Raw genomic sequence first — 144,179 nt, 5'->3', positions numbered from 1 at the left:
GCCATGTGAAAATCAGAGGAAATGCTAGGCTTCCTACAATATTTTTCATTGTTGATAATGAAATGGCCAAAATATCCATGGGCAAGACATTTTACTTCAATTGCCTCTCTCCACCCAGGAGTATCAATGGGTACCTGTGAAGGTAGAGATCAGATTGCGCTGATCTCGAACTGCTACAGAAACATGGTCTAATGGTCTGATGAACATGGGTAATAAATATGAAGCATTTTGAGACCTGGCTCTGGTGGAAAACGCTATATAAGCGACACACATTATAATTATTTTTATAAAGTTACTCTACAGAGTCCTATACACCAATTTTAAATGCCCCTCTCAATTTGGGTGATTCACAGTGCAGTGCGCCACCAAGAGTTTGCCATGGAGAGTTCATTTTTCCCAGTGCATTGTGGGAGATGGTCGACAAATTTCCAGCGCTGGACATTTGAAATGTTATTTTACAACTTCACCTCAGATGACCTTTGACCTTGGTATGTGACCTTTGACATCATTATCATATGAAGGTTCCCATGTTGCACCTATGACCCAAGTTTGGTTCCAACTGGACTTCAACTTTCAAATGAGACCAATTTTACATGTTCAGCCTATTTTACAACTTGACCTCAGATGACATTAGACCTTGGTATGTGACCTTTGACATCATTATCATATGAAGGTTCCCATGTTGCATCTATGACCCAAGTTTGATTCCAATTGGACTTCAACTTTGGAAATTAGGCCAATTTTACAAAACTTTAACCAAAATACCATATACATGTACATACGGACAAACATAGTGATTGCATAGTCTCTTTCCTAAACAAAGTTCATCAGGCGAGTCAAAAATGTTCATTTACAAGCATTATTGCAATTTTTTTGCATTCATGGTTTTGCTTTACCCGATTCTCAAAAAGACAAAAAATGTCAAAGAATGACTCATGAAATTTGCTGTCTCCCCAATCTTAGGAGACAGTGGTGGTTACGGAGAATTAAAGCCAATCAGTTGCCTGATCAGTAACGAATCAGCCACTGATGCTGTTTTCAGGTTTTGCTACGCCTCCGCAATCTTCGGGGGGAAATTTTTTTGACAAAAATAAACCCCATGAGCTAAAGGGTGACTCACAGCATCTGCTCTTCCTCCTAGAAATCTGCGCAGTTGTTGGCTGTGTTTCCTTGTCGATGGCAAATTGAATCAGTGACTGCAAAACCAGTGACTTGAGTTCAAACCAAAATACCATGCAAGTACATGAATACTGTGCTTGACTGGTTCCTGTTAACTTAAATTTACGGTCACTGCTTTATATTCCGACACCCCTATGTTCCAACAACCCTATCTTCCGACACACCTATGTTCTGACACCCTTCTGTTCCGACACCCTTATGTTCCGACACCCTTAGGTTCCGTCTGCTCAACCTATGTTCCAACAAAACTATCTTCCGAGTTCCGACACACCTATGTTCCGACACCCTTATGTTCCGACACTCTTATGTTCTGTCTGCTCAACCTATCTTGAGACACCCCTATGTTCCAACAACCCTATCTTCCGACACACCTATGTTCTGACACCCTTCTGTTCCGACACCCTTATGTTCCGACACCCTTAGGTTCCGTCTGCTCAACCTATGTTCCAACAAAACTATCTTCCGAGTTCCGACACACCTATGTTCCGACACACCTATGTTCCGACACCCTTATGTTCCGACACTCTTATGTTCCGAAACCCTTATGTTCCGACACCCTTATGTTCTGTCTGCTCAACCTATCTTGAGACACCCCTATGTTCCGACACCCCTATGTTCCGACACCCTTATGTTCCGACACCCTTAGGTTCCGTCTGCTCAACCTATGTTCCAACAAAACTATCTTCTGAGTTCCGACACACCTATGTTCCGACACCCTTATGTTCCGACACTCTTATGTTCCGACACTCTTATGTTCCGGAAGCCTTATGTTCCGACACCCTTATGTTCTGTCTGCTCAACCTATCTTGAGACACCCCTATGTTCCGACACCCCTATGTTACGACAACCCGTACATAAGATTGTGCTAGCCCGTTTAGAATGGTGCGTTGGGGCCAGAGGTCAGAAAATACATTTGTAGGGGTGTCAGAACTTAGGGGTGTCAGAACATAGGTTGAGCAGTCGGAACATACGGATGTCGGAACATAGGTGTCGTGTGTAACCAAATTACTAAGCGACGTTTTAGGGCTCACTACATGTACATGTAGCTCTCACAAACTGGACAAAGATCTAGAAAACTTGCCCCTGGCTCGGCGGCTAGCAAAAGTTTGGTTTTCTGTTGGCTTAGAATTAAACAACTTTTAGCAGGACGACACGATGACACACACAAAAGGAAAAAAAGCCGCAAAGACAGAACAGAAAGTGAAGAGTGGGATTTCTCATGTCTGCCTGTTTGGAGATAACATTCCTTAATACCCAACACATGCTCTGCTGATCAGGGTTCAACGGCAAGAGGGACCTGGGACACTTGTAGGCCAATTGGCACAGCCAAGGCGTCCGATAATTGATCTGCTTTTCCCCGGGGAGGGGTGAAGGGGGTACTTTCTGCTGAAAGTTCCCCCGATTTGTATTTTTCAACATTAACTGGCAATTTTGAACGTGGGAAAGTTGGATATATTCACGGAGATAAGCTGGAAGCTGGCTATTTCCTGGAAGGGATAAGTCGGGGTTTGCGCTGAGGTCATATTAGACACGAATAAATGTGTTTGTAGTTTTGGATTTTTTTTTAAGGGGGCGGGGGGGGGGGGGGGGGGGGGGGGGAAGAACAGTTCTACAATTTTGTTACCTTATTGGCTGTATTAAATCCAATAAGTAAAATCTAGTAAAATAAGTTATTGGCTGTACTAAATCCGATTAAAGTTTAGCAGTTAATAGCGGTGACAGTGAAGGTTAGGAGGAGGTTATGTTTTCATCGGCGTTGGTTGGTTTGTTGGTTGGTTTGTCTGTTTTAAACAAATTTAGGGGAAGTCCTTGATACAATGTACAAGTACAAATTGATTAAGATTTTGGAAGTGATCCGGATCTGGGTCTGGCTGCAGGATTTGTTTTAAGGTTTTCACCATTGGCAGATAAGGCCAGATTCCACAAGTTTGCTTTTAACTCCCCATTTACCCCTTGACGCTGGGATTATCATGCCTCACTTTACTGGCTTACACGCATGACTGCACAGCGGCATTTGTCCAGTAACAGCTGCACAGCCCACAGGCCACATACATGTAACACAGTGTATTACAACTGAAACAACGTACAGGACGGATAAGCGGAAAGCGGCCATTTTTCGATAAATTCAGAATATGAGCAATCCTGATGACATTTTAAATGTGCAATAAAATATGGAAGTCCAGTGGATACATATGCAAGTATTTCTGTTGGGTGTGCTGACAATATGGGGACGAATTGTTCAGCCTTGGTGGAGGTTTGAGCTCTCTAAGTGCTTTCTAGTTTTTTATTTCTGTATTGAACTGGAAAACACGAGTAACATTCAGCTACTGAGTAAGATGGACTAGTCCAAAATAAACTCTCAAAATCTCTGTAAGTAGCTGACTAGCAGCTGTAATCCGCAACAGAAGCTCTTGAATCTTAGGAAGCAAATTTGCCAAGAGGAGACATGAATGCGTAACTCCACACTGCCAACAACATACAACGACAAAGTGTCTGGAAATGACTACCCTGCAACGAGTCATCGTTGACAAGAAAAACCTTCTTTCCTTTTGAGACAGGGATTTAGTAGACCAATCAGGACAGCAATCTCCTAAATCGGAGAAGACTGGCTTTCGAACCGGGTTCGCAGAGATAAGAGGGTAGACTTGGAAACACTTGCAACTCAATGTAATTGTCTTTGAGTAAGTTGGGTCCAGGGAAGATTTGGCAATGAAACAATCAGAGACAACGGAGAGGTGTTTTTGGTCCGGTGCTAAGTCTCCTGATTCCTCAATAGGAAAAAATCAATTATCACCTTAAAATCATTCTCAGAAGATGAAAGAACATTCGTCCCACCCCAGCTTGTTTCAAAATCTATTATTGGCTCGTAGATTACTATTATTTGAGAGGACTAGAAAGAATTGACGGCGTGTCTAAACACGCAGGATAAGCAAATAACAACATTAGATTCTGTGATCAGAGGAAACTTACGATGAGCCATGCCGTCCGAGCGATAGAGCAGATACTAAGCCGGCACTTGCCCGAGCTGTCACACTTTAACAAGAGGGGACCCTAACACTTGTGCGCCGCCGTTACAACTTGTTAAACGCTTGTTTCCTAATGTCTTACAGCACTGGTGACAAAGTTTGGCACAGCCTGTGCGTGTAAATTGACTCGGGAAATACCTGCTAATCAACAGGGAGAGCTCTAAGCCAGGGCTAGAGGTGTGAAGTAGATGTCCGACTTTAGGACTAAGGGATTTTGGGTGAGAGTAAGATAACTGAGAAAAAAACGTAATTTCACCTGTACATTGTACAAGAAGAGTTGGCAGTGACTGGATATATGCTTTGGCTGGTCAACTTTTAGAGTTAGGTTTTATTTCGCAGAGATTTTCAGCACGGGACTTTGCTGAGCATAGAAATTATTTGCAATAGAGCAGGACTGCAATAGAGCAAAAGCAGAGCTCAAAGCAAAATAAAAGAAAGAAAAAATCATGTAATATACATTGATTTTGACATGTTTTCAGTTGATATTTTCAAAAAAATTAAGAGTAATTTTGCTTGGTTATTTTGTGGTTAGACTTTGGGAGATTATGGACTACAGATGAACAGTATTTGTTGGTTGCACATCTGGATACAGCTGCTGGTTATGCTGTGTTCTTGGGAAAGGTATTTTACACCAATCAGCTGGTGTTTCTTTGTCATGAATTGACTGAGAATATTTCTATGTCCCTAGATAGAATGCCACTCCATTGCAAGTTACTCCCCAGCCAATACTAGTAACTGTTTATAATCATGGGTGGAGAAAGGCAAGTTGGGGTGAAGTGGCTTGCCCATGGACACAATGCCCGGCCAGCAGCTGGATTCGAACCCCTGACCCTCTGATCATGAGTTAGACCCTAACCACGAGCCACTTCCTTCCATGAGAGTACAGTAGGTTAGAACTAGGATCTAATCGGAAATGAAATGAAGACCTGCGATGGTGGGCATGCTGTTCAGAGGTACATGTACAAAAATATCTTAAATTTACTGTGAAGGATAGCAAGAGAGACGTTGGTAAAACGAATATACTGTATATTAGGTTTCAAATATTGACGCCTAGTATTTACACAATGTGGTGTATTCTGCGATTCATGTTCACTATTTTTTATCAAAGTACAGGAAAAAAATCATCAAATTTATCAAAAAAAATAACAAAAATTTAGTGAAAAATGAACAACATTTTAAAGTTATCAGCATGATTCAGCCATAATGTAAGTTTAACAAATATCATTTGCCAGTTAAGCTTTTAGTGTGTCGTCCAATTTATGGCATATATTTATTTTTGGCAATTGACGTAAGGTAATACAAATAATGAAAATAACACACAAAAAATGCACAGAAAGAATCTATGCAACCAACAAAATACTACAACTATTTTTTAAAAATACCTCGAATAGCACCAATTGGAAGTCCAAAAACATTTCAGGGGGCAAGGGTCACGAGGTCGCACCCTCTTCAGGGGTCAATGAAGGAGACCAGGATGTAGCGTGTTCCTTTGGTGGTTCGGAGCCCCTCATGGTAGTGGGTTAGTCGCCCAGGGTGCATTAGTAGGTGGCCTTTTTCCAAACCCACAACGCTGCAATTGTACCGGATGAAACGGGCTCCACCGCCCTTAAAAAAGGAAAAAGAAAAAGAAATTGTAATTTTTTTCGGTATTTTTTTTGGGATGATTCACATCCTACCAACCTGGGATTTTTTTTTTCAAATTTAACATTTTTTGTTACAGCGCGTCCCAAAATACCCGCAACTTTTTTTGTGCGAGGCTCTAGCGTCGGCGCGGAAACACCTACCGCCATTATTTTTATACCGTTTTAAAGCTTGGAATCTGAACTTTATCACTGGCGAGTTTTGGTTTGATATTTAAAAGAGTTTGAAAATTATTCGCGTTCAAATAAAGGCATGTCGAAAACAAACTCAACCGATTTAAAGGAAACTCGATTATGCGGTACATCAGATGCAAACTCGAGTCACACATTGAGCGCGCTTTTTGAATAGGTACTTGCATGTGAATTTCCAAATTGAACTTAAAACGAAGAACAGTATTGTGAATTCGTTTAAGGTATCCACTTGGATCAAAAAGAATAGGAAACACAGAAAGTAAAAGGCAACGAGATAATCACATCATGAACATGATGAACCATTTCCACATTAGAAAAAATGTGCATGATTGATTTTCCTTGAAATCGGTTGAGTTTGTTTTTGACATGCCTTTATTTGAACACCAATAATTTCAAAACCCTTTTGCAAATCAAACCAATACTTACCAGGGCTAAAGTAAAGGTTCCAAGCTTTAAAATGATATAAAATAATGGCGGTACATGTAAACTGGAGCCTCGCAAAAAAAATGTTGCGGGTATTTTGGGACGCGCTGTACATGTAGAGGGTGCCTCTAAAAAAAAAGTAGCAGTCAAACATTTTTTTTCTGGGGAAACTATAAAAAAAGAAAAATACCACGAGATGAAAAAGTGTGTTTTTTACCCTTGACAGGATTTTCGTTCTGTGTGATTTGGACCTTTTGTTTAAAAGTTACGACAAAGTTTGTAAAGACCGTCAAAATCTGTTTGGGCCACTTTCTTCGCCTTCTTGGTATGTGAATGCCTTTCATTAGATACCAAGTGGTCCAACTTGGAATTCAAGTCCTTTCATTTAATTAGCTGTATCTCTGGACTGGAATGTCCAAATGAGATGGGATAAAGACCATTGTGTAGAGTATTTACTACACCTTCAGACTCTATAGATAATGTTAGCAAAAAGAGAGGGCTAGTATTTTTAAATATTTTTATGGATTGACTGCTACATTTTTTATTTAAGACACCCTGTATCTTCAGCAGTGTAGTTGTCGAGTCATAAGTCCAGTCACAAGTCCAGTCATAAGGAAATCACAAGTCCAGTCCTAACTAACAGGGGATGAACAAAGGAAGGCTGATGTCCTGCTGTTCATTTGAATAGCTTGTTTGACATGGGAAAAGTAAAATATCCTATAAACAGAAACATTTGTGTGTGTATATGTAGGTTTTAATAGGTACTTCGGAGTAACTTAGTAAAGTCTGTTACTTAGAGGACGAGTTCAAGATTTACTTGGGAAAGTCTTACAAATGATCAGTGCGCCCTCAATTGACGTATTTTTGAGTCAGGTTTCAAAATGCATACATAATTATATCGTACAAATTCGTACGATCGACATTTAAAAGGTATTTTGGCGGATTTTTCATCATCAACGTTACGTTTTGCGCAATAGCCTTTTTGGAGCGTTTTCATAGAGATACATGTAATGTTTAATATTTAACTATTCAAAGTCTGACAGAAACAAATCTGCAAAAACAAAAACAAAACAAAACAAATCATTTTTTTCACGTGCCAACCGTGACTTCAGAGGACAGTGAAATCGGGGCATACATGTAAATCCATGGAGTTTCATGATATAACTAAGCCTCTCCATAAACCCTTGCGTTTTGTGTTTCCGTACACACCTTAGGCCTTTTACAAAAAAACGTGACACACAGACATCAGACATACATCAGACAGACATCAGACAGACAACAGACAGACAACAGACAGACAACAGACAGACAACAGACAGACAACAGACAGACAACAGACAGACATCAGACAGACAACAGACAGACAACAGACAGACATCAGACAGACAACAGACAGACAACAGACAGACAACAGACAGACATCAGACAGACAACAGACAGACATCAGACAGACATCAGACAGACATCAGACGGACAACAGACATACATCAGACAGACATCAGACAGACATCAGACAGACAACAGACAGACATCAGACAGACATCAGACAGACAACAGACAGACAACAGACAGACATCAGACAGACAACAGACAGACATCAGACAGACAACAGACAGACATCAGACAGACATCAGACAGACATGAGACAGACATCAGACAGACAACAGACAGACATCAGACAGACAACAGACAGACATCAGACAGAGTAGGATCTTTTGGGAACACAGGTGTTAAATAAAATTGACGCCTCTAGTTCTTCGAAGGACCACGCCTTGTTTAGAGGTTGTCATTCCACATGATTGGGTATCCACAATAATGTTGTGCAAATCGACCCGAAACCGACCCGACCCCGACCGTTGGGTCGGTTAAATCAACATTTCAGTCGGGTCGGTTCGGTTTTGGTTTGCATTTGCGATTTTCGGGTAGGGCTGGTTCGGTTAAGCCATCTTGGAAAAATCAGAAATAAACCTAAACAGTTCGGAAATGCACACGATGCACAATTTATTGCAGAGTCACTTTGCCCGGTATGACCATCTGTGGTTTGCAGACTATCACAGACGGTCTATAACATAATTGGCTCACCAGTAGGTCACGTTGTGAGTCTTCACTGTATCGTACATGTATGATATGCTTCACTCTCTGAGAGACGACGATATTCAATTGATGTGGGTAAGTTCAGGCACAAAAAGCGGACTCAGTTGCCCAAGCCAGATTTCAGGTTTTTCTCAGGTCGGGTCAATTTCAGGTCAGTTTGGGTCGGTTTCCTTGAATTTTTGTCAGGTCGAGTTGTGTCGGTTTTAGGGAGTTCAGATCGGTTTCGGTTCAGATTCGGTTTTTATCTGTAATGTTTCGGGTCAGTTTGGCCTGGTCAACTCGATCCGATGCACAACATTATTCCACAGCCTTCTCTCAAAGTTGTACTCTTCATCATACAAATCTAGGGGGAAAAACTGCATTGTGTAGGTCAAGCAAACAGTAACAACAAAATAAACCTTGAACAAGATATAAAGTCAAAGAAAAAAAAATCCAACTATTTAAACAAACCCTCATTGCCCCTTAACCTTCCCTCCCCCTTGTCACTCTGTGACTCATCCGATCGTCACGACTCCTACTTTCAACTCCCTGATCTTTGTATAACCCCTCTGGATGACAAGTTGACAACACACAAAACCTCGCCAGCTGTCAACCCCTAGGAATGACCGACTGAATTCCCCGAGGGACGTAACAAGCCACAGACGAGCTCTCTCAGGGGAAATTGGGAGGGAAAAAATGGTGACTCGTAGCGCTTACACAATCTCTATGCCTGTCTAAAACAATTTTGCAAGCTGGGTTTTGAGTAGCGAATAAAACAAACCCAGGAATGACGTGTTGACAAACACAAATGCCCCGCTCAGCCCATTTTAAATGATCTGGGGGACCTCATGACCAACCAACGTACCAAGTTAAAGTTCATATGCCAAGTAATTCTGGAGTTATTCTGCTGAAATCAATTCTATTTTCTTTTTAATACCAGAGTCTCATATAGCGCACGTATCGACCAGCAATTAGGTACTCAAGGCGCTGGAAATTATGTCTATTATTAAAGACAGGTAAATGAAGTTTGTGAGAAATATGAGACCAATTATGTAGCACCTTATAAGGGTTTACAAGGTGCTGCGGTGCATATTGCAGCCACTGCCAGAAACACCGGGGCAAACCCCTTCTCTTAGCGTTACTGGGTTCTTTAACATGCATTACACAACACACAGGACCGACGGCTTTACGTCCCATCCTAAGGACGAAGCAATAATGGTAAAGTGCCTTGCTCAAGAGCACAAGCACCGTGTTCCCACGGTCAGGATTCGAACCCATGTACTACGGCACACGAGTCGAACACGGTAACCATTGGACCACAGCACTCCACTGTATTTTACCATACTGTCCTTGACTAATGATCTATGGGGTCCAAAACCTGTAGGCTTCTGGGGGACTGCCAAGACCGATGAACATACCAAGTTTGAAGTTGAAATGCCAAGTAATTCTAGAGTTATTCTGCTGAAACCATTTCTATTGTTTGTACCATAATATCCTCGACCACTGACCTAAGAAGTCCAAAAACAAGGGACTGCCAAGACAGACGAACATACCAAGTTTGAAGTTGCTATGCCAAGTAATTCTAGAGATATTCTGCACCAGCAGGGCATAAAAAAATTGACTTGCTGAAGTTGTGGTTAACGTCCATCAACGATTACTGGCCGAACTTAACATTGCTGGTCTATATCAGCTTTATAACTTGTACGATCGGCACAGAAATTACAGGAAGTGTAGGGTCAGCAGAAGTACCAAGACTAATTTGACATTTTCATATTTAATAAGAAACCCAAATGTTTGTTCAAATTGGCATCCTGTAATTTCCCCTAAAATAGCACCTGTGGTTGACAGCTAAGGGGTCAAGACGTTGAGCAGAATGACCTAGCTCTTATACAGGCAGTGATGTACAGGGTGAGTAAAAAAAAAGAAACCCAAATGTTGGGACTATTGTTTTAATGAAGTTCTGCATGTAGCACTTTCAAAATCTAGGACATGAAAGCCCAATTCAAAAGCTTTCTTTTAGTACAGGAATCCTTCAAATCACTCATGTACTTTTCAAGTTACAGAAGTTTAAACACAACCACCGTTTATAAGTTCTGTCCACGGATCACAAAGACGGTGTGCGTTCCTTCAGCAAAACAAAAACAATTCACACACATCCCTATATGATTTGTTTTTGTTTTGCTGAAAGAACACTGAACTTTTTGGTGATCCGTGGACGGAACCTTAAAATGGTGGTTGTGTTTAAAATTCTGTAACTTGAAAAGTACATGAGTGATTTGAATGATTCTTGTACTAAAAGAAAGTTTATGAATTGGGCTTTCATATCCTAGATTTTAAAAGTGCTACATACAGAACTTCACTAAAACAATGGTCCCAACATTTGGGTTTCGTTTTTTTTTACTCACCCTGTACATCACTGCCTGTATAAGAGCTAGGTCATTCTGGTCAACGTCTTGACCCCTAAGCTGTCAACCACAGGTGCTATTTTAGGGGAAATTACAGGATGCCAATTTGAACAAACATTTGGGTTTCTTATTAAATATGAAAATGTCAAATTAGTGTTAGTACTTCTGCTGACCCTACACTTCCCGTAGTGTCTCTCCCGATCATACGTTAAGTTCAGCCAGTTTTCGTTGATGGACGTTAACCACAACTTCAGCATGTCAATTTTTTATGCCCTGCTGGCGCAGAAGTACTTGGCATTTCAACTTCAAACTTGGTATGTTCGTCGTTCTTGGCAATCCCTAGAGGCCTGTTGTTGCCCCCTTCAATGCCGCAAGCATTGTGCTAGCTATTCTTCAGATAATCTGTCACGGCATAGTTGCTTCGTACAATAGCTGGCTCAATGCTGTCGCCTTTGAAGCGGTCCTCCGTGCATGCGCGATAATAGCATTCAATGCCATTGCAGCTGTGTGCCTGACGTCCCGCAATGCGAAGATGTTTCTGTTTTAAAAAGTGCACACCGAAACAAAATCAGCTTTACATGGCATGAACTGCACTCTAGAGCTACACAGCTTGACAACCCCACCTAGAATTTCCCGCACTGGATCCAAAAGATCTTGATTAAGATGTGGGTTGGCGGTTGCCAAATGTTACCGGAATATTTTGACAGCCTCTCACAAATCTCAGCTGTTATGAGAAACGACACCGAAGAGAAAAAGTTCAAAGTACAATTGGCCAGGGAGGATGATTCAGCTCTTTGTGTTTCCCAGGAGTTAGCGTCGTGGTGGCTTGGGAGCAGAAGTCCTTGAACTTTCTAGACGTAACGTCATCTTTTTCTTTCTTCTAAGCTTGCGTTTTGGGACAGATGCGGAAATCTTATTACGGGAACCGCTGGGGGAATAATGATGAAAGTTATCTTTTGTTGGAGTTGAAGGAGAAGAAGACAATGCCGGACAGTTAAAAAGTGGTGCCTAGATTTTTCGGGAAACTTTTTGGTTTACATGGCAAGCTAAAAAATGTCAATTAGTCTGCAGGTTTGAATGAGAGTACTTTTAGACAGGGATGGGTGGCCTAAGCACGAGAATTAATGAAGGTTGCATTGTATATGTACAGTAAACTCCCGCTAAGTCGAATCTCAAGGGAATGGATAAACACTTTGAGGTATCAAGTGTTCGACTTAAACAATTTTCCGATTTTTTTTTCATTATGTCATCTACACACGTGTACGTGTACACGTGTACATGAATGGCTTCTACCATTACTAACAATGCAATGGGCATGTGATTTGGCACTCTTTCCTTCTTTTTAAAAAACTCTAATAATTTTTGGTCACCAAGCATCACTTTTTTTCAGATTTCATATTGTTCTTACCTAAAACATGACAATAAACCACGTAAACTGCGTGTAGCAAAACTTTATTTCGTGTTGTTTGCTTAAATCAATATCAACGCACCATGCTTTGGGGTTTTCCGATGTGTGGCGCGGTCACATGGCGGTCCTATTTAATTGATAGAGGGCGCACCACTTGCAACTGGGCAAGCGGTAGTAATCTTGCGTGCATTGAAAAATGCAGTCACATGGCCACCACGAAGAGCTATTGTTTGGACTGCGGGCCACATATAGGCCAGTGGTAGCGATCAAGCTAACTCGAAAGCCAGGATTTGTCAGCAGTTACGGGCTAGATGTCTGATCACAATGCTACATGTAAGCTGCATCAACACGTCAAAGACCAAGTCAGTTGGGCAGTAATGAGTCATGAACAAAGTTTTGAGATGTACGCTTCTTTGTGACTGTTCTGGCAGTGTTTTCTATGGACTGGCGGAATAAAAAGTTTGAGGTAAACGGAGGTACCGATGGGTATTCATACATAAAATCCTATTCTCTACATGGGAATGGGGAAAACCTCCGTGATACACAGAGTTTCGAGCTATTCGACTTTGAATTAACGAGTAGTTACTGTGTGTGCCCTCATGTATACATCCTGAGGACTCAGAAGGCCCATGACATGAATGTTTACTTTGGAACATATTTTGTGCAAATTTCTATTCCTCTTAAATGTATGAAAACCATTTGACATCCCTGTTTGGTTTAAAGGAAATGTACATCATTGGCTTTTGCTGTAATTTTCAGAAATGAACTACCGGGTACCAGTATTTGAGGGGTTAGTATAATACATCAAATATTGTTACAATTAAGGTTTGAAGTTTTGTGTTCGAAAATGCTGGAAAAACCAAGAAAAACGAAAGTGTTCAAGTAGTCTGGTTCCCTGACTCCACTAAAGATAAAATGGATCAATTTATAGATGCCGGAAAATTGTAAGGTAAGGGAACCAGTCTAGCTGGCCTGTACCCGTTCATGAACATGTAACCAATAGCAAACAAAATTTGGACTGAAAAATGGTAAATTTGGAGCACCGTTGGAAATTTATACAAAAATACCATTTTCTTGAAAATGACTTCACACCAGGTGCCATAATTTTACATGATGCTTTAGACTGTCATTTACCAACATCCTAGTAAGGTATTTCGTAAAAACTTAGGTTTATTTTTCGATGTTCCCAAATGTTGTATATTCCCTTATTCCCTTTAATCTTAGTGGAAAGTGCACTTCTTTAAACATTACAAAAAATTCCATGATTTTCCCGACAACTGAGGGCGCTATTACTGTGATGTCATTTCAGGAAGACACTGTTCAGTTTAGAGGTTTTCTGTTCAATTTGTGAACCCAAACTTTGCTCACTGACCTACTGCCATGTACTGAAAAGAATCACCAAAGAAAAGAACAATTTACAACAGCAAAATATCCAAATTTCTGGCAAATTTTGGTGCTGAAATAGTGGTAACATTGAGATTTCTGCACTAGCAAAAAAACACCAGCTGATGCTGGTACCCACTTACATATGAAGTGTTTTCCAAAGGGTAATCTATCCTTTTTGAAGAAAAAAAATCGAACCATTTGCATGTTTATCAAAGTTTCAAGAATAAAAACGGTATACATGTAACAGCTGCTTCTAAACTTAATTATTGTCTCTTGAAGTTGTGTTTAAGGATATAAAACCCGTTGACACTGACTTTGGTCAGCCAGGAGAAAGCAGGATTCTATGTTGGTAGAGCACTGGAACGGTAATCCGGAGGTCGCAGTTCAAATCCCGCTCCATTCAATTTCTTTGTTCAACTTTTCAAAAATTGTTATAATTCACCTAATCAGTTTACCTTTGTGGTTCATATGAAAATAACTTAATAGTGGTTATCGCATTTTGGTCTTAAACCCTTCATGTGTACATGTACTCCTGGGAGGAGAGAGGCAAGTGAGGGTAAAGTGGCTTGCCTCAGGACACAACATATGGCAAGCAGCTGGATTCGAACCCCTGACCCTCTGATCATGAGTCAGGAACCCTATAACCACTAGACCATACTCCCCCTGCTTGCTCCCCTGGGTAGAGAGAGGCAAGTGAGGGGGAAGTGGCTTGCCCAAGGACATAACATACGACCAACAGCTTGATTCGAACCCCTGACCCTCTGATCACGAGTCAGGAACCCTAACCACTAGGCCACACTCCCCCTGCTTGCTCCCCTGAGTAGAGAGAGGCAAGTGGGGGTAAAGTGGCTTGCCCATGGACATACCGGTAGCACATGGCCAGCAACTGGATTTGAACCCCTGACCCTCTGATCATGAGTCAGGATCCCTATAACCACTAGGCCATACTGCCACTGCTTGCTCCCCTGGATAGAGAGAGGCAGGTGAGGGTAAAGTGACTTGCCCATGGACATAACACATGGCCAGGAACTGGATTCGATCCCCTGACCCTCTGATTATGAGTCACGAAGCCTAACCATTAGGCCACACTCCCTGTTTAGAACCCCGCTCCAGTAAATGTATTTGCTCGACCTAAAAATCATTGAAAAAGCTTTGTTTGATGACAAGTCAGAAAAGACACAGCTGTTGTCGTAAAAGTGTTCAGATTAATTTGACTAAATCTGACCTTGTTGGACAGGAATGCCACGTTGACTTACATGTAACGGAGTGTCATTTATCAAAACCCCTGGAGTTCGAGAGATAACCTACATGAGAGTTCCAAAATTATTACAGACTCCGACAGATGTAGATACACCGCTGATAACGACGCTCTGGCAATTAACGAATCACGTTTTAAGGATCCTAAAAGCGTCTGATGACACACTCCCCTGTTGCGGCTTAACGGAATCGAAACAACATCAGTTCCTATCTCTGAGTGAGCCTTCAAGGAGATGTGTAAGCTTCTAGGATCTAAGGGTTTCCTGTGATAGGATGACTTAGGGTCCCCTTTTACCCAAAACCACAAAAAAAACCTCAACATTTAGCAGTTGTTCAGAAAAGATTTTCGGCTTTAAAGGAAGAGTAGGTCATTTGCAGCTATCCAAAAAGTAAGTTATGATATTATTGTTGAAAATCTTTCTTGGTTTAAAGATAATAATGGCACTAAACTCCCTGTGAAATTGCTCCTTCTGGCATGCTGTCATGTTGAAGAAAACAATATAAGAAGGTCATTTCCAAAAATGCATCAAGTGAAGCATTTTTGAAAATTTTTGAAAATTTGGAAGACCTTTTTCGGGGGATAGTTGGTCAGCTTTTGCATGGGGACCAAAGCTGAGACCAGTTGGAACAATCTAAGCACCGACACCTGCAAGAGGAGCCAATCAAAACTGTCCACTCATCCTGACTGGCAGACTTTCTATGCAACAAGCCTGCCGATTGGTATCACAAAACAGGAGATGTGTAATCAACTTAAAAAGTTGATGGAACAGTATGGGGGGTGAGTGTTAGGGGTGGCTGACACTATCTCAAGGGTGCAGTGTCCTTACCCCTTTCTCACCCCTCTGGGGGCTACACCCGTGTAACCAATTACCATGTTGAGGTGCCCAATGCAAACATAGTCAGTTAGTGGGGGGGGGGGGGGGGGGTGGAGGATGTGTGCCTTGAAGCTAAATTCCTGAGAAAGTCTGCCATAGGCAGTACAACAGATGGGTCAAATTACTGTTCCGATTCTCGCCGGTTTTAAAAAATCCATCAAGCTGCATTTACCCTGTCCTTCCAATACTGCACGCTTCCTGTTAAACTGTTTTTCCCATTTCAAGCGTTGCAGTGCGTCATCTCACTGCAGGTCCCAATTTCACGGCGCTGCTAAGCACAAAAAGTTGCTTAGCACAAAAAAACCTGGCTTAAAAAAGCAGGTTACCAGCCAAAACTCCATGTGATTTTCATGCTAAGCAAACAACAGCTGAATACTAATCATGAGCAATATACATCACATGGAGTTTTGGCTGGTAACCTGCTTTTATAAGCCAGACTTTTTGTGATAAGCAAATGTTTGTGCTTAGCAGCGCCGTGAAATTGGCCCCAGGTCATGGGCATCCAGTCTCCCCTATTATTTTACTTATTTATTAACCCTAACCTTCCCAAACCCTCAAATATAACCTTCGCAAAATGGAGGATTTTGCAGGATTGAGGCTTTGTGACATAACAGTGTGGCTGATTTTGGAGGATGCACTGTGTCAAGGTCATGGGCTCAGTGCACAAATACCCCTTCAACGGCCAGCAAAGGAGAGTGGGGGAGACCTAGACTGGTTCCCGGTCCATCCACTGCGTATTTCGAATGATCGAAAGTTATTGGGGGCGGGGATTAGTCTGGGAGACCATTGCAAGTTAAATTCTAACGTATTCGCACGCTGACAACGCCTGACGCTCACGCGGAGACGCGGTGGCTTATAGCTTTGGCTCATTCAGGAAGTCATGCGTACTCCGCGCGCTACCAGTACAATACAGTACGCGAATGCTGTGTGTCCTGTCCAAGGAGCTCTCAAAAAGTGGTAAAAACGCGCCCTCTTTTGTTGGCACATTGGGCCCATAGGCCAGACCTTGTATTCTTTATGCTTAGCTGTGCATACATTGTAAATTTAACCAGAACCTATTTTAATCAGAATTAATTTCCTTAGCTGAAATTCAAACTTAATATCCCTTACATAAAATAAATCAATTTGCGATGGATCAACACTTTGGAAATACATAATTTTTGAGTAAAATCCATTTATTTTGTGATAATATTGTGGAGACTTATTCACCTATAGAACAATCTTTTGTTCCCTATTATGCACATGTCTCCACAGGGTACCGTGTACCAGATCAGAGCATCTACCAGTAGTTCATGTCATTCACAGCAAGTAAGGCGAGGTATTGATATGACATTCAAAACCCATGGGTTACGAGGGGAGGGGGAGGCGGGGAAAAGACAGGAAGGGGCGAAATATGAACACACCCATTCAATCATTTTATTCCTCAGAGAACCCTTATTTTCGTGAGAACGCAAATGAAAAACAAGCAGTGCGCCAGATTTTCATGCCCCGAAACAAACTTTGATAGGTGTTAGTGTATTGAAAAACCAGGTGGTTATATGGCTACATCCCTTCGTAATCTGTCTCATATTCAGAGCTCTAGCGATAGTGGTCTTAATGAGACAGGGAGTCCCCATCAATAAAAAAATTAACTCCCTGAAGACCGCCAACAAAAAGTCAACTGCGATATGCCAAAACTTGGCCGGTAACCGATACAACTTGCAGACGCTGCAGATCCTCATGATAAGCAAAGTACAACTGACTACCAGCTGGGAGAAATATTGTTAGGCCAGAGAGAAAATAAAACTAGTTTCTCCTGACTGACCCAATTTGCAATGGCCATGGGAGCTAGAATTGTTATTTGATCTGTCAAAGACCTCTAACTGATATTATATGCTATAAGATCGTTGCATTCTCAGTGAGCAGTGTTTTTATCTGCAGCGCACATTGTCAATGGTTCATGATTATTCAGCTAGTTCGATGTTTATTCATAAGAAAATATCAATGACGTTACGACATTGCTATTACTCAGTCATGCATGTACATTAAAGCATTTCAAAGGACGGCTTTCGTTGAGCTGCCAGAGTGACCTAGTGGATAGTGGAATGAACTATGGATCGCAAGATCTGTGGTTCGAGCCCATGTCCATTTTCATCAAATGTTTTTGTTGGTTGGGATAAGTTTAATTGAAGGGAAACACTACGAGAACCCAAGTGTCTTCCATCCACACAGCGTGATAAATATTCATATTAAGGTGCGTCATGTAATTGGTTAAAATACGACGTTTGCTGCAAAAACAATACATGTACGCCCCTCATGCTCTTCAAAAAACATTGTTTTATTCCTATTAATAAATTTTCAACTTTAATGTTTAATTCCAATCAAAAACTTGTTTTATCCTTCCTTAATTTTGGACTTTGCAACCCTGTTAACAAAAGGTTTTGGTTTTGGTATATTATTGATAATGATTGCGAGGCGGGGACCAGCCTACCCCACGAGAACTAAATAATTGTTAAGCAGCCAATAAATTGAAATTATACAGTAATAACTAAATAACTAAACGTCCATGTCTCATTCAAAGTGAATAACTCGTGTCTTGCTAGAAAAATCACCATTTAGAAAAGGAATCTTTTTTTTTTTTCGGGATGAAACTTGAAAAATAGCATGAGGAACACAATTTGTGAAGAAAAGACGACCACAAACGGCTTACCTCGTAATCCAATCCGTGAGTGTTGAGGGCGACGTTGATAGTATAGGTGGAGGAGTCGTGGTGGGGTCGCAACGCCGGCTGTTCGTCCGGTCGGTAACGCACGACAAAGTTCATGATGGCATGAGCCTGAAAATTCAAAATTAAAGAATTATAAAATGACACTAAGGCTTTCTAAATTATTCAGTTACTCCATTAAAGCTACAGTCCATCATTTGTAATTTGTGCATTTTGTTCGTTTGAAGCAACAAAAGAGTTCAAACTCTAATGAAGGATACTGAGCAACTAACCTGATGAAGTTTCAGCTAAGCTTCAGCTGTACATTCCAAGAAAAACAGCATTCTAAGATCTCAATTTCAAATCAAAAGTTACTGAATCATGTTTTGAATTGCAGCTTTACGCGACGTCGCGCACTGATCCGACGAATTACAACAGCCGCACGCGCGTGTGCGTCGTTCCAATACTTGTGCGCGCTGCACTGAATAACAAAACGAACTACTAATTTAAATTTTCCTACGGTGCTTCTTAAGAATCACCGTTGGAAATGCCTTCTTTCGTTGATTACTTCAAAATGACAGCTTCCCAGAAAGAATAATTTCACAGGGAGTTTAGTTCCCTTACTATCTTTCAACCAAGTTTGTTTTTCAACAATAATTACGCCAGTTACTTTTCGGATGGCTGCAAATGATGGACTCTACCTTTAAAAAGGGCCCATGTAATGTAATTTATTTAATGCAGTCCTTGAAAATGCACCTTTGTGTCCCATTTAAAATTATTTTCAATATTCATTTTGCCATGTTTAAGGGCGTTTTAGTGCCCTCTTGAATTGCTAATGCTGATGCAATTTTGCATATTCATGAGCAAAAGTGTGATGTTGTTTCAGGCAGAAAACTCCATGTTACAGCTATTTCAGAACAACAATTTGCCACAATTGTTGACATTTTTCAGTACCTGACATTAGGCCAATGAGCAAAGTTTTCTCTCAAAAAGCTATCAATGAGCAAATACTGGGTTCACAATTTGAACAGAAAACCCCCTCAACTGAATAGTGTCTTCCTGAAATGACATCACTGCAACAGCGCCCTCATCTGCCCAGAAAAGCATGGACATTTTGTTAAGGTTTAAAGAAGTGCACTTTTCAATAAGATTAACCAAAAATGGGATGTCCAGTTGTTCACGTCATGGGCTCTTTAGACCCTCCCTCTCTGGCTGTCAAATTCAACGAATGATTGATGAAACAATTATAATGAAACAAAAAATTGAGAAACCGAGCCATTAACACCGATCAACTTGCTTATGTTGTTGAAGCAGATGGCCAATTTTAAAGAAGGTCAAATTACAATTCAATCCTCTTTTTCAGGTCGTTTAATCCACCAGTCAAGGAAGTACACCATTAGAGAATCTGAAACAAATGCCACTTTTGGCAGAGCGCCAGAAGATTTCGCAATAATCGCACCTGATGGAGACTGCTACCTTCATCAAAATCTGATTTCCTCGCACCCGTGTGAGTTAAATTACCAAGGGTTTTAATACACTTCCTTCGATCACAGGTTTGATATGTCTTTCGCACGTGAGTCATCTATTTTTTTGTTCCGGCGAGATCCTTAGTGGTTTAACAAGGGTTTTGTCGGCCAAGGTTGAACATGAGGAGGTGGTGACGACCAGTTACCTTGGTGTCAGGGCCAAGGTCTTAGACTTAACACTGAAAGTGTGGCCTAGCAGGTTTTTGGCTCATGAACAGAGGAGCAGGGGTTCAAATTCAGCTGCTGGCCACATGTTGTGTCCTTGGGCAAGCCACTTCACCCCAATTGCCTCTCTCCACCCAGGAGTATTAATGGCCGGGGAGTGATCGTCGATGGACTACCATGCCAGGGCCAAGGTCTTTGACTTAACACTACAAGTGTGACCTAGCGGGTTTTTGGCTCATGATCAGAGGAGCAGGAGTTTGAATTCAGCCGCTGGCCACATGTTGTGTCCTTGGGCAAGCCACTTCACCCCAATTGCCTCTCTCCACCCAGGAGTATTAACCCTAACCCACCTCACTCCTCCAAAATCCTCCTGGCGGTTTTGGAGGATTCTAGAGGATTGAGGATGAATGGTGATTGAATCAAATGAGGATTCTGGAGGATTGAGGATGAATGGTGATTGAAGCACATGAGGATTTTGGAGGATTGAGGATGAATGGTGATTGAAGCACAAGAGGATTTTGGAGGATTGAGGATGAATGCATTTTGAGGCAGGACTGTCTGATGATTTTGAAGGATTTAGCGTTGGTTATCCTTCATTTAAACACGAGTGCAAAGTTTTGGGATGAGGAGGATTTTGGAGGATTGAGGATGAATGCATTTTGAGGCAGGACTGTCTGACAATTTTGAAAAATTTAGGCGGAGTTGCAAAATTTTGGAGGATTTTGGAGGATTGAGGATGGTTGTAAGCAACAAGGGCCTAGGGGGTTAGGGTTAATGGCCGAAAAATTATCGTCGATGGACTACCATGCCAGGGCCAAGGTCTTTGACTTAACACTACAAGTGTGGCCTAGCAGGTTTTTAGCTCATGATCAGAGGATCAGGGGTTCGAATCCAGCTGCTGGCTACATGTTGTGTCCTTGGGCAAGCCACTTCACCCCAATTTGCCTCTCTCCACCCAGGAGTATAAATGGGTACCGGCATTAGCTGGGGAGTAAACTGCGATGGACCTGAATCCCATCAAGGGGGAACGGAAATATTCTCAGTCATTTCACGTCACCGATCAGAGGATCAGAGGTTGGAATCCAGCTGCTTGCCATATGTTGTGTCTTTGGGCAAGCCACTTTACCCCAACTTGCCTCTCTCCACCCAGGAGTATAAATACTCCTATAGCTGGGGAGTAACTGGCGATGGAATAGCATCCCATCCAGGGGGGACAAAAATATTCTCAGGTGTTTCACGACACTGAAACCGGAGATAAACACCGGCCTGATGGGCCACATTGACTCGTGACAGACTTGACTTGAATGAGATGAAGAGGCTAGTCTTAGTACTTATGTTATGTTCCCCTAGCTGCCATTGTGCTATCAACAGGACAAATCAAATCAAGTCTTGGGAATTTCTGCACCAGGCCCAAACATTTTCGAGCACACCTCACACGTGCCAAAGTGAAGCTAGTGTGCAAAAAATTGTACACTTCCTTTCATCGGATTGACTTCAAACTTGGTACAAACCAAGACCACAATGACAAAATGTTCAGTGACAAGTGTTGTCAAGATGACAAAACGTACTAAGCATAACCTCATAAAAAAAATTATGCAGAAAAGCCCTATGTTCGGTTGCAAACAAACATAGATCTCTAGTTTTTTTTTTCGTTTTGGACCGATCTTCTCACCCGGGAGTCGTAGCCGGGGTAGACCTTTTCGCAGACCGGTTTGATAAACTCTCGCAGGAAGTACAGGAAATGTCGCTCGTAGTCCACCTGTCGCATGTGGATGTCTCGCGTGGGGACGTTCTCATAGCCGCCCGCTAACCTCTGGTCCTGTGAAAATAGACGGACAGCAGCTTGATAACTGACTTATAAATATAAATAATATTATACATGCTTTTAGACCATATTTTGAGCTAAACGTCATGTAGATGCGCATACTGAAATTTGTATCCTTATGGAGACATTTCTTTGTTCTCATGTAGTAAAGTTTTCGAGTTTGAAAGTGTAGTTTCACAATGCTCTTACTTTAACCAGAATTAATTTCCTTGGCTGACATTCGGACTTAATATCCCTTTTCTAAAACTCTTCCATTTGCGACAGATCAACCCACCTTGAAAATTCCTAGTTTTTGAGTAAAATCCATATATCTATTTCGTGAAAACCTTGCGGAGACATATTCATCTATAGAAGTTGCCCTGGGGAGACGTATACAATCTTTTGTTCCCTACTGTGTGCATGTCTCCAGAGGGCACGGTGTATCAGATCGCCCTAACTAATGTTTTAAACATGACAGCACACCAGTTTGACATTAGTTATGGTGTCCAATTATGAGTGAATAAAACTCCTTCTCCTCAAGCTTACTTCATTTGTACCGCTGGACCACTGGCCGAAGAACTCCATTTCTTCAATCAACTTTGTGGTAAACTCCTCGGTGAAAATCGGGAAGGTGTAGACGTCCGGACAAGCCTGCACAAAAGCAACGAGAGAACAGTTTGTTTTCATAAGCAAGTTTAACCCTAACCCTAACCGCCCTGAATCCTTCAAAATCCTCTTTGCCAAAGTGGAGGTATATGGAGGATTGAGGTTACATGGCAAAAGTGCGTTACTGATTTCGTAGGATGCACTTTGTCAAGGTCTTGGGCAGGACCTTGTGTTGTTTTTGCTCAGCCATGCATAAATACATGCCTGGATTATGCTTGAAATCCTCCGTACTGCTCCAGGATGTCACTGGCCAAGCCTTAACATATTGACAGTCACTGCCGCAGGATTTTGCAGGATTCAGGCAGTGGTCACCCTCCAAAGACCATATTCAAGAAATAATGGAGGAATTTGCAGAATTGAGGCTATATTTCCATGAGGCCAATTGGAGGATTTTGCAGGATTGAGGATACATCCTCGCAAAAAGGCCTAGGGAGTTAGGGTTAATATTCCTACTTCACTTGCATTATTCAAAATTTGTCAGTTGTTCACTTCAAGACAAATGAAGGAGATCAAGTCTATGGGGGGACGGCAAACAACTGCCAATCCAAAACATAGACCTCTGACGTCTATATTTAATACTTGAGAAAGTTTGAAATCAGTTGAATGGACTTTGGATGTAACAATGTTACATCCAAATAGTCTTTTTTGCCATTTTTTACACATATGTAAAATATGACATTGCATACTTGCATACATTGCAAACTGACATTGCATATTTATAACTGGACACCTAATGCACCAAGAAAAGTTTTTGTTTGGGTATAGTCAGGGCTCAGATATAGCAGAAACGATATCTTAATGTGGATGTAATGGTGTCAAAATCACTCAATGGAAGTGTGACATTTGGGGTTGACACGGTGTCAATGTTACGTCCACAACCAAGCTATCATTTCTGCTCCATTTGATACCCGACTACCATAACAAAAGTTTATCTTAGTGTGTTGCATGTACAGTAAGAAGTACATAAAGTGAATTTTGGGTAATGTTTTACAGAAATAAAAAAAAAAAAATATTTGGATGTAACATGGTGTCAATGTTACATCCGAGTGACATTTTTCTCATATTTTTGGCAAAATACATTGAAATGATTTCAAACTTTCTGCAGTAGTGAAACACCCAACAGCACATATTATGTAGAGCAACTGCTAGCAAGGCATTCATGCTTTTCATGATATGGTCATATGTCACACATTGTTCCCCAACCCGGTGGAAAGACTCATATAGTTAGGTCTGTACATCGGAACCGGGTACCCGAGTACCGACCGCTGATGTCAGGAACCAGTTCCAGATTATTGACCTCAAGGTCAAAGGTCAGATAAGTGCCCTACAGTACCTGTTTGACCTCTACTCCCGGTTCAGCTGCTTTGTAGTAATCGGGATGGATGAAATGACGCTCCCAATCCTGAGAAAATAGGCGATAAAAATGAAAAAAGCGAATATGAGTCACGGCAACATATCAAGAGTAACTCTTTGTGTATGGCAAGCCCATTGGTACAAAATGCACAAAAATCACTTGAAACCCCGGCTATAGTGTTTTCGAAATCTTGGTGTTGTATCCAGCTCCGGCTCAAGCTTATTGCTCTATAGTTTACTGGCTTGACAGACTCCAGTACAATAATTTGTCGTAGTTTTCTGCTAACCAGACACAAATCGTTAGGCAAACGGTTGGTGTATTTTCACAAGTTTTGAATGTGGCAGGATTGTACTGAATCTTGAGGCAGAGGCAAAGCTGGTGACAAATCCAAGATTTCGTTAACTCCTTAGTTATGATGTACATGGACGTATCCACTCATAGACCTCAAGCTTTCTCCTACCTTGCGATTGCTTCCGATTTCCCACAAGTCATTGTGGAGATGCTCTGTTTCACAGTACTCCGTCACTACCAGATAACCAAAGTAGTGCATGTTGGTGGCATACATGAACACACCCTGAATAACGAGTAAACGGGAAATGAAGGAGGAAACTTGAAATCTACATGTACATTCCATCTTAAAAAACGAAGTCCAACCGGAACATCGATTTTATACCTCTGGTTCTTTTCAGAACCATTTTCTCAGTATGAGAAATTATTCGCACATGGTGTTTCCGCAAACCTTTCATTCATTATTATCTCCACCATGCAAAGCCTCAAGTCTTACTTTTTAAAATTAATATTCTCCCGATTGAGCTAAAACTTTGCTTATATACCAAGCATGATTAATTCTACTAGCATAACAGTTTCAAAATAACTCTGTCATTACATTTCAAAGATCAGACTGGGAGGAATCTGCCCCCCCCCCCCTCACTGTAAGATGGGGGAAAAGAAAGACCCCCCCCAAAAAACCCAGGATTTTTCCGATTCAAATATTCTCGAGAAGACAACGCAAAAACATCTGTTATTTTAAATGTGTAATTTCCGAGGTTTTATCGTTTGTCAAACCTTCAATTTGGTTGAGAGTCACTTCACACACGTGATTTGAGAGTTCCTGTTGAGAATATTGACTTAAGCTGCGTCTTTAAAACTATTTTTAAAATATGTTCAATTTGATGGGCGTGTTGCGAATATTCAAATATCCGCTCCAATCCAAGTATGAATAATTGAATATTAAATTATTTGAAAATGCACAGCATTAGCTGAAGGGGCTAACCTTGTCTCGCAGCTGTTTACAGAGCGCCATGTCCGGATCCATGTCGTCTATCTCAAAGGTTGGCGTGTGTGGAGCGTGGATCTTGCTGCCGTGGATCAGGTACACGCTGGAGATGAAGGCTACATTCCACAACCCGCTGCAATACCAAAACCAAATATAGTTCAATGCTAGTCTTAGTCCAAGCCTGGATTGTTTTTCCTTCATACAGCTGGTTCATTGAAGCTTCCGCAGTGGAGGTCACTATCAACACGATGAATTGAATCCAGCCTTGGGAATCTTGGCAGAGCTACCCAGTAAATTTTGAGCCTACCGCACCTGCACTGTATTCAAGCTGACGCGTGTGCATGAAGTATGCTCAAAATTAGATGGGTAGCACTGCCAATATTCCCAAGGCTGAGTTTGATTCATCTTGTTGATCGTGAGACCTCGACCACCATGGAGGCTTTGCCGTGGTTGTCACGGACTAGCTGCATGTAGGGAAATAAAATATAGATCTGGTCTTGGGCCAAGACTAGTTCCATGCTAGGTATGGTCTCCATACCATATTGTAATCAAGTCAATTTTTCACAAGTCAGGTCAAGTCACAAGTCAAGTCAAGTCACAAGTCCATTTTTCACATGTCAAGACAAGTCACAAGTCAAGTCAAGTCACAAGTCCATTTTTCACATGTCAAGACAAGTCACAAGTCAAGTCAAGTCACAAGTCAAGTCAAGTCACAAGTCAAGTCAAGTCACAAGTCAAGTCAAGTCACAAGTCCATTTTTCACAAGTCAAGACAAGTCACAAATCAAGACAAGTCACAAATCAAGACAAGTCACAAATCAAGACAAGTCACAAATCAAGTCAAGTCACAAGTCAAGACAAGTCACAAGTCAAGTCAAGTCAAGTCACATGTCAATCTTTCACAAGTCAACACAAGTCACAAGTCAAGACAAGTCACATGTCAAGTCAAGTCACAAGTCAAGTCAAGTCAAGTCACAAGTCAAGTCAAGTCACAAGTCAAAACAATTCACAAGTCAATCTTTCACAAGTCAAGTCAAGTCACAAGTCAAGTCAAGTCGCAAGTCAAGACAATTCACAAGTCAATCTTTCACAAGTCAAGTCAAGTCACAAGTCAAGACAAGTCACAAGTCAATCTTTCACAAGTCAAGTCAAGTCACAAGTCAAGACAAGTCACAAGTCAAGTCAAGTCAAGCCACAAGTCTAGTCAAGTCGCAAGTCACAAGTCAAGTCAAATCACAAGTCAAGTCAAATCATAAGTCAAGTCAAGTCGTAAGTCAATTTTTCACAAGTCAAGACAAGTCACAACTCAAGTCAAGTCGCAAGTCAAGACGATTCACAAGTCAATCTTTCACAAGTCAAGTCAAGTCACAAGTCAAGTCAAGTCGCAAGTCAAGACAATTCACAAGTCAATCTTTCACAAGTCAAGTCAAGTCACAAGTCAAGACAAGTCACAAGTCAAGACAAGTCACAAGTCAAGTCAAGTCAAGCCACAAGTCTAGTCAAGTCGCAAGTCACAAGTCACGTCAAATCACAAGTCAGGTCAAATCATAAGTCAAGTCAAGTCGTAAGTCAATTTTTCACAAGTCAAGACAAGTCACAACTCAAGTCAAGACAATTCACGAGTCAATTTTCCACAAGTTTAGACAATTCAAAAGTCAAGACAATTCACAAGTCAAGTCAAGTCGCAAGTTCATTTTTTCCAAGTCTAGTCAAGTCGCAAGTCTTTTTTTTGTTCAAGTCAAGTCAAGTCAAGTAAAAAAAATAGCGACTCGAGTTGGATTCGAGTCCGAGTCAGCAACTCAAGTCAACAACACTGCTGTAAATGAACAATGGATGGCCCTTTCGTGACCACTTCTTAAACGACATGATTGAATTTGATATAAAATACAAAGAAATGTTTTAGAAAAAGTCCATGCTTACATTTTATAATCTTTGATGATGTCTACGTAGTCCTCGGATCTGGAGTAGAACCCATCCCGGTTGACGTCGCCCCAGAAGTTACTCCACAGTTTGCCTTCCTTGCGGGCAATAGGTGCTATGACTGATCTATGGGGCAATAGTACACAAATATTGAATGCTTTTGAGGGGTATAGTAAAAATAGATTCCCTCGGTTAACTGTGGAGTGTTCTATTTTCCCTAGGCAAGGGGTGTCGGAAAATATAACACTCCACGGATCATTGGGTTTATATACCTCAAGAAATTACTGACAAGTACGTAATTTGTGATAAATGTTATTCCTTGCCATGGCAACCAAAAAATGAACATCAGCCTTTTGTTTTGATTAATTCTGAAAAAAACCCCGGTATTGTAGGTTTAATAAGAATGCATGACTCGCGAGTCACGAGTCCTCAATGTCAATGCTGGTACCCATTGGTTACGGTGTTCGACTCGGGTTCGAATCCTGACCTTGGGAACATGGTGCTTATGCTCTTGAGCAAGGCACTTTACCATTATTGCTTCGTCCTTCGGATGGGACGTTAAGCCGTAGGTCCTGTGTGTTGTGTAATGCACGTTAAAGAACCCAGTAACACTTGTCGCTAAGAGAAGGGGTTTGCCCCGGTGTTTCTGGCAGTGGCAGCAATTATGCGCCGCAGCACCTTGTAAACCCTTATAAGGTGCAACATAATGGGTCTCATAATGTTCATATACTTCATTTACCTGGCTTTGGTTGCATTCTCCCCCAGCGCTTTGTATCCTCTGGCAAAAAGCGCTATACAGTTATTATTATTATTATTAACACCTGGGTTGAGAGGAGTAATTGAGGTAAAGCGCCTTACTCAAGGGCACAACACGCATGGCCACGGCGGGGCTCGAACCACAATCTCACGATCATGAATCCTGTGCTCTACCGCTAGACCACATGCATTACCTGTGCACGCATGTCGGACATTTGTCTTTACGCATGCCGGACATTGATAACATCTGCAATTCGTCAAACCATCATCAGGCAGACATTAGTGGATCTGTACGGACGAAATAATTGGGAAGACAAATGTATACCTGTTTTGTTCAATGAGAAGCTGGAGTGTTTTGGGGTTGGTCAGTCGCACGTCGGCATCCCAGCTGAAATAGTAGTCACACTTCAGATCATTGCAGTGCTGACTGGAACAATAAAACAAAAGGTTTGACTGCTTTAACCCCCAATAACTGGCAAATTTGAAATAAACGCTTTACAGGAAACAACTTCCCCACAAATATCCCCAGAATGAAATGCTGTATTTTACTGCATGGTAGTGATGTAGTCTAGTCCATCACAAGTCCTCCAGTCCCAATTCAACACACAAGCTATTCAAGTGAGCTTTGACAAAGGCATTCCTAGAATTGTGATTTTTATATATGACTTGAAGCTTTGCATGGCAGATGAGATAAAGTAGAAAGATTGCGGGTAACACCATGTGGAAAGAAATCTCTTCTGGGAAGATGTGTGGTTCTGAAAAGAACCGGTTGGTTGCGTGTAGAACTCGACTTTTCAGACAGTGTGCTCTGTCCGTAATCAAGAGGGTGATTTTTACGTGTGACTGGACTCATGATTTACTTGTGACTGGACATGTTTTTTTGTTTTTTTGTAGCATATATCATATTTTAACCAATCACGCACCTAACATGACTATTTATCACGCTGTGTGGATGGAAGAAACTTAGGTTCTTGTAGTGTTTTCCTTTCAATTACGCTTATCCCAACCAACAAAAATATTTGACGAAAAATGGACATGGGTTCGAACCACAGATCTTGCAATCCATAGTTCATTCCACTATCCACTAGGCCACTGTGGTAGCTTGACGAAAGCCGTTTTTTGAAATGCTTTAATGTACATGCATGACTGAGTGATAGCAATGGTGTGACATCATTGTTATTAAATCAAATTAGGTTTTGCCCTTTAACGTCGGTGAAGGGCAAAACCTAATTTGATTTATATCACCCCGACGCAAAATTCCATCTTATAATCATTGTTATTTTCTTATGAATAAACATCAAACTAGATGAATAATCGTGATCCATTGACGATATGTGCTGTAGATAAAAAAACCACTGACTGGACTTGTGATGGACTTGCCAAGACCAGCTCATGCCACAGGACATGTAGACACGATCTGGCAATGTGTATCGTCAAGTTAAATTGTCAAGCTTTCCCAGAGTCTCTGGCGGTGGACATGTATACGCGTCAGTGGTTCCCATTGGTTTTGTTCAAACTGTTTGTTGAACTTGAACTTGGCCACTGTACTTGGCCTGTTGTCACACTGGCCTGTCGTCACAGCAAATATCACTCTATGGCAGGACCTCAGAGTGTTGCGAAATATGAAGTTACGGTGAGAGTTGTTGTACAAATATTGTACAGTACAGTTTCAAAGAGTCAGTATTTGTGGTGTTTGACTTGAGTTTAAAATTTGGCTGATATTTGTTGTCTTTTTCAAAAATGATGTTTTGCGGCCAAAAATAATCTTGCCATCAATTAATAAACTTGAGTATTGCACTCACAGGCCCTTGTTCCTGCCTTGTTCTTCTGTCAAGTTCTTGGCTGGGGAGTAGAGCTTGACCGACCGGTACATCTCCTTGGCTTTCTTGACAAACCTAGCCACTCTGTTCAAACGGTGTTTAGGCTGTGGAATTAAAAAGAAAATGGCAATTTGAGCGTAGACTACTTTTGCGAACAAAAGTGGAAGCCATTTTTGAGGCGGAACCAGGCTTGCGCTCAGGTAGTAGGCACGCACTATGGGCTCTTTCGAACAATAGGGTTTATACCAAAATGCCTCATCTTTGAAGGGAATATACATCATTTGCTTTTGCTGAAATTTTCTGAAATGGATGGAATTGGGGGGGTTGGAAATATATAGCAAATATAGTTACACTGACATTTTTGAGGTTTTGGGTTCGAAAATGCTATAAAAACCAAGAAAAACTATCATTTTCCTGTAGTCTGGTTCCCTGACTCCATATAAGAAGAAACAGAGCAGTTTACATACATTGGGGAATTGTAAGGTCAGGGAACCAGTCTAGCTGGCTTGTACCCGTTCATAGGTGTGTAATCGATTGCAAACAAGTGCGATGGTCAATTGGGGCCAGTATTTGAAAAAAAGCCAGTTTTTTCAAACGCTGGTCGGCCGACCAGCGTTGGAAATTGATACAAAAATACCACTTTTCTTGAAAATGACAGTATATCAGGTGCCATGATTTTACAGGATGCTTTACACTGTCATTCACTAACAGTCCAGTAAGGTATTTCAAACTGATTATGTAGTTTTATTTTTTGATGTTTGCAAATGTTGTATTTTCCCTTTAAGAACGCGTGCAGTGTGCTCGCGGACGTGGATCCACCTCAAAACTGGCTTCTAATTTTGATTCGCCGAATTAGTCTATAGAAATAATGCACCTTTCAAGTGTTCCATCCCACCCTCTTTTTCATGGTATGCCTCGCCCCTTTGGTGGGGTTCTCATCAGTTTTGGACCACAGGTACTGAGTTTAGTCTTCTCTCTTTGTTTTAAAATCTAATTCACTCCCAATCTTTTGTACTGGAAATGGTTCCCAAGGGGTGGGGATTTGGTATCACTGAAAGCGACAATACCTACCCCTGGGGTAGGGCTGCCCCACACTGGTTTGTCTTTTAATGTCATCCTATAAGCCTGACAAAGTTAATCCAAATTTCACATTTTTTACAATGTGTAGTATTCGGGTTTTAGCTAAACTAACTGAACGTCTCATTTGTTGGACTAAATGCAGCTAAGAATTGTCTTATCTTACTTGGTTATGAAGGAACAGATCAATTTTCTTCTTGGGGTAGTCCAACGCTTCAACTTGGTCAAAGAAATCGTCCAGGAATGGCGTGGGCACTTCAATAAACAGCGCCACCAGAACTGGTGGAAAGTCATCTTCCTAAACAACGAAGAAAAAAAGTCTGTAAGTGAAACATTGCCCTTAAACTTATTTTTTTTGTTTTCATTTGTCTTTATTTTTCTTAATTCATTTTTTTATTTTTTTTTTACATTAGCTGGCACTTTAAGCATTTGCTCTGCTTCATATTTAGACCGATATTGGATATCACAAAATTCACTATTACACTTAAGCCAAGTTTTCTTCAACATTTTTCAGGAAAAAAACGGAGCCATGCGATTCATATCTGAAACCTAAGACCAAATAGTAAATGGTAATTTTCTTTTCACAAAGTTGGACCACAGTCCTGACATTCGCCTGAATTTGCTTGCCATATATCTCAACGCAGTTCGTTGATGCATCAAACGCACAAGGGCAGCTGCGTGACGCGCGTTACTTACGACCGCGATGAGTGTTCGTGTAACATAGCAGTTGTATGACGCAGCGTGGTAAAAAACATGCAACATAAAAGCATAAGGGCAATTACAGCAGTGTAATGTCCGTGACAGAGCCAGTTAACCATGATACCTAATTAACGATTCAGAGAAATGATCCAAACTCCTAGTCTGTAATCTCCTGGACCATTACTAAATGATGGAAATACCCCCTCACCGGCACAGAAAGTACAGTTGGGGGTGACCGAATGACGCCATCTTGCCTGACTGCAATTTTGCCGCGACGCGCGGCTGTACCACTGCGTGTACATAGTACAAATCCCCTGGTGTACGTGCGTCACACACAAGGAACGGTGCGCGTCAACCAGCTAAATGTCCCGCCCATGGGACGTCGTTGCTAGGTAAAAGGGCGCCCTCTTTCGTTGGCGCACGGAGCCCATAAGATTAAAATCAAGGTTTATTCACTGAGCTCTTTAAAGCTCTGTTACGGACATTGCATAACGCTGGAATTTCCCATTCAGGTTTCAGGTTTCAGGTTTATTTATTTCCACAGTATTAATCCAACAAAAGTTAATCATAGAAAGTAATATATAAATAAATAAATAATTGGATATATAAAGATGCAATTAACGAACAAGTGATACTGCAGAGGGATCCATTAAGAAGCAAAGCTTGTAAGCAATGGTCCCTATATTAAGCAAACACGTGCATTGAGCCTACAGAAAGAAGATAAAAGAGAGGGCATAAGATTGGGAGACAAAAATACCAACAGGGCTCAGTGCACATGTTGCTTACAAAAGCTAAGTTTAACTTACAGATGTGAACAAACAAAAACCGACAAGTACCTAAGGGCATTGGCTATATACAATATAGGCTCGCTAACTGGATTTAAATGAACAATTGTATTGCAGAGATTCAGCTATAAGCTTCTAACAAGTCAGGTCTAGGGTATTTAAGATGTCAATTAATGGGACCACTGAGTAGTCTGGTGACAGGACTATGAAGTAAATGTATACAAACAAAGACCAGGTACCAGATCCTTCTTTCAACATATTTTACACTTGTACAGTACTAAATAGGTTTTAGACTTGCTTTTTGCTTCATGTGTTTCTCTACGTTCTTGGTAAATATGTGGAGGGGGTGGGGTGGGGTTGGGAGGTGGGGTTGGGAGGTGGGGTGGTGGGGTGGGGGTGGGGGTGGGGGTGGGGGTGGGTAAGGGGTTGGGGTGGGTGGTGGGGGGATGGGTGGTGGGGGATGGGGAGGTGGAGGGTGGGGTGGAGGTGGGGTTGGGAGTGTGGGGGAATCCTGACACATACCGTGACATTGGCCAGACTGAAGGTATCTTCTTCACAGGCCACGCAGCCCTCTTCAGGCGTCCAATGGTAGGCTAAATAGTTGCCAAAGTTATTCAACATGGTCTGAAAATACGGAAGAAGAAATAATAAGAGAATGGAATCTAAAGCTGTGGTAATGGGAGCTGCCCTTTGTATAGCTGGGTTGAAAATAATACGGTAAACGTCTGTCAGTAAAAGTCTGTCACAAGCCAATTTGGCCGGCGTTTATCTCCTGTTTCCGGTTTCAGTGGCATGAAACGACTGAGAATATTTCTACATTGAATTCCCCCTGGATGGAATGCTAGTCCATCACAGGTTACTCCCCAGCTAATGCTGGTACCACTTTAAACATTTGTGTGGAGAGAAGGACATGGGAGTGAAGTGGCTTGCCCAAGGACACAACATATGGCCAGCAGCTGGATTCGAACCCCTGACCCTCTGATCATGAGTCACAAATCCTAACCACTAGGCCACACTCCCTCGTACCGAACTAAACTTTTATGAACCCCATACTAGTCATTATAATAAAATTCAACTGTATTGCAATTATATCTCATTAAAGGGAATCTACAACATTTGCTGTTGCTGCAATTTTCAGAAATAAATGAATTTGGAGGATCAGTAATATAGCAAATATTGTTGAAATGACTAGCTTCAAGTTTTGGGCTTGTAGATGCTGGAAAAACCAAGAAAACCAAACATGTTCATGTAGTCTGCTTCCCTGACCCCACTTAAAATGAAACGGAGCAATTTATAGACTTTGGGGAATTGTAAGGTCAGAGAATCAATCTAGCAGGGTTGTACCCCTTCACAGGTGTGTAATCAATTACAAAGAATATGCGCAATAACTAATTATGAAAAATAAGATGCAGTTTTTGACAAAAAGCCAGTTTTCTCCAACGTTGGTCGGCCGACAAGCGTTGGAAAAATACAAGTTTTCTTGAAAATGTCAGCACACCAGGAGCCACGATTTTACAGGAAGCTTTAGACTGTCATTCCCTAACAATCCAGGTATTTCGTGATAATTTGATCTTTTCGTTTTGTGATGTTCGCAAATGTTGTAACTTCCCTTTAAAGGAAATACATTTCAACATTGATTTGGACGAACAACGTGCCGCATGCCTACCTTAGATCTGCCGTTTCCATGTAGAACTGCCGGGTTTGTTTCATACTTGTTGTTGAAAATTACACTGTTGTTGTTTTGGAAACGTATCGAAATATCACCTGAAGAACACAAAATAAATTGAAAAAAAAAGTAATAATTTTGGTACTGGTAAAACCTGACAACTATTAACAGTTTCATGTTATTAACACCCCCCCCCCCAATCCTTTACAATCCATGTGGATCCTTGTATTGGCTGTTCCGCATGACACCAGCCAACATTTTTTAACGAAAACAAATTCCTACTGGAATTCGCGGTCTCCCCCAATGTAAAACTATACAAAATTTTTTTTTTTAAAGTTCTGGACAAACTCTCAGAGCTAAGATTTGTTTGAAAAAAATTGAGCAATCTGCTCCAGAGAAAGCCATGGAAAATTGGGACTTTTAAAAAAAAAGTTCAACTTTATGGTCTTTAACTTTTACGTGGGATAATCGTTATATCGAATATTTTTGATATTGGATTTCCGATATATCGATTGTTGAAAATTATGATGTAGACGGTGCTTAGAGTTGAAATACCGTACCGTGGGCCCCGTTCATATTCTGGAAGAGAACTGCTTTATTATCGAGCCCAATTCGCCAATTTTTCTGTAAAATTGAAAACAAAATAAAAATATAAATATAATTCAATAAACGTGTAAAAACTATACATTTGGTCAGGTCGGCGTAGCGGTACTTTCCTCGCCTTCCACCGCTGTGACCCGGGTTTGAATCCCGCCTGGGCCAATATGTGGATTGGGTTTTCAGTCCCTGCCTGATTCCGAGGGTTTTCCCAGAATATTCTTCTGGGGTTTTCCTCCCACCTCTAAAACTGTAATTTCTTCTCGTTGTCTTCTCTCTACAGGTTTCTTCAGGCTTGCGAGCTACAGTGCCTATTGCGCTTTTGAGCAATCCTTTGTTCCATTACCAACAGCCGATCTCACCAAAATTACGCCAAAAAAAGTTGCGCAGCATTTTACGCTGCGGAACATTTCACTTGTGACGCATTTCACGAAAGTCTCACAATGCGCAAGTCCGCAACTGCACAAGGCATTTATGGCGTAACTTGCGCAATCATTTTAGGCGGCGTAAGTTGTGGCACAGCAACTAAAAATGATCTATTTTGGACCCAAAATTTCAAACCAAAATTTCGGACCCAAAATTTCAGAATCCAAAATTTCGGACCCAAAATTTCGGACCTTACAAATAAATCATAACGTTAATAGAAGACACTTACAGTTCTGTGTTAGTACATGAATTGCTATTTTACTCTTGACTGAATTTTTAGAGTTGCCGCACGATTCTAAAAAATGTCGAACAAAGTTATTTTCAATATGGCGGGCTAAAGTGATTCAATGACTGTTTCATGAACGAGCAAATTCATACACAAACAGCCATCTTAAATGCTGTAATTATCCTTGTCCATGTTTAGATTATTTAAAACATTGCGCAGCTACGCCAAGGTTCGTGAAAACGATCGTAAGTTTATTTCGCAACTGCGCAACAAATTTGTTGCGTAAGTCCTACGCATTGGCACAAGCTGCGCACTTTTTCGTGAAAATCGGCTGCAGGTATATATAATAACAATGTAGTCTAATGAACTATTCAAATTAAAAAAGTTAAAGAACCTGACACGTATTTCAAGCTTAACATTATCTTTAAAAATTCCACTAACCCTAACTCCCTAGGGGGTGTGCAAAATCGTATAAAAATTGGAGGACTAAGGACTGTTAGGGCTACTAAAAAACCAAATAGAAAGTACGTGTATGTGATTAACACTAAAAACTTAACAGAAAGGTCACTAGGCATGAGATTGAAAGTTTTTTAATTGTAAAGGTGACAACAGAAAGCTGGGTTTGAACCAATGAATAGATTTTTCGACTTGTCGTTGTTTTTTAAGGATTAGTGAAGACTTGACAACAGGTCTCTCACACTTACTCGTTTGACTTGATTCAAATAAAGATAGGTGAAGAAGAGTTGGTCGTCCCCATCGTCGGTGATATCTCGCCATGTGAGGGCCTTCCAGATGTACGGTGCGTAACCGATGTACATCCCTGAGCACAGGAAGGGGTAGCCTGCCTCAACTTGAGGGTAGTCAGGCTGCGGTTCAAAGGTAGAGTAGATCATTTGCAGTTATCCAAAAAGTAACTGACAACATTTTTGTTGAAAAGCTTACTTGGTTTAAAGGGAATGTACATCATTGGCTTTTGCTGTAATTTTCAGAAATGGAGTATTTGAGGGGTTAGTATAATATATCAAATATTGTTACACTGACATGTTTGAAGTTTTATGTTCGAAAATGCTGGAAAAACCAAGAAAAACAAAATTGTTCAAGTAGTCTGGTTCCCTGACTCCACTAAAGATGAAATAGATCAATTTATAGTTGCCAGAAAATTGTAAGGTAAGGGAACCAGTCTAGCTGGCCTGCACCCGTTCATGAACATGTAGCCAATACCAAACAAAATTTGGACTGAAAAAAGGTAAATTTGGAGCAGTAGTTGAAATATAGTTAGGTTTTTCCAACGGTGGTCAGCCGATCACCGTTGGAAATGTATACAAAAATACCATTTTCTTGAAAATGACTTCACACCAGGTGCCATAATTTTACAGGATGCTTTAGACTCTCATTTACCAACATCCTAGTAAGGTATTTCTTAAAAACTTGGTAGTTTTATTTTTCGATGTTTGCAAATGTTGTATATTCCCTTTAAAGATAGTAACGGCACTAAACTCCCTGTAAATTTTTGTCTGGCATGCTGTCATTTTTAAGGAAACAACAAAAGAAGGAAATTTCCAAAGACGCATTTTTGGAAATGTCCATTAGTAGTTCATTTTTAATTAGGTGAAGCCGTGATTGGGTGTGCGCATGCGTTGGCAGGACGTACACACGTGCATGGTTGCTATAATTCGTCGGTCAAGTGCGTGACGTAGCGTAGCTGCAATATGCTGATTGTGGGCACGATTCAAAACATGACTCGACAACTTCTGAATTGAATCCGAGATCCTAGAATATTGTTTTCTCGGAATATAAAGCACACATGCATTCTGGATTCACTGCTAACTACCTGTCCCCATATCTGAAGTCAGAAGGACAATTCGGACAGGGAACCAGACTAGAATGTCCCCCCTAGTAGTATGGGCCTTATGCACGAGTCGGCCATATTGAATTGAAAGCGTGGTAAAATCTTAATTTTTGGAACTTGCGAAGAAAGATGAAAGCAAGTTGATTACTAATTAATTCCAGTCTGCTTCAATGAATAATTTGAAATTTGTAATTAAACATTCCCTATTGTCTAAAGCCAGATTTTAAACAAATGACAGTAAAATAAGGCTGCATTATGCCTGCATGAATAGTCTGGCGCCATCCCATTCAACAGTTAACAATTAATGATATACATTCAGGGAACTCGACAAATATGGCCAACTCGTGCATAATAGGGTGCAGACCCGTAAATCGGTCCGAAATTGCCTATGCCGGCCAAATCACGATTTGCATGCCCTCAAAATCTTCAGTATTTGAGCATGCTGTGGGCCATGAACTTGAGGGTTTGTAAAAAATATGGGTGGAAGCCGTGCACAGGACTGGGAGCTTGCAGTTCTGTGTAATTTGGATGTAATTTGGACCCTAAAAGCGCTCTATTTTGCAATGGAGTGTAGGCATCGTTTTTTTCAAAATGGCGATGGGCTTCAGGACTATTTTCAGGGGTGATCATCTTCAGATGGAAATTTCTCCTAAAAGTCATCAGATGACCCCCCGTAAATTGAACAGAAAATGAAAGATGATGAAATAAGCTTTAATTTGATGTGTGTCTCGAACACCTTAGAGAGTTGTGAGTATTTTTCCTGAATTTCTGAAATGGGAGCATTTACCATTGGGGTCTATGGAAGTTTATTTACTGGTCTGCTACCATAAGGCCATTCTCACCTGGCACACCTGTAGCCAAAAGAGGGCGCTGTGCCAGTGCCAATATAAGCCACATCCAAATTCACGTGGCTATGACTTGCAATTACACAGACTCTATGGAGGCGGCTTGCAGCCACTTCCCATAGACATGTGTAACAGCCAGCCACAGCCACGTATTTTGAGACACAGCCAGAGTCATAATTCTTACCGCGAGAGATTCGTCCGGCCAGATGAAGGGCTCAGCCGAAAAGACCAGATTTTTCTCCATCCCTTTAAAGTGGAGAAGAACATCGTCCTGTCCCATGGTAAAAATGACATCATAACTGCAAAAAAAAAAAAAATAATATAAAAAAAAAATTATATAAAAAACGAAAACATCTTATCGCCGCATCAGTGCAACACCATTCTGCAACAAAGTCACACGAATATTTTAAGTGAGATACGACCTTTTGACATTCTGAAACTCGCGTTTCACGGACGGCCTGTTTTAGGAGATACGTCCTTGTTGCACGGACATGACGATATACCCAGCGTTGTCTGAGTGCTTGCGAGAAGTAATCCAGAAGCCTACTTTTGTGGGACTGGAACCCACGACCTCCTGCTTTCTAGTGCAGATGTCTTACCACTCGACCACCGAGCTTGTCGGGGTCGGCTGGCTGGTTCGAGTCTGATATATCAGGGGGTACAGCAACCAAACTATTCATAAGATGGAATTCGTGTTGGGGTGATATAAATTCAACATTGGGTTTTGCCCGTCACGAACGTTATTTTTTAAAAACCTTGTACAGTCAGTGCTGCCCGAGTACTTGGGAGGAAAAATCCACAAGCCTACCCAGGGGGGACTCGAACCCATGGCCTCCTGCGTACTAATGCAGACGTCTTACCACTCGACCACCGAGCTTGTCAGGATTGGCCTGCTGGTTCGAATCTGATACACAGTGGACCACCGCTATAACGAACATTGTGGGATCCACAGAAATTGTTCGTAATAGCGATCGTTCTGTATAGCGTTTGAAGCTGCTAGTGCTCTGGTACTCACTTTTCAATAAATAGCACCCTTCATAACTTCACCCTGCACGCCCCGGTAGTTACTGAAAGACGACTTTGAACACGTGCTGACTATTGAATTATGTAATTACATTTTTTCAGCTTACTACCTACAGCAATGGGTGGCTTTCCCCTTCTGATCCTTAATAATAGCCACTTGTCACTTTTCTGTTGACATTTTTCAACAACAATGTTCAGTTTTGCACGCAAAAATCGGGAGCCAAGGACGATGTTCCGTATAGCCGAATGTTTGGTATACCGGTGTTCAGTATAGCGACTTTCTCTGTAGCAGCCAGTTTTGCAACCAATCGCTATCATAATTGAAAGAGTTTTAAGACATTGAGATCATCTACTGTTTCCTGCACGGAGTCAAGAATAACTTACCTGTCTGTGAACATAATGATAAGGTTCTTTTCATCCTTGTACTCCTTCAGAGCCTCCTTGAGGAGGTTGATCTTCTGCCCGCCTCCCGGTGCGTTCAAGACATCTCCGCCCTTCCAAGGCTGGTGCATGCCCACGACCTGTAAACAACAATAGACAATAAAGAAGTAAATAAATACATGTACATCAATAAATAAATAAATAGAAAGCAGGGAACAACTACAGATTCTCCTGACGATGACTAGAGCAGGTTAGCCAAAATGTTAAGACCAACGACAAGTTCTTTTAGAACTTAAAGCAGGACTGTTCTTATCGGAACTAAAAAACTACTTAGCGAAAGTTGATAACAAGCAGGACAAGTTCTTTTCAGACCTAAATATCTACTGAGCAGTAGTTATTACCACATGGTGTTACCGCAAACCGAAACGATACTGATACTCCACCATGCAAAGCCTCAAATCATATAATTAAAGATTCATTCCCTGTGCTATTTTCGAGTTTCATTCTGAAAAATAGATTCCTTTTTTAAATTGAATGAGACATCGACCAAAAAACATCAGCTCATGTTTAGTTGTTGAATTTTTACTTTACAATTTTGAATTATTGACTGCCAGACAATAATTTCATTCTTGCGGGATAGACTGGTTCCCGCCCCACAATCAGTATCGATAATATATCAGTATTGACTGGACCGGGAGCCAGTCTACTAAAAAACCTTCTTTTTTTTCAGAGGTTGAAAATTTATTTAACAGAATGCATTTATTTAACAGAGATGCCACATGGTCGGCTTGAAAAAAACAGAACTGGGTCTGCTTGAAAAAACCGGAACGGCTGCTTGAAAAAAAGGGAACTTTTTTTGTGTGAAAAAGCAACTCCGAGTCTGACACAAAGTTCCCGTTGTCATTTTTATCTGGTAGCCAAGCCCAGTTCCCTTTATTTTTTAAATTTGCTTCTATGGCCTTTAATTAAAGCTGTCGGTTCGTTCAATCACTTTGACTTTTTCCATATCTGCCTACTCGAATTTCCAACGTAATATTCGACAAGAAACATGCACGATTCCATCCACAACGCTGCTGTTTGCACTACGCGATGCGTTCGACAACTCGCCCACACGCGGTGAAGCACGCGCGAGGTGCCGTTGTATACTGCGTGCAAGTACGTTGGCCGCCTGTATCACATGCAGGCTCGGCAACAACAAAGACTGTTTTTAAGACTACTTCAACGAACAACGTTGTGCCATGCGTGCGCCTAAAATCGAGAGCGATAACGAGGTAAAAATCAACTGATTTCCAGTTTTTCTTCTCTTTTTCCGGCTTATTTTGATGGCCAAACAAAACCAGAATTTTGTGAGATTAAAAAAAAAAAAACTAATTCCGGTTAAAACCAGAAAAGTGGCATCTCTGTTTAAAGGCGTCCCCACAGGTTTATACAATATTATTTTGAATAAAAAGATTTAGGTTCTGCAGGATTTTCTAGATTGGGTAAACCGGAAACCCATGTGCTTTTCTTGGCCCAATTGCAGTTCAAGTTTGTTATTTAAATTGATTGTTTGTTGGTTGCGCTGTCAGTGTGTATGTACATACCTTCACGTCGTAGCCATACTTCTTGGCCGACCTCATATATCTGTTGAAACCGTCGGTCTCATTTGTTGCTACGGTAACAACAAGCAGTCTTGTCTTATCTGGGGGGAAAAAACGGGTTTCCATGCAAGGGTTATTTTTTTTTTTTTTTTGTTTTGTTTATGAGAAATTAATTTACATTAATGGCCAATAAGAATTTCTACAGCCAATAACACTGTAAGCTAGTGAAATTTTGTCTTGAAAGTCCTCAGAAAGCACATTCTATTTTACCGTGAAATTAATCAAAGAAATTTATTAAAAAAACAAATCAATCTTACAAAAAATAACTCAACCAATTTTTGTTGTCATTCAACATACTGTATAAAAAATCTTAATACAGAATGGCATGAGAAGAGGACGACTTACATGTAGCAATTTTTCTTCTTTTCTTAACCAGGATTATTTCTGCCGAAAATTTCAATTTTCGCAAAAGGCAAAATTTTTCAACCAACTTCTGATACACAGCCAAATGCCACAAATTCTGATTCGCAAGAGTCATTTCAACAGTATTTGTACGATATTCCTTGCCCAAACCTCATATGTTTCAATACTCCGGGGTGTGCACTGGAGCGTAAATTGTACAACAATAGGCCGTGCACAGCGGCCAATTCAAGATCAACACACGGTCTGCCTCCGCAGACTTTGTATGTGTCTACAAAAGGCACAAGGGATTTGCGCGTTTAGACGTCACCCTTAGTCGAGTCGAGGCAATCCTAATTATTTGGACATTTGTGTGTGAACTGAACATGAATAGCTCTGTTCTCAGGCTTCGCGAGAGTTTTGTGAGGTACCACAAATAAACAATAATGGATGGACAACTTACTGAAACAAAATCATGATCAAAACCTTTTCTATATCTTAAAAAAAATTCACTGTGCATGTAAATGCACTCCCTCTCTGGCTGGCAATTTCAACAAGGCCAGCACAGCAGTCCAAATAAATCTAGTGACTGTTTTTAACAGTTGAGTGCTCCCTGCCTTCATAAAGCAGGATTGACTGGCTGTAATTGTTATGAAACCTAATATAGCTATGGTTTGACTGTAGGTGATTGATAAGCCAGCTGTGCCTACCAGTCACCTGCTTTTGTCTGTTGATGGAATTTGACTGTCCTAGTGCCTACAAGAAATATGATCCGACTGTTGGTGACTAGCCTGTGTAAAAGGCATGGCAGGAAACAGGATTGAATCTTGACTGTCTGTGACTGATCAAACAAAAGGAGGGATAATTTTGACATGCCTAAAACGTACATAAAATAGAGATCATCAGAAAGTATCTGGGTGTAGGAAATGTCCTGACCATTAAAATTGTGTTCATGGTATTGATATTTCCTCTTGGCTAAGTTGGCTTAATATCAGAAATGTCCACGTCACATCTACACGCATGTACAATGCATGTGTATCACTGTATGTACAGCAAAGTGTCCCAGAAAACCGGACAAATCAGCGGCCATATCTACACAATATTCAAGTGAGACTAAATTTGTAGGGTGTTTCTTCATGCCGTTGATATTATTTATTGCTTGTGGAAAAATCAACTGAATTGATTGCAAGCTTTTAAATCCATGACTAGAAACGTAAGAGCTCCATAAAATCGCAATTTACAATTAATTTACATTTTTTTGCGGCATTAGCTACAAGTGCTGGTACCTATATCACACACAAATACATTTCACATGCAAACAAGAAGAGACTACATGTATTCAAGGGGAAATATTTAATTTTATCCGAATCAGACTTTATTTATGAACATTACAAATAAACGTGTAATGAAATAAAGACATAGTCTCTTCTTGTTTGCATGTGAATTTGAAATGTTTTCGTGTGTGGTGAAGATTTGAGGTCTCCCTCTCTCCACTAATTTACCAGCACATGCTAATGCCGCAAAAAAAGGTGTAAATTTTGATTTTATGGCTCTTGCGTTTCTAGTCATGGCCAGATGGCTTTAAAAGTTTTCAATCGATTCAGTTTATTTTTTCATAGGCAATAACATCAACAGCATGAAAAAACACCCCCCCCCCCAAAAAAAAATAGTCTCAGATGAATATTTGTTTAGATATGGCCCCTGATCTGTCCGGAGCCACTTTTTCTATAGGACACACGGCATGTACATGTACTTACACATGTTTATGTACATATTTGGGCCTGGTGAAAGACCACACGTATGCATTTTGATAAAAGCTGCGTATACATGTACATGTATGCATGTTAAACATGCACATGTACAAATTACAATGTAGTACAATGTATACAGGATGTGTAAAAAAAAAACGAAACCCAAACATTCCAAATGTCGGGACTATTCTTTTATTGAAGTTTCTCATGAAGCACTTTGAAAATCTAGGATATGAAAGCTCAATTCATAAGCTTTCTTTTAGTACAATGTACAAGAATCATTCAAATCACTCATGTACTTTTCAAGTTACGGAGTTGTAAACACAACCACCGTTTTAAAGTTCTGTCCACGGACCAAAAAAATGGTGTGCGTTCTTTTCAGCAAAACGAAAACAATTCACACACATCCCTATGTTTTCGTTTTGCTGAAAGAACACTGAACTTTTTTTTGTGATCTGTGGACAGAACCTTAAAACGGTGGTTGTGTTTAAAATTCTGTAATTTCTTTTATTGGGTGTTATTTTTAAAGGAAGGCTGACAGACGATGCGAACACAAACTTCTTTGCACACACACAATACAATGTCATGACCTTATGAACCTTTTTTTCCTTTACCACGATCAGTTGATCATGGACTTCCTGTTGTAGACGTGCAAAATTGTGTCTGGTCTCGTTGACCAGGTCTACCGCCTGCTGTGCGTATTTTTGCTGTTTGTTTGTTCAGAACAGGTCTATTTTCACAACCTGTTGTAAAATAACTTGATACTTGTTTGCATTGAATTAGTCTAAGTGATATCAAAACGTACGTGTAAACATTCAAGTAACAATGTACAACAATTTGTAATCTATATGTAAAATGTAGAGACTTATTTATCTATTGTTGTGGAGGACATGTGTACATACACATATAGGAGATTTAAAATGTTCGGAACAAAAAAGATATGCCATAATTTTGTTTTTTAATTGCCAAACACATATGTTTAGTTCAAAAAATTGTGTGTTTATGGCATGTATGGTACCACACTAAAATTATCACGGTACCATTAGGTACATATTTTTACTGGACATGTTTAAAAATTTTTACTTTATATTTTTGTCTGTCAGTGTGTTATACTTGTTGATAGGATACCTTTATTTAAATTCTAATAATATTCTGTTTTTAATCAACCTTTTATATTGTTTAATACGCCAACAACACACTTACATATTTACATGTAAGGCCAAATAAAAACAAACCAACTTTGCGTCAGGACTGCCTTTTTTGAAAAAAAGGAAAGATGAGGCCTTTTTTATTTTATTTTTTCCAAAATGGCTGCCTGACAAATTTTCCAGAATGACCAGCTGGGCTATTTTTCAAGATAGCCACCAACTTTTTTTTTAAATGGCCGCCACTTGGACTCAGGAAATGACATACCAGCTTTATATGGGCTAGATCATAGGTGCAACAGACAAAGAGGCAAAAATTATGTCACTGTTACAATTTCATAATTTTTCTGGGTTTTTTTTTTTTCAAATTAAAAAAAAGAAAAAAGAAAAAAAGGAGGCGGCCTCCAAAAAGGAAGCGGGCGGGGGCGCTAAACATTTTTTTTATTTAGCCTCATATACTTGTTTGTTGGATATGCACCTTTACCGTATTTAACCGTATTCTGTTTTTAATCAACATGTTTTATTGTTTTAAAATTAACCAATAACACACACCAAAAATATCATATTATAGGGAAGCCTTTCTTTTTCTTCAAAATATACTTTAATTTTACATTTTTGGCCCAATGTTGCAATACAAAATTTGCAGTCACTAATTTGGCCTAATAAAATCCAGGTAGGTCGGATTACTGTTTACACTCATTTTTTTTTTTGGCTCTACAACATGTACAAGTACACTCCTGAAATCAAAGGCCACAGAAAGATGGCAACTTTTATTGTTAAAACCCTAACTCCCTATTATGGTGATTTACCTTCCTCATCCTTGCAATCCCCACACCATATGGTAAACTGTGCAATAAACAGTTGGACTCTGTTTATTTGTGGTATGCCTAATCCCACATAAAGCACAGTCAGGTTACTAGTGCAGTACTCATCCTAACAGATTCCAACAAATCCTGGTGTTGGAGTTTGGCTGGTTGGAGATCGTTAGTGTTAAAGAAATAATTACTCCTCATTTTAACAGCTCCCAACGTTTTATTATTTTCAAGAAACACAGATGCAGTACTTCATTTTGCTCACAATAATGCATACCTTTTTTTGGCAAATTTGTTCAGGCAGTTCAAATTTAATATGAAATGGAAATGATTTTGAACATATAGGGCCTGTTCATGATGGAAATAAAGCTTAGGCAACTTTAGGTTTATTTTACCAAAAACTGAAACTTTAAATTAAAAAACAATGAAAAAAGGGGCTAATTATAACAAAATTATTGGGTAATCATAAATTACCAAGTAATACTCGCAGCACAGTTTTATAAACTTCCTGCCATTTGCCAGAGATTTTTCAGCCTTTTTGAAAACTAATAATTATGAACATTGGCCTACCAGTACCAGTAAGAATTTACTTTCATAATTTATACCACGATACTCAATAGACCTTTGCATAATTTTTTTTTAAAAAGAATTCCATATATACGGAGTCCGTATATGGAATTCTTTTAAAACCAAATTTATACAAAGGTCTATTGCGTATCGTGGTATAAATTATAAAAGTAAATTCTTACTGGTACTGGTAGGCCAATGTTCATAATTATCAGTTTTCAAAAAGGCTGAAAAATCTCTAATCATGACAAATGGCAGGAAGTTTGTAAAACTGTGCTACAAGTATTACTTGGTAATTTTATGATTACCCAATAATTTTATTACGGACGTCACAAATTTTTCCCAACCATGACCTGTCAGCCATCAGAAAGCGATAACATGTCGTAAAAAGTCTAATTTAGCAGGGAAAATATTGAGGTATTTAGTGAGAAAGCACTTAGAATGTTTCAGACCAGTTTCATAGGTTTTGTATTCAGTGTGTCAATTGACGTGGAATCATTCCTTTTTTTTATTACAGATTTTGTACATGTATGTATCGTTTCATGCCAAATTGTTTTGAAAAAATTGGATCATGATTTATTGTATAAAAAAAAATGAAGAAATAGTGACTCAAGTGTTGGGGACATGTTCTGTGCATGGGGGTGAACCAACAGCCAGCACTTATAAGACATTGCCCAAGCAAAAGGTCAAAGATGGGTCACGCCACGGGGCCAGCTAGTGAAACCAGACGGTGTACACGTCAACGTCGCACAGCACGACATAAAATCTTGACCTTTTGTTCGGTTTGAGGCAAAACAGAAAAAGAAGTTACAGGTGTCAAATGTAACAGTCACCGAGGACAAACAAGACAAAAGATTGTGTTCTTGGGAAGTGTACACGCTAGCCGTACCTGGATAACATCTTCACAAAAGAAATAAAACCACAAGTTTTTAAATGGGCCGAGGTTTGTTTTGTCATGCCCCACTGCACAAAACAAACACGGCTGTCCGACTTTTTTAAAAACTTTTTTTGTAAACCCCCGTTTTGATTAAAGGACAATATCAAATATAAAACGAAAGGTGCGGGGAAAATACAATTGAATATGGCAATAAGACCTAATTTATTACTTCACAAACTCATAAATTGAGTTTAAGAACCTGAGACACGTGAGAACATTTCCAAGACATGAACTTTCTTACAACCAACCCACCCCACGAGCCGCGGCGCGGACGTGGCCATGATGGCGGAACTTACTTCGAGGGCACAATATTAATTTTGTGATATTCCTTCTCAGAAACAAAATAACAACTCATCACGACAGTTAAGACATTCAACGTACCTTTGGTTTTACTGTCTGAAGCCAGTGTCACGCAGACAACCAGTAATAAAGCCAAAAACATGGCGAGAAATCGCTGTAGCCCCTCCATATTGATCGCCATTTTTTTGCACCGTGTGACGTGTTCACTAGACCCTACCCAGACATCTCGACTTGCTGCGCTGTCAAATGAACCCACGTGAATGAGACCAATCACGCCGCATGGGGGCGCTTTCAGGAAGAGAAAATATGCGCGGTTCCCAGCCTCCCCTAAAAAAGATCCTACGTAGAAAGGTTTTTAAGATGCGTCGCCAGGCTGGGGGGGGGGGGGGGGGGGGGGGGGGAGATTGCAGAAATTTCTAGCAGAAATATTTATCAAAAAGTTATGTTTGTTATAAAAAAGTTGTTCCATGTGTCAAAATCCTATTGGATCTTGTTTGCCTGAAGAATTAAAGTACACTTATTTATTTGCCTAAATTGGTACGAAGTCATAAAATGTGATACATTTCTGATGTGATCTTTAATCAGGCTTTAATTTCTTTTTCTTTTTGAAGTTAATTTTTCTGTATTTGCAGTTTCTGGTGCAGATCTTGTGAGATTTATACCTTTTTTTTTTTTATAGAATTTTGCCGTGATTGGCACTTTTTGCCAACCATGGTCTGATGAACTATGGAAGGCCAACATTGCAAAAATAAAGAATAGTTATTAATATTGAATTACAAAAATAGCCATTAAATGCTATCACGGATTTAATACAAATACCTTTCTTATATAACGAAGGTAGAGTGATTTTTTTAAGCAAGATTTGTTGCCAAAATTAACCATGGCTTATATTTATGTCCTTGCGGCTAGACAACCCAAATGGCAATCAATGGTTACAAATGAAAGGTCTATTTTGAGGACTGGGAAAACAAAATCATCAATCACCAAAAATAAAACCTATGAAACCATGGAAACTATTTTAAAGTCGATACTAAAATATTCAGAAATGGACGGATTTTGGAGTTAGTATTTTATAGCAAATATTGTTGCACTGACCTGTTTAATGTTTTGTGTTCATAGATGCTGGGGGAAAAAATAAAAAAATGCTGTTTTTGTAATCTGGTTCCCTGACTCTACTTCAATGGAGCAATTTACAGAAGGGAAATGTTCAGGTCAGGGAACCAGACTAGCTGGCTTGTACCCGTTTACAAATGTGAAACCGATTGCAAACAAAATCTGGACTAGCTAAATTTGGCAAATTGGGGGCAGTATTTAAAAAAAAAAAGGTTGTTTTGTTTCCCCAATGATGGTCGGCCGACCATCGTTGGAAATTGATGCAAGAATTCCACTTTTCTTGAAAATCACAGCACACCAGGTGCCATGATTTCACAGGATACTTTTATTCACTTACCATCCAGTGAGGAATTTCATAATTTGTTAATTTTGTATTTTGATGTTTGCAAATGTTGTATATTACCTTAAAGAAACAAGCCAAATCTATCAATTGCCTCCCCCCCCCATGCCCCAGGTGTCACGTCGGGTTTAGTCACATAAATATCTCAAACCCGAGGGGTTGGGATTTTTAGTTCTTAGTGGGGATTTTAGCCATCGGTGCACTTGACAGACAGGCAACCAGTGTAGGACCCCCCCCCCCCCCCCAACGCATGTCAGAGATTGTCACTTGAAATCTGCCCTAGGGTGGGGATATGGTCACTTCATAAGTCATAATCCCTACATCTTGGGCGGGGCAGCCAAAAAAGGGGGTGGTAACAGGGGTAACAATCAAGTTGAGAAACAAAATAAACACAATTTGCAAATTTTTTTTGATAAAGACACAAGTTTATTTTACTTACGCTTAACTTTACTGCCATCATACAGAAAAACGTGGGCACAGGCTTTTACCATGTGATACACGACACAAGTAAACTAAGACGGGAGACCAGACCCCCAAAGGGGTCATTCACCTATTCTCTTGTATATTATATATATAAAGATTTGGTGTACACATGACCATATAAGGGTGATGATTTTTCTGTTTCGTTTACCATCTATATATAGTGCACGTGCCCACATTATGTTTTTTAGTCACCACTGCGACCAGCTCAAGAATAATGAATGAGCCGAGTCACATGGTCCACTTGTGTTGGGTTTCTTACTATCAATAGTACATTTTTATTTTAATAACGTTACGTAAGTTTTTTTTTTTAGACGTCGCGTCGAGGAGTTTATCCGACCTAGCTACTAACGTTATCACCAACATCTACGCATCTATAAGAGTAACAATAATAATCATAATAGTAATTAATCAAGTCGAGTGTCGTCACGTCAATGTTTACAATACCTGCAGGATTTCTCGTTTAATGAGTTTTCATTAATTTTTTTTTCTCCAAAGATCCCACAGCAGATTTTCTTAAAAGCATCAGCATATGAACAATAACAAATTTTGTTTTTTTTCGAGAAAGGGAGTTTACACTAAGGTTGGGGTTCCAATACTTAAAAAAGAAAATCTCTTCTCATTTTTTTCCCAGCAATACTCCTTGTTTAATAATACACTTTTTTTTTTGCTAACCACTACATCGATATATCCAATTTTAACTGTACACTTAACTCTTTTGTTTATCATCATATTCAGAGATCAAATTAAAACAAGGCATTCAAGTTGTGCCCGTAAAAAGTTAGAGCAAGACAGGGGGCGACATTTTGTTTTTCTCTTACACAACTTCACAACTAATATGATAATGAAACTACGAGTCCTGCACGTGTCTTGACAGCTAACACAATGAACAATTTACAAGGCTGTTGTAAAACATGCACATTTGAAGAAAACAAATCTCATAAATGATACCTTCTTTCCAAAAAAAATTATATCAGTATTAAATTATGCTTTCATTAACAAAACAATGGGACAATTGATTCAAATTCTGAAGTCAACAAGATGTCAAATTTGTGCATTACAAATCAAAGTATTCGTTCAATTATAACGTTCAATTGGACACAGATTGCAAAAGACGTCCAAAAGTATCATAGTTTGTCAACAAAGTGTTTGAGAAAACTGGGCAAATTGTAGTGAAAATCCCCCATTTGGTCCAATTGTGGGTTATAGTTTTGTGCATTCGTTCATAAGCCTTGGATTGTATACAATATAAAAATTGTCCATTGTGTTTGCGGTTGAACAGGGCGGAGCTGCACAGCTGAACTAATTTGCATATGCAAAACATATGCAAAACATATGCAAAATCTATCAGGGAGAAGGCAATGTACACAACTACAAATGGTGGCCAGATAAACCACTCCCACAAATGTCCACCGTTTTTTTATATTAAAAAATGACATTTGGCCTTTTCTTAAATTGATAGATACTTGATACTTCCAAGGATTTTCCAGTCACATTTGAAGGCAAGAAATTTCATGAAATTTCTTCGCAAGTAAAATAGACATCTGAATGTTGAGATACTATTACGGCAAAAAGTGAGAGGATATCACGCATGCTGGAAAGATAGTGACTGAAACATCCTCAGAAGACCAGGCATCATGGTGTTATACAGGGGCCATCTTGGTCTGGTACCCCAGCATCACAGCAGCAATAACACCTTGTAACAATGACACTGCGGGTACCAGTCTACTCAGGGCCACACTTCATTCATACGCAGTGAAGCAAAAACCAAACCAGAAAAGATAGCGGTTTACATGTACTACAAAAATCTACACGCGTCTCAATTTTTCTTCAATACTTGGGAATCGGAACCAAGGCATTGGTCGCTACTTAAGAATTGCAAACGATAATTCGAATAAAAACAAAAGGTACAACCTATACATCAATTCTATATCAAAAAGAGTACGACATACATCATTGGCTGTGTTCAAAGGAGCATAACTTTTATCATACGAAATATTATTATTAAAAAGTTTCCAATCTTTTACCACGTCAACTTAAAGTGTTATTACAATAGTTTCATCTCCATCCACAAAACAAACCATTGCCAAAAAAAAAAAAAAAAAAGTAAAATGAACCCTAAACTTCTTTCTGTGAAGAAAGTGATTAAAACACGTCGCAATTTTATTTTAAATGGATTGCAACTCGGCTAACGACCCATTTTCTCTATGCAATTTTTCTCTTTTTTGTTTCCAACGGTTAAAATCAACAGTAATGCTTTGTGAACTGGTTATGCTGGAACCATTCCGAACATTGACACCCAAACTACACAGCACTGACTAGGAACACTATCTACAAAATGTTTGCGCACAGTTTTTTTTTTTTTTTTTAAATTGTGTTTTTTCTTTTTTGTTTTACAATGTATCTCCTATGCTCTTTAAGACAACATGCCAACTTCTTTCCGATTCTGCCAAAGATACACACACACAAAAATTATCAACCCACCGACTGGAGCGTTATTTTAGAGTTAACCCCAAAGTTTTTTGATTGATTTTTTTTTTTACTATCTACAGCTCGAGAAAAGGGCTCAACCAAACGAAGTGAAAACCCTGCACACATAGGATTTGTTTATTAATTATTATTTTTTTTATACACAGATATTCTTAAAACGTTCACGTCATTTTCAAGTCACAATTTTAACTTCTTTTTTTTTTCGTCCATGATACAAAAAATGTACTAGTTTCTGATGAAAATGATCTCTAAATCTTGATGGCTATGCAGTTTGAAAGTTTGTTTTCCTATTTTTATAAGTGTTAAAATTCATGACTTTTTTTACTTTTTTTTTTTTTACTTTTTTTTTTTAAATACACGTACATCATATTAATACACAAAGAATTCATCGTCTCCATGTGGCAACTATGCAATAGTACACAACGCTACCAATAGTTCCCTTGGGAGAACTAAGAAATTACATCATTCTGCTGTTTAATAATTCCGCTTTTTTTATCATTAAAACAAAATATCTGACGGGATTTCCCCATCAGTTCCAAGAATGGCAAAACAATTGCTCATCTTTATAACGACAAATCCCAACGATTTCAAAAAACATTTTCGCAAGGTAAATATATATATATCCACTTTCCCCTATATCTATTACAACCTGTCAAAAAGAGAAAAAAAAAATTATCGGTGAAGCACGTGCGATAAATGAAAAAAAAGGAAAAAGAAATTAGTCACAACAATCAAGTAATTTTACAAGATGAGTTCTAATTGGTCGGCAGCTGCTCAATTTGCTTGTGTTTTCTTTTTAAACCTTAAAGAGTATATATATTCACTTGCTAGAGCCCATCCACTACAAGATTTTGGATTTCTTTTTTATATTCAATCTGCTACAAAGCAATGGTCGGATACAGTAAAATAGAGGGCAACGTTTGCCGGAACGGCTCTGGGGATTCAAATTTGTTCACACAACGCAGGATCGTTTAGCGACCAGGCACGTAATCTCCGCAATGATCTTAGCAACTTTTTCATTGCACTTTATGTTTTTCATTCAAAAGTGTGCCTTTCACAGACCAAAAAGCATTGGCAAGGCAGAGGGTACATTCGGATGCAAAAAAAACGGTGAATTAATGAGACATTGTCGAGAGACGATTGTGACATACCCCGTCCAAAAAACTGATGCAGGTTAATACTAAAAACAAAGAGCGAGCGTAAATTCCTTGCTTCATTAAGAGTTGATTAATTAAAAAATTACGTGAACTTTTCTCGGTTAGAAAATATTGCCAGTAAATAATGAACGTAAACAGGTGCAATCAGTGTTTCTACACACATAGAAGTCTGCACTTCTTGTATATATTTTTTCATTTTCAAAGTAACTCCACACAAAAAAACTTGCAAAAACGGAAGAAAAAAAAAATGAAACCGAATTTATTTGGATTGGGGCAGAAAGGCCATCTTATTCCTCCTAAGGAGCCGGTTGTTCTTATTTAGTTTTTTTGTGGGCGGTCGACTCACAACTCACGATCATTGCGACTTGCCACCTATGGCCTTCCATGACGTTACATGATGATTTTTAAAAGTTTCTCGGTTCGTCAAGCTGAACATGTATTACTCTGCCCAAAAGCCGGCTTCAAAACAAAACACAGCTTCATAAAACCAACCGATTATGATGAGAGATATTCGGGAATCTCTCGTAGCGTTACTTTCACCAAAACGGAGATGAACGGACATCAAGGGTAAAAAAATGCGAACCTTTTTTTCAGTTTTTCTCGTGCACAATGCTGCATACATACAGTTGGCGTCTATACAGTTTCGTTTTTTTTGTATTCATCCATTTACGACATTTACAAATGCAATAATATCGAAGAGAGAAGGGAACGTTAAACAAAATTCCTCAACAACAAAAAATTCTGTGTTACACAAAGCACAGGTTATCCGTAACAATTTTCCATGGGATAGCTAAACTATTAACTTGGTGGTGAAAAAATCTACACAATTTTTTTTTTTTAATTTTTTTTTTTCCGTAGTTTTCATTTTTAAGCCCATTTTCCGTCAACATTTAACCACATGTGAAATTAAAAAATGTAAATGGCATGTATCTTTATATACGTGCATCGATCGACACATGCATCGGATATATGGGCTACTAAATAATAATAATAATAATACAACCTTACTTTTAATATATATATACTTTTTTTTAAAACCCGGCCAAAAAATGCTTCTTGGTTCTCAACCGGATGAATCCTAAAAACTTCCAGAAAAAGGGGCGGACCAAAACTGAACTGGAGTTAAGCATTAACTAGAGTTTCCAAAATTTCTTGCCTTTCGTTACATTCTTGCATTTTAGGGGGGGGGGGGATTTTCAAGGGATAGTTGCAAAAAGAGGCGCCAACGAATAGCTTCAAATAGTTTTTAAAAAAATTGAAGACGTGTCCATCTCAACTAGCTAAATCTGAAGGAACAAAATCAGCATACAGAATTAACACAAAATATATACACAACTAAAGCACATGTATCAACACTGCCTAAAAGTAGACGCCTTTTTTCTGGAACTTTTTAGGTGCACGGAAATTTCAATTAATTATTTAAATGTTAAAACCTTTGATGATGAACACTCTTTTTCTGTCAGGTTTTTAAAAAAAAATTTCAACAATCAACTTCAACTCCCCCCTCCCCCAAACTTCGAGATCTAAAAATCAATTATATTTTATTTGAACCACTCACGCCAGCATTTCGTGCACAATTGTTTTTAAATTTAGTTATTATTACAGTATTTTTGTTTTTGTCTAGTTTAAACCACTATCATTGGATATCCTTTCGTTCCCTTCCTGTTTTACACAGATGATATAATGCTCTGTATCAGAGCCACAAAACAGGGCACTCGGACACACACGCAACCCCCCCCCCCCTTTTCCTCTTATTTTATGAAATATCACTTTCATCCCTTCATCAGTAACTTATACACGAGTGCCACACTCGTATTCAAAGGTCCAAAAGCGGTTTTTAACTTTCCCCCTCTTAGCACAGGGGGCTGATTTCCCAGATCATCGCAGCTTTGAGGGGGGAGTTAGGAGTGTGTCCCCCTGTGTTGGCCGGTCCGGGGGTTACCCTCCCCTATTGCTCACGGGAGGTTTTTGTTTATCTTATCTTTTTTTAGCGGGTGTGGCGTGTTTTAGTTCCATACTTTGAGGAAGCTGTCCCAAGATCCTGTGCATACCGCCATCCCGTCGTCGGTCACACCCAGGCAGCTGACGCGATTATCGTGGCCTGCCAATACACCTGCAAGAACAAAACAAAACAAAAAGTTGAACTAGATTTATGTTTGTGGACAAACACATGGCTGTTTCGGCATTTTGTATTTTTAAGTCAGGTTATAAACTGATAGGACATAGATGTGCAGTAGAAGGTTGCAGAGTGATCAAGGCCAATAGATTATTTATTTGAAACATTTTTCAACCTGCCGCTAGAAGGCGCTCGAACATTTTATGACGTCACTCATAATTTTGTTTGTAAAGTACAACCTAGCCAGAGATAACATCGTTGAAAGGAATATTCAGTGCCAAAGTAGATTGGTACCAGACGTCTGTTTGACTTTCCAGCAGAGAATTCAAAAAGGCAGTTTTAACCCTCCTTTTGTTTGATCAGTCACAGACAGTCAAACTTTAATCCTGTTCCCTGCCATGCCTTTTACGTAGGCTAGTCACCAACAATCAGATCATATTTCAAGGTTTATTGGTCGCTTGAAAGAAACAACTGGATAGCTACCTGCACGTTCTCCCTTCATAGAATCCCAGACATTGCAGTTGAAGTCATCATAGCCGGCCATGAGCAGACGGCCGCTCTTTGAGAAAGCTACTGACGTGATGCCGCAGATGATGTTGTCATGTGAGTAGAGCATCAGCTCCTGGTCGGCACGGATGTCAAACAACCGGCAAGTGGCGTCGTCAGAGCCAGTGGCGAAGGCAGTGCCGCTAGGGAAAAACTGCGCGGGAAAAGGAGGGAGTTAAATCCATGGAAATGCAACATCCAAGTTTCTGATACGGAACTAACATTTTACCACAAAAGGGGCGGCGGGATTAGCAACTACTGTGGAGATCTGTGGTCCAATGGTTATGGTGTTCGACTCATTGGAGCATGGTGCTTGTGTTCTTGGGCAAGACACTTTACTGCAATTGCCTCTCTCCACCCAGGAGTATAAAGTCAATTTTGTAACACCAAAGTTGCTCAAACTGTAGTACAATTTGACTTGAAGTTGGTGAGGAGTAAATACTGTAGAACCCTGTGGTGCAATGGTTACAATGTTCGGCTCATGGGAACATGGTGCTTGTGTTCTTTGGCAAGACACTTTACTGTAATTGCCTCCCTCCACCCAGGAGTATAAATGAAATGTTGTAACACCAGAGTTGCTAAAACAGAAGTAACATTTGACCTCAAAAGAGGGAAGGAGTAAATATTAAAGTGGAGCGCTGTGGTGCAATGGTTACAATGTTCGACTCATGGAAACATGGTGCTTGTGTTCTTTGGCAAGACACTTTACTCTAATTGCCTCCCTCCACCAAGGAGTATAAATAAAATGTTGTAACACCAGAGCTGCTTAAACACACGTAACATTTGACCTCATAATGGGAGGGGGGAGTACAGACTACTGTGGAGTGCTGTGGTTTATTGGTTACAATGTTCCACTCATGGAACATAGGCTTGTGTTCTTGGGAAAGACACTTTACTTCAATAACCTCTCTCCACCCAGAAGAAAAAGGGTACCTTTGAGGGTAGAGACCAGATTGCGCTGCTCTGGAGATGCAGCAGAAACAGGGACCCATGGCCTGATGAACAGGGGTAACAATTGTGAAGCTCTTTCGGACCTTTCGTAAAAAATGCTAAGCACCACATTATTCCACAATTATTATTTTTATAATTCTGACTTACTGTGACGGCATTAATATCTGACTCATGACCAGTGAATGTCTGCTTGCAGTTGCCTTCCCTTATATCCCATAGTTTTGCCGAGGCATCACAAGCGCCCGAGACGAAGGTCTGGTTGTCGTTGGACACCGACAGGCTCATGACGTCGCCTGTGTGCCCAGTGAAACCTGTCGTCTGCTGCCCTGTTTCTATGTCCCAAAGGCCACTGTTTGTAAGAGTAGACAAGAACGGAATATAATTATCAGGATTCCCACTGAAATCTTAAAATGAAGTCCCACAACTTTTCCAGGACAAAATTACGATTTTCCACGACCAATTCCTACGCTGTATGGCATCTTAACCCCAACCTTCCCAAATCCTCCAAAATCCTCTTTGCAAAATGGAGGATTTTGAAGGATTGAGGCTATATGGCAAAATGTGTGGCTGATTTTGGAGGATGCACTGTGTCAAGGTCTTGGGCCGGACCTTGTGTTGTTGATGCTCAGCCGTGCATAAATTTAGGCCTGGATTATACTTGAAATCCTTCGCAATGCTCCAGGATGTCACTGGCTCTGCCTCAACATATTGACAGTGATTGCTGGAGGATTTTGAAGGAATGAGGCAGTGGTCAACCCTCCAAGGACCACATTCAAGAAATAACGGTGGATTTTGGAGGATCGGGACTGTATGCAATTTTCACATGGAGGCAGTTGGAGGATTTTGCAGGATTGAGGTTGCATCCTAGCAAAAATGCCTAGGGAGTTAGGGTCAAGGAGCCTATTTACATTACACTGGCCAGTCATCACACTGAGGCAAGGAACGCCACTCCCTTTCAGCCTTCCAGTTTGACACAAGACCACTGAGCGCCTCAAAAGCATCACAACGGTGCACTGAACATACAAGTATAGATCATTCACGCATGAAGAGAAAGTATTGTAAACCAGGAAAATACCATAGGCAAAACGTCAGACATCATCACATATGGATTGTGCAGGATTCCAACAATTTTCCCAAAGCTTTTTTGTGGGAAAGTATAAACTTTCATGAGTCCTTGAAAAAAAATTCAAAAATTCCATGAATTTCAAAAATTGTCCAGGACTGTGGAAAAATATAGTTTAATACCAAGTTTGTACTATATGCACAAATAGCATACTTCCACCTCCATAATTATAAATAGCATACTTCCACCTCCATAATGGCTAATCTGACGATGGCGAAAAGAAAAGAGTAAAAATCTTCTCTTGAATTTGGACCACTTACCATGACATATCTCCTGAACTAGTTACAATCTGGTTATCATTGATGAAACGGCAGCATGAAAGGTAACCTGGGTAACACAAGGACAAATATAAAAACAAACATCAAAGTTTCCATTTCATAGATATCTAGATGCTGTGAATAAATCATCTCTGAACAAGAGCACTAGTCTGGTATCTTTTCAAACCCCCACACCTCCCATTGTGTACCGTGTGCCAAGATTGACATCATGAATAATGCTGAGAACATTTGACACAAAATTCGCTTATCAACACGTTCACTTGAAAATATAGTTAAACAGATGTGCGCAGTGAAAATCAGCGGAGCACCAGTCATGGCATACATTCCAAGGCATGTTGGCTGGTAACTGTTTCTGCCTAGGAAATACATGCATGTCTGACTTACTCGACTGGTTATAAGCCAATTCCGTAAATTCCAACTACACATGCTTTAACCCTAACCTTCCAGGGTATTTTGCCTAGAAACCCTGCCAAACACTGCAACATGCAACACTTGTCAAAATGACAAGTATGCACATTGCAGCAAGATCCATCAGGCCCAAAGTCTCAAGGCCAAACTGCCTCAAGAGTCTTTGGTCACCGAACGCAGCAGGATACAACTGAGGCATTGTTCAATGGCACTAGCTCTCATTGTCTCAGAAGCGGTCATTTATGCACTGGTGTTGGTAGCTGAATGCATCGAAGTGCACTCGATTTTTACACCTGTGTTGCTTCTGGCAGGGTTAGGGTTAAACATAGTGTGTCATGGTTCAATCGGAATAATCATAAACAACAGTTTCAAAGACGACGAAACCCAATTGGTTCTTTGTGGCACTTTCTGCAATAAGTTTCGGTTAGTGCCACATTTGACAAAGTTTATAGTAAGCAGCAAGCTTTGGTACTTGTATGCCAGGCGTCTTCCTCGCAAATGACCCTTGACCTGAATTACTTCATTGCGCGGGAAAGAAGTACTGAATCAGCTTATAAGAAGTACACCTATGAAAGCTGCTGAAACACTTCTCATAGACGGTTGCCTTTAACTACATCCCATAGTTTCGCCGAGAGTCTTAAATTCACACTAGACCGGCGACGCCTCGTTCTGCGCCACATCGTGCAGTACGCCGACCACGCGCACGCCAATCTCCATAATAAGGAGTTATTTACGACTACTCGCGAGAGGGACATACCATAACATAGCTAGAGTGTGTTTCCGCTGTCCCTGGGCAACCTACTTTACCACAACTGTGCAGCTTTGAGTACAATGTATGTGCCATCACGTTCCTCCATGGCTGACCTGAATTACTTCATTTTGCATGAACAAAGAACTGATTTGGCTTGCAAGGAGTACACCTAAGAAAGAAGCTGAAACACTTCTGATAGACAATTGTGTTATGCTTGCCTTTAGTGATGAGTGGTTCGGGCAAGGCCCGTGTTTCTTTTTTTCCCGTACTCACCGGTGTGCCCTGGCAATTCTCTGCTAACGCGGACGTTGCCTTCCCTCGTCTTGAGGGAGTAGATTGAACAGATGTTGTCCAGACCGCCGCATGCCACAAAGCTACCTGATGGCGCGTAGGCACAGGTCATTACCCAGCTGGATCTCAGCGGAATTGCATGGACCTACCGACGAAAACAGAAAATAGCGCAGACCAAAATATCATTAGTCAATGCTCTGAACTTTACAAGACAAGGCAAGGTAAGTATGTCAAAAACAGTCAAGAATGGCTATTCACTGGAAGTCTTTTCGTGTATCTGGTCAAAACAATGGGCCGCATTTGGCCTTTTTCATTGGCATTACAGGGTAATCCTATACAATAGCACTGCCCAGCTTTCAGTCTATAAACAAATCTGCCGGCAGCTATTTTCTGTGGTGGCACCAGGCTCGCGCAAGTCGCACTCAGGTAAATCACATGCACTCCGGGCTCCTTCCACCAATAGAATACCACAATGCGTGTCCGCCTCGTCTTTAAGAACGCGTGCAGCATGCGCGTGAGCGTGATATCACCACAGTAAAAGCTTCTAATTCTGGTCGCCGGATTCCACTATAAACCAGTCTTAGTAACAAGTGATTCAAAATGGCTACTCACTTAACTGTTTTCATGCATCTGGTCGACACAATGGGCCAGATTTGGCCCTTTCATTGGTGTTATGGGTAATCCTATACAATAGCACTGCCCGGCTCTTTTCACCAGTCTTAGTCACATGTGACAGTCAGCTAGTGTACATGTACAAAAAGAACACTAGGCTGTACAGAACGCGCACAATTCTAATAATGGCTATTCGCTGTAAGTCTGCTCATGCATCTGGTCTACACTGGCGCTACCGGGGGATCCTATACAATAGCACTGCCCAGCTTTCTTCATCAGTCTTCAACCAGTGTAAGTCACAAGCGAGAGTCAGTCAATTAGTCAGCCCCTCAAGGGGACATGAGCTCACTACAGACTTGGGCTACTTTAAACTCACCTTATTGGTTGATACAGAGTCCCAAACTATCAATTTGCCGTCCTGTGATGCACTCACAAGGTTTCTGTTGTGAGAAAAATAACAGTAGAAACTTATGTGTTAAATAATTTTAAGTCATTTCTTGTCAATCACAAGTCAATCGCAAGTCAATTGCAAGTCAATTGCAAGTCAATCACAAGCCACCATAAGTCACCACAAGTCATTCGCATGTCAGTCACATGTCAGTCACAAGTCAATCACAAGTCAATCACATGTCAATCACAAGTCAATCGCAAGTCATCACAAGTCAATTACTGACTTGACATGAGATTTGACCTGCGTAGGACTTGTGATTGATTAGATTTCAACCCTGACAAACTCTTTTGCAAAGCAGCTACAAAACCACTTTTCAAACTGTGATGTCACAAACCTCGAGTGTCTCTCCTCTAGATAACACACATGTTCACAGCCGCACAGATGCAAAGTATCCTTCATTATACATCGCCTGAATATATACCCGTCCGCTGATTGGTGGGTCGTTATCACGTGTCATTAAAATTATTCGTCTTGACACACGGCGCGATCGTGTCGCAAAAATAGAAGTTCCACTCCACCATAAACGTAACCTCCATAACACCGTCACACTACTGGGCAATAGAACAGTTCTGATAAATGAAAATACTGCTTCCAAAAATTGTCTCGCTAGACAAGAACTGGCTGGGAACCAGCTGCAAGTGGTATACATTACATGACATTTTTGACCGGTAGTCTGTTTCTGCTAAGCAAAATGCTTAACGTAGTTTAGCAGATTGGATTTCTAATCACCGACCAAAGATGCTATGGGCCTGACTCGATTCCTATCCGGGCCGAGTTCTGGACAAGTTCTAGACAAGTTACGGGTAAATCGTTCGCTTTTCTCCAGAGAAAGCTCTGCATTTGTCCCGGACATGTTCTGGGGAAATTTTCACTGCGCAACTGCTTGACTCACCAACACTGATAACTTCATTGCGGGAAGATTGCGGGGAAGTTGTTCAGAATCCTGCAACTTAAACCCTATACAATGTCTCCAACATGTCCAGAACACATTCCAGATATGAATTGAGACGGCCCTAACAGCAAAAATTTGTTAAGCACCGAAAATCAGGTTACCAGCCAAAAAGTCATGTATTTTGTATCGATCATGGCTGGTTCCCTGATGAATTTTGCTCAGCGCATCCATCTACTTAGCACATATATGTTTTTGTTTACCTTGAGTCTGACCCCCAATGCATGGCATAGATTTTGGCTAAGTGGCCTCGAAGTGTTCGCCTAGTCCTCATTTGGATACGACCTATTGAATCCATGTTGGATGTGATGGTACCAAGGTTACTATCGTTGACTGCTTTTCTGGCATCCTGCGATGAGAAAGAAAGACAAAACAAAAAGGAAAACACATGAAAACGAAGTCTAACATAAAAAGTCGGACATTTGAAATAATGTTACACAAACCGACCCGGCCCAAAACCAAAATTGTTCGAAATATCCTTAAAAGTTTCAAACTGAAATTTCATTTAAAAAAATATTTTTAAAACACTTTAAGAGGGGCATGTCATTTTGTTTGTTTTAAGGTTTTGTTCTGAAATTTCAGACAGTCCCATTTCAAAATTTAATAACAAAAACAAAACAAGAGAAACACACTTCTTTTAAAAAAAAAAATTGCCATTATTAACAAATTAACTTTCCAATACATCCTTAGTTCAGTTGTGAACATTATGTGAACATTTTCTTTCTTTTTTTTAAACATTACAGCAGTCGCAGGGGAAAAGCACTTACACATGTTTCTCAAAAGTCATGCCCCTACAGAAGTAATGATACATTTTTTACAATGAATGATTCATTGATGTATTTATATAAAAACAAAAATAAACATTTTTACTTGATAATATTTTTCATTAGTTTTATTTATCTCTGCTTGTTAATTTTCCAAATGAATCTAAAATCATCACACATGTTATGCGAATGTTCAGAATTTCACTATGCTTTCAACGCAGAATCATTAGAGATAAAGTCCAATATGATCTCTTAGTACGCCAACAATAGCTTCATTATGCTGAAAGAAAGCCCCACCAGCATAAATCATACATGTTCCCTCCTATGCAAGAATAATACCCAAGCAAATTTCTGTTCGCTTGTTTAACAATTCATCTGCAAGCAGTGCGACACAAAAGGCAGGGCCAAAAATAAATATCTCTTACCCTCCCTACACATGTAATTAGTGGCCCCGGACTTGCTTGTGCACTTATTCAACACAATTCCAATGGCTTTTTTTTCTTTCACTCAGTAAATGATCAAGCAATGCACACACACACGCACGCTGAGAATATGTAGTGGGCTGTTGCGTACATCACTAGGCGTTGTACTGGATGTATAATGTGCGGCAGTGTCCACTATCGCCCGCTGTAACGGGCTCCAGTGTAATAAGAATCGGCACATAATACATGCCGGCTTATGTTAATGAGAATGCCGTACGGAATGGTGGGGTATGGGAGTGCGTTTGTATGCATGTGCATGGAGAGTTGTGTGTGTGCAACGTCTGCTTGTTCAAATACGCCCTGTGATACTGTCTGCTAGTTTTAATTTCAACCCAACCAGACTCAGTCGGGGTTTTTCCACACCGAGACCGAGGGATATTTCCTTTGTTTCTGAAATAAAATCAATTAATTAACGACGACTTAGAAAAAAAAGAAACAGTCACAAAAAAATGAGTAAATAAGTACAATTGGCTTTAGGTTTTGTTCTTAGCCTAATATGGGTTTTGGAGTTTGATTTAAATCACTATTTACTCTGTATGCAAATCTTTCTCTTTTTTTTGGTTCTATTTTTTGGAGGATTTTTATTCTCTCTTGTTTGCACATGAGGCCCATAATATACACAAAAGGATCTGTAAAATATGGTTCAGTATAACTAGCAAATGCTAGTTATTTTTGGGCTGCCAAAGCTCCAAGTACATGCACCAGAAATTCTATTTCCAAATTGGAAACCAGATGGGATGATCATTATAGCCAAATATTTATATGAATGCATTATGTACAGAATGCGCTGGCATTCTACTTCACACATAATTTACAGAAACTGTTTTGTGGTCTGGGGGTGAGAACAATTGTATTAAATTTGGACGATTCAGGATTGTTAGGGCTAATTCAGCTTTCAAAATACATGACAATGTGTGCATTTACATAATTATATGTTCATGTGATGCAGTATAAAATATTGTGGTACCAGTATATGTACTTGAAGGTGTGATGTACATGTACCGGTACCTGCACATGTACATGTATTTACATAAATGCCAGCATTTCAACATTATCCAATTTTCCCCTAAATCGATTTCGGAGACAAGTGGCTCCATCGTAGAGCAAACATTGATCACGTTGATTGCTGGAATGGTTCAAAACCTGAACAATTTTGTCTTCATTTTTTGTTTTATCTTTTCTATACCATTGCTTCAAAACAACCGCTCTGCAAAACCTTGGGTTTTTTTCACTCACAAATTATCATCAGTTTAACAACAAAGACTGCACGCTTATTTTTATTCACGTCATTCACCCTAACCTTCCCAAATCCTCTCTGCAAAATGGACGATTTTGCAGGATTGAGGCTACTTGGCACAAGTGTATTGCTGATTTTGGAGGATGCACTGCGTCTAGGTCTTGGGCTGGACCTTGTGTTGTTTATGCTCAGCTGTGCATATAAATTTAGGCCTAGATTATACTTAAAATCCTCCGCACTGCTCCAGGATGTCACTGGCTCTGCCTTAACATATTGACAGTGATTGCTGGAGGATTTTGCAGGATTGAGGCAGTGGTCACCCGTCCAAGGACCAAATTCAAGAAATACAAAGGGTTTTACAGGACTGAGGCTGTATGCTATTTTAACATTGAGGCAGTTAGAGGATTTTTGCAGGATTTGAGGTTACACCCTTGCAAAAATGCCTAGGGACTGAGGGCTAAAATGTCACAATTTCAATGACCTTTTGAACCCTCTCTTCACTGGATTTGTTGCGTTTATATATCCCAAATGTGAAATTCAAAACTTCTCAATCCAGAATAGGATCCCAGAGCAAACTGGTTAAACCAAAAAAATGAGCCTAAGGGCAAAGCTGCTGATGATACCCAGATTTCGCAAACCCCTCCCATTGATGGACTAGCCAGCTGCTACCACTACTCCATTGATACAACAAAATACATTTACCATGCATAAATACCATGCATAAATAAACCAGCCTACGGTAGTCCTACACACAGCCATACACTGATACAGCTGCACGCTGGTGCGTCTCTTATTGTGTTTTTCCGTTTGCCTTGAGATCCACAAGGGCCCATTCTCCCTCAATTATTATCTGTTGCTTGGAAACACCGCATCCACAGTAATAACAATAGAAAGCCCCCGCCCCCCATGACAACCATGCAGTTTTTCATATAGCGAGTTGTAATACATGTACATGTACGTGTAGATTTATATACACAGATCAGTGTTTCCCCTGCCCATTCAAATGTGAGGCGGCCCACCTCGCTACTTTCAGTAACCACCTCGCTCAATTTTTTTCAATATCACCACCTCTCTGTGAAGATTTGCAATAAAGGAAATACTAATCGAAAAATTTACATTTTGTGTAATTTATGAACGTTTTCCCTTGACCTCTATGTATCAAGAACTCTCAATTTGGATGTGTAGATGGAATCATCATGCATTTTTTTTGTGAGCACTGCATTCTTTTCAGTTTGCAGACTGTGTAAATTTTGTTTCAATCATCAATTTGAATTGTTACCACCTCGCTCAGTTCATTAGTCAGGGGAAACACTGACACAGATGTACGAAATAATACACAAACGATTGGCAAGCGCTGACTAACATGTACACAAACAAACAATATCAAATGCATTTTCCCAGAACCAACAAAACAACAGTTACATTTTTGATCATCACGATAAAATTTGTACAGTGAACCAGACGATGATCTGTACTGTCAACAAGTGTTATGTTTCTATATCTTTATCTTGTCTTTTTATTTCCTGGTTCCGAAACCCTTACACATATTTTTGCTTCACACTTCCTGAATCCGCCGGCTTCTGTACAGTACACCAATGGGTTTTCATTGTACTTATAAACCGACAGGCGGCCTCAGCCCCTTTATAAAAACATGGTGAACTTAAAGGGAATATACATCATTTGCTTTTGCTGTAATTTTCAGAAATGGATGGAATTGGGGGGTTGGAAATATATAGCAAATATAGTTACACTGACTTTTTTGAGGTTTTGGGTTCGAAAATGCTATAAAAACCAAGAAAAACGATCATTTTCTTGTAGTCTGGTTCCCTGACTCCATATAAGAAGAAACAGAGCACTTTACATACATTGAGGAATTGTAAGGTCAGGGAACTAGTCTAGTTGGCTCGTACCCGTTCATAGGTTTGTAATCGATTGCAAACAAGTGTGATGGTCAATTGGGGCCAGTATTTGAAAAAAAAAGCCAGTAGTTTTCCAACGCTGATCGGCCGATCAGCGTTGGAAATTGGTACAAAAATAGCACTTTTCTTGAAAATGACAGTATACCAGGTGCCATGATTTTACAGGATGCTTTACACTGTCATTCACTAACAGTCCAGCAAGGTATTTCATAATGATTTGGTAGTTTTATTTTTTGATGTTTGCAAATGTTGTATTTTCCCTTTAAAAACTAGGTGTTTTTTGTGTTATTCTTGCGAGAATGAATTTGGGGGGTCAACATTTTGACTATCAGAAATCGAGCTGTTGGGTGTTAGTCGTGTTTCCTGCCGCACACATTCCACCAGTGCATCACATTCTGCGGAACAACATTTGCGTATTGATGCTGTGTGTATTATGCATCACACACGCAACGTGTACCGTACATTGAATAGGCACGGCTTGAAATACGTATGCGTATGTCACAAAATGACTGCTGCGTCTAAACTTAACAACTGGGTTTTTTCTTTTCTTTGGATGGCAAGATTCCCAACATTAGGTTAGTTTCTTTTCAACCAGATCTTTAAAACAGGATAAGTAAACAATCCAAAACGTAACATTTTCGGGAATTTCAGGCCATAATGTCCAGCTCAGGGTGAGCAGGTAGCGAGAAGTAAATATTCAAAGCAATAAAATCCTGCAGGTCAGTTTCAGATGAAGGGATATGAAGTGTTAAAGTAACTGTGTCACACAGAGAGTCACTGCACACAAAAACAGCACTGTGCAGAGCAGTGAAGCGTGACTAAATCTGCCTGCTTGCCCTGAGCTTAACCACACAAAAGAATTGTGCAGGGATTTGAAGTGTTATCCATACTCCACAGAAGATTACCTCAAAGGAATTTGAAGTGTGGGCGCTATTAACATAACTCTACGGGCAAAAGTGGTTTTGCAAAAATGAAGGTTGTGAAATGCAGAAGACAAGGGGCCTTAAATAAATTCCCGAATTGGACTTAACAAATGTGTGATTTCTTATATTCCACATGCTACAGTAAAAATCACGTTCACAGATGTACACAGCAGGAATGCATTCTATGACTAAATACCTCGTGGACTAATTACAAAGCCATGCTCTTGACACATTTCATGACATGAAACTAAAAACAAAAAAGGTACGGAGAACCGAAACCAGAACTGTTGCAGCAATCTGCATCAGATGGATTCCTTCGACAATCTGATTCCTAGTTGTCAATTTAGGTACTTTCAGTCCAAAAATGCATACTGGATTAATTAACATGTGTATAATGTGTAATGTATTGTGTACACACATGCAAGTCGATAAAGGGTACATGTACACGCGTTAGCCAAGGCAAAGTACATGTAACTTTCATGTACATGTTCATGTTAAGGCCTTAATATCATTTCAGGGATGGCACAAGCGTGAACGCTATGGGAATAAAGATTCTAATTACTGCTGATTATTGTAACACCCTCTTTACCCTTTTTTTTAGGGGGGGGGGGGGAGATGAATCTACCATCCCCTGAGGAATGATCTGGCTAGCCAAGCTGGGGACAGACACTACCGTCAGAATTTATATCGTTGCCGTGAATCAATAACGAAGGAAGAAAGGGAAAAAAAAGGCCTATGCTGCTACATGGCCCTACACACTAGGTTGCTTGGTAACACCGCTTGTAATATTCTGCACGCGCTCCGTCAGTCTATTGTGTGCAATGGGGGGGGGGGGGCTGTCCTTAGGAGGAAGAGAATAAATCCTTGACGCTTACTGTGACACTCCGCATGTGTGTCGTGGGAAATATTATGATGAGGTGTGAATGGCGGGAAGGAAAGCCTTAAACTTCCTGTTCATCTGGTTTGCCTGCGTTGAATTCTGTTCTCTGAATACAATCTCTTCCTTTTTTATGACTTGGTGGCATACTTTTTTCAATGGTATTAATTAAAACATGTAAAACAGTTCTTTGCAGTGTGACTTCAGTCTGCCTCGCATAAATATCAGGCATGCAACTGGGAGTTTAGAAAAAATACAAGGAAATTCCAAACCACACAAGATTTTGTGCAGTGTTTTTCAATTTGTAACATTTGGCATTCATGAGAAGTAAAAAACGAGGAAATCAGCGATTCCGAGGAAAAATTCCTTCCCTGAAATATCATGTACACCTTTCAAGATTATATTTCAAAAAGATTTTTTTTTCATGTGTTGACAAAGATCATACTGCCTTGCACATACATGTAGGTAACATTAACATCAATATATTCGGCACCTTATGCTATGCCATATTTGCCCCTCATAAATTTCGTTTTATTATTACTGTTATCAAAAATGCATGCCCATTTAAACATCACAAGAAACCCAAATTTTTCATTTTCTTGTGAGGCCCAACAGGCAGATTGAATCTAGCAGCAAAAATAAATACAATGTTGCTCTATTACTATGGTTATTGCCAGTTGCCTGAAGTACAACGGAAGGAAAGAATTTCACGGAGAGCAGATTTTGGCTAGCGCAGAAAATAACTGCTCAGCGAAAAAAAAACAGGTCACCGGCTAAAAATCCATGCAATGTGTATTGCCTGTCGCTGGTTCCCAGCCAGCTTTTTGCTAAGCGAATGAATTTCGCAAGCAGGATTTCCTATTAATTCCAGGAAATTTGGCCGTCAATTTAAGTCATCAATGACCAAAAATCCTGCTTGAATCTGGTATAGCTTTGAGGATAAGTGGTGAAATTTTTCTATTCAAAATTTGGAATGAGGAAAGGATTGGAATGTGCCATGTATATAAACGGCAATGTTCTGTCGTCGTTCACACGCTGGTTTCAATGAAGATTATCTGGCTAGCGCATGTAGTGGAAAAGGGACTTGTTATAAGCTTGCAGTACGGTGACTCATCCAGCGTGACTGGGGAAACAAAGGGCCATCGTGACTAGCTCAGATTTGCAAACCGGCAGAATCCTACTGAACCATGTACATGTGCAGACAGATTGGATGGCATTTGAGATCGCTACATTTCTGTACCCTCACAAGTGGAGCCACATTATGGGCGACACATACAGAGCCGACCCGCGCATACATGTTTCAACATTCTATTCAATGCAGCGGTCAAAATATATACTGGTAGTGTTTTGGAAGGCCCATGGTACGCATCGCCGTTTATTCAAATCTATTTATAAACCATGCTTGTTTCCATAAACATCATCCGCGAAGCAGTCCGCATTGTGTTTAGATTAAATCTGCAAGTCCAGAGTGTTTTTTGCGGCTGAAATATTAACATGTCATCAAATATGAAATTCGAAGTCTCTGCAAAGCTCGTGTCAGTCACGTGACTCCAACAGGATCAAGCAAAGGATATTGTTTCCGCTACTCAAAAGAATTTTGACAAAATGTTTTTTATTTTGGGGATCTCGTTCGGCAGGGATTTACATTAAGCATTTCAAAATCTTGATGTTATTATTATTTTTTTTTTTAACTTTGGGTTATATCAGTATATTTGGATCAACATTGACAATGAGTGCATTTGTGAGCGCATTTATTTTAAAAGGCTTCTTGTCTGCTAGCCTTGAGTGGAAACATGATGTTAAAAGCTGCCGCTGGCTAGTAAACCACACTGCACAAGTTTTTCCATCCGGCCAGTGGTGGAAAAAGCGAGTACTTTTGACTCTTCAGCCACACAAGAATTTAGACAAAATATTTGGTAAAGAATCCAAGTTCAAGTACAGTGAAATCTTGATAAGTCAAACTCTGATAACTCAAAAGAACTGTTAAGTTAAACAAAGAATCCATTCCCTTCAGTAGTATAACAATGATATACAACCCTGCTTAAACTCAAATCTCTGCTTAAGTCAAATTTTGACTTATCGACATTTCACTGTAGTATTGATACGTATTGCGCTATAATGTTATGTGACATTTCACATTGGCAAGTAAAGATGTTCAATGAATCAGATTTGGGGGCGAGGGGCTTACACTGATACTGTTATTTGGGTTTGGGGGTAATTTTAGACACAAATTTCTGTTGATAACTATGGCGACTGTTCAGACTTACTTCCACAAAAACTTTGGCTTTGGAGTTGCACCAACTAACTTCAAAACTTGTTTTCGTCCTTCAAACCATAATGATAAATTGATTTTCTGATCAATGCCATTTTCCGAATGACGTAGTTTGCAATCAAAGCCGTTGGGGACGAAATGGCAAACAAACAAAAAAGTAAACAAAAACAAAAAGTGCTCGATAACAAATCTGTGTTTGATTTGCTTGTACATGTACACATTCTGTTCGCCTTTAGAAACAGCGCAATATGCTGTATGGTTTTGCCATCACAGGAGCGGACAAACAAAATGCAGTGAACGCACTGCACGTAGCTGGGTTGATCATGAAATCATTAGGGAAAGATGCTTCGTACCAGGCACAGATAATGGCCATTTCTGGCATACTTCTGAAGTCAACATAGAGATTTATTGTAACTCTGCACCGGCTTTTCGTTTTTTCAAGAACACATGTGGTAGAACAAATCTTGACATTTCAACAAATTACTTTGATAAGGTTGCACTTTGATAAAATGCGTTGATGTGGAAACCTGTTCCTTAACTGTTTTGAAATGTCAACGTTTGAACAATTTCCTTTGATAATTTTGTACTTGACAAAAACATGTGTTTTTTAACTGTCTTAAAATTAACTGCCTAATTTTTTATTTAACAAAAAGGAACTTCAGATAGCAACACCCCATTTCAGTTTGCATGTTATTTGCACGATGTTGATTCTAAAATTGACAAGCAGAAATTCTTGCAGAAAAACATTGAGGCTCATGCAGAAAACAAATTGAGGTCTGTAAAACAAGGCTGCATGTTCATCTTTGTGAGGACAAAATATGTCTTTCCCTACACCTTTCTTGAAACTAAAATTTTGCCTGGAAAAAAAAAAATTAATAAATTCTGCAAATATGAAAGTGGAATACTTACTCTAATTTGGTTTTTGAGGATGTCCACCTCTTGTCTTAGTTGGTCTAACTCCGACATTGTGTAAGCTTGCTAAATTTATCAAATCTGAAATTAAAAAAAAGACAGAGCACAAAAGGCATAAGAATATTGCAAACACAAACATCTAAACCATGGTGCTGAAACATAGCATTTACGCTACACATTTTGGTTTTAACATGCATCTAAACACTTGTTTCAATTCCAGAAACAAAAAACCTCACGGGAACGCCAAAGTTGTCGCCGGGTGAAATGATTTGGTTGGTTTTAATTCTCATTCCAATGTTGAGGATAGCTCCTTTTACTCTGCAGGAATCAACGCAGCTCGGCCTCAGACTGATCACAGATCGTGAGTAGCAGCACTGCCATTGACACAGACACATACACACGCAGAGCACGACGAAAGGTGCGGTTCGAATAGATTATCAAGACTCCACTAGTCGTCTCTGCGGGCCGCGCTGTACATGCTGGCTCGCCAAACCAGCCTCCCACATAATGAGGGGCAGACATTATCCACGCCACACATTATGCACGGCACTACACGATGCCTGTACGTTGAGCCACACACACACACGCTGCTCTGTGTGTGTACGCTGCACTCAATGGGCACGACTCACCATTGGGCCTCTTTATGCACAGTGATGATGATTATTTTTTTCCCATCTTACATTTCCCAATGTCTGGGAAATTTCTGCTGAAAAATAAAGTCACCTAGCCAAATTGTTTGTTAAATCAGGGTTTTGTATTAAGAGGAACATGAGTCCCATTCATTATGCTTATAAAACACATTCCGGATCAAGGCTTTGTGTTTGCTATAACCAGAATTTGTATTAACAGTGTTTGTACTAACAAGAGTCGTCTGTACATCTAAAAAAATAATTTTAGCAGAGCATATGCTTTTTATTAAATTACAGCACAAAAATGAACAAAGGACTAAATATAGACAACAATAAATAATTTCTAGGTTGTCTTGGTGAAGCACGTGTGTTTTATAAAAGGAAAGTTAGCCAATAATATATGCAAATTTATTCAGCAGCTATATACATCTAAACAAACACTGGGGGGGGGAATGTCATTTCCCAATGCTAATACCTGAAATCAGGTTTCTACAATAACATATGTGTAAAGCCCCGGTTTGCAGAGTCAACAGCAACTGAAATGGTTTATTTTCGTCATTGAATGTACTTCAAAAAATGAAAATGTAAGTGTTGCAACAATGCTTCATTTACGCTGTTTTGCTGAGAAAATTTTGAAAATTGTGTTCGCCCACAGACAGCAGCTGGGAGACCGAGCTGTCCAGTCTGCCATCTTGTTTTAAGCTTTCTCGGGGACGTCTGATTTGTAATTTTAAGTGCCGATTGATCGTGACTACAATTGTACATTTCTCCGTGCATAAAAACCTTCTAATTGTTATTAATTTTAGACGTCTTTATTTGTCAATAACTGCTACATAACACGTAGGTGACTTGTTGATCTTCAGGGATCATTTCCAGTGTAAAAAAATATGCGTTAACGAAACCTGACCTACCTGGATTTTTCCAGGCCAAATTTCAGACCTCAACATTTTATTTCCGCATGTTGCTTAACATTTTAAATGACGTATATTTTGAAAATGAAAAACACTTCCCTATGCAATTTTTGTGTTATTATTCAATTTAACACTTGAACAGGTTAATTTACAGAACACTCTTATAGGTACCTAAAATAAACAAAATAAGTATAAATGACCAACAGACAAACAAAAAACAAATAATTTACAAAATAAAATTACTTTCCTTCCTACGTACCTGGATAATTTTTAGAGTATTACCGTTAAACACACAATTTGCTTTTTCTCGGTCTTATCATCATGTATGCATGCACAATACGGGATGCAGAAAGCCACTGCGAATAGGGCAATTCAGTCTGTCGGGGTTTTTTTGATGAATTTAATCAATCTAATTCAGGAAATATCAAACAAGGTGATTAGTTTAAAAAATGTGTTTTAATGTAATAAACATCAATGACCCACATTTGTTTTTAAATTTAATAGCAAACTGCTATGATTTTTTGGTAAACTTATCTGTGAAAACACATTTTTGCGTCTATTATCTGTGAAATTTTCAATATCAAACAGATCATTTGCCCCAAATATTTTGCAATGCAAGTCAAGGGAAATTGCTTACTCTACATATGGTTTGGCCCAAGTAAGGGTGCGCATCGGAACAGTTTCAGTTGGATATGACACATGAACAGTACTATAATTTACAGAAGTTCAAGGTAATCACTCCGATAAGAAAAGAGGTGGTAACTTGACATGTTAGTAGGGCTGTGCATCGGAACCGGGTACCCGAGTACCCGACCGCTGATGTCAGGAACTGGTTCCAGATTATGGGATCGGGCACCCGTAACCAACTTTACAAATTACCTAGTTACTTCTCCGACAATGAAAAAGAAAGGTTTGAATGCCATTTGTGGGTAGTTTTCAAAATGAAAACCAGGCTACGTGGAAAACCAAAACAGATTTCACGTAAAAGTGCATTTGAACGCACGACAGATGACACTCAAGCAAATTGCAGTTTACACCGTAAAGCTATAAAGTCCTTCAGACAATCTCCGGGATTTGAATTGTAGGGTTAGGTTTCATTTACGAATACCTGGGTACACGTGTTTTACTTCAACAGGGTACCCAGTTCCAGTACTACACGTAAATACACACCACTAAGCCCAAGTCGAAAACAAATCCTGACCCAAAACTTTCCAGACTTTTTTTTCTTTTCTTCGAACAACACACCTAGTGAACTTTACCCACCTTATCAAATGCCCTACTGATCCCGTCGCCACATCAGTGACAAAAATATCAATACCAGAGGCAATCCAAGTTATTCGGGTTCTGCAATACGCCCGTTTCAAGTAGATTTCCGGTTGTAACCGGTGCCAGACAATTGCAGAATAAGTCTCGATATCTCTGTAACCTTTGATTCCGATCTTCAGTCACGTGAGCATTGTGTCAATATATCGGCAATCTTTTCCAACTTCATTTGATTGGTCTAGTTTTGAGTCGGTTCAAAGGGTGCGATGATTCAAACAAGTTAGACTGATGGTTGTAGCCGTTAGAGGAAATAAAGAAGAATATTGTGCATTTCCTCATCTGTTTCAAAACAGGGTGATTTGTACATACTCAAAAAATTAACGGGGAAATCCCTACTTTGTTTTGTTTATAAGTGTTCTGTGTTGTATTTTATGCCACGACTATTTTAGGTTTCTCCAGGAAGTCCACTGGACTCCCAACATCGGAAATACTTGCAGCCTACCGAGTCTATCAGCCCCAACAATGGGTACCCTAACCCTTCTCAATCTTCCAAGATCCTCATGGCAGTTTTCGAGGATTTTGGAGGATGGATGGTGTTTGAGAAGCATGAGGATTTTGAAGGATTGAGGATGAATGGTGTTTTAGCACATGAGGATTTTAGAGGATTTTAGAGGATTAAGGATCTTGTTTGAAGAAGAGGAGGATTTTGGAGGATTGAGGATGAATGCATTTTGAGAGGCAGGACTGTCTGACGACGTTGAAGGATTGAGGCGCTGGGTATCCTTCATTTGAACATAAGTGTAAATTTTTGGAGGACTTTGGAGGATTGAGGATGGTTCCTAGCAAAAAAGGCCCCAGGGGATTGTAACCCTTACTGTCTTTTGCACTTCACAACCCTTCAAGTTTTGCAAAACCAGTTTTGCCCCCAGAGTTAGCACCCACACTTCAAAATTCCTTTGAGGTAATCTTCGGTGCAGTCATGCGTGACAGAGGGCCTCACTGCTTGCCCTGTACATGTGTTGACCACACAAAAGACTGTGAAGCAACCTCCAGTGAATTGGCTGAACAAAATTAAAAGCTATTTTTGTGGTGGCGCCACTGCCGTCATGTCTGCGCGCATGCGGCAGCATTCCTAACCCTAACTTTCCCAAATCCTCCGAAACACTCTTTGCAAAATGGATGACTTTGAAGGATTGAGGTTATGTGTTGTTGATGCTCAGCCGTGCGGAGAATATTCCCAGTTATCGTTCAAGCATTGAATTAAAACACATTGAAAATTGATATCAACAACAAGACAACAAGTACATGATACAAATCCGGTACTTGTTATTGCTTGATCGAATCACAGTGCAGGAAGCAAGTTTCCTCTCCCGGGGTCTACTACTGGTGGAAAACAAAGTGGGCCCTGGGAACAAGGTTGACTGTGAAAGGCTTTTAAAGGCAAAGGACATTTTGTTTTGCTGTTTGCCAATTCTGAGCAAAAGTAGGGTCAAGAACTCAAAATGAAACAAAGTGCAGTGACCCAAACCGGACATGCTGTGCCTCAACATGTGAACCTCATGCCCTATGTGAAAAGTAGTGGCACAAACCATTCATAGGAGTACTACAGATGTTTTGATTTTGAATGTAAACCCTCCTACTGCGAAATCAATATGCAAGTGCAATCTAAAACGCCTCACCCTTCAGCTGAAGAGTTAAGTACGTACATTGTACTTGTGTCATACAGAGTCATTGCACAAAACATTGCATGGTGGAGAGCAGTGATGCGTGACAGACTAAACCTGCATGCCCCGAGCTTAACCACACAAAACAATTGGGGATTTTAGGTGTTATTGATGACCACAGATTACCTCAAAGTATTTTGAAGTGTGGGTGCTAAATCTATTGAGCAAGACCATTTAGGCAAAACTTGGCTTCTTTTAAACCAGAACTCCCAAGGCATTTTGGCTAGGATGCAACCTCAATCCTGCAAAATGCTCCATGTAAAAATTGCATGTACACCCTCAATCCTGCAAAATCCTCCGTTATTTCTTGAATGTGGTCCTTGGAGGGGCCACCACTGCCCCAATCCTGCAAAATCCTCCAGCAATCGCTGTCAATATGTTGAGGCAGCGCCAGTCACATCCTGGAGCAGTGCGGAGGATTTCAAGTATAATCTAAGCCTAAATCTATGCACGGCTGAGCATAAACAACACAAGGTCCGGCCCTAGACCTTGACACGGTGCATCCTCCAAAATCAGCCACACGTTTTTGCCATATAGCCTCAATTCTACAAAATCCTCAATTTTGCCAAGAGTATTTTGGAGGATTTGGGAAGGTTAGGGTTAATTAAAGGGTTTTCAAGCACAAACAAAAAATTAGGAAAGTTAAAGCTACCCCTTTCAATTTTTCAACAAGTTAAATCATGTGCAGGCAATCATAGGGTTCTGTCAGTCATAGCGTACAGTCGTTGGCAAATTCAGCTGCGCCATCACAGCAGTCAAAATCAATCAAGTGACTGCTTTTAACAGTTACGAATTCCCTTGTTAACTTGATATAGCCATGCTTTGACTGGAGGTAGTTACCTCTGTTTGTCTGTTGATGGAATTTGACTAGTCACAGTGTTTACACAAATGTGATCTTACCAGGTTTTTTACTCGTCTATACAAATGCATGGCACGGGAAGAGATCGAACCTTCTGTCTGTGACTCATCAACCAATACGATATATAACAAAGTAAATGTTCCGATACAAAAACGCCATGTTACAGTTTTCAGTTTCATGCGGATGTGCCACGTGCACAATTGTGGCACGAGTGTCTGGCCTTGTAATATGATATGCATTTCATTTTCACACAGAATGTAGTTGCACACAGGTACCGACAATTTTAATTTTCCCGGAATGTGAGCTGATTTTAAGGAGAAGCAAAAGGATACGTGCAGGTACACAAAATTATGACCTGAATATTCTGGGAATTTAAGGTTTGGTAGTGTCAGCAGATGGTATGTATATATGCAGGGATTTCTATTTTCTGTTTGGATAGATTCCAAGGTCGAATGATTTCACTAAAAGTACATCATACCCATAACAGAAATGAAAATGAAAATGAAAATGAAAACAGCATAGGTTTGCTCATAAGCTTTTGTTCAATTTTATTTTTTAATGAAAAAACAAAACAAAAACAAGAAACGTTTCTGACACTAGGATGTTATGAAATAACGGGTCTTTTTTTCTAAATAACATTGTCATTAGGCAGAGAAAAAAAATTGTGTTTACGGTGACACCCTCAAAATTATCCAGGTAGGTGGGTAGAAAAATTATTATATTTGTAATTTTTTGAGTGTTTTTTGTCGGTTGGTCATTTACAGTTTTTTTGTGTATTGTAAGATACCTTTCATTGTATATTGTTTAATTAACCTGTTTAATCCTCCTCTTATCTGAAGAGTCACAAGCTAGAATAGTCACCAACAGTCAGATCATATTTCAAGCAAGCATTGTGACTAGTCAAATTCAGTCAACCGACAAAAGCAGAGAAGTTGTAGGCACAGTTGGCTTATCAGTCACCTAAAGTCAACGCATAGCTGTACCAAGCTGCATAAACAGTCACAGCCAGTCAATCCTGCTTTATGTGGGCTAGGAGCTCTTAGCTGTTGAAAACAGTCACTTGATTGATTTTGACTTGCAAGAAAAACTTGGAACAGAATGTATTTTTGTATAGGAAGGTTCCAATAACACACCAAAAAAAACCTGCTTATAGAAGATTTTTTATTTTAAACATTATACTTTATTTTAAATTTTTGGTCAAATGTGGCAATAAAAAGTTTTGAGGTCCGGAAATTTGAACAAAAACATTCCAGGTAGGTCTGGTTACCATAAACACACAATTTGTTTTGGTTAGGCCTTAGGCCTAGATATCAATAATGTTCTATTCACAACCATTGTGCAAGAAATTTCAACACGATGATAATATCCCTCACGTGCACGGCGAAATCCAATGATGTCAACAAAGATGTTTATCAACCAAGCACTGTATTAAAAATTGCTATTCTGGCATGTTGCTCACCTTTATCAAAATTAATCTCAAGTTGACCATTCTTCGGGACTAAAATGCAGCAGGATGCGACAATCTATACACACGACATTTATAAACAACCTCCCGATTCAGTTTGCACAAATATAGACAACACCCTTTCAGTCCCACACTAACATGCAATTCAATACTGAACTCTATACGTCTCTATGAAAAGCAAAATTTGTTATGCACAACAGCAGGAAACTCTCTATTGTTCGAATGATTTCAGGTATTACACAATACAATAACTGAAGTGACATTAAGACAAGATAAGTTTGCGGTAGCACCATGTGAATAAATCTCTTTTTTGAGTATGTGTGGTTCTAAAAAGAACTGGAGGGACTCAACGTTTGAAGTGACGTTATCAATGCAACATTTTGTTGTTAGTAATAGTAATATACAACATTTGCAAGCATCAAAAAACAAAACTACCCTAACCCCTTAGGCGATTTACTAGGAACCTTCCTCACTCTTGGAAAATCCCAACACCATATGGTAAACTCAACACCCAAACTGTTGGACTCTGATTATGGTGGTATGCCTGACCCCATGTAAAGCATAATCAGTTTACTAGAGCAGTACTCACTCCAACAGATTCCAACAAAACATGCAGATTTTGAAGGGTTGGGTGGTTAGGGTTAATGTTTCCTTAGCAATTTTTAAAAATTACAGACACTTCAATTTTTTATTAAATACAAGTTGCTGGAACTTCCACGCCAGTATATTTCATTTATTGTTTATCAATCAGTTGAAAGATTTTGTCCTTAATTTCATCTTGGGACAATAAAAAGTCATACTTTTCACCAAGTTAAAGGTAATATACAACATTTGCAAGCATCAAAAAACAAAACAACCAAATTATTTTGAAATTCCTTACTTGACTGTAAGTGAATAATAGTCTCAAGCATCCTGTAAAATCATGGCACCTGGTGTGCTGTCATTTTCAAGAAAAGTGGAATTTTTGTAGCAATTTCCAACGATGAGTCGGCCGACCAGCGTTGGAAAAAAACTGACTTTTTTTTCAAATACTGACCCCTACATGTATGTACCGAATTTAGTTAGTCCACATTTTGTTTGCAATCGGTTTAATACACATCCGTGAACGGATGCAAGCCAGCTAGTCTGGTTCCCTGGCCCGACCAGTCCCCAACGCCTATAAATTGCTCTATTTCATCTGAAGTAAGGTCAGGAACCACACGACTAGAACATTTTTTTCTTGGTTTTTCCAGCATACATGTACACAAACACAAAACTTTAAACAGCTCAGTGTAACAATATTTGCTATAAAATATTAATTTCCAAATCCATCCATTTCTGAAAATTACGGCAAAAGTAAATGTTATATATTAACTTTAACCCTAACAGCCTCAGATGTTTTGCTAAGAACCATCCTCAATCCTCCAAAATGTTGCACTTTTGTTCAAATGAAGGATACCCAGCACCTCAATCCTCCAAAATCATCAGACAGTCCTGCCTTAAACAAAATGCATTCATCCTCAATCCTCCAAAACCTCCTCTTCTTCAAACACCATTCATCCTCAATCCTCCAAAATCCTCATGTTTCTCAAACACCATTCATCCTCAATCCGCCAAAATCCTCCAAAACCGCCAGGAGGATTTTGGAGGATTAAGGGTTAGGGTTAAGGATATCACTTTCAGAATTACTTTTACAATAGACTATATTGTACATTGGGGCAGCGTTAATGGGCTGCGATCAAAATTTAAATAAAAAAGAAGCTAAAAAAAAACTTACCTGGGTTAATAAAAAGGTGTGTCCAGGTAGTCCCTGGGCAGTGATCTGAAAAAAAAAACAGATCTGCAAAAGAAAACAAAGGATAGACAACAATTAGCATATTTATGGTAATTATGCATAAAAGTTGCATTGCCTAAAACTGTATTGACTTAAAGCTGCATTCACTTAAAGCTGCATTGACTTATAGGTGTATGGAGTTAAAGACGCATTCAATTATAGATGCATTAGCAATGCTCTTTTTCGAGTTTGATCTTAAAAATGAATTCGTTCTCAATTTGCTTTTTGTTAAGCAATACAAAAGTCATTCACTTTTGAATGAGACGTTGACCGACAAAATTCCGTCCCCACTCAGTTATTGAATTATTTTACTTAACAAATTTCGAGTTACTTGCAGCCCGACAATAATTCTGTTCTCACTGGGTATTCTGGTTCCCACCCCACAACTGAGCTATCGACATTTGCGAGTTAGCCACACCCCTAAGACAACCCCCATGGAGATTTTCACTTGGTATTCTTATTGCCATTTGCGAGTTAGCTACGCCCCTTAGACAACCCTATGGAATTTTTGTACGTAAAGTTTTGTTAGTCTCAGATTTTGCACATTCCGAATCCAATTGTATATTATGTTATTGGACAATATTTAAGAAGCTGCGTTGACGCGATTCCACCGCGACACATTAATCGGTAGTGTGCGGACTAGAAACGTTCTGCTCCTATGGCGGCTTTTTTTGTTCCCAAAATTTAAAAAAAAAATCAGAAGGTTGCAGACATAAAAGAGCTTGGCCATTTTTTTTGTGAACGAGCTATATCAATTTTCCCCTCAGATAAAAATAACTACTTAAATCTTAAAATTAATGTGGCCTGACGTTGCGAACTTAGCAAGTTCTTCTTCAGAGGCTCTGAAGAAGAACTTGCTAAGTTCGCAACGTCAGGCCACATTAATTTTAAGATTTATATATTTCAGGTCCATCCAGTCAGTAAGCAGTTTGCAGCAGTTTTACTTTTTTTCAAAAATAACTACTGACGGGAATTTGTAGTTATTCAAGATTTATCCATCAAGCAATCCTGTAAACATCAATTTTTTTTTACCTAAATCAATCATTTCCAAATACTGGATTTACAACTTCAGTTGTAATGGATATGACAAATGATGAATAGAATCATCCATTAGGGCACGCCCAAGTGCACATGGACAACAACATGTGCACCACTCCAATTCCTTGCTGCACGTTCCACGCACATGTGTCATACGCAAGTGTATTCATGTTGAACATTACTCATTACTGTGATTGGACAAAACACCATTGGCTAGGGCGGGCGGATCTTTCTATTAAATGTTGCGAGGTACATGCAAACTGCATTTCAACACATTTTTGCTCGGATCTTCAGAGCCCATGTGCCATTATACACATGTATGTATCTGTGGCAGGATGCTACCTTACTCAATCCTACAAAATCTTCTGAATCCTGGTAAATTTGAAGGGTCAGAGAGAGTTATGGTTCTTGTGAATAACGTCAAGAAAAAGCATACTTTTCTGTTGTGTTCAAACTTATATCTTTTTTTTGTGATTTAAGAAAAACAGAGAAATCGTCGCGTCAGTGCAACATGGGAGTAACTCCATTCTGCAACAAAGTTGTATCTCGCGCGAATAAGGTCGAATCTCGAAGTCCACTGACTTTGTGTGTACATGTAGCCGGATTATTTAAAGTAAGATACGACCTTTTGCCATTCTGAAACTTGCGTTTCACGAATGGCCCAATTTTAGGAGACACGACCTTACACGGACACGATGAAATGCACATTTCATTTCGCTGATGGATACCATTTCAGACAGTTTTCAATTTTTCACACTCACAGAATTTGGAGGTTTCCATCTTTTTACTTGGTACTTCCATTGTGCGTAAGATATTGAAGCTGTACATAGAAGTAATACTGCAGTGAGCAGAGCCATGACGATGTTTAGAGCTCTCATCAACACGAGTGCATTGCATGTGCTCAACCTTGCCGAGTAAATTAAGTAATTAACTTAAAACAAATGAGAACAAAAACCAGTCGGACATGATAATGACACATTGTCATTTACTTTATTGCCATGACCAAGGATTACAATTAACACCACAGAGATACACACATTATATTATAGTCATAAGTAAACAAAAGGCATAATGTCCTTCATGAATATATTTAGGACAAAGCTTTGAAAGCTGTTGGAACGAGTGCAGAAGTAAGTGCACAGATGCCGGATAATCAGTATGACATCCATGATAATATGATAAAATTCCTGAAGATTAAACTGAATGTCTGCAAGAATTTGGGGGAATAAACAAACTCAAGTTCAGTTTTTCATTTTCATCCAGTACATGAACTTCCAAATGCTTCAAAATCTTTGAAAATCCTTTTTGAAACATCTCCACTTCCTTTTCAGATTGCAAGCGTTTTTTAAGAGGTAAGGACATTCGTATGCCTTCTCCCAATTGAGTGCCAACTTCACAACTGAAGACTACATGTACCATTCTTCACGCATGAAAAACAAACAGATTATTTAATCGGATATATAAATGGCAACCGTCTTTGAAGCATGCTACTAAATCCATCAAAATGAATAGCGCACTCAGACAATACCAATGTTGACAAGATTTGATTTTGAAGATTCAGGGTCATGACGGTGGATTTACACCCACAAAAATATATAAACACCAAAGAAGTCGCACCTCTTTTTCCTAAAAAAAATACTTTAGGCAGATACTGATTCAAAATTGATGGCGCTTCAATTGGGAAAGATTTCCATATACGAAGTTCACTAATTTTCCTCTGTATTGACTAACAAGCCCCCAGATAGCAATTTCATGTCATCAAAGTCAATTTGAGCAGTGAGAAAATACAAGCATTTTCTTAGAAAACACTTAGAATTTTTCAGTCCAATCTCATAGGGTTTGTACACAGGGTGTTGAGTGAACTTCGTATATGGAAATCTTTCCCTTCAATTGTCAGCAATTCTTTTCTTCCTGTTCAATGATGTGTCAAAAGCGCGCACATATTTTGAAAAATTATGTCAATAAATCATCCTTTTTTTCCCTTCAATTCTTCATATATTGTAAGAAGTTCTGTCCACAAAGAGACACAAACCACATGCATTTGTAGCAAGTGTACAAATTTGTTAAACAACTTGTAAACTAGTACTGAACACGATATTTTCATCATTTCAAGGAAGTGGGTCGTGGTCTTGTTCACCACAATCATTGATAATTGCACAATGCCTTGCATAGACAGATAAGATGAAAAGCCTTTTCATTTTAAGGAACACATTTAAAACCTGTTTTCAAATTTACAAATCAAAAAAGAACGGGCATAACCAGAAAACAGGTAGGAAATATGGATATTGTTTACTCATTGTTTTACATGAGAATCGTGAATCACAGACGACAACTACAAATTCGGGGACAAACACGCATGACATGACATTGACAAGAAATTCAGCTCAAAAATCATTTCACAACACAATAATTTATTGAAAGAAACAATAAACTGGACATTTATTACTTCAAAAAACATTTCTGTAAATAGTTAATTAAATACAAATGATGACTTAAGGGCTAAATCAACATGGAAACACAAAGCGATCCGTACACAAGAGAAGCTGCGAGAAATCCAAAATGGCTTCCGCATTCACGACTAACCGGCCCCGCACAGCAACCGTAATATCGCCGAGATATCCTCCAAAATTTCCCAACAGTGCCGACTCGCCACACCTCACTTGAAGAGCTGGGCACACTGAAATATTTGTGTAGCTTATAATTGAATTTGTATCATTTTGCACGGACCTAAAATACGGTAATCGTGCGTTAGCAGTCAAGACCCAATCGTCAACAACACAGCGAGCGAGGATTTTTCCCGTACCAAGGCACCGCCTAAAACCGCTTATCGGTGCACCCGATGCCGGGCAACTGGCCGAATTCCTCGCCCTTTTCAACCTCAAACTGCCCCTCGGGTGCCAAATTTTGGACTCATAAGGACCAGTACTTACCCCCTAAATTGTGGTGTTCGCTCTCAGATACCTCCTTTTGTCGAATTCCGTCCAGAATCGGTCTTTATTAGAAGATTCACCCGTCGAGCAATATTTTTTTTACTATTTCCAGTAATGGCCGTAACATTCAGGGTGCGGTGCCCATTCCAATTTGACAAGGAAACCCGTTTGCTAGCCTGGTACTATACATACATCACTCACTGAACTGTAACCTCAACTCGGTGCTTTTGCATAGGTTGGATAGGCTGTCGGGTACCTGCGAGTTACGTCAGACTACCAGGGAGGGGAGGTCGTAGTAGTTTATGATAATGTTTTTGTTTTAATTTTTTTGGTTATTGAAGTTCCTCAAACTGCACATTATTGATTACAAGTTGCTACTTATATCTTTTGCCGAAGTAGCCAGCATAAATGAAAACACGCGTGTACAAAGTACATTTTCTTCAACCCACTCGAGTTTTTTTTCGTTAATGATGGAATGGTTCAAGAAATCAAGTTTATTCGTTCCTCCATGGTCATGCGCATGCATGACAGGCCCTGTATTTTCTTTAAAAGTCTTTAATAAAATGACTTTTTTTAAAATGAGTGATTTCGGAATATCCTCTTTTAAACATGATGGCTTTCTTGGTTGGCAATTCACTAAACAAACCTTATGAATATGTATCGTTATCAATGGCAGATGGTTGAATTGCAAGTATGGGCGGGGCCCGAACGAAGACACACGCCCAGAGGGCCCGCCTGGATGGACATCGATGGACCAATGACAAATGAGTACACATGCCTGTGACTAGTACGGTCTTTTGCTCATTATAATAATGGGCGGGAAAATAGGCGGGACCTAGCGCAGTCCACTTAAAGACGTCTCTTTTATATGTTTCTTTTACTTTTCCCACAAATAGTATTTTTGATCAAAAATGGAAAAAAAGCGCCCTCTTGTGGTGGCCACAGTGCAACCAAATGACGTCATATATTAATTAGCCCTACAACTAGTACAAGTCGACCAATGTTTTGTTAAAAATTTAAGAAACAGCCGTAGAATAAAATAAATTATGGCTGAGGGTGGTGACAATAATGTGCCCCCCCCCCCGGTCCTTAGAAGACCCAAAACGTGTGGTCCTAGTGTTAAAACAGAATGGTCTCAGACATTTAATGATGTTGGGGGGGACACACGATTTTGAAACGACAAATTAAATTGAAACAACTGCATTCACACCGTGGGCTGTGCTTACCTGATTTGTATGCACGCCCCTCCCCTAAATGAGACTTCTTAAGATGCCCCGCCCTCGCCCGACCTGAAATTAAGGCATACACGTACGCAAGTTATTTATTTTTCGAGGTTTTTTTAATGGTCTTGTCGTTAGTATAATTTTTTGACGTTGGTGTTTGCATTGGTGTAAAAAAACAACTGCTGTCTATAATAATTATTATCTTGCATAATTATAAACATAATATTTCCCAGACATATTTCATCGATAGTAAGCTGGCTTTCTACGGACTGTGCTCACTCCGTGGACTTCGTTCGTAACTGATAGCGCTGACGCGTTGCGTGATACGAAGGGCCAGGGCCAGATATTCCAATACGGTTGCGTTATAACCAGACATCGTCCTCGCATAATAAGACACTGCCTCTCTGCTACACACAGCATGCAATAGGCTGGGTCAACGTGATTATCATCAATTGCCGCATGTACAATGTACATACATATACATGTACATGCACACATTGCCAAGTGCATGCTCATCTATATTATCTCTATACCCGCGCGTCTATTTTTAGCGCAGGCATATTTTTAGCCCGCCCGTTGAATTTACACAAGACCCGCGCCTAGCCTTTCTCGCTGCACGGCGATATAGGAGGAGACAAAAATAGACTGGGGATGATCTATTTTTAGACCATCGCAAGACAGCGGCGGATATTGGGTGTGGACATCTTTGGATGCGCATTATCAGTTCAGGGGGTTTTTTTGCGTCAAGCGTTGGTAATTTTTTGGTCGCTCATAATTCATAATTCTCATTTTATTTTTCCATGAGGATTATATCTACTATCTAATGAGATGATTTTTCTTTCGAAGAATATTTATTTCAAATGGTGTAGTCATAATGCAAGCGCAATATGCAGTGTATAGAACATGTAGGCATGCGGTTGAATTTACCAAATGAGAGATTGTTGTAAATTTTGTTGAAAAAAAAATACGAGTGTTCTAAGTAATTTTATATTCGATTTTCACTGCAGTAAAATTACCTTGATAGTTGGTCCCCTACCGAAGGCCGTGAAGTCAATCGTCTCTTGTTCAAGGTTTTTGTATCAGGGCTCAGGGCTACCGAAGATAATGATGTGAATTATATATTGGGTGTCGTCATTTAGTGACGTCATGTCGCTGTCAAATCCTCGTTTCTTTCGGGCCAGTCAGGACTTTTCACTCATGACATCATTCGACCATGACAATTCTCGTATTTCTAATTATCCAAGTCATTGTCATAAACCCACATCAGCATCATAATCACCATCATGACAATCACCCTTAATTCATCACCACCTTCACCTATAGTCCTCACATTCACATTAATCATCAACTCCACAATCATCACCACCTACACCACCACCTCCACCTTCGCCATCACCCCACATCGCCACCTTAACCATAGTCGCCACCTTCACCTACATCCCACCTTCACCTTATAATCATCACATTCACCTTCATCACCTCCTTCGCCTTCGTAACCCCTTCACACTCATCGCCACCTTCACCTTAATCGTCAACTTCACCTTCATCAGCACCTTCACACCACCTTAACCTAAATCACCACCTTCACATACATCCACGCCTTCACCTTAATTATCACCTTCATTTTCATCACCACTCTCACCTTCGTCACCACCTTCACCTTCGTCACCACCCTCACCTACATCCCCACCTTCACCTTAATCGTCAACTTCACCTTCATCAGCACCTTCACCTTCGTCATCACCTTGACCTACACACCACCTTAACCTAAATCACCACCTTCACATACATCCCCGCCTTCACCTTAATCACCTTTATTTTCATCACCACTCTCACCTTCATCACCACCTTCACCTTCGTCACCACCCTCACCTACTTCCCCACCTTCACCTTAATCATCACCTTCATTTTCATTGCCGCCTTCGCCTTCATTTCCCCTTCGTGACCACCTTCACCTACGTCCCCACCTTCACGTTGATCATCCCTTCACCTATAGTCACCACGTCACCTTAACTATAGTCTCCACCTTCACCTTGACCCCTTCACCTTCATCATCACCTAATAACCTTCATCACCTCTACCTGCATCACCACCTGGTACACTCATCATCTTCATCAGTACCATCACCTTCATCAACAAACCTAACCAGAAAGATAGCGCGTCATCAAAAACAATCCAGGCATCATCAGCAGATGCAGAATCACAATTGTTGTCGATGTCACGACTTTCATCACCATTATCTTGATTAACCCGCGTACACGTCTCTTTCGTACCTTTAGTTTTGCCTCTTTTGGGGACGAGGCTGTAGCTTGGTTTGTAAGAATTAATGATACAGAGAAGGTTAATTATAAAATAGTCAGGTTGCTTAGATCCAATTTTTGACAAGATCGTGACTGACTGGTCCAAAGCTCCAAATTGGCGGATAGATTCGTCCAACGCTAGAGAAGATATTTAGAAGGGGTGGCACCCAGTGGCGTCGCCAAGGGGGGGGGGGGGGGGGGCAGGGGGGGCACGTGCCCCCCCCCCCCCCTGGAAAACCTAGTGCCCCCCCCCCGAGTGCCCCCCCCCCCATCTGAGATTTGGGTTGGTAAAAAAATATACATATATTTTGTTATATTCAACTCCCATCATCTGATTTGTTTTTTCATAAGGACAAAGAAGCACAGTAATTCGTATTTTCTTCAAATGAGCTGCAAATGTGGCACCATTTTGCATCTAGCCCATCCTCCGTATGCGAAAATTTTCCAAAGGGGACCCCTCCCCCAGGACGGCGATCCGTATCCACCTAAGTGCCCCCCCCCCCATCAAATGCTGGTGCCCCCCCTGTGCCCCCCCCAGACTGAAAAGTCTGGTGACGCCACTGGTGGCACCTGTGGGGTTTTTTTTTGGGGGGGGGGGTGGCAGGAAGGTGCCTAATTTGCATAAATCCTGAATCCAAATCTTAATAGTTGTAGGGTAAATGTGCCAGTAAGTATATGACTGTGAATTTACTGAGGTTTGGCAAGACTACCTTATGATATCTGGGGAAAAGAATCCCATAAATATACTTTTCAAAAATGTTTTTGAAAATGTACCAAAACCCCAATAATATCCGGTACGGCGGCCATTTTCGTTTTATGCAAATAAGGTACCTTTCTAAAACAATTTTCAGGTGTCGCCCCTAGTTTTGACCAGTCTTAGGACCAGTCGGTCTCGATTCAACACAAAAGATTAAAGTTGGTGTATATGTGCTTTTTGGGTGTGGCACCTTGAAAAATAGTTTTTCAAATTGAATTGACAATTTTGAAGCATTACATTAGTTATGAGCTTTCCAATGAGATATCGCACGGAAAATTAAGCCCAAGACAAGTTATCAATTAATTAATTTCAACTTTTGAATCAAGAGCGGGACGCTCCTAATTCGTTCTGAATAGTGTGCGCAATTTCTGAACTGGGGTGCGCCATTTAAAAACACAAACTGGATGCCTGCAAACATAAACAAGCAAATCTATTTGTTGCAGGACATTATATTTCTTTAAATTTCGTTCGGAAAAGAAAATCGAAATTATATACCAACTTTAAGACACCCGCCTAAAAAGACGGTACACGCATATCATGCTTTTACCGTGTTTGGTGGTCCACCTCGAAAAGTAGATTTTTTTTCAACGACTATTTTTCTATAGAAATAGAAGAGTTATTCACTTTTGAATGAGACTTCGAACGCGAAAAAAAATCCACCGACGTTTAGGTAATTAATAATAACTTCCCAAAATTCGAATTATTGGCTGCCATGCAGACAGTAAAGTCTTTCGGTTCTCGTAGGGTGGGTTCATATTTGCGTAAAGTGAAAGCCCTTTTTTGGCAGACGGTTGCACTTCCAAAAGTAGTTCTTGTTTTCATAAAGCTTCAAGTCTACAGCAATTGAACGTACCTTGCGATACGTCAGACGATTAGACGATTCCATGACAGGAAGGGGGTGTAAACAGTTCAGAAAAGTGCATTTTGATGAGCTTGACGAGCAGTTTAAGATCCAATCAATGCCAAGCTCGGCACGAGAGGATACAAAAGTTTAAGGACACGGAGTACGACAGAAGAGACAATGAACGAGAATACTTTCGCACTGAAATTGCCAGTACATTTGGGGTGTGCAGCTATATAACAGCATTGCGATAGTTTATCAATAGAAAACAGTTCATTGCGGGTCCCCTCCATCCCTGCTTTATATTTCCTAACACCACAAAAATTAGCTATTTTGGCATGGTTTTGTATAATAATAATTATTGTACCTATCATGGATGGAAATAAAGTCAAGTAAGTCAACTTGGAAAAAGTTTCACTGACAATTCTGTTCGTTGCAAGGAAACGGTTACGAGTGTAACTTTGGTATGAATTTCTGTTGTTACTTTTTAAAGCCCAACTTGACCTGCTGGCTCCAAGATCACAGTAAAAATCAAATCAAATCAAGGAAATTCCGGGCGACATCAGTTTCGAAAGCACCCCCCTACTCCCACCGCCCGTACCCCGCAGCTGAACATGATAGGAAAAGTTCAGAAAATGAGGTCCCAAAGAAATAAACATGGTTTACGTTACGTAGTCAACAGCCCAAGACTGAGAAGGGGCCAAAAAGTGCTTAAAATATTAGGTTGTTCGACAGGGGTTTACCCCCGGCGGCATTCTCAAGCGTCAATTCTTAGTTGATTTTCTTTATTTCTAATCTGAGTAATTAGTTCGTACTTTCAGCAGTATTTTTTGACAACGTACATTCAACCCCCACTTTTTTTTTTTATTGTGGGGATAGCTGAGTTAGTTAGTGGAGCTAGTAAAATTAAGGCGGTGATTAAAAAAATGATGAAAACAAAACGAGGGGGAAAAAAGGCGAGATCTCTTGTGGAAGTGAGTTTCCACTCTTTACGAAAAGAGTTGCTGTTCAATCAACGGCAATCGGGTTTTTTTTGCTGGTGAAGGTTTATAGCGCCCTCTCTTGTTAGACACACGGCGCATTGATGATTGTGTTTATTTTGTGCACCTGCTGATCTGACGTTGGCTTTAGTTTAACATTTTACTTTTGAAAGCTACGGCGTATTCAGGAAATCTTTTGATGGTTCGTACAGCTTACCCTAATCGTTCGTATTGACTGTCGCCACTGAAGCGGCAAATAGTCGTTTGAGAAGGCTGTTTTAGGGCCTTAAGAACTGTACCGTGCAGTTAGTGGTGAGGGGGGGGGGGGGGGGGGGGGGGGCGTGTCGGAGAAAAAAAAGGGGGATTTATTATAATGAGTTAAATCGAATGTGTTTTATAAATAACTTAAATACCTGTGCAGTGGGATGGGAGGATTGTTGTTGTTGTTGGGGGGGGGGGGGGGGGGGGCGTCCTACCCCGTAAAATACAAGTAGGCCTACACAGTCAGTACACAGTGTACACGCACATGGTATTTGGGGGGGGGGGTGTCAACCCCATTTTTCCAAGTTTTATCTATCTCAGTATCTGTTGTCGGGGTTACATAATCAAAGAAACTTTGTTCTGAACTTGTTTCAGCATGCAAGATGACTTCCGTACGAGTAAGGAGCAGACGCGTGCTTCTCAGGGACAACGCAACCATAGGACCCGCTGTTGTGGAGATCACTAATGGCAAGATTACAAGAATAATGGAAGGGAAAGGTTACAATGGTCACTGGGATGCACAAAAGGTATGTGCCTGTGTCCATAGGCAATCCACTTTACCACAATTAATTTTTCTTCATTGTGGCCGGAGACACGAAGTTAGTGTATTTTTTAACCATGATACATGCAATTTTAATGCCTCATGTGTCCTTAGGTAATCCACTTTACCACAATAATTTTTTCTTCCTTCTTGGATACACACCTTGGTAAGTATATTTTCAACCATGGTACGTGCAACTTTAATGCCTGTGTCCTTACGCAATCCACTTTACTGCTATTGTGTTTTTCTTCATTCTGGAATACACACAAGTTAATTGTATTTTCAAACACAGTACATCAACTTTATTGCTGTGTCCCTAGGCAATCCACTTTAACACAACCGTTTTTCCCTTATTCTGGAATACACACAAGGTGAGTATAATGTCAACCATCATAACCATGGTACATGCAACTTTATTGACTATGTCCATAGGCAATCTGCTTTACCACAATCATTACTTTCATCATTCTGGTATGACGATCGTAAGTATATTTACAACCATGGTACATGCTACTTTAATGCCTGTGTCCTCGGGCACTCCACTTTACTTCAATCGTATTCCTCATTTTCGAATACACACAAGGTGAGTGTAATGTCAACCATCATGACCATGGTACATGCAACTTTAATGACTATGTCCATAGGCAATCTGCTTTACCACAATCATTTTCATCATTCTGGGATACATGATAGTAAGTATATTTTCAATAGTGGTACATGCAACTTTAATGCTGTGTCCTTAAGAAATCCACTTTACTACAATCGTTTTCCTCATTTGGGAATACACACAAGGTGGGTATAATGTCAACCATGGTGATCATGGTATATGCAACTTTAATGACTATGTCCATAGGCAATCTGCTTTACCACAATCATTTTCATCATTCTGGGATACACGATCGTAAGTATATCTACAACCATGGTACGTGCAACTTAAATGCCTGTGTCCTTAGGCAATCAACTTTACTACAATCGTTTTTCCCCTCATTTTGGAATACGCAGAAGGTAAGTATAATGTCAACCATGATGACCATGGTAGGCCCTATATGCAACTTTAATGACAATGTCCATAGGCAATCTGCTTTACCACAATCATTTTCATCATTTTGGGATACACGATCGTAAGTAGGCCTATATTTTCAACTGTGGTACACATATGCCACTTTAATGCTGTGTCCTTAGGCAATCCACTTTACTACAATCCTTTTTCCCTCATTTTGGGATACACACAAGGTAAGTGTATTTTCAAACGTAGTACATGCAACTTTAACATCTTTAACGCCGGTGTCCTTAGGCATTCCACTTTACCATGGTCACTTTTGTTTGCCTTCAACCTTGGCGGATGGTACAAACGCCACACAGAAAGTGTTCATGTACTTGGTTCAGCAATGGAGTATGATTGAAAAAATAAAAAATTCATTGTTTTGTAAAGTTTCCATACAGGAATTAAAAGTTCAGCCGTCAGGGGTAATGGTTATTGTACAAATTTATAAGTTTCTCGTGTCAATTCCCGTAGGATATTGATGCTGGTAGTCACCTTGTCATGCCCGGTATTGTCGACAGTCACGTCCACGTGAACGAACCAGGACGTACGGAATGGGAGGGATATGAAACGGCCACCAAAGCTGCAGCTGCCGGAGGGATAACCACCATCGTGGACATGCCCCTGTAAGCACTGATGATCAACCAATCTCTGGATTTTCTCCTTCAAATTCTGAGTCGGGGAAGTTGGGGGGGGGGGGGCGTGAAAAGAGGGAGATATTTCATTGGCATGACATGATTTAAAATGTTCTGTCTTTCCAGGACGGAATGCCATTACAGGGATGTAAATCTCCAGTTAATGTTGGTACCCATTTGTAAATTAAGAGAGAGGCAAGTTGAGATAAAGTGGCTTGCCCAAGGACACAACATACGACAAGAAGTGGTATGAATATGGACGGATATTTCATTCATGAATAGGGAAAGATGTTTCATTGGCATGAAAAGACAGAGAATATTTCTATCTTCCCAGGAAGGGAAGCCATTACAGGGATGTAAATCTATGTCAGTACCCATTTGTACAGAGAGGCAAGTTGGGGTAAAGTGGCTTGCCCAAGGACGCAACATACAACAAACAGTGGTATGAATATGGACGGATGTATATGAATATGGACGGATGTTTCATTGGCATGAAAAGACTGAGAATATCTCTAACTTCCCAGAATGGGATGCCATTACAAGGACATAACTCTATGTCAGTACCCATTTGTAGAGAGAGGCAAGTTGGGGTAAAGTGGCTTGCCCAAGGACACAACATACGACAAGCAGTGGGTACGAATATGGACAGATGTTTCATTGGCATGAAATGACTGAGAATATCTCTGTCTTCCCAGGATGGGGTGTCATTACAAGGACATAACTCTATGTCAGTACCCATTTGTGGAGAGAGGCAAGTTGGGATAAAGTGGCTTGCCCAAGGACACGACAAGCAGTGGTTACGACTACGGACAGATGTTTCATTGGCATGAAATGACTGAGACTATTTCTATCTTCCAAGGATGGGATGCCATTTCAGGGACATAACTCTAGCATCAGTACCCATTTGTAATTATAGGTAGAGAGAGGCAAGTTGGGGTAAACTGGCTTGCCCAAGGACACAACATACGACAAGCAGTGGGTATGGATATGGACAGATGTTTCATTGCCATGAAATGACTGAGAATGTCTCCATCTCCCAGGATGTGGAGACGTAACTCCCCTGCTAAATTTGTAACTCTGGGGAGAGACAGGCAAATGTGGGTAAAATGGCTAGCCCAAGGACACAGCATACAATAAACATTGGGATTCAAACCCCTGACCCTGTGATCATGAGTCACAAACCCTGACTGCTAGGCAACTCCGTATTCAAACTAACTTACATTAGTTACTGTACTAGCACAGCAAGGGATGTTTTTTTTGGTGTTCTTTTCGCAGAAATTGTATTCCGTCGACCATCACTCTAGATGCCTTCCGGACGAAATTGGACTACGCGGCCAAGATGGCGTACGTTGACGTTGCATTCTGGGGCGGTGTGGTACCGGGAAATCAGGTTCGGTCCAATTTTATAGTTACATCGCGTCTGGGATACAGTTATTTCATTCGAATAACTTCTCAGCGTTATTAACGGAACGTAACACAATGTAATACAATGACGTCTGTACTGCTGCTAATGAGTTAAATGTTGTCCCAAATTTGGACGATGGGTATTGGATATTTTCGCTGGTCCAGAGGGCCAGCCGAGAATCCTCTTTGAGCCTATCTCACTGACTCATTGACTAGCCGTCACTTGTGAGCTGGGCAGTGCTATTGTATAGGATCACCTGTAACGCCAATTTGTGGGCTCAATCAGCCAATTGTGTAAACCAGATGCATGAAAAGACTTCCTTTTTTTCAGCTGGAGTTGAAGCCGATGATTCGTGCCGGGATCTCCGGCTTCAAGTGTTTCCTCATTCACAGCGGGGTGGACGAATTTCCCCACGTGACGGAGGCAGACCTGCACAAAGCCATGAAGGAACTGCAAGGGACAGACAGTGTACTTCTGGTAAGGTGTCATTTCAATAATTTGAACAGTTAAATTACGCGTTTACTCATACGGCAGCGCGTACTGGAAGCTTCGCGTTCCTGTACGTGTACGCGGAAAAGAAATTAACCACTTCGCGTCGGATGACGTGTTAACACGATCTGGCTGTGTCTATACACAGGCACGGCTGACAGGTTAAAACGTCAAGCGTGCCTCGACTCCTTCCGGGTGACGTCTAAACACGCTAATCACCCATTTGTTTTGTACACACACAAAATTAGAGAAGTCTGTGAAGTCAGACCGTGTGATGAACTTGAACTTGGCCACTGCGCATGGCCTGTTGTGGTACAATTTACGCTCCGTGGGTGCACCCCGGAGTGTTGAAAAATATGAGGTTGCGGAAAGAAATATCATACTGTTGAAATGACTCTTGCGAATCAGTATTTGTGGCGCTTTGGCTGTATATCACAAGTTGGCTGCTATATCTTGCCTTTTTTGAAAATCAAAATTTTTGGCAAAAATAATCCCCATGCAAACTGGTTAAGCAGGCATTTCATAAAATCCACATAGCAAACCTTTTTCAGAACGGTGAAAAATACTTTTGTTTAATGAGGTAATCTTCTCAAGCCTATTGATTGTGACAGTAGTTGATTTGACCTCTGATAAGTTTTCATTTTTCTCGTTATGAAGAATGCTAAAATCACTCATTTGGCGTTGCGTACGTCTAGCTAGCAGTTGTATGTGTGTGTTGCTAATGCACGCATATCAGTGACGCAACACGGGTCCTAGGCATACACATTCTTGCAAAAAAACTCTTTTAACTTAATTTTTCTTTTATCCGGAATAAGCTGAAGACAAATTTACCCAGAATACTAGGCCCTCTGTTTTGTGTCGGTAATTTGTTACAGGATTTTGAACCACTTCCCCAAAACCTTCCTGATTTCCATCACAATGAATTGTGAAGGAGTGTTTTTGACTGAAAGTCCACATTTTTTGTTCTAAATTTTCTTTCTGACAGTTTCACGCGGAAGTGGAGACCAATCTTCCTCCGGACGAAAGCGAGACGTCCCCAACTGCCTACGAGACTTTCCTCAAATCCCGTCCGAAAGCCATGGAGAACGAGGCCATCCGATTGGTTGCCAGATTGTGCTTGCAGTATAGGTAAATTACGCTCCTACCAAGCCCCATTGAAGTCAAGTCCATCACAAGTCCAGTCACAAGTAAATCAAAAGGCCATCACAAGTCCATCGCAAGTCCATCACAAGTCCATCACAAGTCCAACACAAATCCATCCCAAGTCCATCCCAAGTCAATCACAAGTCCATCACAAGTCCATCACAAGTCCATCACAAGTCCAGTCATAATTCCTTCACAAATTTTTTTGGGTACCATTTCAGAGTCCCTTGCCACATTGTTCACCTCTCTTCGGCCGAGGCCCTACCCATAATCCTCGACGCCCGTAAGCAGGGCGCTCCCATCACCGTGGAAACCTGCCATCACTACCTCTCATTGGATGCGGAGACCGTGCCGAGTGGAGCAACACAGTTCAAATGCTGCCCACCAATCAGAGAACAAGAAAATCAGGTGAGAATATTAACACCAAAATTTAAGAAAGCAGAATGACGAACGATCAAAACCTTACCCGTTGAAGTTTCAGCTCAGTGGATATTACACTTTTCGAGAATAACAGTGAACAACCATGCACAACCTTTTGATCACGAAACACTATTTTGTCCATAGCACTCTTATTTCCAAAAATCAGTCATTTGACAGATTGTTGGAAATCACCTGCATTTCTTGATTTCTTCTAAATGACAGCAAGCCAGATGGAATAATTTCACGGGGTGTTTAGTACCAGTACGATCTTTAATCCAAGTAAGCTTTTTTGATAATAATTTGGTAAGTTACTTTTGGGATAAATGTAAATGATCTTAACTGCCTTTAAAGGTAGAGTATGTCATTCGTCATTTGTGCATTTTTTTCATTTGAAGCAACAAAAGTGCTCAAAATCTAAAGAAGGGTGCTTAACAACCAACCTGATGAATTTTAGGTGTGTGAATGCTGTACATTCCGAGAGAGCAATATTCTAGGATCTCGGTTTCAATTCAAAAGTTGCCGAGTCATGTTTTGAATTGCGCCCGAAATCAGCGTCCAGAACACGTTCTCATTCAGCCGGTTACAGCTACGCGACGTCATGCACTGAACCGACGAATTATAGCAACTGCGCATGCGTGTACATCATATCAACGTTTGCGCGCACCCATTGACGGCTTCGCCAAATTAAAAATGAACTACTAACGGAAATTTCCAAAAATGTGGCTTTAGACACATCTTTGGAAGAGACCTTCTTTTAGGATAGCTGCAAATCTGTTGTACCTTTAACTAGTTGGTCTCGGTATGAATCAATTTTCTACAGGCCAGGCTTTGGTCGGCTGTGAACAATGGTGACATCGATCTGATCGTGTCCGATCACTCACCATGCACCGCCGACCTCAAGCTGACTCAAGAGGGAGACTTCATGAAAGCGTGGGGCGGAATTTCTTCCCTACAGTTCGGTAAGAGACAGTAACCTTTTGGAGGATTTTGCAGAAGTCAGGGTTCGACTTTAGCAGTAGCCCGCTAGCCAAATGCTAGTCAAAACAGCGGCGGGCTAGTCAAACTATTCCTTAAGTAGCCCGGCTAGCGAGTCAAAAATTATTGGGCTACAGCAAGATGAATGGACAGGAAGAAATAAATCATTAAATTCAGAGAGCAAACCTGTATCAATTTGTGTCTAATTTTATTAACTGTTTAGGGTTAAATTATTAGATGTGTTTATTAAAAACGCTGACAAGATTGCCTCAGTAGAAGGGTCATTTGGGAAATTTTGATTTGAAATTTAGAAGTTGATTTAGACCTTAAAAAAAATTTTTTGTACCCGTGGCCTTAATTTGCAAATTTTCATTATGAATGTAAGAAATTTGCTTGAAAATTCTGTTGTACATATAAGTACTTAATGAAAAAGTCAATTTTCAAATTTTGAATGCTTTTTCTTTTGTGCTGAAAAAAAAAGGATTATCGCTTTTTTGGACGGGGTCACGGAGCCGGGGCATGCATATTCATGAACTGGTCCGCCTGATGTGTGAACGGACAGCCCTATTGGCTGGTCTAGCCGACCGGAAGGGGCAACTCAAAGTGGGCATGGACGGGGACCTGGTGATCTGGGACCCAGAAGCCGAGTTTCAGGTAAAGGCAGAAATATCTGTGTCCTTAGGCAAGACAGTTTGTCGCAATCTGAGACTGATTTTTGTGGATTCTTTGTCTTCAGATTTTGTCCGATTCCCATATTCTATACATCATTGGAAAGCTTATTTAGTGTCCTTTCCAATGAGCCGAAAATCCCAGTTTTTGTGCTGGAGGGTTGCATGTAAGGATCCACGTCAATGAAATACAGTGAAATCTCGAGATGATCAGCCAAACTCTAACTCAAAACAACTGTTAAGTCGACCAAAATATCCATTGCCTTCAGTAGTATAACAATGATATACAACCCTGCTTAACTCACAACTCTGCTTTAGTCGAATTTTGAACCTGTTCTCTTGAGGTTTGACGTATCGAGATTTCACTTTAGTGGCCTAGTTCCTTGGACATATTTTCATGTCCTAGCTTTATTTTTTACCATATTTATTTACTTTCCCTTTTACTGTTGAGTCTCCTTGAAGTCTGATTTCTAACTCTTGTGTGTTCTCATACCTCTGCCCAGGTTACTCGGGACAAGATACAGCATCGCAACAAGCTGACCCCGTACGAGGGCAAAGTCCTGAAGGGCGTGATCCACAAGACTCTTGTGCGGGGTCAGGCGGTGTACGACAGGGGGCAACACTCCCAAGCTCCGTTGGGGAAGCTGCTGTTTCGGGGGCAGCATGCCAGCTCAAACCTGTGAAGGGTCGGTTGTCCCTGAATAAAATAAAATCATAACATAAAACAAGTTATAATAATTACCAGGAATGGGTCATTAGGGAGACTTTCCCATAGACTTGTGCACACATTTTTCAAACTTAAATGTGACCTAACCTGATATTCCCTTGTCCTTTTTCCATGAATTTTGGTATGTTTACTAATTAAACCACGAGCAACAAATATAACCTAATTTTGCGACAGTAAAATTTTGCCTCTGAAGGGGGGCTATGCGATTAGGGAGACAGTTATGTGTCTCCCTAATAACCGGTGTCTCCCTATTATCGAAGAAATTACGATAACGTGTCTCCCTAATGGTACATTGTACATTTAGTTATATAATCTATATATCTACTAAGTTTCTTTGCTCCTACCCCCTGCCCTGCAAACAGGGCTCTGGGAAGGGCTGATGAGCTTCACAGAATCTTGAGAAGGAAGTACGCATGGCATTCTGGGTAGCTTTTCATGACCTTCACATGCATCGCATGCAGCTAGCACGCGCTGTGTGCTGCGTGCTACGTCACAGGTCACGCAAAATCTATCCAATGAGCCCTCAAAGAGATCAGCCCTTCCCAGCGTCCTGTTTGCAGGGCGGGGTCCAAGGAACAAAATTACAAACCAAAATGTCATCACAAAATAAAAAAAAAAAATAATCGTAACATTTAACAAGGTATAGTCTATATACCTAGTAAGTTTATAGTAAAAATGTTGTCTCAAAATGAAACGAAATCATAACATAGGCCTTCATGTCATGGTCTAGATACCTATCAAGTTTCAAGTCAATCGGACTTGCATATTCTAGATCTAGGACTTTGAAAAATGAATCTTTAAGCTGTTGTGTGCTATATGATAGATCATCAAGATGCAGTCGCCGATCATCTTTAAGAGCTGTGTCTCCAAGTGCCTCCATTTAAAATCATGTAGAAAGTCTATGGGATAAAAGAATTGTTAAAATATAGGCTTTTCCGAAAATATGTGGAAAAGCCGAATAATAATATATACGTAATTGTGCCTTCCAGCTTGGTTTTCTACTCTGATTAAAATATTTCTAAAAATTAAAAAATATAAAAACTTGGCAAATTTTACTCACCATAAATACTCGCCTTGTTCCCAGTGTCCAGTTTTCATCCTCGCTATCGTCAGTAGCTACGAGTATTGGCTTCCCATTTTATTTGTTGAAAACGAATAACCAATGAATTTAAAATGCGCACTTGGTGGTTTGAAATTTCAACTTGTAGTACATACTAAAACAAAGTCATGCATATTGGCTCATATAAATTGTCATGTAGCTTCTTTTAGTGTAGTCGTCATGGTGTGGTAAGATGCTTCTGGTATGATTGTAAGCTTGCAGTTCTGAAAAAAAAAAATCTTTTAAGCCCTAGACACACATTCACGGTTTGGAGCTACGGATATCCATGGTTTAAAATTCGTGATAAGCCGTCGGAGAACCGTATTCATAGTACATCCGTGGTTATCCCTCATCTTCCTTGGGTATTCGTGAAGGGGCTATGGAAGTTTGAAACTGTTCATAACTTCCATGGTGAATCGTCATGAAAATCAATCTGTAGTGCAACCGTGGGACATCCATAGGACAACTCATAATTCGTAGTGTTATTCGTGGCTATTCGTACATATTCATCGAGATTCGTAGCTCATTCGTGGTAGAAATACTACGGATATTCCCAGATTCACTAGGGTTCTGCTAAGGTTGTATTATGAATATACCATTGGAGAACCTTGGTCATCCGTGGCCCAATCGCAGACAACCTTTACGTTAACGTCATTATTCTTTAGTAATACCATTGATATTCTCTAACAATCCATCGATATTCTTGACAAACCGTGGTGTATTCATAGAGAAACCGTATGACAGTTGAGGCTTTCTGTCCTGAAACCATGATGCATTCTTAGAAAGTTGATTTCTCCACGAATCTCGACGGTTCATCGTGATCGATTGATTCTTGGTAAACCGTGGATATTCGTAGCTCCAACCGTGAATGTGTGACTGGGGCTTTACACATCCTGCAATTCAATGGATTCTAGAAGTTTCCCTTAGGCACATTCCGCTATTCAATGGATTCTAGAAATTGCCTCAAGGCCAATTCATACTACACGTGAACGTGATTATGAATCAAAAGTGACGTCATTTGCATGAAACATTTGCTACAAAATTCGCCATAATTGAAATGTGTTCAACATTTGTGAATTCGCAGCTTGAACATCGGCCATGTCACAAATTGCCCTAAGCGTTAACTTATGCACATAGTACGAACTTAGGAAAGAATGTAACCTGAAAGCAACCTGACGCTACTTCAGTGGTTGTGTACAAAGTCTATGGAGAGTCGAGAAAATTTTGGACAAATTTGGACATGTTTTCCAGTCCCAGATTCATGTCTCATCATCATTTTTGCAATGACTGACCTTCATTGAAATATTTTAAATAAAAAAGCGTCGTCAGGTTGCAACATTCTTTACGGAACTTACTTAGGTCTAGTACCCAAGACACCATATCCAGAACTAAGCACTCACGTGTCATTGTAAAGTAGTCAGATCCTACCTCAGCACACTTGTAACACGTCACCGCAACAAATACTCATTCGGTAATATTTAGGCTTTGCATGGTGGAGATACTAATGAATGAATGGTTTGCGGAAACACCATGTGCGAATAATTTCTCAACTAAGAGAATGGTTCTGAAAAGAACCAGAGGTATAAACTCGACGTTTTGGTCAGTATGCTCTGACCGTCTTCAGGAGAGTGCCTAAACTCTAAGAAAGTAATCACTTAAGTACCAAATGTGAAATCGATGAAGTGTGAAGTTGCATCCTGTGTGGACGTAAGCTTGGGGCACAGTCTCAGTAGAGGAAGACCAAGGGTATAGTCATTCAATGAACAAAGGACAACATTATAGTTTGCTTTGAAACATTCCCTTTAATTTGAATAATATTAATTTATCTATTAGTAGGAAATAACACGGGAAAATAACTATTTTTCTAATTTAAATAAATTTAACAGTCCTTTTGCCAGTACAAGGCATTTCAAATTTAAACAATTCTAAATTCAGTATTTTTCTTAGTTTCGGATTTTTGTGTGCTTCACAATTTTACAGTGTAGTACTGTCACTGTACTAAGTTTAACATAAGCTATTCTAATTACAAAGTATTAAGTTAAAGATAAACAAGTTTATGAATTTTAAACAAGTAAAACGTGAAATAGTAATTTAATAGGGTCAGTATGGTTTCATTAATATGTATTTCTCCAAATGTTTGATTTCAACTTTTTTTCATGTGAATTCGAATAAAGACAAGCTTTCAAATTTTCTTTTTACCATCTGAAATGTATTAAAATCCTTGAGTTTTATTCATTTTATTTTTGGAGTTTTAGGAAAGGCGTGGACGTAGGAAAATATCTTGGGTGTAGTTGAGAAACTTATGTAGCGGACTTTTCATAGAAACCCTTGCTAGTACATGTACATCAAAATTTACTGGCACAGAAATTTATATCCAAAATTTGATCTATCTTGAAAATATGCTTTGATTTGTCTCATTTAAAACATCTACAAAATAGCGTTCCTCCATAAACCAATGTGAACTACAGTGGAACACCGCTGTAACGAACATTGCGGGATCCATAGAAAATGTTCGTAATAATGATTGTTCGGTATAGCGATTTTAAGCTGCCGGTGCTCGGTACTCGCGTTTCAATAAATGGCACCCTTCATAACTTCACCCTGCATGCCCTGGTAGTTACTGAAAGACGACTTTAAACATGTGTCGACTATTGAATCATGTAATTACACAGTTTGAGCTTATTACCCATCGATGGGTGGCCTTTCCCTTCTATTCCTTGGGGAAATAATAGCCACTAGTCAAACTTCTGTTGACATTTTTAAACAACAATGTTTGGTTGGTTTTGAACACAAAAAATCGGGAGCCAAGTACGATGTTCGGTATTGCCGAATGTTCGATATAGCGGTGTTCGGTATAGTGACGTTCCACTGCAGCTCTGATGACTATATATGTTACAAAATAGTTGATTTTGTATTTTTTTACAATTTTTAAAATTGCTTTTTACAATTTCTGAAAATAATACTTCCTTTTCTAAGCCTCTCCAGTTTCTCGTAGCTTAAGCAAGGCATTAGTAATACTACCTACGGTTACCTTGTCAATGTAGAATAAATACCGTCCATGTCGTGTGTAACAATTTGTTATTTTTCAATTTTATTTGTCCTCATATCTTTTCTGGGCAAGTTAGGCCTGAAAATCCATGTGTCTGTCTGAGTTGAGCGTAGTGCACACTGTGTGATGCATAAAAGTCAGTTTTCCGACTCATGGATTTTCGGCCTTAACCAGTTTGCGCCGGGATTATATTTGAAATTGACCGGACTCAGGCGCGGGATTGTTTTCACGAACCTCAATGCCAGACGGGTTCAGGCCGTCATCTGCGGGTAGCACACCCTGATATTTCCAGCCTCGCTCGCTGTGAGCGGGTCGCAGACAGATATTTCCAGCCTCGCTCGTTGCATGTTTATCCGTCATCCGTTCCGAATACCGCAAAACCTTTGCGTGTAAACACGTCATCCGACGTGAACTAGTTAATCTTCAACTTCAACAATCTGCTTTCCTCAATTTCTTTCTTACAATTGTCAGGGGTGTGAAATCTCAGCTTTAAAGCTGATTTCAGCTTTTTTGTGTTGGATTTCAGCTTTTTTTCAGCTTTTTCCCTCACTTGCTGTGTACAAAAGTATAGGAGATTTCCAAAGTTCAGCTTTTTTACACCTTTTCCAGCTGTTTTCAGCTATTTTTATCAGTGGTCACTCACACCCCTGAATTGTACGCCATTCCAAGGAATTTCCTTTTAAAAAAAAATACGTAGCACATTTGGTAAATGAAGTTGAAAGTTTCGAAATCAGATATATAAATTTTGCTGAAAATTTTTATAATAATAAAAGACAAGGATTTATTTATATGACAAAATTCCAAGGCCATTATATTAACTCTTAGGCACACAAAAGGGCACCTCCAAAAAAACAAAAAAAAAGAAACCTGATATATTTTAGGGCCCGCCTCGATTTGTATCCAGGACGAGTTCCGGACGAGTTGCAGGTAGAATCATTCACGTTGTCCAGAAGAAGCTCTGCATTTGTCCCGGACATGTTCCAGGGATATTTTCATCAGCAACTGCTTGACTCAGAAATACTGATAACTTAATTGCGGGAAGATTGCGGGGAAGTTGTTCAGCATCCTGCAACTTATACCTGATACAATGTCCGCAACTTGTCCAGAACTCATCCCAGATATGAATTGAGACGCGCCTAAGATCGTTGTCATGACTTGTAATTCCTTCACCGTGCAAAGTCTACGCATCCTGTTCGTGCACTAACACCAGAGGGCAGTATTTATCTTGGACTGTCGCCGATGATAGAAAACCCTGAAGTTTGAGGAACAGTGAGCCGTCAGTGTTGGGGGTTGAAGAACTTTTGGAGTTACTTTTGGAGTTGTGGAAATCATCTCAGGTGTCAGGCGACGTGGGCTTGTCGGGCTCCTGGAAGTTGCGGTTCAGCGCCTCGGGGTTGTTGGAGGCAAGATTGGTGAAGTCTCGGAAGACGTCTTGAAAAGTTTCATCATCTGGCAGTTATAAAATAAACCGATTGGTTCTGAGTAACGTGGTTTTGCAAATGTCTGTGTGGAGAAGGGTTTTATTCAGGTATGGCAGGGCAAGGTAAAGATAAGGGTTGGGGAGTAGGTTGGAGCAAGGTTGAAGAGAGGGAAGGGCAAAGGAGCAAGGAAGACGGGAACAGGGCGAGTAACAGGGGCAAGAGAAGGGTAGGTTAAGGGATGAGCCAAGAAGAAGGGTTGAGGACAGGATTGGGAAAAGGGCAAGAAGACGTGGGGAACAGGGCAAGGAATGGGGTGAGGAAAAGGGCCAAGAGAAGGGTGAGGAAAGGGATTAGCCAAGGGATGAGCCAAGAGGAAGGGGTCAGGAAAGGGGCAAGGAAGACGTGGGGAACAGGGCAAGGAACAGGGTGAGGAAAAGGGGCAAGAGAAGGGTGAGGAAAGAGATGAGCAAAGGGATGAGCCAAGAGGAAGGGGTCAGGAAAGGGGCAAGGAAGACGTGGGGAACAGGGCAAGGAACAGGGTGAGGAAAAGGGGCAAGAGAAGGGTGGGGAAAGGGGTGAGCCAAGAGGAAGGGATGAGGAAAGGGTCAAGGAAGATGTGGGAAACAGGGTAAGGAACGGGATGAGGAAAAAGGGAAGGGAAGGGTGGGGAAATGGATGAGGGAAGAGGAAGGGATGAGGAAAGGGGTAAGGAAGACCTAGGGAACAGGGTAAGGAATGGGGCGAGGAAAAGGGGCAAGAGAAGGGTGGGGAAAGGGATGAACCAAGAGGAAGGGGTGAGGAAAGGGGCAAGAAAGATGGGTAAGGAACGGGGTGAGGGAACGGGGTGAGGAAAAGGGGCGAGAAAAGGGTGGGGAAAGGGATGAGCGAAGAAGATGGGGTGAGGAAAGGGGCAAGGAGGACGTGGGGAACAGGGTAAGGAACAGGGTGAGGAAAAGGGGCACGAGAAGGGTGGGGAAAGGGATGAGCCAAGAGGAAGGGGTGAGGAAAGGGGCAAGGAAGACGTGGGGAACAGGGTAAGGAACGGGGTGAGGAAAAGGGGCAAGAAAAGGGTGGGGAAAGGGGTGAGCCAAGAGGAAGGGGTAAGGAAAGGGGTATGGAAGATGTTGGGCACAGGGTTAGGAATGGGGTGAGGAAAATGGGCATGGGAAGGGTGGAGAAAAGGATGAGCCAAGAGGAAGGGGTGAGGAAAGGGGAAAGGAAGATGTTGGGAACAGGGCAAGGAACGGGGTGAGGAAAAGGGGCAAGAAAAGGGTGGGGAAAGGGGTGAGCGAAGAGGAAGGGGTGAGGAAAGGGGTATGGAAGATGTTGGGCACAGGGTAAGGAATGGGGTGAGGAAAATGGGCAAGAGAAGGGTGGGGAAAGGGATGAGCCAAGAGGAAGGGGTGAGGAAAAGGGGCAAGGAAGACGTGGGGTACAGGGTTAGGAACGGGGTGAGGAAAAGGGGCAAGAGAAGGGTGGGGAAAGGGATGAGCCAAGAAGGGGTGAGGAAAGGGGCAAGGAAGAGGTGGGGAACAGGGAAAGGAACGGGGTGAGGAGAAGGGGCAAGAGAAGGGTGGGGAAAGGGATGAGCCAAGAGGAAGGGGTGAGGAAAGGGGCAAGGAAGACGTGGGGAACAGGGTAAGGAACGGGGAGAGGAAAAGGGTCAAGAGAAGGGTGAGGAATTAAATGGGGCAAGAGAAAGGTGGGGAAAGGGATGAGTCATTAGAAAAGGGTGGGGAAAGAATGAAGGGGGTAGGGATGGAGTGGGGAACAGGGTGGGGAAATGAATGAGGAAAGGGGTGGGAATATAATGAGGGAGGGAATGGGATGGGCAAGGCGGTAGGGAAGGGGTGGGAAGGGGTCTGGGAGAGGGCTGGGGAAGGGGTTGAGGGAAGTTAGGAAATATTTTTAAGGGAAGCTCGAATAAGATTGCACTGCAGTCACAGATAACTTTCATCTTTGCAGTTGGTACAGCAACACTACTGTAAAGCAAGTGAAACAAGGCAAAACGGGTGGGCGAATGGTGGTCACGCATGCAGACAAACAAGCTAGCTAGACACTGGTGCACTGTGCATTTGTGTGCAATAATAAAAGTGGTAAACCCTAACAAACCACTCTACACTGACACAGCGGTATTTGAAGCACTAAAAGATAAGAGACGAAAACCTGCCAGAGTGATACATAAAGTGATACAGCTCTTTCTTATCCAGTGTTGGCCCTCCCCCAACCGAAGAAATGTACAAACCCAAGACTCAAGTTATTACATCCATATTTAAATTTATCTCTTTTATGTTGGAAAAGCTTTCCGTGCAATGACTGCCATGCAGTGAAAACGTTGTAAGCACACACTTGACAACAAGCTAATGACAAAGACAAAAGCACTTTTACATAGCTCCCGACATATGAACACCATTACACCAACTACGTGTTCACAATTACACCACCCAGCTACTGCTGCGAAAGGACAAACTATTATCACACTCGATTTGGGTAATATTTTATATTTACCTTCCACTATTTCCAGGGAGAAACAAAAATGAAATCAAGACAAAGACAATTTTACTTTTGAAATTCTGTTTAAAACAAGTCACGTGGTATGATAAAATAGCCACAACATAAAAGGCGGTAAAAAGGCTTTAAAACATGGGCCCATTTCGGTGCAACTCTAAATTTATTAGTATGAAGTAAAATGTGAAGCCATATTGGTCTGGTTACCAGCAGCAATGTAATTTGCAACAGCACTGATTTTGGGATATGAAGCATTGTCACCAGTCTACACATCTTATGCTTTATTCTTGCTGAAGTTTCTGTGCTGGTGAAACTCACAAAAAAACCTCCAAAAAACACTGTTTTGCAAAGAATACCTTATTGCAATTGTCAATAACACTTGAATAATTATACATAATTACACGTAAAAATACAACTATGAGTTGCTCAGTTCTTCTGCAAAATATGCGAGTAGGTTCTGATGGTTTAGCGTCATTTATTTTTGTCAGCGGACATAACTCACCTGGGTTCCCACACAATCCTTCCGATTCCTTCATTTCTTCATTAAGTCTGGCAAGACGAAGTCTAAAAATAAAAGTGTAACAGCATTTTCAGGGACAGACGTACATGTATTTCATTTGCAATTCAAAGAAATTTATGAAAATCCAGTTTTCTATTTTTGGGTACATGTTGAGTACACCATGAGGTATTCGGATGTTCAACGAGGTTGAGGCATTCTGATGTTCAACGAGGTTGAGGTATTCTGATGTTCAACGAGGTTGAGGTATTCTGATGTTCAACGAGGTTCAGGTATTCTGATGTTCAACGAGGTTGAGGTATTCGGATGTTCAACGAGGTTGAGGTATTCTGATGTTCAACGAGGTTGAGGTATTCTGATGTTCGATGAGGTTGAGGTATTCTGATGTTCAACGAGGTTGAGGTATTCTGATGTTCAACGAGGTTGAGGTATTCTGATGTTCAACGAGGTTGAGGTATTCTAATGTTCAACGAGGTTGAGGTATTTTGTTTTTAGAGTCTTTGTCATTCAGGAATATGAAATGAGGTTTCCGAGGTTTGTGATGGTTCTACATTTAAGAATGACATCAACAAGTACTAATCGGTGGTATAAAATTTCCTAATGAATACGCTTAACTGTGGCTCCCCCCCCCCCTTCCAAAAAAAGAGGGGAAAATAGAAAACAAAATCATTATTGCATAACAAAAACATTGCTGCATTACAAAATTATGAAGTGTTTAAGATTCTGTGAGGTAAAGGAATCATGTAAAGAGTCTGTGGCCCATAGGTTAAATATTGAGGTTCACTGAGGTTGATCTGATGAGGTATCAAAAGGTTCGTGTAAGCTACGTGTAAGAGAGAAATTTGAAGAAGAAATCATGAGTAAACTCACAGAGTAACGATATCTGCATTGGCTGAATTGATGGCTATCGCCAGAGGATCCTGTATAATGAAAAAATAACAGAAATCATCGATGGATTCAAAAAAAGGTTGATTTGGTTCCAAATGATTTAACAGCACACCGAAAATGTTCTAGAACTTGGTACGAGAACTAGACTCTAGAACTTGGTACGAGAACTAGACTCTAGAACTTGGTTCTATTCATCTCATTATGTACTTGTAAAGTTTAACAAAGAAATTGACTGGAGCGGGGTTTGAACCTGCGACCTCCGGATTGCCGTTCCGGTGCTCTACCAACTGAGCTATCCAGCCCTATGTTGGCGGTTCCCCATTTTGTCAATGTCTTTGTTCAAGGGCGCTAGTCAGAAGCCATTAACCCATATATGCCATACAGCCAGGGATCACGCCCAATGTCACAATGCTAGCAACATTAGCAATGCTGCAAACCCGGGAAATAGCAAACGGGGATCACTCAGAGAGGATACAGCTCTGTTTATTTCGTCGGATATTTCTGGTAATCGATAGAGCTTGGAAATATCTTTCATTTGATATACATATTGTCTCAATATGAGCAATAAGGGGCTACATCATTGTGAAGTTATTAACAGTAAACAAAAGATGGAAGGAGGTTTTTCATTATTTGTGCCCGGCAAAAGGTCGTTAGCATGTAATTCTAACGTAACAAAAAATGTTCCAAGTGCGTTAACGTGCCACTTAAGTGGGTACGCAAAGCCAATTTGGTTCTCGGCAAAAGATCGTTAGGATTGAAGCCGCTTAAGCGTACGTTTAAGGCTTGGGAAGTTCCCGGTAAAAGGTCATTAGCATAAAAATTAAAATAACTGCACAATTCAGTAATATTTTGACATAAAAATACACATTACACCATCTCCAAATCTCCAAAACTGTTTTTAGCCTGCCTGGGCTGCTAACGACCTTTTCCTTGTCACACCACGATTTGTTAAGGATGTGTCCTTGAATCGATGCGATTAACAGATGATCACATGCCGAACGATCAAAACATGAATTTATTGATCATCGATAATCCTAACTAATCCTACTTAAACAAGATCAATGGATTAGGGAAATCTTACACAAGATTAATGGATTAAAGTTATCTTGAAGAACTTACGATTCCATCTTTATCCTTGGCAGTCTGCACAGCGCCCCGCTTCAAACAGAGACACACCATTCTGAAACGCAATGCAAAAAGAGGCAATAGTTGTAAAGTGCCTTGCCCAAGAACACAAACACCATGTTCCCTGTCAGGGTTCGAACCCACGAACCACAGCCCATGAGTCAAACACCATAACCACTGCACCATGGCGCTTCCAAAATTGTTCAAATATCAGCTGGTCAGCTACATTTGTAGTAAAGTGTCTTGCCCAAGAACACAAACACTATGTTCCCAGTCAGGGTTCGAACCCACGTACCACGGCACCAGTTGAACACTGTAACCCATTGGACCACAGCACTGCAAAATTGTTCAAATATCAGCTAGTCGGCTTCCACAATTGTTCAAATATCAGCTGGTCAGCTACAATTGTAGTAAAGTGTCTTGCCCAAGAACACAAACACCATGTAGCCCGTCAGGGTTTAAACCCACGTACCACGGCACATGAGTCAAACACCGTAACCACTGGACCACGGCGTTCCAAATTGATCAAATATCAGCTAGTCGGCTTCCACAATTGTTCAAATATCAGCTAGTCAGCTACAATTGTAGTAAAGTGTCTTGCCCAAGAACACAAGCACCATGCTACCTGTCAGGGTTTGAACCCATGTACCACGGCACATGAGTCAAACACTGCACCATTGGATCACAGCGCTCCAAAATTGTTCAAATGTCAGCTAGTTGGCTACAATTGTAGTAAAGTGTCTTGCCCAAGAACACAAACACCGTGTTCCCATCAGGGTTGAACATTTAGTTCATGCGTACACATGTAGTTCCGACCGACAAGTGAGATTCCTGACCTGTGCATGCATTACAGGCTTGAGCATGTACAACTTTATCGTTTTGAATATGCAAATATTCCATCAATCCAAATTTGAATAATTGAATACTAAATTATGCCAAAATACAAGCAGTATGAAGAAGTAATCGGAGTATGTTTCCGACTTACCCTGTATTGCCGACAGATGTCGCAATATGGAGAGGTGTGATACCACTGACATCACTCACGTTGACCTTGGACCGGTTCAACAAAAGATACTCCAAAGCACCCAGGTTTCCCTGAAATCAAAAGTGAATAGTTTGGAGAAATGAATGCGGTGGGATTCGAACTGGAATACCGTGCCACTGAGCTCTGCTAACTGAGCTGTCGTGATATATGTCAATGTGATTGATTTGTGATGAGCTGTGATGAGTTGTGATGACTTGAGATTGATTTGTGATGACTAGTCATGAGGTATGGCGCCTTGTGAAATCTCATGACTATGACTAGTGATGACTTGTGATGACTTGTGATGAGGTACGACTTGTGATATCTCATGATTGTGACGACTAATGATGACTTGTGATGAGGTATGATGCCTTCTGATAGGTTATGAGATATCACTAGGCATCACAAGTCATCACAAGTCATAGTATCATAACCTAAGATGATTAATGATGACTTGTGATGATGTACGATACCTTGTTATATCTCATGACTTGTGATATCTTATGAATTGTGATGACTAATGACGAGTTGTGATGACTTGGGAAGATTTATGGTGCCTTGTGATCTCTCGATGACTGTGATGACATAACTAATGACTTGTGATGATTTGTGACGAGTTGTGAATGACTTGTGATGACTTGTGATGACTAGTGATTGACTTAAGATGAGTTGTGATGACTTGTGATGAGTTGTGATGAGCTGTGATGAGTTGTGATGACTTGTGACAAATAGCAATAACTAATGATGATTGTAAAGATTTGTAATAACTCATCACTTTGAATCGACTTGTGATTAATATTAACTTGTGATTGACTTGTGATACTTTGTGATGATTTGTGATGACTTTTTAAATGTGATGACTTGTGATGACTCATGACTTTGAACAGACTTTTGGTGACTTGTGATGATTTGTAACGACTTGTCTGATAACTCATGTTTGACTATGATGAATTGTGATGATCTGTGACGATCTGTGATGATCTGTAATGATCTGTGATGATTTGTGATTCCTTGTGGTTACTTGATCACAACCCTGTCTTACCGATGAGGCAGCCTTATGCATAGGTGTCCGACTATCATCATTGCTATCCATCTCATTGACTGCCGCACCGTGGGCAATGGCATCCATCATCAGCCCCACATTACCACTCGACGAACCCTAAAACAGAAACAAGTCAAAAATCAGGGTTACTACAGAAATCTTAAAATGAAAATTCCAGAATTTTTCCATGACTGTAGAAACCCTGCAGTATGAAGGATACTGACTGTAAATTGAAAGGTAAAATCCTTGAGACGAACGCTGGGTGTCAGAATATTTGTGAATCTCTCAATTTGATTTTAAGGAGCGGATTTCTTGAGTACCTGAAAGAGCAGTTCCGTTGCTGTGAATTCCGGTTCCTCCGCGATCTCTTTGGTTTTTGCTGCTTCTTGTTCCTCTCCGTCTGAACTGTCACTGCCTGAAAGAAAATCAGATGAAAAACACCAAAATAAATTATAATTTCAGGGGGAATTTCACATAACACAACACTAGATCATCACTCATAATTGTGGATATTTTGCTGCAATAAATTTTCTTTCTCTGGTAAGTTGTTGTGTCAGTACATGGCAGTAAGGCAATGAGCAAACTTTTCTCACAAATGTTCTCAATGAGCAAATTTTTGGGTTCAAAATTTGAACCGAAAACCCGTCAACTGAACAGTGTCTTCCTAAAATGACATCACAGTAACAGCACACTCAGTTGTCAGGAAAAGCACGAACACTTTTACAATTTTAAAAAGTTAACTTTTCTGTAAAATTAACCAAAACGGGATGCCAAAGTGTTTAAATACATTCCACATAATATGTTCCCAAGTAAACTTCGTGTCATGGAGACGTTAAGATTATAACTATTGGTCTCTCTCAATTGACGTCATTTCCTACAGACCAGCCACGTGCACCAGCATTTTGAGCGTCAACTTCCATAACGCGCATCGCCTGCGTAGTATTTCGAACACGTTTCGAGCAACAAGCGCGCATGTTTGGAACATTTTCCACGCTGCGCAATCTGTGATTGATTGCGTAAAATACACAGTTGCAGTTCTCCAACAGAGATGGCCGTTTTTGAGAGAGCCCTATTGAAAAATGTTTCGAAGGTACTAAAGATTTCAAATCAGAAAATTTGGATGGAGCATTGAGGACTGAAGATGAGGTATGGGTGAAGGTCAACCAAGGTCAATAGTTCAAAGGTCATACCTTCGTCTGCTTTGCCGGGCTCGACTGGAATCGCATCTCTGCTTCCTCCAATGCCACTATCGTTGAAATTCTCTTCTAAAATAACAGAAAAGAAGTCGGAAAGCTGAAATTATAACGGAGTTGTGACAGCGGATGTTGTTGGTTCGGGACTGTAGAAAACCCGGCCATTTTTACTTGAAATTGACTGGAGCGGGGTTTGAACCTGCGACCTCCGGATTACCGTCCTAGCGCTCTACCAACTGAGCTATCCAGCCCTATGTTGGCTATTTTCACTTTACATGGGGTTGGATGTCTTTACGTTTCAATGAGAATGTTCCACTAGTCTGAACTGAGCAAAACTGGTATGAAGCTGGGTTAGACTAACTACACATGGATGGTTTTACATATTTTCTCGCCCAAAATTTGATGAGTTTTAAAGTTCTAACCCCAGTATATTATTCATTAGATTTCCGAGTATTATTAGGGTTTGTTTATTTACATTAATGTTATTTTTTATAGACTGAACACAAACAGTGCTCACATTTTGGAAAAGAAATGTAAAATCTGGGGCATTTTCTGGTAAGTTCACACAGTAGAACGTCAAAAAGAAACACCATTGGTTTTGTAAATGACCGTTCAGTACAGCGATCGCTCATTACAACAATTGCTGTTTGTTATATTGATGTTCTGCTGTATTACAAGCCGCTGTAAAGCTTCATACATACATTGGACCGTCGCTATACCGAACACAGCTATGCTGAACATTCGGCTATATTGAACATCCTCCTTGGCTCCCGATTTTTGTGTGCAAAATTCGTACCGAACATTGTTGTTGAAAATGTCAACAGAAGAGCGACAAGTGGCTATTATTTCCCCAAGGAATAGAAGGGGAAAGCCACCCATTGCTGTAGGTAGTAAGCTGAAAAACAATGTAATTACATGTTTCAAAAGTTGGCAAGTGTTCAAAGTTGTCTTTCAGTAACTACCAGGGCATGCAGAGTGAAGTTCTGAAGGGCGCTATTTATTGAAAAGTGAGTACTGGAGCACCGACAGCTTAAAATCACTTTACCGAATGATCGCTATTCCAAACAATTTCTGTGCATCCCGCGATGTTCATTATAGCGGCTTTCCACTGTACTAGACTCAGGCATGCAACTGGGAGTTTAGAAAAAACAAGGAAACTCTTTATCACACAAGACTTTGTACATTGTTTTTCAAATTGTAATGGCATTCATGAGAAGTACAAAACGAGGAAATCAGCGGATCAGAGGAAAAGTTGCATGCCTGTATACTCCGTTAATTGTAATATTAACATCATAAGTAATGTCAAAATTTGAACAATTCTCCTGACATGTGAGCACTTTTTAAAACAAAATTTCATTGACAAGATTGTTAAAACCAAATACAAGCACATGCATGACTGCACATGTGGAACACTGCAGTTCTTTTGCTGTGGCGGTTAATTTTGAATTACAGCTGCTGCACGCTGTGTTCAAAACTGCGGTGTCCCGTGCATGTGTGGCAATCGTATGCTCAATAATTGGCATGCAGAGTTTGTGACTGAATATAAAACCCCTGACACCTTTTACTTCATTTGGACACAACTTTAATGAGCGTGAATGTAAACAAAAACAAACAAATAAACAAAAACAACATAGGATCCAGTCTAGACATTTATCAATATTACGTCATTTGGGCTTGTAACCTTTTTTCAACTATTTACAAATTTGTTTTAAGATGAAAAATTTGGCGCTCTGTAAAATTGGGTGCTAAAGCCCCAGTCACACATTTACGGTTTGGAGCTACGGATATCCACGGTTTATCAATTATCAATCGGTCACAATGAACCATCAAGATTCGTGGAGAAATCGACTTTGTAACAATGCACTAAGGTTCCAGGACGGATCGCCACGACTGTCCTAAGGTTTCTCTATGAATACACCACGGTTTGTCAAGAATATGGCCGGATTGGTGAAGAACATCGACAGTAGTACTAAGAATAATGAGGTTAATGCCATGGTTGTCTGTGACTGGGCCACGGATAAAGCGTGGATATTCGTAGTACAACCTTAGCAGAACCCTAGCACATCCGGGCATATCCGTAGGACATTCGTAGCGAATTTGTAGAGATTTTTATCACAAATGAGCTACGAATCTCCAAGAATATGTACAAATATCCATGGGCGTCGCGAGGGGGGGGGCAAGGGGGGGCACTTGCCCCCCCCCCTCGAAAAGCAAAAAAAAAAAAAAAAAAAAAAGGAATTAAAAAAAAAAGAAAAAAGAAAAGAAAAAGAGGCGCGAAGACAAAGTGGTGTAAATTTAATGAGTTGGGGGGGGGGGGGGGCAAAATGTCCCTGCCCCCCTCTAAAACTGATGAATCGAGATTGTGTTGAGAAATACAAGCATTTTTTGGCAAAAAAAAATTTTGCCCCCCTCTAGAAAAAATCTTGGCGACGCCCATGCAAATAGCCACGAAGAACACTACGAATCAGTACCGATGTCCCCAGTTGCACTGCGGATTGATTTTCACGACGTTTCACCACGGAAGTTTTTAAAAAGTTTCGAACTTCCGTAGCCCCTCCACGAATACCCAAGGAAGATGACAGATAACCACGGCGGTACTAAGGATGAAAACGGTACTTCCACGGTTTATCACCAACTTCAAACCTTGGAGATCCGGAGCTCAAACGGTAAATGTGTCACTGGGGCTCTACACATGGGTCTACTGTTGATTTTGCAAGGCCCACTATTACTGAGTTGCTTAAAGCATATTTGTAATGAGTAACTACTATTGTTCTACAGTGATTAACATTTCCCAAACCGGTGCATGGATGGTGGTGATGATGACGGTGGGTGTAACTCCAGATAATGTAAAAGCCATCACCCGACCCCTGACCCAGGCTATTACCTCTAGCGCCGGCACTCCCACCGGGCTCTTGCTTAACACTACAGGCCCTTACGGTGCCAGGGGGTTTATTACGATCCACGCTTTCTGGTTTCGCTACGCGCCACCTACGTATTCGGCTGGTGGACCGGGGACGGAGACTGGTACTTCGGAAGCTGCCGGGAACCTTGGACAGGAAGCTCTTGTCCTTGTACTTGGCTTCGATCCATTTCCGGCGGACCGCTCTGTGGATGAAAATTGTCGTTCATAAAATCAGGGAAATAAGTAAGTAGAAAGTGGGAGTCGGGTTGGTGGAATGGTGCCTTCAACTGCCTTCCACCTCAGTGGCCCAGGTTAGAATCCCACCCAGATTAGAATGATCACTCCCAGTTTGTAACTCGCAAAACGAAAACCGCTCTGTGGGTAACAAATTCTGTCCGTAAAATCAGGGAAATAAAAAGTACAAAGTGGAAGTCAGCTTGGTGGAATAGTGCCTTCAACTGCCTTCCACCTCTGTGGCCCGAGTTAGAATCCCACCCAGATTAGGTTGATCACTCTTAGTTTGAAAATCTTAAAGCGTAAACTGGCCTAATTACTCCTCTTCTAAATCAAGTTAATGTACTTTGTTATATATCTGTAATGGGAAACTTTTTGAGCCGTTGGTGGCAGCAAACGCACCTGTCCTTTTCAATTGTTTACGTCATGTTTAAGCCAAACCGGCATGCTCAATATGATGCAAACAATGGAAAAAGGACGGTATGTTTGCTGCCACCAACATCTCAAAAGTCTCTTATTTGGCATACATCTTTATTTGGGTATCAATTTGAAGTTGGGCATTTAAAAGGCAAGTAAAGGGCAACATACCAGCTGCACTGAAGACAGGCAGGCAAGGCAATGTCAGTTGGACACAAATCTATAATTGGGTATATATCTGTAATTGGGTATATATCTGTAATTGGGCACGAGTTCTCAGTTTGGCATTAAAAGGCAAATCATGGCTTAAACAACATCAGTTGGACATACATTTGCAATTGGGTGCTAATATGTAATTGGGCATTAAAAGGCAAGTCCCGTGTGACTTACATGTTGCACTGAGCAAATGCAGGCAAGACAAAATCAGTTGGGCGTAAATCTTTAATTGGGTATAGACATCTGTACTTGGGCATGAATTCTCAATTGGGCATTAAAAGGCAAGTCCCATGTGACTTACATGTTGCACTGAGCAAATGCAGGCAAGACAAAATCAGTTGGGCGTAAATCTTTAATTGGGTGTAGACATCTGTAATTGGGCATGAATTTTCAACTGGGCATTGGAAAGGCAAGTTCGGCAAGCTGACTTACGAGCTGCAATTAGGAGAGGCAGGCATTGCAACCGTCTCGTCAACTCTAGCCTCAAAGATGCTTCTGACAAGGTTGTTACCCAACTCCAGCATCACCTAGGAGGAAAAAATGGGGGGAAAATGGCTATGAATATAACAATTTGGACGTGACATTGTTACTGTTTTGTCATCCAGTCGCAAGTCAACTCAGGAATGAACTGTGACCAAAAATGTGCTTTGTTTTTGTCTAGGGCGCGTCTCAAGTCATATCTGGGACGAGTTCCGGACAAGTTGCGGGCAGAATCATTCACTTAGTCCGGAAGAAACTCTGCATTTGTCCCAGACATGTTCCGGGGAAATCTCCATCAGCAACTGCTTGACTCACCAATACTGATAACTTCATTGCGGGAAGATTGCGGGGAAGTTGTTCAGAATTCTGCAACTTTAACCCGATACAATGTCTGGAAATCGTCCCGGATATGAATCGAGACGGGTTTTACCTTCAGTGTTTCCGGCTCCATGGAGTCCAACGTGAGGGACCGTACTTTGGATATGTGCACCCCTAAACTCCTGCGCAGAGACGAAAGACACACTGCGTTAAAAACCTGTTAGCAACTGTACCACATTGTATTACATTGTGTTTATTCACTGATGTATCTATAAAATAATGGAGTGCTCCGGCAGTTTCGGACACTACAGGGAGTAAGGCCATTTTTTGTTGTTAAATACCTGGATTACGGATGTTTTGGGTCCTTGATCGGGAAGAGAGCAGGAAATAAAAAATAAAAAAAACCACAAACACCCCCCCCCCCAAAAAAAACAAATTCCACACATATGGGGGCGCCCTTTACAGCGAGCCCAATGGTGTTCCCAGTATTCGGACACGGTATTCAGACACGAAATGTGCTCATTCAGTTTTAATCCATCAAAATTGTACTTATCAAATTTGCCGGGGTAAAGTTATCAAACTTTAAAAATGAAAAATAACATTAAATAGAGCTGAAAAAAAGAGGAAAATTTTGCACAAGTGACACGCTGTAGGGATCGGAGCGCGTTGTGGCAGAATCAGCCTAACAGCGCAGCATGCACAAAAAGCCGTGTTGACTTGCATCATTGAACTATAAAAAGGAACTTGAACGTTAAAATCTACAAAATCACATAAAAATTTGTCACTGTTTTTCTTGTTCCAAACGATGTTTGTTTTGTCATTTTTTTCGTCACTAAATATCGAAAAGCACATGTGCACTGATCGGTCGATGCATGGTCGCATGGCCCACTATTGCTAATCTAGCTGGTTTCTGTCCGGGTCGTTCTGCCTAAGATAGTTTGGGTGATGGGTACCAGTGCACAAACATAAAACACGCAGGGGCATTACGAGCATGCAGAGAAAGGATCAAGGATCAAGGCGTGTGGAAATGTACGGTGATTCCTTGATCTATTTTGTGGGCTAAACACCGGGATTCCAGTTTAAAAGTGAATCAAAAGCTTGTGATTAGTACTCAGAAGGAAACTATCTTTTTTTGGGGGGGGGGGGTTAACAAAAGTGGAATTTTTGGGTGGCAATTTTTTTTTTTCGGCGGCGATTCCGTAATCCAAGTAATTAAAAAACAACGGCCTAATAATAGGCAGGACGGTTTACACTATTATTTATTCCAAATTTGAAACTATACCAATCTTCCCTTTCTGAGGAATTTTTAGTTCCATGTCTCACTGGAACATTCGTAATGTACGAAATACTCAAAAAATACATGTAGCAATCTAGTTTTAAAGGGAATATACATCATTTGCTTTTGCTGTAATTTTCAGAAATGGATGGAATTGGGGGGTTGGAAATATATAGCAAATATAGTTACACTGACTTTTTTGAGGTTTTGAGTTCGAAAATGCTATAAAAACCAAGAAAAATAATCATTTTCCTGTAGTCTGGTTCCCTGACTCCATATAAGAAGAAACAGATCAGTTTACATACATTGGGGAATTGTAAGGTCAGGGAACCAGTCTAGCTGGCTTGTACCCGTTCATAGGTGTGTAATCGATTGCAAACAAGTGCGATGGTGAATTGGGGCCAGTATTTGAAAAAAGGCCAGATTTTTCCAACGCCGGTCGGCCGACAAAAATACCACTTTTCTTGAAAATGACAGTATACCAGGTGCCATGATTTTACAGGATGCTTTAGACTGTCATTCACTAACAGTCCAGCAGGGTATTTCAAAATGATTTGGTAGTTTTATTTTTTGATGTTTGCAAATGTTGTATTTTCCATTTAAGATTTATTTCCCCTCCCCCGACATGGCACAGACGGTGGATTTCCAAGAAAAAAATCCATATCAATTTCAGTATTGCAGTTATTTTTACCACTTACCTGTGTATGCCTGAGCATTCGATGCACAACGTGATGCCCAGATTAATACTGCACCACGTAGGGTCTAAACCAAAAACAGAAGTCAAATATAAAAAAGTGGCACAGATATACAACAAAAACTGTAAAAAAACAAACACAAGCGTCAAGACTTTGTTTTGTGAATATGGGGAATGTATTTTCCATTTATGCTAATATTAATTGATTTAAATGTAGTGCTTTGGTGGATCTATGGACAATTATCTTAAAGAGGTTGTGGAATGCTCGAAGACATTTCCGTCATTTTTCGGGTATATGTAGCCTAAGGTGTGATGAAATAAAAACGACTATTGTGTCTGTCATGAAATGAGTACAAAAGGTACTTTTGAGAGCTGTTTTTCAGGTTCTGTTTCGACCCGAACGTGCAATTTGTGTAAAAGTCGTCGTTGGGGGCAGCAAACAAAACATAGTAAATCGTGACGAAATAAACAGGACTCGTTTATACTACGCTGCATCGGGAGTCCTGTTTATTACGTCACGATTTACTTTGTTTTGTTTGCTGCTCCCAACGACGACTTTTACACAAATTGCACATTCGGGTCGAAACAGGACCTGAAAAACAGCTCTCAAAAGTACCTTTTGCACTCATTTCATGACAGAAACAATAGTCGTTTTTATTTCATCACACCTAAGGCTACATATACCCGAAAAATGACGGAAATGTCTTCGAGCATTCCACAACTTTAAACAACAATTTAATATGAAGAGCACTGGAAAGTGAAGCAGAGACATAGCTTACTCTCATTTTTGCAGTCGCAACATTTATCGTTGCCGGGCAGGGACTGAATCTTGGCCTTGAAGCTGGAATGAAGACAAAACAAACATAAATCTTTCTTCACAAATAACTAATATATCAAACCCTAATATATCCCGAATAAAAATTCTTGATGGCACTGGGAGAAATTGGCCCTGATTCGCTGTTTGTAAGAATAACATAAGAATGAAACACACTTAATAAAGAACTAGGTACGAATTGAAATCTTTGCTATTATTCTTTTGTCTCTTACCTTGGACTCTTCGGTTCAGTGGAAGAAGTGGAGCCGTTGACGACATGAGGGGCGGCATTTTGATTTGAAAAGTCCTCCTGAAAAAGACAGATATTCAGAGACAAATATTCAGAGAAAAAACAAAATTCAGCACAAAGACAAAATAAGGGGCTGAACCATAACCCTTACCTTCCCAAATCCTCCAAACTCCTCGTTGCAAAATGAAGGATTTTGCAGGATTGAGGCTATATGGCAAATATGTGTGGCTGATTTTGGAGGATGCACTGTGTCAAGGTCTTGGGCTGGACCTTGTGTTGTTTATGCTCAGCCATGCATAAATTTAGGCCTAGATTATATTTGAAATCCTCCGCACTGCTCCAGGATGTCACTGGCTCTGCCTCAACATATTGACAGTGATTGCTGGAGGATTTTGCAGGATTGAGGCAGTGGTCACCCCTCCAAGGACCACATTCAAGAAATAACAGATGATTTTGGAGGACTGAGGACGTGTGCAATTTTTACATGGAGGCAGTTGGAGGATTTTGCAAGATTGAGGTTGCATCCTGGCATGGCTGGCAAAAATGCCTATGGAGTTAGGGTTAATAAATAATCCTTAATACAAAAAGAAATTGTCCTGCCATGGTATTTTTAACATTTTTATTTCAACAAAATTTAAAGCTTCTTCAGTAACAGCAGTTTGTCAGAGAGAAACACATCTAACAACTGTCTATTAAAAAGCCTGAATGTTTTAATTCTGTGGCTATGACTAGTAACTACACAATGACAATGAAAAAAGTCACAGTCATTTATCAAAAAATAACCTATACCCAGAGTCCAACAAACACAAAGTATTTAAAGTTGAATGGCTATGACTAGTAACAGTGATTTGTCAATGACAATGAGCCACAGCCGGATCCAAAAACTGCCTGGTCTGGCCTCGGACTCCTACAGACCCTACGGTAAGTGCTTCAAAATTGAATGGCTATGACTAGTAACAGTGATTTGTCAATGACAATGAGCCACAGCCGGATCCGAAAACTGCCTGGTCTGGCCTCGGACTCATACAGACCCTAAGTGCTTCAAAATGGAATGGCTATGACTAGTAACAGTGATTTGCCAATGACAATGAGCCACAGCCAGATCCAAAAACTGCCTGGTCTGGCCTCGGACTCAAACGGACCCTTAGTGGTTCGAAATGGAATGGCTAAGACTAATAGCAGTGATTTGTCAATGATCAAAGCCACAGCCAGATCAAAAAACTGCCTGGTCTGGCCTCGGACTCATACAGACCCTCTGTGCTTCAAAATGGAATGGCTAAGACTAACAGCAGTGATTTGTCAATGATAAAAGCCACAGCCAGATACAAAGACTGCCTAATCTGGCTACAGACTCCTAGAATCTCTTACTGGTTTGGATTGCTGTGTTGGCGACAGGCAATAGGCAGAGTTGATACCAGCCTGTAGGGCCTGGATCCAGGCTTGTCTGATGCTTTCATTGTCTGCTTGTAGCTGCAGAGTCCTACGAGGGGAAAGAAATCAAACCACTGAATATGACCATTTCATATTGGAAGCAGGGATGTCAGTGTTGTTTTTTTTACTTCAGGGCCCGAAAAATTTGATACAAAACAATCGCAATACACCATATCGACGGTGTTTTCACGAAGTGACAAAAACCTCAATATCATGCAAAAAGGTCTTTCCGAGATAATCGCCTTTGAAGTTAATTATTTTTTCAAAACACCTTTTCGACTAGTTTTTAGTTATGGATTTAGGAAATGTTTGCATTGTCAAGTAACTTATGCTATGTTCTTTGCTAATTCAAAGTTGTTAATTAGAAGTTTCTCTTAATTAAACTGTAATTCATTAATAAAGATCAATTAAGGTTTTTGTCACTTAGTGAAAACAGCAAAACACAGAGGCCTCACTGTTTTGTCCCATGAAGTGTTACACACTCTTCGTCACTTCGTGAAAACATAAACGTTCTAAGAAATTGTTACATTTGCACGTCTGACGTCACTGCAGCGCGCGCGTGTCTGTTCTTTATCGACATCGTTCACGGCGTGCGCGTCCACTCCCATCCTAGCGCGTGTGTAGAGAAATGCATTATTCCTCTGGCCCTGCTAACGAGGTAAGTTTCTGTCACTTCGTGAAAACAGAAAAACACGGATTTCAGGCATTTTGTCAAATGTTTGTTTACGATAATTACAAAAGTAAACAATATTTCGCTTTGAAACTCAGCCAAATTCTTCTTTTTGTCAAGTGCAATAAATTGGCTGGCAAAACTCAAAATCGAAAATTTTTCAATTTTGCAGGTTTTTGTCACTTTGTGAAAACATTGTCGATATATGTACGTACAATACATGCAATACAGATGTTCGTGTATCAAACTGACAACACGTAGAGCTATGTGTAGTCAGTTCTTCCCCAGAGTCCTACAAATTAAGGGTTAAAAATCTCCATATACAAAATCTGGAGAAAAGGCCGGGGTTTTGGAAACTTTTTTGTTAGGTCAACTGGGTTGAAAGGTCAAGGGGTCAACTCACTTGCCGGGCAGGACAATCTCAAAGCAGAATCTGCGATCGATGTCGTCCAGCGGTTTGACGTTGCAGAGTCTCAAATCTTCGGCCGCGATGCTTATCCCACCCTGATGGAAATATGACAAACTTCAACATCCATGCAAAACAAACTCTACAACTTCAAGTAAATAGGATCATTTGCTCTTATTGTTTTTTGGGTTTTTTTATATGAAGCAACAAAATTGCTCAAATTTTAATTAAGGTGCATAACAACTAATTGTAAATGCACATTATTACTTGTTGAACTTTCAGCTCAGTGGATACTATACATTTTGAGAAAACAGCGAAAATGTATACATACATATATTGCACAATTTTTGGAGTCTCGTAACTGAATTCCGTTGCTAATGCAGGTAAAAAAGTGCGGGAACCCTATTTTGAAACCACCTTCAATATTAGTTTTCTTCCAAACAATACAAATTTCAGACGGAATAATTTCACAGGGTATTTGATACCAATCCTTTCTTCGCCGAAATGCATTTCTCACGAAATAATAATTAATTTGAGAGATAGTTTAAAAGTAGAATATAAACTTTTATAACACCTCATCCACACATTCTGTATCTTGATTGGCCGAGAGCGAGTCACATGGCATTCGCTATTTTTGCTATCTTACTGTGCACGGCCAAAGTACTATACCCGTAGCAACCAATGTACTACACACGTAGCAACCAAAGTACTATACGCATAAGAACCAGTATTGTGTGCAAATGATACAGTTGTGCGCGTTGTGTTTTATATTCCCAAACGCTAGCGCTACAGAGCTGGGTTCAAACATTTCGTGAAGGGGTACTTTGGAAAAGTGCAAGTAAAATTTCAACTAATCTCATATTCAAATTGAAGTACATTTTAATTGTATTTAGATAAAATAATCATTTATCGCATAAAATCAGGCAGAAATTGTGGGAGAGGTGTTACAAAACAAATATTGACTGCTTTATCTTGTGGTGATCTCTCGGTGATCCATGGAGCATTCTATTTTCCCTGGGCTTTGCTTCTGGAAAAATAGAATACTTCATAGATTACCTCTCGAAGCATTTTTTTATCACACAACTATTCATTGAAAATGTACAGTTTCAGTACAATCATCGGACAATGAATCTCGGGGTACACAATTTTGGTCTTCCAAAATCAAGCTGTCGGAGGGTCATCATTCTAATTATACAAGTTAAAAGTTTCTGTTAAAAAGTTACTTCAAATGTAACTTTGATTTGATCTGCTTCTTACCTTCGTTCTTTTCTGGTAGACTAGTTGGTCATTCTTCACAGTAAACCATCGCCTGTCGGAAAACAGTATCGTGAATTTGATGTGAGTGACAACATAACAAGGATTTCGAATCTCAAATGGCAAATTATACAATTACTTTATCCCTGCTATTTAAACAGTCACAGACAGTCAAAATATCCATCCACTTCCCCTGCTATACTTTTAACATAGGCTAGTCACCAGCAGTCAGATCATTTGTCAAACAAGCACTGTGACTAGTCAAACTGGGTCAACAGACAAAGCAGGCAAGTTGTGGTCACAGCTGTTTTATCAATTACCCGGAGTCAAAGCATAGCTGTATCAGGTTACATAAACAGTCACTGCCAGTCAATCCTGCTTTACGTAGGCTGGAAATTCTTAACTGTTGAAAACAGTTGCTTGATTTATTTTGACTGCAAAGACTTTTGGCACAGAATGTATGTTTGCATAGGACGGTTGAGAAACACTTCTCATTAATATTTTTATTTTTGGTTAAGTCATGCCTCCCCTATGTTGATGATGGTACGAACCGGTGCCATGTCTTGAATGCATTGTTGGTCTTCTTGAACAGGTAGCCTTCCATTGTGATGGGGCCAGCAGAAGGGGTGAAGGTAACGTTCCAGAGGGACTCCTTCCAAAAAAAAAAAGGAAACGAAGACAGTTTAGAGTATAAAGAATACATTCAGGGTTCGACCTTAACTTTTTTTTATCACTAGCCGGACGGGCTACTGGAACAGACTCTTAACTAACCCGCGGGCATTTTCACTAGCCCGCATGTTTTTCTTTTAAAGAGTGTCTCATAAGCAACAGTGTGCATACATGTAAAACGTGTATCCTGAAGCAATCTTGTCAGTGTTTTTAATAAACAGATCTAATAATTTAACCCTAAAGAGTTAATAACATTAGACACAGATTGATACTGGTTTGCTGTCTGAATTTAATGATTTATTTCTTCCTATCCTTTCATCTTTGCCATAGCCCAACAATTTTTTACTCGCCAGCCGGGCTACTTAAGGAATAGTTTGACTAGCCCGCCGCTGTTTTGACTAGCATTTGGCTAGCGGGCTACTCCTAAAGTCGAACCTTGACATTACAACAAAGTAACGACAAAGTAATGTTACAACAATTGTTTTTGTGTTTGAATAGCAATTACTAACAGAACATTGTTTTTACAATGAATTTAACAATTGCCATTAACACTCTTATTACAAGGCAAATGAAATTGTTCCCTTTTCAGAGGAAATATAATTGTTTTTTTCATTTCAAGGAAAAAGCAAATTCACCATTTTTTGGACTAAAGGGTGGCGCCCCTCCATGTCCTTCTTGTCTGCCTTGGCTCGGTCATTGAGAATCTGCAGCTGTAAAAGAAATGAGACAGGGAACTAGACAGTCAGAAATGAAAAATTTACTAAAGTCAGGAAGTAAAATTTCTAGTTCTGAAGAACATGTACATGAACATGTACATCATCTTACAACTACTGATTGTCATGTCAAATACAAGTCCCAAGCTTCCTGCCCCCCGTAGTCATTGTGACAAGAAAACGCTCACACCCTGGATCCTGAAAAATGTCAAACATCACCAGGGACTTCTTACCTCCGCGTACCAGACGGCCATGTTGACTCACCGCTCAAGAACACTGCAGAACTTTGCCAGACGACCGAAAAACAAAACAACTCCAAAGTTTGTCGCCAATTTTTTTCAAATTAAGAGTTTTCTTATCAATCGATGACTCAACATCCGTAAAAGCCTTGCTCCATTTTTTTAGCAGATTTATATCTACAGAAATCGGTGGTAAGTTTGTGACATTGAGTTTTGTGCAGTTAAGACGGTTGTGATGTCAGAATTGACAGTTGCTTTTCTCCAACGCTTTTTGTCTGGACTGACTGTACACAATCTTCAAGAGCGATGCGTGCAGCTTGCAAGCAACAGGATGTACTGTGATTCAATTAACCACTGACGCAAGGTATCTCGCTGCACTGAACCCGATGTGCCAACAACTCTGATAAGGGGCTGGGGGAGGGGGGGGGGGGGTGAGGGGGAGGGGGGGGGGGGGTGAGGGGGAGGGGGGGGGTGGTGAGGGGGTTGGTAAGGGGGGCGGCAAGTTTGTTTCTGCAATAGAGGACAATAGGGTCCCCAATTCCCGAGAGGTCCCCAATTTGGATTCTTGTACAAAACATGTGGGAGGTCTTCCTAAAAAGAGTACGAACAAAAGAGGGACAATAGGGGGTCCCCGATTGCAGGAAATACACACTTGCGTGAGGGGGGGGGGTGAGGAAGGGGGTGTAAACCGTCTTGTGGGCGGTTGGTAACCGACTTGTTGGGAGCAGCTTCCTTAATGGTAATTAGTTGGTATGCGGCAGGCCTACGCTTTCCTGGATGTGTTTACAACAAATTACTGCCAACTGGGAAATACACATGAGTTATTCTATAGGAGCTTGCTGGGATTGGTTGGCTGGTTCACATTTTTTTTTTTTACCAAAAAATTGCCTGTGGCACATTCTAAATTGCATTCAATAATTGTGTCCTTCTGAAAAATACCATTTCAGGCAGAATAATTCACAGGGTATTTAGTGCCGTCCCTATCTTCACTTTGAGGAAGATTCTTCTCATTAAATCCGTAGGTCGTCAATTTCAAGAAATTGCTCAAAACACATCCGTTTCTTTAAATCAAATTAGCCCCATATTTACCTCTCGTTATCCCCTGGTTTTCTTCTCTTTTTGGTTACTTTTTCTTGTTTATTTGCAGTTTTATACAGCGCTTTGATCTTTGTTAAAAGCGCTTTATAAATGCTCCATTTACTTTTATTATTAAGGGGTCTGTTTCTAGTTGTCTTTAAAATTCAAGCTCTAACAGCACTTTCAAATATCATATTATTAGTGCTTTCCACTCAAAATAACTAGAGGACTTGACTAAAGAGAACAGGTTACATAGCTATTACCCATAAACTAACAATGGATCCTTCCTGCCTGTCAAACAGTATGCACTGACCAATCAGATCAGGACCTTTTGTCAGGTGACAACAAAAGGCGGGGCTTACAGCCAAATCAGGAATGGTCCATTACTGACAAAGGTGACAACTGTACAATGCAGATCCAAGAAGTACAGGAAACAGGTGGTCAGTGGGCTTGTCATCATATTATACTCTGACAGAACCGCGAGTAATCTCACCGACCGCAGGATTTTACTGAACCCAGCAAATACCTTACCACTAAGCTTATTGGTCAACCTATGGCTTTGGAATTTACTGACTTGCACCACTTTTTTGAGCAAGTGAAGGCCTGTAATGATGCAATTTTTCTAGGGCTGTGCATTGGAAGCGGGTTCTCGAGTACCCGACTGCTGATGTCAGGAACCAGTTAACAATATTCCTTGTATCTTAATATGAAACATAGTATTGCAAAGATACTTACTATTGTAAGTTTATGTTGCATTCACTGCTCTTATTCCCCAGAAATGGCATCTTTAAAAATGACTTCGTTCATAAATGGATTTTTAAACTCAAAATGTTTTCGTACTGGAAGCTTAAATTCCTTTGTCCTATCAACAAAGTGTGGAGCAGAATTTGAATGACATTTAATTTAGTGTATTTGTAGATAAAAATCAAGGTAAATTAGCCTGCCTAGTGACACAGGCCTTTCCAAGCACCTACCTGTGTTCCTAGTTCTTTGAGGGAGGGTTGTAAATCCTTCATGAGGTCAAAGCCTTGATGGAAGAAGAAATCAAGGTAAAGTATCTTGCCTAGTGACACAGCCTTTCCAAGCACCTACCTGTGTTCCTAGTTCTTTGAGAGAGGGTTGTAAGTCTTTTATGAGGTCGAAGCCTTGATGGAAGAAGAAATCAAGGTAAAGTATCCTGCCTAGTGACACAGGCCTTTAGACAAGCACCTACCTGTGTTCCTAGTTCTTTGAGAGAGGGTTGTAGGTCTTTCATGAGGTCAAAGCCTTGATGGAAGAAGGTAAACTGGGAGTGCATGAATGAAAGCATCTGACAAAAGAAAATAAACCAAAATCTACATAAAAACCAAAAAAATTATAGCTAAATCTGAAACAAATATTTTTGTTAAAAATATTTAGTCTTTGATGCAATCTGTAGTTAAGCACTGTCGATATATCGATATTACTCGATCATTCCATATTATTTTGATATCGATATCGCCGATAGCAATTTTTTAATCATATCGATATATCACAATTTTCGATATTGAGGAATGATATCGAAAATATAGAAAATGCATCAGATTAATCGTCGAAAGAAATCCCCTGTTTGTGCTTTTACTTTGTGATTGACGTTTGCTGTGAAATAAATTAAAAGTCGGCGGCAACATGTGTTTGTGACTCAAAAACATCGCGAAATGCCAAGTGGTGTCGCTTTGTGCTCTGCGTTTGCTGGAATTTTCGGTCTCCCCCAATGTAAAACCTCAAAAGAAACCGCCCGTTGAAAAGCCAGGGTTCAGTTTTTTGGGGACACCCTGTATTACACAAAAACTGTTAAACAAAAAATAAAAGTTTTTAGTTACAGTTTGTAAGGAAAAAAGGTCTCTGGTCAGACCGAAGTTCCGGAATTGATGCGGCAACGCGTTGGTTTTTTTTTTCAAATTTGAATTGTACAGACAAGGTGGGTACAATTTTGCTTTTTTGTGTCCTCATATACATTAGTGTCCTCCATAATTTGCCTTGGTGCCCTCCATTATTTGCCTGGACGCAATTTCCCCATTCCTTGGTGCTCCTTGGTACAAAAATTTGAGGAGGTGCGGCAATAGAGGGCCCTGTTGTAGCTTCCGTGGTAAATTTGAAGGAAAAAAAAAGTTGACGCGCATGATTAAAATCGACGTGCGCGCTGACCAGAGACCAACTATTTTTTTTTTGGCCTAACATAATTTTTTTTATTGAATTGATGGAACTGACCCATTCCAACGCCAATCTTCATAGTTTTTCAGTGCTTGTTCCAATGCAATTAAAGAAAAAATCCTTCTACATGTATATTTTAAATTACTACCACTAACCATAGAGCAATCTGACTGAAGCTCATTTGTTTTTATTTATTTTATTTTTACAGTTAATTGAATGACTACTTACCGTGTTTAGTACTTCGTGTCTTTCCTTGGACTGTACCAATTTGACCTGAAAATGAAAAATGGACAATTTTAAAATTACACAAGACTAACATATCTAACATATTGTGTGAAGGAATGTGATAATAAGGCCACTAATATTCCATTCTAAATACGTCTGTTTTCACTATTAGGAAATTCTAAACTCCGTTTCAATCTGTTTTCCTTTTCGTTTGTGTGTGTCATGTGGCAGTGTCATCAGGAAATGATTAAACAAAATTTCTTTCAAATGATATCTCACACAATTGTAATAAACAAAACTGCCCAAAGCTGTATCGAAAATGGTTACAGAAATTATTTAATGTACATGTATCTCTTTCCATGCATACACACTGTACTGAAAAATTTCCATGAAATGCTGAATTCGTTATCAAAAGATGAATTGACCTATCGCCGTTTGCGAGTTAGCCACACTCCTTAGACAACCCTAAGGAATTTGTGTACACTGAAGTTTGTTTTGCGTGAAGATTTTGCGTGTTCCACGTCCATTTGTTTATCATGTAATTCGACAATATTTCACAAGCTGCGTTGACGCAATTCTAACGTGATTCTAACGCGATAGGTCAATTCTTTTAAGTCTATATTTTTTCCACGGACTAGCTTTTGACTAGCGCCCCTTGAACAAAGACATTGACAAAATGGGAAGCCTCCAATAAAGGGCTGGATAGCTCAGTTGGTAGGGCACTGGAACGGCAATCCGGAGGTCGCAGGTTCAAACCCAACTCTCATTAATTCCAAAGTTTAAAATTAGATTGCACCTAGTGTCCGAGTCTGTTTCCATTTGTGGTTTTTACCAAAATGTCTTCCACTGTGACATGACCTTGCCTGTCCCAGATGAGGAACTGACATTTTTTTTCCAAGTGTTGTAATTCTGTCTTACCTGAAAGACATAATCTAGTGCTGTGTGGCCGAAAGCTGAGCGGGTGGCCGTCAAGACATTATTGACTTCTTCGTTGTCACCGCCACCGGGTTTCGCTTTGGGTGCCTGGGCGTTCTTGTGGAGGGCGTTGTCGAGATCATCACTGATGCGGTCGTAGACTCGCTTCGTCTCCTTGACTTTCTTCAGATCTCTGTGATTGTTTAACAGATTAAAGTTACGTTTACGTTGAATTACCATGATGTCAATCATAAGTCAATCGTAAGTCATCACACATCATTACAAGTCAATCACAACTCAATCCCAATCCATCACAATTCAATCGCACTTTATTACAATTCAATCACAATTCAATCACAAGTCATCGCAATTCAATCGCAAGTTATAACAAGTTATCAATAGTCATCACGATTTACATGTTTTAACAACCATGACAAAATCAAAGGTTATTACAAGAAAATACAAGTCAATCACAAGTATGATAAATCAAAGTCAATCACAAGTAATCATAAGTCAGTCACAAGTCAATCAAGTCATCACAAGTCAATCACAAGTAATCATAAGTCAATCACAAGTCAATCAAAAGTCATCACAAGTCATCACAAGTCAATCACAAGTCAATCACAAGTCAATCACGAGTCATCACAAGTCAATCACAAGTCAATCACAAGTCAATCAAAAGTCATCACAAGTCATCACAAGTCAATCACAAGTCAATCACAAGTCAATCACAAGTTATCACAAGTCATCATAAGGTAATCATAAGTCAATCACAAGTCAATCAAAAGTCATCACAAGTCATCACAAGTCAATCACAAGTAATCATAAGTCAATCACAAGTCAATCACAAGTCATCACAAGTCAATCACAAGTCAATCACAAGTCAATCACAAGTCAATCACAAGTCATCACAAGTAAATCACAAGTAATCACAAGTCATCACAAGTCAATCAAAAGTCATCACAAGTCAATCACAAGTCAATCACAAGTAATCACAAGTCAATCACAAGTCAATCAAAAGTCATCACAAGTCATCACAAGTCAATCACAAGTCATCACAAGTCATCACAAATCAATCACAAGTAATCATAAGTCAATCACAAGTCATATCACAAGTCCATCATGAGTCCTCACAAATCATCACAAATAATCACAAGTCAATCACAAGTTCTAACAACTAATCAAACATCATCACAATTTACATGTATTAGGCCCTAACCCTAACCTTCCAAACTCCAACAAATTCCATCCCCTCTTTTTGGGAGATTTGGGCAGACAAGCCATGAGTACCAAGTCCATCAAAATCCACCTATTGGTATAGCAGTGGCTGATTTGTGGTGGATTTCAGTGGATTTGGTCCTGAAGCATTATGTGAAGCAGAGTCAGTGATTAGTTTTGGTGGACCTGGTACTGTTCTTAATTAAACTCAGTAGGGAGTTAAGGTTGCAGACCAGTAAATAAACTTCCATAGACCCCAATGACAAATGCCCCCACTTCAAACATTCAGGAAAAATACTCACAACTCTCCAAGGTATTCGGGACACACATCAAATTAAAGCTTATTTCATCATCTTTCATTTTCTTATTAATTTTCGGGGGTTAACTGATGACTTTTAGGAGAAATTTCCATCCGAAGATGATCACCCCTTAAAATGGTCCTGAAGCCCATTGCCATTTTGAAAAATGACGCCTACGCTCCATTGCAAAATAGAGCACTTTTAGGGCTCCGATTTCATCCAAATTGTACAGAACTACAAGCTCACAGTCCTGTGCACGGCTTCCACCCATATTTTTACAAACCCTCAAGTTCATGGCCCTCAATGTGCTCAAATAATGAAGAATTTGAGGGCATACAAATCGTGATTTGGCCAGCGTAGGCGATTTTGGACCGATTTACTGGCCTGCAACCTTAGGGTTAATAGCCATGAATAAAATCAAAAAGCTATTGCAAGTTAATCACAAATACACACACTGTTCTAAACTTGGACTTTCAGGCCAATACTCAACTAGACAAGCCTGGTTGCTTTGCGTTATCCAATGACTTACTCTTTCATGAACAATCCCAGAGCTCTTGAAACGGATCTGTGCGCCTGGTCGTCCAACATCTGTAAGTGAAGAACAACAGTCAACGGTTCAAACAAAACATTTCAGGAAACATTAGAATATGACATATGGCACTTTGCATCAAGTGCAATCGGATAAAGTCCACTTGACGTTGAGTGAGGACAATTTGGACGCCATCTTGTGAAAGAAATTATTCATCAACTATTTTGCTGTAGTAGAAATTGCTAAAAACACCACGGTGTCGGACTTACTCAAAAAAAATTTTGTGTCATTATTAATTAATTTTTCAGTTTAAAGTAAAACCTCAACTGTCAAACATTGTTAGAAATAAAACATACTTCAATAAAATACCGGGTGAGTAAAAAAAAACGAAACCCAAATGTCAGGACCATTGTTTTAGTGAAGTTCTGCATGTAGCACTTTCAAAATCTAGGATATGAAAGCCCAATTCATAAGCTTTCTTTTAGTACAAGAATCATTCAAATCACTCATGTAATTTTCAAGTTACGGAATTTGAAACACAAACACCGTTTCAAACTTCTGTCCACGGATCACAAAAAATTAAGTGTTCTTTCAGCAAAATGAAACAAATCACATAGGGATGTGTGTAAATTGTTTTCATTTTAATTGAATTGTATATAAAAAAAACTTTACTTAATGGAGTTTCAGTACCCAATGACGTACATATATCACGAATGAAAAACTTGTAATATCTTTGTCAATTTTCACTTTTACATTACAGCCCATTTAATATTAATCCGTAGTTTCCTGTTTTTGAGTTTGCTAAACTCAAGCAAATAAACATGTTAGTTTTAGTTTTGGTTTGCATGAAGTACACGTAATTTCCTAATATTAAATCAAATCTGATGCACTTTCATTAACTGAAATCGGATGCAAGAGTTACGACGTGTAACACGTCGCAACTCGCGACGCGTCGTATGATCCATTTCACGAAACTTGCGACTTAAAACACAACGCAAGTTATGACGTGTCTAGTGGTCATCGCAAAATAAGAAGAGTCCTTTTCTTAGCCAGTTTTATGCCATAACAAATACATAAACGAGACTTTAAAGAGGTTGTGGAATGCTCGAAGACATTTCCGTCATTTTTTGGGTATATGTAGCCTAAGGTGTGATGAAATAAAAACGACTATTGTGTCCGTCATGAAATGAGTACAAAGGGCACTTTTGAGAGCTATTTTTCAGGTCCTGTTTCGACCTGAACGTGCAATTTGTGTAAAAGTCGTCGTTGCGGGCAGCCAACAAAACACAGTAAATCGTGACGTAATAAACAGGACTCGTTTATGCTACTCTGCATCGGGAGTCCTGTTTATTATGTCACGATTTACTGTGTTTTGTTGGCTGCCCGCAACGACGACTTTTACACAAATTGCACCTTCGGGTCGAAACGGGCATGACAGGACTTGAAAAACAGCTCTCAAAAGTACCCTTTGTACTCAATTCATGACAGACACAATAGTCGTTTTTATTTCATCACACCTTAGGCTACATATACCCGAAAAATGACGGAAATGTCTTCGAGCATTCCACAACCTCTTTAATACTGAGACAGAGAGTGTAAAGTTGTAAATGGAAGACGCATCGAAGTAATTATGAATTAGCCTGGAATATTGCAGTTGAAATTTCAAAGAAGCTATACAGTCCATCGTGAGTTGTTTTCCTTTAACACTGCCTCACATGTCCGCCATTTTGTTCTACATTTTGAAAACTTTGTTGAATATCAGACGACTATTTCACTGTACGCTGAATAAATACACACAACAGTCATCGTGTTGTGCTATAAATACACCTACAACGCGTCGCACTTACGACCCATTTTGTGAAATGAATCGCAGGATCAAGCTGCGATGCATCGTAGGGATGTAAGTTACAATCAGTTTCGTAAAATCGGGTGCAGCCCTCATAAAACAGGATTGACTGACTGTGACTGCTATGCAACCTGATGTAGCTTTGCTTTGACTGTAGGAGATTGATAAGCCAGCTGTGCCTAGCAGTCACCTGCTTTTGTCTGTTGATGGAATTTGACTGTCACAGTGCCTACAAGAAATACGATCTGACTGTTGGTGACTAGCCTGTGTAAAAGGCATGGCAGGGAACAGGATCGAATTTTTGACTGTCTGCGACTAATCAAACAAAAGGAGGGTTATTTATTCAGTTTTGTAACCATAGTAACCAGGATCCACTTTTTCAAGATCCGACAAATGCTAACAAACTCTATTAATGCTGCCACATTTTGAAATTGTTTCGAGACTAAAATCTCCCATGTGACACACTTCCCAAGATCACCCCATTCGATTGTAAAAATCTATGATGAAAATTTGACTAAGTATAAGACATTACAAGTAAACAAGTAAATAAACAAGTAAATAAACGGAACAAGTAAACACTTACAGCTCGGAAGCCTTGTAGCTCAGACAGGGCATGAATAAATTTCATCAAGTACACCTACAAACAGAAGAAAAAAAAATCAGGAAATTTTGCAGTTAATCACGTGGCAAACATTTTAATCATTCTTGCATCATTAAAAACACTGAGGGGCCATTTTTTGTCACGTGACATAAAATTGGGCTCGTCTGATTTTTGAAACTTTACCCCTTGTTAACTACATCTGACATATGACTTTCACTGATTCATCAGGTTAGTACTTTTTACTCCCTACCTCAGAGTATAGTTTCTAATTTCACAAATTGTGTCAAAATATTACGAGGGGTCTTCAAAGTTTGATCATGCGTGTGATATAAGACGTAAAAATGTCATCGGGCCCATATCGGAAATCACACTTTTCTCTTAAGTTCTAAGGACACACCCATACTGATTTTGGAGTGAGACAAATTTTTTGTGATTTACAGAATGCATAAACAATGTACACCCTCTGCTTTAGTTTTGCTAAATAGGAATTGTTCGGTGGTCACGTGTGTGACGTTTTGATCGGTCATATGTGTGACATTTTGTAATTAAAATTATGCTAATTTATGCATAGAAAGACCAACTTATGAATCATCTTAAGAAATTTGCATCTTTACTTACTAGCAACACTTTAGTGAACAATAATCATTTTTCTTACATCACATAAAAAAACCTTTTTTCCCCCAAAAGTTAATTTAGATTCAATTTCTGAAGAATGGCCATAAGGCTATATGCCCCTCCTTCTTTTCAGTAACAGGCCCCGCCCATTTTATTTGCTACCATCAACGCGACTGCACTCTATCTAAATATTCAAATTGAAAGCATTTCTTTCTGAAACCTCGATACAAATTGCGTTTGTCATCTGTGAGTAAAAAGACAAGAACTTAAGGGGTTCCCTCACCTGGACTAAGTTGTCTCCTGTGAAATGACCCCCTAGCTCCTTCACTCCTTGGATGAAAGCACTGCAAATAAAACACAGAACTAGTATTAAATACATTTCAAGCGCCAAGTGTGTCTTGGGAAAAATGAAACAAGATGAAATTCCACCCCAAAAAGATCCTATTTTTAAGATTTTTTAACGTCTCCAAGACCTTGACACAGTGCATCCTCCGAAATCAGCCACACATTTTTGCCATATCGTAGCCTTAAAATCCTCCATTTTGCAAAGATGATTTTGGAGGATTTGGGAAGGTTCTAGGGTTAACTTATACACGACACACACAAAACTGATCCTACCTGAATGCATTATTGTAGGCCTTCCCCGCGTCCACCATTGTGTTGCACAGTTTAACCATCTGAAAAGGAAACAAATTCATTAAAAATTTCATACAATCTTCCCTGGTATTTAGGTTGGTCGCAGATAAGGCCGGCCAGCCTTAGTCTGAGTACCAATCCGTTGTTCAACGGAGCCCACTCCGTAACCAACGTCTGATATGTGAACATACAAATTTTATGCGACCCCACACACCAGCCAAAAGGGAAAGTGTAACTTTTAATCAGAAATCTAACTTGCTAATAATAATAATAATGTGTAATAACAAAGTGCACTTATCTACCACCAATATTATTGCTCAAGGCGCTACATCGACATTACTCTGCTCATTGGGCCAATGAAACGTTCTGAATACCATCTCAGCTCCCTGGGGAGTATACAGCTCCATGCTGCCATTTTGGCACAAAGCAGCTAAAATCAATCACATTAACCATCTCTGCCCTCACAGGTACCCATTTACTCCTGGGTAGAAAGACGCAATGAGTGGCTAAGTGCCTTGCCCAAGGGCGCACGCACCATTGGGCGCACGCACCATTGGGCCAATGAAACATTCCAAAGACAATCTCAGCTCCCTGGGGAGTATACAGCTCCAAGTCACCATTTCGGTGCTATTAATGAACCACAATAACCATCTCTGCCCTCACAGGTACCCAATTTACTCCTGGGTGGAGACAAGCAACGAGTGACAAAGTGCCTTGCCTAAGGGCACACGCACCATAACCCCAGGCTGGACTCGAACCCACAACCTGCAGGATTACCCGCAGACTACAAATTCAATGCTCCAGACCACCAGGCAACGGCCCTTGTTTTTTCCAACGAATCTTCGCGAATCCTTGAAGAAATTCATGGTTCAGGGAATACGCTTTCAAGATCATTTTATACAAAAGAATTATTACCTTTTCCAGTTTGCTTTCGAGGTCTGCAATGCCATGTTCAGACTCTTCCAGAGTAGACCTGCAGAATCAGAAAAAGTTCGAAGTTAACACATTTCCACAAACAATTAACCCTAAACCCACCTCACTCCTCCAAAATCCTCCTGGCGGTTTTGGAGGATTCTAGAGGATTGAGGATGAATGGTGATTGAATCAAATGAGGATTCTGGAGGATTGAGTATGTATGGTGATTGAAGCACATGAGGATTTTGGAGGATTGAGGATGAATGGTGAATGAAGCGCAAGAGGATTTTGGAGGATTGAGGATGAATGCATTTTGAGGCAGGACTGTCTGATGATTTTGAAGGATTTGGCGTTGGTTATCCTTCATTTAAACACGAGTGCAAAGTTTTGGGATGAGGAGGATTGAGGAGGATTGAGGATGAATGCATTTTGAGGCAGGACTGTCTGACAATTTTGAAAAATGTAGGCGGAGTTGCAAAATTTTGGAGGATTTTGGAGGATTGAGGATGGTTGTAAGCAACAAGGGCCTAGGGGGTTAGGGTTAATAAAGGGAATGTGCTGGGCCGAATTTAAACAAGTCTGTTTAAGACCAGCTTGGGGATTGGACACTGCATAGGAACATTACCAGCAACCAGGCCGCGAATTATTTTTTCCCAAACGAGATCCGACAATATCAAGAGAGGGCGCTCTCTCTCTGCGTTATGCATATTTGTGATGTCCAGGGCTTAAGAGAATAATGTATATAACATGGAATAATGGTGTTTAAATCACCAACGATTAGCAGCTCATTTGTGGACTGGTTTGAAGGACTGGACTGGTTTCCTGACTTCTAATCAGGTGATCCGAGTTTGAATCCCAGTGAGCGTTTTTCACTTCTTCTCATTTTACCTTTCAATTAAATAACTAAAGTGAGGAAGGAACATTTCTCACAAGATGTAAAGCCTATCTTGAGTTTGTGTTGTGGAGAACAAGGTATTAGATATGCATGTAATGAACCAATCAGAAGATGGGAAATGGATGTCTTTGGGGAAAAAACAATTCGCGACCAGGCCCAAAGCCGGTTTTAAATGAATATGTTTAATACTGGCCAGGAACATATTATTCCCATTCACAAATACCCTTTGGGTCAAAAAGTCAAAACAAGTCCACAATTATAAATTTCGAACAGTTTTATTTAACAATATAACTTCATGTTTTGTGAAACACCCCTCTACATGTAGCTATGTTTATGGTATGTGCCTCGCGCAAGTAGCATAAACATTTCCTTATGGAGATTGGCACGTGCATGGCGTGCACTGCGCGAGTGGCACAGAATGCAACAGTGCCGGTGTAGTGTGAATTTAGCACTCTCAAAATACGGACTCATTGGTAGTTTTGCATACGCCTACATGAAGATTGTGAACGCTCAACCAATAAAAGGGCTAAAGGGATCAGATTTCATAGGAGTCCAAATTTCATGTGACACCTCGAAAGTGTTTAACACCAGCCAGCCGGTGTTTTATCAAGTTGATCAACTGTTTAAAACCACCCAAGTGAAGGGCTCTATTAAACAATAGGAATGGGTCCAGTGTTTCAGGTACAGGTTTTTATGAATAGAAAGTAAATAAGCGGAGGTAATAAATGTAAGCTTGTAAATTGGATATGGACATGATAAATATACAAATGGGGTCGTTGGATCAGTTTCAGATCAAAAACTAATCATCACATGCATTTTTTGTGTATCTAATAGGGCAGTTTTACTTTCATTTGAATACAGTTATTAAAATCAAGAGCAATATAATCGCTTCAAAATTATGTTTTCTACACTGTACTTAAATGAAGACAGAATTTTAAATGCTCACACTGAATATGTAAATTTGAAAATCTAAATTTACAGTGATGGGATCAAAATTAAGAGCAAATCTTTCATACAAAGTTGAATCTTTTTACATGTACAAAATGTACAATGAAAAACAGACCTGTGTGAATTTAGAAAAATCTAATTTTGTCACAATCTTGTTTACATTTTCTCCTATTTTAAATTCAGTCCTACTTTTGTTTCAAGTTGAATTAGTCTTTGGTTGTGATTTGAAATGTGTGTAGTAGATAACTTTTATTAAAGGGACATGATTCATCTGTTTGTTAGATTAGTAGGCCAAACTGAAAAACACTTTACCTTGTTTACCATATTGCACTCAATTGAATCCCGAGTTAATTTGGGGGTTCAACCTTTTATAGTCGGTAGTCCACTTGCTAATATGCGAGTAAAAACAGTGGCGGAATAGCCAAAACCATTCCTAGTACATGTAGTCCCTGGCGAGACAAACTTACTGTAATTGGTGAGTGATAAAACATCTGTGACCACAACTTGGCTGTTTTGTCTGTTTGACTAGTCACAGTGCTTGCTTTAAATAACATATGACCTGACTGCTGGTGACTAGCCTTTGTTAAAATTACAGCAGGGGAAGTGGAAGTGAATTTCGACTGTCTGTGACTGCTTAAATAGCAGGAGGGTTGATAACGTTAATCAGTCTCTGTCTTTTTTTTATTCGCTGCTACATGCTACAAAGTACCGTACAAATTCTATCCGCACTGTGAAAAGGCCGGCGGATTAGATAAAGAGTCTAGTTCACTAGTCTGCATTGCAAAAAGGAAATCATCTCGTTTCAGCGAAAATAAGTTTTCCGCAGTCGTCAACCAACATCCTAGGGTCAAGTTGGTTTCCCCGAGTCATACTGTGTGTGTCGACATTTTCTGTGCAGTCACTTAGTAACATCAATTCCGGGGAAAACATATTTCCATCAAATAACCAATTACGGGGGAAAATGACTAGGTTCACCACATGGGAGTTCAACTCTTCCGACACAAACACAGACTCAACTACAGAGTGTTCAAAAGCCATATCATTTGACATGCTACATGTATTTACAAAATGAGGGTTAATTCTAGTCTTCAGGTCATCCTAGTACAATTTACAAGACCTTCACAACCAAAAAATTTGGACTACAGATACACAAAATGTACATGTACATGTACACATGTTTTAACAATTTCAGAGCTCTTTTTTTCTAAATTGAGAAATTTACATGTATATATATGATTGGGCGGGCTTAACCCTCATTTTGTGGGAGCAGGTCTAGACATACAATGTACAATGGGTTTCAACAGTGAGTTTCATTGTCGCAAATTTTTAAATAAGAAATTGTGTATGTAAATGTTTACACTCATTGAAAATGTACTGAGGATGTGACTTTGCTTTTAATTTTGTTAACATTTAGCAAACATTTTAAATAGGCCTGCCATTTAATTAAATGTTTTTCATTTTGCCATTTCACAAAGGCTGACGCCTGGCCATTATGTCTGCCGACCGGCGTGATTGACATGATAAAATCAACAATGATTGACATAATAAATAGCGGGCAGTCATTAAAAAAGTGAAAACTTTGTTCTACGAGAACCCCAAATGTAATCAAGTACTGCAGTGCATCTAAGATTTTGCAAATTGTTTGAAAACATTGTTAATTATTTAGGTCCCTTTTTTATAATTTGGGTTTCATTTAAACATTTTGGAAAATTAACAGATTAAAATTGTTTTCCCGTTTTAAAGTTTGAAAGTGTGCACGTCACATTTTAAAATGTAACCCTCCTGCTATCTGAACAGTCACAGACAGTCAAAAAATCAACCCTCTTCCCCTGCCATGCCTTTTACACAGGCCAGTCACCAACAGTCAGATCATATAATTACAAGCAAGCACTGTGACAGTCAAATTCAGTCAACAGACAAAAGCAGCCAAGTGGTAGGCACAGCTGGCTTACCAATCACAGTCAAAGCATACTCGGTATCAAGTTAATTAAACAGTCACAGCCAGTCAATCCTGCTTTATGTGGGCTGGGGGCTCTTAAAGGGAATGTACATCATTGGCTTTTGCTGTAATTTTCAGAAATGAACTATTGAAGGGGTTAGTATAACAGATCAAATATTGTTACACTGACATGTTTGAAGTTTTGTGTTCGAAAATGCTAGAAAAACCAAGAAAAACAAAAATGTTCAAGTAGTCTGGTTCCTTGACTCCACTAAAGATAAATTGGATCAATTTATATAGATGTCGGAAAATTGTAAGGTAAGGAAACCAGTCTAGCTGGCCTGCACCCGTTCATGAACATGTAACAAATAGCACATAAAATTTGGACTGAAAAAAGTGTGAAGTTGGAGCAGTAGTTGAATAATAGTTAGGTTTTTCCAACGGTGGTCGGCCGACCACCGTTGGAAATGTATACAAAAATACCATTTTCTTGAAAATGACTTCACACTAGGTGCCATAATTTTACAGGATGCTTTAGACTGTCTTTTACCAACATCCTAGTAAGGTATTTCGTAAAACTTGGTAGTTTTATTTTTTGACGTTTGCAAATGTTGTATATTCCCTTTAACTGTTAAAAACAGTCACTTGACTGATTAGGACAACTTTGCACAGAGTGTATGTTTGCATAGGAGGGTTAAAAGTACAATGTTTGTATTGAATTTATGACTACTGTAATAGGCTCTGCAAAATATATCCAATGTTTCCTTTTGGCAGACTGCACTGTGCCCTCCACACATCAATAAATATCCACACAGGAAGGAAAAACAGCGGCAAGCTTCATCCGGCGAGCACTAGCAATGCATTCCCTGCCAGCTATTTTTGACAAGTAATGGGCAATATGCTGGCACTGTTCACATGCATTCAAACATGCACAGTGCATTTGTACACTGTACATTTTTAGCTGCGGACAGCAGCAGCTCAACAAATCGTCATGTCTCTGTTAGTTAGTTAGTTAGTTAGTAACAAATGTTCTAGTGCAGGCTTGCATGGCTATACATTTTGTACATCAACTCGTCCCTCAGGACTTGGCCCTCTTTTGTGTCACTTTTCCACTGACCATTAAAGGTCAAAATGGGGTCACAAGTGTCAAAAACCTGATTTTTGTACTCAAAACACTACTCCTTCCAGATATTACATGGCACGATCACAAATCCGTTGGCCTGCAGCTTCCAAGATCAAGTTGAGCTTGTTTTACATGCGGTCATGCGTACATGCGTACAATGTACCAGGGACGTAGGAAAACACAGGCAGATCTAATGGGTAGGCCTACACTACACTACACCATGTACACTGTCAGTAGTGTCAAACTACACACATGTACAGTACTTGCACATGTACATGTACGTGACTTTACTACATGTACATGTACGTGTACTTTATATGCATATTTTTTATAGTTAGGACATTTGCTACACAATTTTTTGGGGGATACAAATACATGTACAGTAGATTACACGTACCAGTACATTGTAACTCGTTGTGTGTAAATTGTGACATCCAGTATGTACATAAAGTATGTACATTACGGTACATATCTTGCCCAATCATTGCTGTATGAACTTGAAGTACATTGTACATGTATGTATATACGGGTACATGTACATGTACATAAAGTATGTAATGTAACTTGCCCTATCATTGCTGTATGATGTACATGTACATGTGCATTGTACGCACTCAATACAATCTAGGGATTTATTACATGTACTTCTATTGTACAGTACCTACTTAGACAAACGATTGTTTGACTACATATGTTAAAGAAATTATGATGAAAATGCATGTACCACCATGTAGATTATCTTTGTCTGCTCTCTACATGTATAGGCTACAGTGCATGAATTAGACACAAAAACTACTCAAACTACATTTGTAGCACTACCAACTACTGAGCTATCACGTGCAAAGTACATGTATATTTTTGGTCCCATTATTGAGCACTTCTGCTTTTACTTTGAACTAGCAATATGGTAAAAAGGTCTGAATATGTCAATATCTGGCCATGGCCTGTTTACTTGTTTACTTTGTTTATTTAAAAAAGATTGCCCCTGTGATGGGACCAATTTTTTTACTAAACCCTCTCTATTTCTCTGTCCTATAAAAGTACACCCACATTTTACAAACAGGCTTATTTTACGATTTGGAATTTAAGAAAATAACTTCAACTTCCAATTATCTCAAGCTTTGTCTATGCCGACAACATATTACAAATTTAACAGATGGCAACAATTACATGTAAGCTACACCAGTTTTGCTAAGTATTTTTCACATTGAAGAAGTTTTAAACATTAAATTTTAACAACTTAAATACATGTAATACCACTCTCAAGGGAAAAGAATTTAGAATCCAGGCGCCACTTCTATGGTTGTACACATTCATGTACAATGTCTATGGAGAGTGGAGTGCATTTGGAGAGTGGAGTGAATGTTTTGGAAAAAAATTTACAACCTGACGCCATTTTTTCCTTCATATACATGATATAGGACCTATCATCTCAATGAAGGTCAGTCTTTGCAAAAATGATGATATGACACGAATCTGGGACTGAGAAACATTTCCAATTTTGTTAGGAAATACTTTTTTTGACTCCGTAGAGTTTGTACACAACCGCTGAAGTGGTGTCAGGTTGCAACATTTTTTCCCATTTTCTAACAAAACTGGAAATGTTTGTCAGTCCCAGATTCATAAAATAAAAGAATGATTTGATAAAAAAAACATGAAAGTAAAACCAACTAGGCCTATTTAAAAAAAAAAAAAAAAGTCCAAAAAAAATATAGCAGTATGGCACCGGTTTCGAAGCTACTGTACTGTATGTCCCCAGCTCAGTACTCTAAAGTGTAACTGTATGTAACCAGTCGAACTACCTTAAAGCATTCAGGTTGGACAGGTACAATGTACATGTAGTTATGGCCTATAGGCCTACATTCGCAATCCTTAACGAAAGCAGTTGAAAATTCAATTATGATTGCCATAAACGATAGCCACTTCGTACAATATTGTTGATGTACATGTACCCAAACGTGGTGCACTTTGATTTTTGCCTGTAGCGCCTAGTGAGAGCAAAAGTTTCAACTGAAATTTCACAGACAATGAAATTTCATCAAGTTCTAAACACTCCCGTTCATAAATCGTGAGTTTATCTGCCCGTTACAAAGTTAGAAGAAAAATGTATTTTGGCGTGATTTACCAATTTTATTTCGAAGCGCACAGTGAACCCTTTGAAAATGCCCCCCAAAAATAAAAAAAAATAATTTTCTGACAAACTTTTAGTTGGTTACAATGTATGTAAGTACGGAAGAGACAATAATGGTTTATCAATATTTATCAACTTTACAGAAATTCCTAAATGTAAATTTGAAATTGTCCGAGATTTATTCAACTGCGCCACATTCAACCTGACGTTAGGGAACAACCTGACGTTAGGGAACACGCCAATTTTGTGCCCAATTTCCGGACGCCACTGTTTTTGAATTTCGGATTTAATTTCATGACACCGAAATTGTTCACAGAGGTTAAATTATTTATAGCAAGCATTAATACGGTAAAACTAAAAGTAGAAGCAGTATTTCACTAAATAAAGAAGTTTGGCAGCACCACATGAGGAAAGTTGGGGTAAACGTCTAAGTGCGCCACGTTACTCGTTAGGGAACATCATACTACTAGTATAGTTAGGCCTAGTTAATTAGCCCCCCCCCCCCTTCGAAATAGAAAATGTTTTTTTTTTCATGTCAAATTCAAAACTCAAAACTGATGTGATGAAAAAAATGAAACACATAAGTTAAGTAGTTACTGACAATATTTTGGAGTAAAGACGTTCTTTGTAAAATGACTAATAATCACCCATTGTGTACAATACGGCCAAGTTGTCACACCCACTTAAAAATTCAATGAACGTGTTGAACGAATGATGAATAGCGTTAACGTTACGACGAATGAAAAATTCTCGGGTCTCACCTGAAATTAGGCGAATCCTTCAGCGCTTCCTCGAAGCCGATCTTGGGCTTTAAGTTCATCACGACACCACTCATTTAACCTCCGGAAAAAATGTCAAACCAAATCAGTTCACCCTTGTTGAATATTATTTCGGAAAGAAAAAAACCCTAAGAATTCAGAACGGAATCCCTCCACTTGCGTTTCTTGTGCTTCGTGATTGTGTAGTTTGGTTGCTTATTAGCTAGGAAACGTGAAATTGGGGCAGAATTAAACAGGCTAGTAGAGGCGGGAACCATACACGCACTTCCTATTATTATTATAGCGCCCTCTCTTGAACCCAGCGCAGAATAAGGGCATTTGATAAACCTAGGCTTCGTTGCATTTTGAGCTTTAAATAAGGGAATAAATGTGTGCTCCGGAGGTTTTTATCACTCGTTTAATACCGCTTAGGGTCTGGGTGCTGATAATTACCCGAGCCGGAGGCGAGGGTAATTATCAGCACCCAGACTCTAAGCGGTATTAAACAGAGTGATAAATACCGACCGAGCACATATTTATTCCCATTCATAAATACCTTATCCGTAAAAAAATTTCAAATAATTCGTTCAAAAAATCCCGATTTTGTTCAACAAGTTCACTTCATGCTTTTTGAAACACCCCTCTAGCAAAATAATGGAGTGTTCGGCTTGCGAGTAAGATGTAAACAACCCTTTTATGGAGATTGACGCGCGCGTAACATGTTCTGCGCGATGTCACGCAGAACGCACCTGGGGCGTTGCGTTTTGAATTTAGAACTATAAAATTCTGACTCGCTTGTAGTGTTGCGCATGCCTACGTGAGGATTGTGAACGTTCAACCAATGAAACGGTAAGAGGCACTGGATTTTTAGGAGTCCACATTGTATTGTGACACTGGAAAAGTGTTTAAGACCAGCTAGCCATGTCTTTATCATCCGTTTAATACCGGCCACGTGACGGGCTCTCGACCAATAGGAATAGCTAAACTGTCTGAGGTATTTATGAATGATAAACAAACCTATTTGCTTAACCACAACCTTGGTCTCGGAAGGTGTATTTGATATTATGTGTAATTGAGCTGGACAACCTCATTTCCTCAATAAACTTAAG

General features: G+C 40.0%; 4 protein-coding genes and 1 non-coding gene across 9 annotated transcripts; 1 reads left to right on the top strand and 4 right to left on the bottom strand.

The window, feature by feature from the left end:
* Positions 1-5,354: 5,354 nt before the first annotated feature.
* LOC119732168 (procollagen-lysine,2-oxoglutarate 5-dioxygenase 1-like) lies at positions 5,355-47,131 on the bottom strand. Its single transcript, XM_038205582.1, has 19 exons — positions 46,980-47,131; positions 40,991-41,088; positions 39,411-39,547; positions 38,188-38,302; positions 36,014-36,175; positions 34,621-34,684; positions 34,061-34,158; positions 32,917-33,018; positions 31,077-31,208; positions 29,816-29,937; positions 28,339-28,440; positions 27,258-27,383; positions 25,336-25,471; positions 24,523-24,636; positions 24,042-24,110; positions 22,589-22,693; positions 21,911-22,057; positions 18,554-18,679; positions 5,355-5,810 (listed from the first exon to the last, which is right to left on the bottom strand). The coding sequence occupies exons 1-19, from the start codon at positions 47,077-47,079 to the stop codon at positions 5,655-5,657; spliced, it is 2,211 nt and encodes a 736-aa protein (XP_038061510.1). The 5' UTR covers positions 47,080-47,131; the 3' UTR covers positions 5,355-5,654.
* Positions 47,132-50,583: 3,452 nt separating this feature from the next.
* LOC119732167 (guanine nucleotide-binding protein subunit beta-1) lies at positions 50,584-83,172 on the bottom strand. The gene is made up of 10 exons (XM_038205581.1): positions 82,973-83,172; positions 78,948-79,010; positions 70,338-70,421; positions 61,158-61,303; positions 59,931-59,994; positions 58,925-59,087; positions 57,475-57,541; positions 56,239-56,440; positions 55,078-55,294; positions 50,584-54,591 (listed from the first exon to the last, which is right to left on the bottom strand). Exons 3-10 carry the CDS (start codon positions 70,392-70,394, stop codon positions 54,485-54,487), a joined length of 1,023 nt encoding a protein of 340 aa, XP_038061509.1. The 5' UTR covers positions 70,395-70,421; positions 78,948-79,010; positions 82,973-83,172; the 3' UTR covers positions 50,584-54,484.
* Positions 83,173-89,169: 5,997 nt separating this feature from the next.
* On the top strand, positions 89,170-97,634 carry LOC119732620 (allantoinase, mitochondrial-like). The gene is made up of 10 exons (XM_038206203.1): positions 89,170-89,275; positions 89,710-89,861; positions 91,392-91,543; positions 92,828-92,942; positions 93,288-93,434; positions 94,432-94,574; positions 94,811-94,997; positions 95,830-95,968; positions 96,466-96,638; positions 97,156-97,634. Exons 2-10 carry the CDS (start codon positions 89,718-89,720, stop codon positions 97,333-97,335), a joined length of 1,380 nt encoding a protein of 459 aa, XP_038062131.1. The 5' UTR covers positions 89,170-89,275; positions 89,710-89,717; the 3' UTR covers positions 97,336-97,634.
* A 4,962-nt stretch (positions 97,635-102,596) lies between these two features.
* Positions 102,597-143,296, bottom strand: LOC119732230 (arf-GAP with coiled-coil, ANK repeat and PH domain-containing protein 2-like). 5 transcript variants are annotated; one of them, XM_038205667.1, is made up of 30 exons: positions 143,074-143,296; positions 135,277-135,334; positions 134,344-134,402; positions 134,009-134,069; positions 133,093-133,146; positions 130,664-130,722; positions 128,621-128,810; positions 127,706-127,750; positions 126,572-126,614; positions 126,398-126,450; positions 123,912-123,986; positions 123,159-123,259; positions 122,611-122,662; positions 121,351-121,451; positions 120,215-120,326; positions 118,830-118,906; positions 118,562-118,623; positions 117,787-117,850; positions 115,925-115,994; positions 115,447-115,541; positions 114,130-114,350; positions 111,243-111,317; positions 110,373-110,467; positions 110,053-110,169; positions 108,972-109,081; positions 107,981-108,041; positions 106,844-106,893; positions 105,959-106,020; positions 105,457-105,462; positions 102,597-102,976 (listed from the first exon to the last, which is right to left on the bottom strand). In XM_038205667.1, exons 1-30 carry the CDS (start codon positions 143,145-143,147, stop codon positions 102,861-102,863), a joined length of 2,418 nt encoding a protein of 805 aa, XP_038061595.1. In that variant the 5' UTR covers positions 143,148-143,296; the 3' UTR covers positions 102,597-102,860. The 5 variants fall into 5 exon arrangements, with proteins under 5 accessions (XP_038061595.1, XP_038061594.1, XP_038061593.1 ...); XM_038205666.1 differs by lacking the exon at positions 126,398-126,450 and adding an exon at positions 126,280-126,332; XM_038205665.1 differs by lacking the exon at positions 126,398-126,450 and having other exon boundaries at positions 126,519-126,614.
* Positions 107,091-107,163, bottom strand: Trnaa-ggc. The gene has a single exon. It is a non-coding gene; the product is annotated as a tRNA-Ala (tRNA).
* Positions 143,297-144,179: the final 883 nt, after the last annotated feature.

The sequence above is a fragment of the Patiria miniata genome, unplaced genomic scaffold (genome assembly GCF_015706575.1).
Source record: "Patiria miniata isolate m_02_andy unplaced genomic scaffold, ASM1570657v1 HiC_scaffold_24, whole genome shotgun sequence".
NCBI classification, from domain to species: domain Eukaryota; kingdom Metazoa; phylum Echinodermata; class Asteroidea; order Valvatida; family Asterinidae; genus Patiria; species Patiria miniata.
Note: the sequence above shows the minus strand (reverse complement) of the source record. Positions and strands in the feature narration are given on the sequence as shown.

Excerpts from the sequence above, each read along its gene's own strand:
- LOC119732230 (XM_038205665.1), bottom strand. The coding sequence starts at position 143,147 with ATGAGTGGTGTCGTGATGAACTTAAAGCCCAAGATCGGCTTCGAGGAA. Across the intron at positions 127,751-128,620 it reads CACTAGATTATGTCTTTCAG|GTCAAATTGGTACAGTCCAA; the intron begins GTAAGACAGAAT and ends TTTCATTTTCAG. Across the intron at positions 110,170-110,372 it reads CAACGGAACTGCTCTTTCAG|GGTTCGTCGAGTGGTAATGT; the intron begins GTACTCAAGAAA and ends TTTCTGTTTTAG.
- LOC119732167 (XM_038205581.1), bottom strand. The coding sequence starts at position 70,394 with ATGTCGGAGTTAGACCAACTAAGACAAGAGGTGGACATCCTCAAAAAC. Across the intron at positions 56,441-57,474 it reads AGTTCAGGAGATATGTCATG|TGGCCTTTGGGACATAGAAA; the intron begins GTAAGTGGTCCA and ends TCTTACAAACAG. Across the intron at positions 54,592-55,077 it reads TATGAAGGGAGAACGTGCAG|GTGTATTGGCAGGCCACGAT; the intron begins GTAGCTATCCAG and ends TTGTTCTTGCAG.
- LOC119732168 (XM_038205582.1), bottom strand. The coding sequence starts at position 47,079 with ATGGCGATCAATATGGAGGGGCTACAGCGATTTCTCGCCATGTTTTTG. Across the intron at positions 34,685-36,013 it reads ATTTGAATCAAGTCAAACGA|AAAAATTGGCGAATTGGGCT; the intron begins GTAAGTGTGAGA and ends TCAATTTTACAG. Across the intron at positions 33,019-34,060 it reads ATGGAAACGGCAGATCTAAG|ACCATGTTGAATAACTTTGG; the intron begins GTAGGCATGCGG and ends CCGTATTTTCAG.
- LOC119732620 (XM_038206203.1), top strand. The coding sequence starts at position 89,718 with ATGACTTCCGTACGAGTAAGGAGCAGACGCGTGCTTCTCAGGGACAAC. Across the intron at positions 94,575-94,810 it reads AGATTGTGCTTGCAGTATAG|AGTCCCTTGCCACATTGTTC; the intron begins GTAAATTACGCT and ends GTACCATTTCAG. Across the intron at positions 94,998-95,829 it reads TCAGAGAACAAGAAAATCAG|GCCAGGCTTTGGTCGGCTGT; the intron begins GTGAGAATATTA and ends AATTTTCTACAG.